Source organism: Mesocricetus auratus, unplaced genomic scaffold (genome assembly GCF_017639785.1).
Source record: "Mesocricetus auratus isolate SY011 unplaced genomic scaffold, BCM_Maur_2.0 Super-Scaffold_4256, whole genome shotgun sequence".
In the NCBI taxonomy this organism is placed as follows: domain Eukaryota; kingdom Metazoa; phylum Chordata; class Mammalia; order Rodentia; family Cricetidae; genus Mesocricetus; species Mesocricetus auratus.
The window spans coordinates 93,935,525-94,044,360 of record NW_024429182.1 but is presented as its reverse complement, the minus strand read 5'-3'; the positions used below and the strand labels follow the sequence as shown (position 1 = coordinate 94,044,360).

The window sequence follows — 108,836 nt, the reverse complement described above, 5'->3', positions numbered from 1 at the left end:
TATTATTCTCTGCACATACTTTTTATTATTTACTCATTATTTAAGCTACTAAAATATTTCTACACACACACACACACACACACACACACACCCACCCACCCACCCACCCACACACACACCCCACACACAGATAGGCCTATTCACCAAGCAAACTTTGCCATGCAACATTTTGAACAACTTGGTTCTGTTTATAAATCACAGAATAGTCTATCCTTTTTGGATAGGCTACAGTTTTTTCTCTTAAAAAACTTTAAAAATTATTCTTATTTTATGAGCACTAGTGTTTTTCCTGCATGTATGTCGGTGTGAGGATGTCAGATTCCCTGGAATTGGGGTTACAGGCAGCTGTGAACTACCATGTGGGTGCTGGCAATTGAACCCACATCCTCTGGAGGAACAGCTAGTGCCCTTTTAACCTCTAAGCCATCTCTCTAGTCCCACACAATTTAGTTATTTCTTTTAACTCACATTTTCTAACTTTTTGGCTCATGAAAATAAAGCTTTAGCAACATTCTTTTGCAGATTCCTGGAGGAGGAATGGCATCCATGATTTCCTCCAGGGCTGGACCTGCATGCTATAGTATCAACCTGCCTGGTAAGAATGCACCCACCAGTGCATGAGTGCCATGCCACTATTTATGGGAATCACCAACTATTTTCTGAATGGATATGAGATTTACTCTATAACAGGAATTTCATGCCATAGCTACTCTAACCTAGTCAAAAGCCCATTACTGGGGAGAGACAGCTAGCACTAAGGGTAATTTGAGGGGAGGCATGGGAACACAGTACAGTGGAAACTTCCTAAATTATATGAAGGCAAACCTTATGAAGTCTCCAAACAATGGGAGAGATAGAGTCCCAACTGGCCATCTCTCGTCACCAAATGAAGCTACCAGGACTGGGTTACATCCAATTGAGATTTTGCCAAAGAGGTTTCATTGAAATCCCCAAATAATCCAGGCTGTTGCCAAGGTAATAGACAGTTTTCTCCAGACTGACAGCAAGGCCTCATTGCTGGAGACAATATGTATGCAACTCATTGAACATGGAGAGTTTGGGCTGGTGCCTATATAGAACCTTCACCCCCTACAATTAGTGTCTTTGATATGGAAGGGCATTCTGTAGGCTACCAAAATAGAAGCATAAACACCAAGCCAAACACTAACCCATTGGCTACAATGCTGTCCTTTCTAGGGCAATGGTGGCACAAAGCTTGTGGGAGTAACCAATCCAATCTGATTTAAGACTCCCTCCATGAGATGGAGCCCATACACAACACTACGTGGGTAACTAAGAATCTGAAATTAGATAGCACAGAGACCTAGAGTAAAACCAAATACTACTTGTCTTGTAAAAAAAAAAACAAGTAGTGATAAAATGATTCCTAATGATATTTTTTCTACACACATAGATCAGTGCCTTATTCAACCATCATCAGAGAAGCTTCCTCCTGCAGCAGAACTTCAGCCAGACATCACACGCACAGAGAGAGAGAGAGAGAGAGAGAGAGAGAGAGAGAGAGAGAGAGAGAGAGAGAGAGAGAGCTTGGAACATACAGCTCTAAATGGGATGTCTCCAAAGAATACCTCTCGGCAGAGCTCAGGGAATCCCAAAAAGCAAGCAGAAAGGTGTAAGAGCCTGAGGGGTTGGAGGGCACCAGGAGAGCAAGGCCTCTAAATCAGCTGAACACAGCTCATATGGACTCACAGAGACTGAAGCAGCATGCTCAGCACCTGCATGGGTCTGCACCAGGTCCTCTGTGTATATATTATGGTTTTGGTTTAGTGTTTTTATGGGACTCCCGAGTGTATGAATGAGTGGGTCTCTGATTCCTGTGCCTTCTCTTGGGGCTCTTTTCCTTTTGTTGGTTTGTCTTGTACATCTTTGGTGTAATGGTTTTTGTTTCATCTTATATTTTGTTTTGTCATGTTTGGCTGTTTTCTCTTAGAAGTCTGAGCTTCCTTAGTGAGAGACAGAAAGGGAATGGATCCAGGGGGAGGAGAAAAGGTGGGGGTTTGGAAAATTAAATAGAGGTGAAACTGTAATAGGGATATATTATATGAGAAAATAACTATGTTCAGTAATAATTGGGGTGTGTGTGCTTCCTGCATGTCAAGAGGACCCTTGTTTGAATTTCAGAACCACAACTGCCTGAAACTCTCTTTTCTGGACATCTGGTGCCATCTTCTGGCCTCAACCGGAACTGCATACATGAGGTTCATGCATATACTCATGTAGGCAAAACACACAGACATAAATATAGTAAATTAAGGGGAGGAGGGGAGGAGGGGAGGGAGAGGGAGTTGGTATTGACATGTGAAGCAAGCTTGTTTCTAACTTAAATAAAAAAGGAAGAAAAAATAGTAAACTAATTAAAAATGAAAATCTCTGGACTGGAGAGATGCAGCCCCCTAGCCCGTGTGTGTTTTAAAAATTATTCTTTGAGGTTTTGTTGTCTAACCAGAGAGAGAAAGAAAGGTATGGAGTTGGGTTCATGGAGAGGTGGTGGTAATATATTGTATGAAAAAGGAGGTTTTTAATAAAAAAGCACTTCCGGCACTGCAGAGGACATGATGGGGTTCCCAGCACCACTTCAGGGGGTTCATGGCAGTCTGTAACTACACTTCCACTGAATTTGATGACCTCCTCTAATCTCTACAGCACCCTCCACAAAAACATGCACACACGAGGCAGACACTGAATCCACGATGCAAGTACCATTCAGGCTATAACAGTCAGTACATAGACAGTGCCACCTGCCAAAACTAAAAGGAAGGCCTAATCCTTCAAAGTCCATAGTTCTGGCGACGTCTCTAATTGTACTAACCTTACCTTTTGGCTTCTGTAGTTCTGTTTCTGGCTTACTGTTCTTGTTAACTAAAGTATGTCAATCCCAGACATGGTTTTTGTGCTTAAAAGCTCATCCTGAGAAAGGTTCAGGGCTACACTGGGATCCCGAGTACCCAGCGTAGTCGCCAGCCAGTGAATGAAGAATTCTTCTTGACTTAAAGCCATGTCCAAGTAGTCTTCCCTGCTGAATATCCCACAACAATTTCTTCCTGGGAATATGCTATCCAGGACTTACCCCAGAGCTTGCTGAGTCGACTTGCTTGTGGAGGATGATAAAAAGAGTTTCAAATTCTATTTCTAAACAGGGCTTGTAATATTAGTACTTGATAAGTTGAGGCTAAGCAATCAAGAGTTCAATGCCTCCCTACTTGGCTATATTGCAAATTCCAAATCAACATGGTGATATCTTACCTCAGCCAACCAACCAACCAACCAACCAACCAACCAATCACCATGCCGTTTCTTCTTTTGTTTTTATTATTGCATTGTTAATTGTTTAATTATTAGCAATGAAATGGGTTAAAACACTTAGCTCTAGTTAGATATGGAATTTGGGGGTAATGTCCTGGGAAACAAAAGTTCCTCAAATCCTCTATATTTTTAAGATATCTCACTAAAACTGATAGTTACTCTGCCCTCTCAAACACACCCAGAGTGAGATTAACTAGCAGCTGTGGAGGAACACCCAGTCACTTGTTGGTATCTTAATTGTTCGTTGTCTAGAGTAGTGGTTAGTTACATTTCCAGCGCTTGAAGCTTCAAAATTAATTGAAACCTTCTTAACAAGGAGGTCCTGCTTGTTATTTAAATGTAAAATTTTACAGAATCAGTAACTGCTAAGGTATAGTCTAGCAGGATGGAAGGGCAGTAGAATTTGTACTCCACTGGCTTAGAGAGTCACTCAGAAACTGTGGTCAAGCATATGCAGGTGACCAGAACATAGACCTAACTGCAGCTGTGGGGAAAGCTCACGATGGCTGACTCATTTGAGGGAGGGTAAATAACAAGAGGAGTATTTGGACAGGTGAAGAGAGACCACCTGCTGTACTGCACAGACAGATCTGTAATTCCTCAATCTAGGGAGCCTCTCTACATAATGCCAGGACCTAGAATTTACAGCAGCTGTTTCTCTGGGATTAGGATATTAAATTATAATCATAGTAAGGTTCTTTAAAATGTATTATTTATGTAGGGGAGTGCTGGTTGCAGGAGTGATTGTGTCCCACGGAAAACAGGGTTAGAGGCTTAAAGCAAAAGATCTCTTGGACAAAACATTTTGCTGAAATGAGCAATGATGCTATAGGTATATGCATAGGTTCCCAGAAGAGCATATATGGAGATACAGGCTTTGTGGTGCTTTATGTATAAGCCTTCCCCATCTTTCTCGATTCCTAAGATAATTCCATGTGGTGAAACACCATTAACAAGTCACGTCACCTAGGTTTTAGAAATGAGTATAATTTCCTTTTGAGTTCTATCATCATCTTGCTATATCGTTCACAGGCAATATAAAGAAGAAAACAAAGAGAGAGGCATCTCACAAGGCAAACAATGCTGAGCAGCAGAGGCCAATTTGGGGACACTATAAATAGAAAACAGAAACTATAGCAGAATGGGACAGGGATACCCACAGAGCAAACAGATGGGTAAATACATCTTAGGATCCTGAGGGAAATGGAGCTGCATTAGAAATGGAAAGATTACAATCTTATGATCACTGGAAGCCTCAGTAGCTCGAAAGTGTCAGATGCTATTTGGTAAATAGGCATTGAAATGAGGGAAATTAAAAAGCAAAACAAAACAAGAGGTAAAATTGCCTAAGTAATAGACTACAATATTTTCTTCTCTGCTTTTTCTATATATTCTGACCTGGTCAACAAGGATGGAAAATATGGCTCTTAATTTCCAAGGAAACACAGACGCTCCCTAGAGGGCAGTAATATTTAAACAGTGCAACCCACCAAACTCCTCTGAGTCCCTGAGGTCCCTTTCTTTGGTATAACAGCCTCTGAGCTCTTCATTCCAATGGCTGTGGCTGTGTGGACGCAGAAAGGCTCTTTGATTTTGTGAGCCTCTTCCAGGATGCAGCACCTTCTCATTGATGATCTTCTGGAGCTCTGTGAGTATGGGTGGGAAGATGCTCTAGCAGAGGGAATTCTTTACCCTTTGAGAGAAGTTTGTCCACACAACTGTTTGTGAGACGTTGGTTTCAAAGCAGAGGAAGTGAGGGATTTCTTGAAAAATCATCTTTGTATAGTCTGATTTGAAGTTTTAATTAGCAGCTTCCCTGAGAAGCTCCAGTTTGCCATTAGGCTGACTCCATGAAACTAGCACAGTGGGGCTCAGGACAATAAAGGAAGAAGGAAGCTGCATGTTAACCAGACCTGTAAATGGGAGGCACTGTGAAGACAGATGAAGAACTTTATTCATTGTAACAGTTTGGAAATTACTAAATAGAAAACAAACTAATTCTTAAGGAAAATTTGTGTGATGTAGATGTTGCAGAGATCAACAGGAAGAAACTGGGTAGAGGAAATCAGCCTAACTTTGGTAATTAAACTGTTAGAACTTTTATAGCTCTGGAGGCACTGGCTATAATGGCACAGTAAGACTTGGAATAGTGACTACTGGGAAAGTGAGAATGACGACAAAAGTTCAGCAGTTTCACAAGTGTGTGAAACTGCAGACTTAGGAGATAGGTGGAATAATACTGGTAGAACCGAACAGAGGATGAGAATGTGGCCCTATGAAGGCCTAGCAAGGGGAGTGTTTGGAGTTTTTTAAAAAAGAAAAGGACTTGTAAGTAATACTCAGTTATGTTAGGACATCTAGTTAAACAATATGTGGTTACCTGTACTTCCTGCAGCTTCCACAGGAAATCAAGTCCTAAAGTGTAGAAGCAGAGATCGACTGAGAAGGAAGTGCTAAGGATGACCAGGTCACACACACTGGATGCGGGTGAGTGCCTCTAAGACAAGACTGAAAATCAAGAATGTGTGTTGTATGGTATAGACAGGACCTCGGGGCTTCTGCATTCGGACTCTAGGTAGACCATCCGTGCTAAACAGAGACCCACATTAGCCCAGGAAGCAAATCTGGTTCACATGTACTATAGCTGAATGCCTTCAGTTTGTCCAAAGGCAGTCAGGAACTCTGATTTCCAATATCCTAATCACATGCTAAAGGATATACAGGAAAACCTGTAAAAGATATTTGTTCATGAATGTTGGCTTGATAGTAACAGCACAGACTGGGTACAGTAAACAGCATTTGTCAAGCAACAAATGAATGGGCCACAGAGTTTAGTAATCACTTTTATCGAAATACTCATAATCTTGCTATTTCTATCTTATGGTTCAGGAAATTATAGGGATCCAAAGAAAAATACAAATGCTGCCAAATGAGAGGTAAGCACAAAGATTTATCCCTAGTGGACTCTAACACATATGTATTGCATGAGATATGCTATATATTCTTGCTTAACTATAGCCAAGTAGCTGTCTAGAAAATGCAAATCACACCAATAAAGGCCATATATCTGATCAAGTCTCAAAACATCTTCTTGATGTGCTTCTCCTTAGAGAAGACGGGTACCTGGCTCAAAAGGATTGGACACAAAGATCTTTGCTCACCTGCATGCAAGGCAGAACCTCATATACCAGTATGTTTACAAGCTTTTTCAAACTCTCTTCTATTAAGGCATAATTATCTCTCTCTCCTCTTGAGTCATGTGTCTTATTGAAATTGATCAATAATTACCTCCATTTCTTTTGGCAATCCCCATGTCTCTGAGAAAAACAATTAAAAACTACTAATAGTTGATCTTGGCCTAGTTTAGTTTTTGTTGTATCTCTTTATATTGTACCAAAGGATCACCTGTGTGGTAGGGAATTGTCTTCTGAGAACTTGTTTTCCAGTGGCTATAACAAAGTGCCTAGTTAGTCCATTAAAGATCAGGAAAGTGTATGTATCCCTTTTAACATGTCCATAGAGTGAGAAAGCTGTGGCAAAAAGGTGATTCCCTCCTACTGAATTGTCTTCAAAGACCCACACATCCTAGTCCTTTTGTACAGATTTTTACGGCATCTCCAGCATCTAGAGTAGGGCCAGCTATATACAGTATTGCACATTGTGACTGAATAAGCACAGTTTTAGACTTTTAGGCAGTGAGCCTTTGGCTCTTATTTTAAAAACTTTCATGAAAACCGATTTTTCACAGAGATGAGTCATTACTGTTTAGGTACAAATCCTAGAAAATCCCTCCTTGACGTTATGGAAGAGGCAGAATGAGTGGCATTTGTCGCAGTTTTGTGTTTTAGAGATGACCATGTACTATAGAAAAACAATAGAGAACTTATGGAGGGGTGATAAAGGTGAAATTTTCCTTTTAGAAATGCAATGAAGGTTGAAAGAAAGTTAACTTTGCTATATAAGGGGGAGGGGCAACAGTTTTTTTGGAGTTTCTGATGAAAATGGAGGAACTAAGTGTTTAAATTTCTGTGAACATTTATAGTAGCTTTGAGTTACATATAGACATCAAGAAAATCAGTCAAAATGTGCAGAATCTTTGAATATTTAGCATAAGCTTACAAAGGGACAGTTACATAGCCTTTTGTCTTACTGTTCTGCTCATTTACATTTCATTGGAAATTACTAAAACTAAATGGGCAATGTAAATGTGATTGAGTATATACAAAATATAAATATCAACATATGTATATAAACACAGCTGTGTTTATATGTGTGCAAAAATAAATATGTATTTATACAAAGATTTTCATGGATTAATGAAGAGTGGAAACTACTGTAGGTGGGACTTGAAACTAATTGCTGAGAATCAGATCTCAAATCCGAAACTGTTTTAACTTAGACATGAACAAATGCTGTCCAAATTGATCAGTAAGCTGTGTTTTCAGGGCTGATAGCCACAAAAATATTTTCCTATATTTTGTGAGTATTTAGCTACATTCCCAAAATAAAGGTTGTATTCCTTTCTTTGAAGACAAGAACCATTAAGCGGGCTGAAATCACAGTTCATTTAAGTACTGACCTGAACACTTTCTCATAGTTACTTATTTTGTTACATACTCATATATTATGCAATATGCAAATATTTCTGCAAATATTAATACATAGAATTCCCTAATATTAGGAAATTAGTATTATGATTATGACTATCACTTTAAGAATAACAATTTTCTAAACATTCTATATCTAGCGAAAGTTGTTGTGATTTCATTCATATATCCACCCTATGCTATCTTTTCAGGCAATATGATATGGTATGGGCATTTCTGACCAGACGTGATGTCCAGCACCATAGGCCAGACCATGGAGTTTCCTAATCACACAGACCTGGATACTTCTATCTTCTTTCTCCTGGGCATCCCAGGTCTAGAGAAATTCCATATGTGGCTCTCTCTTCCAGTGTGCTGCCTGGGCACAGCCACAATTGTGGGCAATATAACCATCTTGGTTGTTGTTGCCACAGAGCCAACCTTGCACAAACCCGTGTACCTTTTCCTGTGCATGCTCTCAACCATTGATTTGGCTGCCTCCTTCTCCACAGTACCCAAGCTCCTGGCTATTCTCTGGTGTGGAGCTGGGCATATCTCTGCCGCTGCCTGCCTGGCACAGATGTTTTTCATTCATGCCTTTTGCATGATGGAATCCACAGTACTGTTGGCCATGGCCTTTGATCGCTATGTTGCCATCTGTCACCCACTCCGCTATTCTACCATTCTCACGGACACCATCATTGCTCGCATTGGGGTGGTGGCTATGATGAGAGGCTCCTTGCTCATGCTTCCGTGTCCATTCCTCATTGGTCGTCTGAGCTTCTGCCAAAGCCATGTGATCCCACACACATACTGTGAGCATATGGCCGTGGTGAAGCTGGCCTGTGGAGACACCAGGCCCAACCGTGTGTACGGGCTGACAGCAGCACTCTTGGTCATTGGGGTTGATTTAGTCTGCATTGGTCTCTCCTATGTGCTCATCGCACAAGCCGTTCATCGCCTCTCATCCCAAGAAGCCCGGGCCAAGGCCCTAGGTACCTGTGGCTCTCACGTCTGTGTCATCCTCATCTCTTACACACCAGCCCTCTTCTCTTTTTTCACACACCGCTTTGGCCACCATGTCCCACTCCACATTCATATTCTTTTGGCTAATGTCTATCTGCTTTTCCCACCTGCTCTTAACCCTGTGGTATATGGAGTGAAGACCAGAGAAATTCGTGAAAGGGTTGCCAAGGTGTTTCAGAGGGGGCAAGGAACTCAGCTCAAAACATCTAAGTAATGATGGAATACAGTATAGAGTACAGAAAATTAATAAAATCTTTTCAAGATTAAAAATTCTCAGTATTTGAAACTGGAAAATATTTTAATGCTGGGGAAAAAATCTAAAAACTTCTGCTCATTTACAATATCCATAAACCACAGAGGAAGGGAGGGGTTTCTGTGTTTCTTCTCTTCTGAAGTGTCACATAAGATCATCCCTCCATCTATTTTTTTTTTTTTTTTGGTTTTTCGAGACAGGGTTTCTATGTATTGTTTTGGAGGCTGTCCTAGAACTCGCTCTGTAGACTAGGCTGGCCTCAAACTCACAGAGATCTGCCTGCTTCTGCCTCCCGAGTGCTGGGATTAAAGGCATATGCCACCAACGCCCGGCCATCCCTCCATCTAGATACCAGCTAGACATAGCTGCTTCCCCTGCCCCGGACAAGGCCTACTCAGTTCAGAAGACCTTCTGCATCGCCACGGGGTCCTCACACTTCCTGGACCTACCCTAGCATCCCAAGCATGAAGTTCAAATTCACAGCATTGTGAAGGGTCAGACGATAGGACAAAACAAAACAAACAAAAAACAGCTAAAGAACAACAAAGGAATTCTTAAGCTTTTTTCACAAATCATGTCTTTCCCCACTATACCCTCAAGAGGGAACGAGGGAAGTGATTTGCCAACGAACCCGAAGTGAGTGAGCATCTGTACGGAGACTTACCTGAGAACACTGTACAAGACATTAGAACCTCTGTGGATGAGGGGACTGAAGATATCAGAAGATAACCTCCATTTCTAACTTCAAGTTGGCCATCTCACACATAGCTCTCTGGCTCCACTCAGGATAAATCTAAATGACCTTGGATATTATCCCTGGTAATATGTACTTATATTTAAGATATATTTACATATTATTACTAGGAGGAACTCTGCAAAGTCGTTGACTTTTATTCCCTGACCTTGGAAAGAATAATCATGCACACAAACAAGACTGGGAAATCTCAGCTATTCTTTTATTCGCCCAATACTTATTAATCAATTTCTCTTTAATAAGTAAGAATGGGCAAGTTCACTCCTAGCTAACTGAATGTGGTTAAAGGTTCTTCAAAAATTATTTTGAGTTATTTTAATGTGTATGGATGTTGGGCCTGCATGTATTTCTGTATATCCTCTGTGTATATTGTTTGTGTTCTCCAGAAAAGGGCATCAGAATCCCTGGGAGTTAGAGATGGTTGAGAGCTTTAATATGTGGGTAGTAGTGACTGGACCTTGGTCCTCTGAAAGAGTACCTAGCTCTTAACCAGCAGGCCATCTCTCCAGGACCCAGTAAAGAATTTTTAACTGCATTAGTGAAACTGAGATTAGAAACTGGTCACTATACACACAAACCTTCAGGTCTCCAAGAAGAGTAACTTCAAACAATTGGTGTGTTGCTACATGCTATTAAAATGATCATTTTAATTTGATGATAGACTTTTTTTCTTCACTTGTCATCCTGTTGTTCTGTGTAGATGTGACATAACACTCTTGGACATTTCCACATGCTTCTGTCCTCAGAAAGCATCTGTCTTGAGAGAGGAAAGCTAAGATCTAACCTTTGAAAATTTCCATGTTTGAGAAAATATGTATTGTTATTTTGGTACTTCAGACAGGCAGAGGAAATTGTTTGCTTATATTTTAGTTTAATAAAATATGTAAGATACCATTTTTAAGGGAAATATACTAGCCAATGGGAAGATCAAACAGTGCACAGGCTAACTCCAGTTTTTACTTTCCATTTCAGTTCTTTAATTGAGATAATCTTAACATATTTTTAAGAATTGTGCCCAGTTCTAGCTGGGCATGGTAGCACAGGCCTATCACCCCACCGTTTTGGAAATGGAGGCAGTAAAATCACAAGTTCAAGACCATCTTAAACTATATAGCAAGCCACTGTCCCAATTCTTACTACCACCCTGAAAAGAGAAAAAGAAAAAAAATATATACACGTCAAAGTATGTCACTTCTTCACTGAGTTAGTTTTTCATTCTCCAAATTGACATCTTGTTGGCGCCAAAGTCTCCAACCCACTTCTGTAACTCAGGGACTTCCTGTTCTCTGTCTCAGGTTCTTGAACTAGGGGCTTGCAATGTTTCCAAATGATGTCCTGCAAGCACGCAGACAGGTGTTGCTACTTGCTCATGACTTCTCATTTTAATGGGGCTATCAGCACTCTGTGTCTGTGGTTTTACTCATTGCGTGTTTTATATTAATATATTTTAAAACTCACACTCATTTGCCTTCTACAATACCTTTCTTCATACTTAAAATGTATATTAATTTCTGTCCCATAGAGTTAAATAAAATGATTCAAATAAACTACTTCAAATTCCAATCGTGGCCGGGCAGTGGTGGTGCACGCCTTTAATCCTCGGGAGGCAGAGGCAGGCGGATCTCTGTGAGTTCGAGGCCGGGCTGGACCGATAGCCTCCGAAACAATACAGAGAAACCCTGTCTCGTAAAACCAAAAAAAAAAAAATTCCAATCGGTAGATGAACTCTTGACATCTGTAACCATTATTTCTTCTTTTCTTGATGTATTCATTTCATGTTACTTCCTTTTATGTTCAAGAAAACCTAAAATATGCTGATGCAAGCTCATCCCAAAATCCACTTCTATTTCTTGGGATTACAATTTGTTTGAGTTCACTGTTAACTTTTTCTTCATAGCTCATTTCCTTCTATAACCCTTTGCCTGTGTGTGTGTGTGTGTGTGTGTGTGTGTGTATGTGTATTGATTGAGATCAAGCTTAGTCTTATACTTTTCGCTAAGTAATTGTTTAGCTATTGAATTATGTTCTTACCCCATCACCATTCTTTTTCAAAAAAGGTTCTTCTTAGAACACACTAATTGTCTGTAATAACAAGCTTCATTGTCAAAAATTCATATACGTATATAGTGGATTTTGATTGTATCTCTTCACTGCTGAGCCATCTTGCCAGCCTTTGATTGTATCTCATCCCATTGCCCTTTGAACCCTTTCCACTCCTGCTATTCTGCTTTCTGTTTCAAACTACCCCCTTTCTACTTTTATGCCTTAAAAGAAACTTCTTTTGGTTTCTTTTTGGTGACCCAGTTATTTTAACTAGGATTTCTCACAGAAATGTGAGTAAAGGGTTATTTGTCAGAGTGTGGGCAATGTACTAGTGGTTATACCTCTTAAGAAATACTTCTAGTATTTCCCCCCAGCAATTAACTGCTTATAGATTTGGAGGGCAATGATGTGGCCACTTGAACCCCTCACTGCTAACAACCACTAACTGCATATATGCATATATGTATATATGTATATGTGTATATATGACTGTATATATGTATATATACAGTATTTCTGTATGTACATGTATATGCATGCATTTTTTCAAGGAAAGATGGGATCTTATTAGCTTCTTACCACTCCATGATGGAAGGTTGACATGCCCAATCTTGTGTAGTTTATCATAGTCAATAGGTGCTCCAGATATAAGGCAGGCGCTGGGCAGAAGACAATGTTCTACATTTCACTGTTTCTCCATCTCCTACATTCTTTCTGGCACCCACTTCTGAGATATTGTCTAAACCATGCAAGGAATCATATAGATAATTACCATGTTCATGGCTGAGCATTCAGCAGTCACTTATTTTCAGCACCTTGACTAACTATAAACCTCCATAGTAACCACTGTCCACTGCAAAAAAGTCTCTCTGACCAAAGCAGACATAGCTGCTAATCCATGAGCACAAACAAAAATATTTAGAAGGCAATTTGATGGGTGTGACATGTAAATTTAGCAAAACAAAATAGCATCTTCTCCTCTAGGACCATGTACTCTCCAGTCATAGTCATAGGCTTTTGACCAGTCTTTAATATAAGACATGCTCCCATGGAGAAGGCCTCAAAGTCAATCAGAAAGTGGTTGGTTAGCCTGTAAACAGTCATTCCACTATTGCACCAGTGGTACATGCTGCTTGACAGGTTGGTAATATAGAATTCAGGGCCATCAGTAAGTAAGATCAGTGATGACAATTCTCCTCCAGCAGACCATGAAACACCTTTTTGACTGTGAAAGCCAACATCAGAGAGGATGCTTCTAGTTCGATTCCAACTTTGATTGTCTATGTCTTGCAAACATAGCATCATTACCTTTCTTTTTTACTTGAGTTTATTAAAATATTTTGCATTCTAATCACTTTTATGCTCCTTACTCTTGATTCTTCTGTTACAATCTAGTTTCGACTAGAAGTTGATGCCTTGAATGAAACTTCTATCCCTAGTAAAATTTTCTAATTGGTGTTCTTACAGTGCATTGCTTTATCAGTCCTAATTACCAGTTGTTGACCTCATTTTCTGAGCAATTGAAACCCTAAGGAAAGTTCTTGCCTATGCCTATATCTTGAAGTGTTTGCTTATGTTTTCTTCTAGCAATTTCAGAGGCTCAGGTCTTTCAACAAAGTCTTTAATCATTTTGAACTTTTATAAGAAGTATGGATCTGTGTAATTCCTCTGCGGGGTCTATTCAGTTTCCTCTGAACCATTTACTGAAAAGGCTATCTTCATTCTGATACAAGAGGCTATAGCTATGTGGAGTTTTTCAGTGCATTTGTCTATGTGTCTGTTTTTTTGTGCCACACTAGGTACCTTTTCTTTAAGACACTTATCTAAGTCTATACTTATATATTTGTTTCTTTATAAATTTAATGTTATGCTCCTTTACTCCAACTAGACAACAATTTTCAGGACAATAGGAGTAATGAGTTGTTTATTGATCACTTTATATATGCCATATTTTACAAACACTCTAGAAACTTTGTTTTTGAATGGATGACTATTTGTTTTTCATTTAATTTCTTGACATTGAAATAATTTTATTTCCTTTTAAAAATTATTTATTATTATACAGTGTTCTGCTTGCATGCCAGAAGAGGGCACCAGATCTCATTATAGATGCTTGTAAGCCACCATGTGGTTGCTGAGTATTAAACTCAGAACCTTTGGAAGAGCAGCAAGCATTTCTAACTTCTGAGCCATCTCTCCAGTCCCTGAATATTTCTTAAAAATATTTAGAGAATTATAACCACAGATTTTACAGTCCTTTGAAATTTTAAGCTTAGAAACAATGAACAAGTTCCCATCTAATATAGGGTCATTTTGTTTTCCTGAAGGAGGATTTTTTAAATTTATGTAAGGTGTCAGGTTACATTAATAAGAAACATGCCTCTAAATTAATTTCTTTGTTAGACTTTAGGGACTTAACACCTTAGGAATTCAGCTTTCTCTATTGGCCTTTCTCTCTCCAAAGGAGGCTTATTATCCTTAGGTTCTTGAGCTGGTAATGTTTACCATAAATTGTAGAAGTCTGTTATTTTTGTCCCACACTCAAATGAGAATACACCCTCTTCACATGTAAAATTGTCTTTATCAAAATGCTGGGCTTCCAAGTAAGAAACACCTCCTATTGCTAAGACTCCAGGTTGTGAGGTTCTGCTTATAATGACAGTAAGTTATCAAATTTTGGTAAGTTCCATTGGTTAAGTCTTAATGCTGTTTTGGCAACTTCTGGCAAAAGCAATCAACACTCCTCTCTACTGTAGCATGAGACAGATGTTTGTAAAGCTTTAAGCAAAGGACTAAGAGCAAATTTAGAAAATATCAAGCTGGTATGGAACAGCAGAATTTATTTTTCAGTAAAAAACTTCGATGTCATCCTCAATATTAACATTTAAAACTTTTATTTGGATGGAGGAAACACGTTTTATAACACCTGGAATTTAATAGTTAAAAAGTAAAAAGGGTTTTATTCCCTGTGAGTTCAAGCTCACTTCAATTCTTAATTGCATAAAAGAAACATTAACTAGTGGAAATATTTAAAAGAAAGCAGTGAAAAATAAACAGAATTACCATGTGATCAAGCAATCCTATCTCTAAACTTTTACCCAGAATATTTGAAGTCAGCTTGATAAAGCAATTTTTGAAAACATGTTTACTGTAGCCTTATTCACAATAACAAAGTTAGGGAGTCAATTTATCTATCCATCAACAAATGCCTGGAATATTGTACCTATATAATAGAACACTATTCAACCATAAAAAGGAAGAAATTCTGGCATTTGTGATAACACAAATAGAATCATAGAACATTATGTTAAAAGAAATAATTCCTACAGAGGAAAACAATACCACATGTTATCTCTCAGGTCGAGTCCAAAATAATTATACTCAGAGAACAGACTGAGGCCGGCAATTGTTGTCACAGTCTGCACTAGAAGGAGAAAAGATGATGGGCAAGAAGGAAGCTCTCAGGTTGGTACTAGGAATAGTCTTGTGTTTTCATCAATTGCATAGACTTCAGAGTAGAACTGGACATTGAGAGCAATGCATTTCAATATTTCTAACAGAATAAATTTCTATAAAAGTAAGCATAAGGTATTTTGGGTGAAGGATGCATTAATCAAATTAATTTGGTAATTACACATAATATTAAAAGCTAAATGCCACTTAAGAAAAATAAGTAAGTAAATAAAATGTATATCTTGAAAAAGAAATAAAATTAGAATCTATCAAATAAAAAGGTTGTGTGATCTGAGGCAGAAAGAAATAAGTGAGGGACTCAGAGAAATGCCAGGCTTGTGCAATACCATGGGTCTAACTCTATCAAACTCTCAAGAAGTGAATACTGTCCTGAGCTACTTTGGAAGGCTCAGCTAAGTTCTCTGATTAAAACTAACCTATCTCTAAGCCTGTTTGTACTTTTTGTTCATTGAATTAAGGTGTGGCTATATTAAGATTACCCTTTTTCATGTTGCATTCATCATAAATAGTCGCTAGGGAGTATATGTTTATTGAAATATGGGAGTTATGAGAAATAGCTAAAAGAAAATGGGTCTTGCTGGTAGTAGTAATTTCTTGGAGCTTATGAGATGGTTAGGCAGGCAGAGGTGCTGGAATGTAGCCTGATGACCCCAGTTTGATCTCCAGAACTCACAAACTGGAAGGATAGAATTGACTCCTGGAGGCTGTATTCTAACCTCCATACCTAACTGTAGCAATTGTGTGCCCCCTAAACAAGTAAAGGCAAAATAATATTCAAAACAAATAATTGTTTCTTGTTGGTGATACTATGGAGGAATTATTTTCTCTCAGTTTTTATTTCATGTTTAAAATTAATATATTAGGAATAAAACTATATTCATCATAACTAAATTGCTAACATGCTACCTTAAAGATGCTTTAAAATTTTGGTACATGACTTTATAGATGGTGTGTGTGTGTGTGTGTGTACCCAACAAACCTACAATAGCTTCCACCATGGTATAAAAATTGAGAATGAAATACCCTGAAAAATTAATAATTTTGTAAACAGCATATATAAATATATAGTATATAAAGGAACTAAAGCCAAAGAGTGATACCTGATCACACCTTAAATGAATGAGAGTGTAAAGCCATCAGTTTATTTAAGCATGAGAACAGTAGTTTTGGAAAGCTTATATTATTGGAGAAAGAACAAATCACAAAGAAATGAGAAACAATTACAACCAAGTGAGTTGTAGAAGCCATAGTGCTGGGGAAAAAAGATGTGAGTGAGGCAATAAAATAAATAATACAAGGAACTCTCTCTGTCTCTCTCTCTCTCTCTCTTTCTGTGCGTACATGTGTGTGCATGTGCAAGGGACAAGGTGGTTTTCACTCTGATTATGGGCCAAGAAAATAAATGACATGACAAATAACAGAGTTTGAAGAAGTAGGAGTCTAATTTTAACTGGATTCAGAGCACCCAACTGTGGCTCCTTCAGTATGATGAATGTGGCTTTTTCATGAGATAGGATATGAATTTCGTTCCCTAGGTATGAAGATTCAGTTGTATAGGAAAAGCCCCTGAGATCTGTGTACAACAATGTACATAATACTGCACTGTGCACCTGATGTGAGGCTATATCTTATATTAAATGTTTCTAACACATTAATAAAAACATCCTTATGTGTGCCTAAATTCTGTCTTTGTAGATCTACTAAAGCTCAGTTTATACAAAGCATTAAAATATGTCTCCATTATATGGCACATTAAAGTGAAAAATTCAGCTGTTGTCATTTAGCATTGCCTAAGCTCATCCTCTTGCAGTCTCCTCAAGTTTTTTTGTGTATAACATAGACTATAAAATAAAATATATTTACCCCCTAAACTTCAGCATGGTTTATTTCTGCAAATCTTTACAAGTTTATGATAATACGTTTTTATAAAAGACTGTATAAAATATGAATGGATATGTATATTCCCATAATTACATGCTAAAATTCTAGTTGTTATCAGTGAATCAACAACTAAGTCAAGCAATTATGAGAAAGATACAATGGAAACAAGGCACTCACTCAATTCTATAACATTTCTGAAGAGATGAAGAAATGTATAGGTAAGCCCTAGTTGCATTTGTGTGATAACATTGTCTGGAATAACTGAGGGTCTTGCAAAAACAGCTTTCTTGTTTATTCTAGAATTTTCCTAATGAGTCAAATTGTTAACTGTAATACCTTTTTGTCAGTGACAAGAATCAAACCCTGGGCTACGTATGATTGCATGGCTTTCTACAATGGACTTACACCCCCAGCCCATAGAATTGTGACCTTTAAGTTTAAATCTCTTTCTGTAAACATCTTGAAATTCCTGATACTATAATAACATCAAACACTTCAGTAAGAGACTCTCTATAATATCTGTTCTGCCATGGCAGTGACATGTGCATCATGATGATGACTTTAAAACAAAATCTAGAAATCCCCATTGCAGAGCTTGTCTTTCTGAGATGGATCTTTCTGTTTGGTTTTTTGTAACTCTATTTTGAGACAATTATATTTTTTCCTTGTCAGTTTCAACTCTTGTTTCAAAGCATGGATCTTCAAATCACTGCTCATCTTTTCTACCTCCTGGAGTGATGTGGATTTAAAGTCCTCATCACTCACTGAATTTCCACCTTGTTCTTAGCTGGAGAAGTTCTACATCTTAGATTGTAACTGTGCATTCAATAATTTCAAAGACTCGGAATTGTTTTTATTTGTTTTATCCAAACTAATGATCTCAAGTGTTTCAACAAGACAGTTCTTCAAATAACAGTGACATGGTTTTGCTTTTCAAATAAAGAACAGAAACGGGAATTCTAGATGTGGTTTTATAAAGTACATGAAATTCTTAAATCCCCTTCCTTGAAGCAGTCCATGTATCTTTTCCTAGGCATCCTCTCTGTGGTGGACATGGGCCTTGCCACCACCATCATGCCAAAGACCCTGGCCTTCCTGAGTGTTTTGCTCAGATGTATGCCATCCACTGCTTTGTAGGCATGGAGTCTGGTATCTTCCTTTGAATGGCTTTTGATAGATATGTAGCAATTTGTTATCCTCTCCACTACTCATCAATCATCATCAATTCCTTGATCTTCAAAGCCACCCTGTTCATGGTGCTGAGAAATGGCTTGTTTGCCATTCCAGTGCCTGTGCTTGCAGCCCCAGGGATTATTGCTCCAGAAATGAAATCGGTCATTGCCTGTGCTCTAATCTTGGTGTCACAAGCATAGCTTGTGATGACAGGAGGCCGAATACTATTTGCCAGTTAATCCTGGCTTGGCTTGGAATGGGAAGTTACCTGGGTCTCATAATACTGTCATATACTTTGATTCTGAATTCTGTACCCAGACTCAACTCAGCTGAAGCTGTTTCTAAGGCTCTGAGCACTTGCAGCTCTCACCTCAAGCTCATCCTCTTCTTCTACACTACTGTTGTAGTGATTTCAGTAACTCACCTGGCAGAGACCAAGACCATCTTGACTCCAGTTTTGCTCAATGTGATGCACAACATTATCCCTCCTTTCCTCAACCCTATCATGTATGTACTTAGGACCAGAGAACTCAGGAAAGGCTTCCAAAAGGTGCTTTGTTGGGGTTTACAAAAGATATAAAAAACCTTCTCCATGATGTATGTGGACTTCAACTTCTCCGATCCTATATGGTGGCATTCTAGACTAGATGGAGGGGGCATGGAAGTACATCTGAGAGTCCCTTTGCATGATTTTTTTACACAAATGATCATGAAAACTTAACAAATGGAAGAAGAAACAATTCCTTTCACAATTGTTCCAAAATGGGGAAAAGCTAAATAAACATATTCAAGTATATGGAACGACTGTCCACTAGACCAGCCAAATGATGTTGCAAACAGGACTAGTGATTTATATGTATGACCCAATGTAAAACCAATACAATAACAAGTACATGCATTATAGGACATGCTTGCACTTTGTTTGCTGTAAGTTGGCAGCAAAGTCAGCCTGATTAGTTAGCAGTAGTAATGTGTGATGCAGATACAGACTTACGATAAGCAAAGCCTGAGCATGCTGTGGCCGCTGAGTAGGTGACCTAGCGTGAACAAGCAAATCTTTTCGCATATGGTTGTTGCCCTCTTGCTCACTATCTAGAGAGCTGACATTCATGTACTGTGAATCAAGCTCCTCTGTCTTAGGACATTCAGGTGGACTGAAACAATGGCAAGTGGGAAAGAGAAGAGAATTTTGGTTATTTTTAGATTCTTTCTTCTTCCACTCCCAGTCTCCCTCAACATGTTTCTGGTAGGATGCTTTTTTTTTATAATACCTCTCAGGTGGTCCATCGGCTATAGCATGTGTGTCTATCCACTGACACCTTTTTCAACTTACCTTCCCATTGAGACAAAGGAAATAATAAAGAAGTTGGATATTAGTTGGTAAGAAGTATGTTCTATTCCATGGAGCTATGTGGTCTCTTTTCTCCTGTGTGCGTCTGTGCTTCCATGTACTTGCATGTGACAGGGAGGGGTGGGGGGAGGGGAACTGCCTCTTTTTCCCCCATACAGGACAGCTTTCTCTGCCACTGTGCATGCATCCATGTTTAGACCCAGGGCGTTTCCTTAAAAGTACTGAAATAAATACAAAATATTTATTCACATGGAATGAAGCAAACACAATTATAGAAGCTGTCATTCCACAGATACCACAGAATCTTAGAAAAAACAACTTTGTTTGGAAATTATGTTTAAAATAATTTACCCTGTGCCACATATCTATAACAATATTAAGTTCTTATTATGACGTAATTTCGAGTTTACAACAATGCTGCAACACTAGAACAAGAAATGCTTTGCTGTGCATGGTGGTGCATGCCGGTAACCCCACTACCAGGGAGGTAGAGGCAGGTAGATCTCTGTGAATTCAAATCCTGCTTGACCTACACAGAAAGTTCTGGTCTAGCTGGGGCTACATAATGAGATGCTTCCTCAAACAAACAAATTAACAAAACGAAATAAAAATTACATGCACTATTCACAGTGATTTATGAAGTATTTATGTATGCCCAAGTTATGATTTATCTTCTTTATACATATATGTGAGTGTATGTATGCATATATGTACGTATATGTGTATGTATGTATGAACTTACATGTATTATTTTCTGAGCTATCAGAGATAAATACTATTGATTCTTTTTTGTTTGTTTGTTTTTTTTTTGGTTTTTACAAGACAGGGTTTCTCTGTATTGTTTTTGAGGCTCGAACTCACAGCCTCGAACTCAGAGAGATCTGCCTGCCTCTGTCCCCTGAGTGCTGGGATTAAAGGCATGCACCACCACCGCCCAGCTAATACTCTTGATTCTTAATTAACTGTATTTTCAAAAATGAAGACAATGTCTTTTATAACATAAAACATCAATAAACTTAAGGTGCCAGGGGCCAACCCTAGCAGGTGACAGGCCCCTGAGAGAAAGTAAGGAGTCAGTAAAGGAAGAAGGGAGCCAGGCATAGTAGTCAAGAGAGTCTTGCAGCCTAACTGACCAACAATCAGGTTGCTTCTTTATTTATACAGACTCATAAGACAAAGAAAGACTCATGGCTTTTTAAAAGCTACAGAATATATCATTTTGTCTCTAGACATGTGTTTGATTTTCTATAAAATGTTCAGGGCCCAGATAGAACGAATTTTACTTTTATCATCAGTCCTATAATCCAATTTCATAGAAGCTATAGATTATTTTGTTAAAGCAAGCATACTTAATAATTAACAACCAATTTCTATGCTGGCAGCTCTTGTGTTTTCAAAGAGCTAGGTAAATAGAAAATATCTGAGCCAGTTCTTTTTTCCATTGTATACTTTTAGCTTCTTTGTCAAAAATCAGGTGTTCATAGGTGTGTGGATTAATATTATGGTCTTTGATTCGATTCCATTCCATTAGTCTACCTGTCTTTTTTTAATGTCAATACCAAGCTTTTTTTCATTACTATAGCTCTATAGTAGAGCTTGAAGTCAGGGATGGTGATGTTCTTTTGTTGTACAGGATCATTTTGGCTATCCAGGATTTTTTCCATTTGAAGTTGAATATTATTCTTACAATGTCTGTGAAGAATTGTGTTGCACTTTTGATGGGGATTGCATTGAATCTGTAGATTGCTTTTGGTAAGATTGTCATTTTTTTACTGTGTTAATCCTACCTATCCAAGAGCATGGGAAATCTTACCATTTTCTGATACACTGTTCAGTTTGTTCTTCAAAGACTTAAAGTTCTGGTTATACAGGGTTTTCACTTGTTTGGTTAGCAACCCCAAGGTGTTTTATGTTGTTTGTGGTAACTGTGAAGGTGGTGTTTCTCTGATTTCTTTCTCAGCCGTTTCATCTGTATATATGAGGGTTACTAATTTTTTTAGTTACTCTTGTATCCTGCTACATTACTGAAGTTGTTTATCATCTGTAGTAGTTCTCTAGTAGAATTTTGGGGGTCACTTATGTATACTATCATATCATCAGCAAATAGAGAAAGCTTGATTTCTTTCTTTCCAATTTGCACCCCTTGATCTCGTTTTGTCTTATTGTTCTAGCTAGAACTTGGAGTACTATATTGAATAGATGAGAGAGAGTGGACACACTTATCTTGTTCATGATTTTAGTGGAATCCCTTTGAGTTTCCATTTAGTTTTATGTTGGCTGTTGGCTTGCTGTATATCATTGCCTTTATTATATTTAGGTATATTTCTTTTATCTCTAATCTTTTGAAGACCCTTATCATGAAGGGGTGTTGGATTTTGTTGAAGGCTTTTTTAGCATCTAATGACATGATCATGTGGTCTTTTTTCTTTCAGTTTGTTTATGTGGTGGATTATATTGATGGATTTTCATATGGAGAACCATACCTGCATCTCTGGGATGAAACCTACTTGATCATGTTTGATGGTTTTTCTGATGTGTTCTTGGATTCAGTTTGCCAGTATTTTATTGAGTATTTTGCATAAGTTAATTATCATGCTTTGAATAGTATACTATCAATCCTTAGTGTAGAAAGTGCTAATCATAAATCAGCTTGTCATTGAATTTCTATTTTTGTAGGGGATATACCCTGCACAACCCCCTATTTAATATGTTACTTATTTAGCAAACTCTGAGCTTAATGTAAGGAAGCCTCTGATCTGAAGCCAAATTTCCTGGTCAGTTGTAGTTTGCTAGACTCTTAAGTTTACATTATTTTAATTATCCTGCTTGAGGTTGCTTCAGGGAAGGTTTACTGAGAAGACTGTGGAGCTGTGGCCTCATAAGAAAGTTTCTAGCATCTTTGTGCTTATTGTAATGTCCAGGACATTAGGAAGATTTTAGAATAGGGTCAGATAAGATTATCCCCTGAAAAGCAGGAGAGGTGCTAAGTTTAGCACTTTCCTAAAGAGACTCAGACATTATTTTCTCAGGGAAAAGACATTAAAAGAATTATAATGTAGAAAGCCCTCAAATATGCAGCACACAGAAACCAAAACCAAAAGTGGGAGACAGCACGACAGAGATGGTAGCATTCGGCTCAGCTGTGCGGGAACTGTGCGAAACAGCTGCGCTGGCTTCATGACTCTCACCATTTGCAGTGGATATGGCTGTGCCATTAAGGAAGTCACATCAATATTTTAATGTAATTCACAAGAATCGTGTTTGCATATCCAAAGTTCTATGACCTCCTTTGTGTAAATGCTTTGTGAAATGTTTGAGATTCAATAAAGTACAAGATCAAAAATTCCATTTGATTTTTATGTATTTATGAGACAGTTTCTCATATTATTTTAGCTTTGCAGTGTAATGGGTAAAAGTGTATATTTTTCAGGTATGCAGTATGCTATTTTGATATGTGTGCTTGCTGTGAAATTATCAGCATACTCATGCTAATTAATGTATCATCAACTCTCAGAAGCAATATTCACTTTCAAAACAGTTCATACTCTTCTTACCGAAGCCACATAACAGCAATGAGTTGTTAAAGAGAAACCATGCAGATTCCCATCATAAGGCATTAGGATTGGTAATATAAATTAAAAATAATTTATGTGTGTGTGCTTGTGTCTGTGAGTATGTCTGAACACAGGTAGGCATACAGGCATGTGCGTGTGTGTGTTTGTGTGTGTGTGTGTGTGTGTGTGTGTGTGTACGTGCACTCAACCACACGTGTGCTCACAGAAGCCACTGATGCCTTGGAGTTACAAATATTTGTGAGTTGCCTGATTTGTCTGCTGGAATAAAATCTCTAGGTTTGGGGACTGAGTAGCAAGTCTTAACTGCTGAGCCATCTCTCCAGTCCCACGAACACAACTCTTTAAAGCAGTATTTCTAGTAAATAAGCAGCAGCACAGATCACAGATTACCATTAGCAACCTGCCATCAGATGGACATATCCTGTTGTAATCAAACATCAGCCACTCTAACACATAAGAGGAATGCATCTACTTTAATTTATTCTTTGCAACTTTCATACAGGTGTACAATATATCTTGATTATAACCATCCCTCACACAGCCCCTCTGGCTCTCCCATGATCCCTTGTATCATTGCCCTCTCAATCTCTTGTTCTCTGTTTATATTTACTTAGTTAGTTCTAACGTAGAGTTCAGTTAGTACTGCCCATATGCGTGCAAGTGTGAAGTCCTCCACTGGGACGTTTGAATGAACCAGTGTCCACCCTTACAGAAAAGCAGTGACTCTCCCTTCTCCAATAGCCATCAACTGTCCAAATCCAAACAAGCATACATTCAGTAGCTTGCAAGAACCCTGCCCATATACTACAAGTAGCCACTCCTATCAAATAGGAACAATTTCCATTTTTATCAAATGTTTTTTAGATAATCTCATTATTTAGCTCAAGTTAGCCTCAAATTTGAACTGCTCCTGTCTCAACCTCCCAGGTACTTACTTCTGGTATCACATACTAAACTGACTCATTTTCTGTTTTATAGTAAGGACACTAAGGAAATACACGAAATGTCTTTAAACATTAACACAATGTATGCGTTTTATCCACATTGCTTGCAATTGCAGGTTTCTTCTTGTAAGTATTGTGTAAAATTTTACTGTGAAAGTGTTTAGAAATTTGTCCACGTGGATGCTGATTGACATTTGCTGTTTCTCAGGTTTAGGTTGTGCTACAGACACACATTGCAAACTATGTTGTAATCAGCATTCTACTTAAAGTACTCTGGTGAATGTAGGCACACATTTTGTTGAGGAGAGAACTGGGGGTCATGCATACTTACCATTACATCACACACACACACACACACACACACACACACACACACACACACACACACACTAGCTGTTTCCATTTAACACCGGTGTTTCTCAGCCTGTGAATCGAGAACCCTATGTGATCACATATCAGAAATCCTACACATCTTGCATTTACATTACAACCCATAACAGTAGCAAAATTAAAGGTATGAAGTAGCACCGAAATAGTTTTATGGTTGAGAGTCACCACAACATGAGGGATTGCCCTTAAATGGTTACAGAGTTAGGAAAGTTGAGAGACACTGCTTTACACTCCTACACAGCTTTACACTTCTACAATCAATAGCATGTGGCAGCTCCAGATCCTTATCCTGGCCAACACCTGATACTTTCAGGCTTTCTTACTACCTACACACGTTGGTATGTATCCTACATCATGAGAGAATCAATGTGCATTTATTCTCCTGGTAATTAGAAAAGTCAATGTCCATTTTCCTGTTTGTTGGCACATTTTTTCTTCTTTGCCTTTTTCTTTTTGTTGCCAATTTTGAAGGGATGATTTACATGCTATTATATACGCACACAGCAGATACCACATCCTCCTTTGTGCCTGATGTTTTAGTATTTCATCTTTTTCTCAATAAAATATTAAATTTTTATTTACTCTAGTCTCTAATTTTGTGGATAACATTTTTGGGACTTCATCTTGAAAGTGTGGTACATATCCACAATGGAGTACTGTTCAGTGGAAAAAAACAATGGAATCTTGAAATTTGCAGGTAAATGGACAGCACTAGAAGAAACCATCCTGAGTGAGGTAACCCAGTCAGAAAAAGACAAACATATTATGTACTCTCTCGTATATGGATTTTAGACATGGATCAGGGGAGTGCCAGCCTACAATCCCACTGCCAGAGAGTCTGGGAAATAGAACCTTCAACCAATGACTGATGGAAGCAGAGGCAGACACCCACAGCTAAACACTGAGCTGAACTCATGGAACCCAGTGTCAGACAGGGAGGACTGATGAGCGTAGGGGTCAAGACTGGGCTTGTTTGACCCACAGAAACAGCTGAACAGAACAAGGGGGAGCTCTTGAACACCAGACTGATGGCTGGGAATCCAGCATGGGACTGATCCAGACCTCCTGAATGTGGGTGTCAAATGAGGAGGCCTATGCAATCTATGGAGCCTTGGGTAGTAGATCAGCATTTATTCCTGGCATACAAATGGACTTTGTGTGCCCATCCCACAATGAAAGATGCTCTCTCAGCCTTGACACTTGGGGGGAGGGCCTAGGCCCTGCCCTGGATGAAATGACAGACTATGAACACCCTCCATGGAGGGCCTCACCCTCTCTGGAGAAAGGAGTAGGGATAGGGAGAGGGGGGAGGGGGACTGGTGGGAGGGCATGGGAGAAGGGGAGGGAGCTGGGATTGACATGTGAAGCAACCTTGTTTCTAATTTAAATTTAAAAATAAAATAAAAATGTTAAACTTTTAGGTAAAAAAAAAGAGAAAGAGATTGAGATATTTCCTTCCCTTTTTTCTCAGACAATTTACCATAGGAAATTTATGATTGTAATCAGTTTCTCATCCTTTAAAGATGTGTGTATGTATCTAAGCCCTTTCAAAGAGTAGTCAGGCCCTTTGCCAGCTTTGTGAAACAAGTGTGTCTTTCTTTATAAAATTAAAATTCAGCAAGGGCAAAAATAAAACCTTGCCTACTACAAATCACAAAGAAGATACATGTTTAATTTTACATATTTAGTTCTAATGATTTTCTGAAATTTACTTTTGGCAAGAGACATTTAGGGGAAAAGACAGGGTTGTTTTTTCTATTATATATCTCATTAATGTAGCAATGTCCATTGAAAAACATATTTATTTTTTTTGAACAAGCTGAACTCTAGATTAGGTCACTTAATGTGCATCTGAGGATCTGGTATCTGGGTTCTGTATTCTTGTAATAATCTCTCTAATAAATATTAGGAGGATAACTTGCAATTTAGGAGGTTGCATAAAGATCCACGTCTGAATCTTTAGGAATTTTAATCGGAAAAGTGAGGGTAAAATCTACACATCATTGAGACAGTGCTATGGGTATAGTGATGTGATCTCACAGATGTTAAAGAGTTAAAACTATTCCTCAAATTATGTACAGGACACATACACACACAAACACAGATGCACAACCGTTTACATTTATGCTCCTATCAGTAGTACATAGCAGTTTCGATTCCTCATCCTTGACAAAGACAAGTGACAATGACAAATATATGTGAATTGACAAAATTCTGATCTCAAATCCAGGTAATGTTACAAATTTGTGAAATTTACATAAACTTAGTTGACATTATTTCTATGGGAAATCATATGTATTTGTAGTAATTATAATGCCATTGGGGATGGAGGGAAATGGAAGTTGACTGGGTGGCTCTGGATATTGGGGAGTGAGGGAAATGGAAGCTGGTGGGCTGATCTGGAAACCTATTCAGAGTTCCTTGCACAAGGCCATGTAGAAAGCACATGTTGATTTCCTGTTTAGTTGCAGCCTGCTCTGTAAAGGACAATCCACCACTGTGAGCAGCCTCAACTCCCAGCCCTGTGGATTCACAGAGTGCCTGTTGGGCAAAGGTTACAGTAGCCAAATGCTCCCCTTCGCTCCCTCAGCCCTGGCTTTTATCCACAGGAAGAAAGGTCTCTCCTTGAGGAAAGGAATCACTGCCAGGTCGGTCGTCCAAGCATTGTAGAACCAACTCATGGCTCTCAGGGTTCGTGTGAATTCCTCATCATTTAATCTCTGTCATCCAGACAGACATTGCTATCTTGCATATTATAGTTACTGATGCTCTAGCTCCTGCCTAAAGCTTACCATCATGACCCGTTCTCACATGCCTGTCTAGCGTCTCCTACAGACTCCAACACTGATTCCTGTGTTGAGTGTGTTCTTCTTCTCCCAAGAACCTGTGGCAGACAGCTTCTCCTTAAGAAGTCCTTTCTGAAAATTACAATTTCTCTCTGAAAACTTCAACATCACAACACACACACACACACACACACACACACACACACACACACACCACAACACACCCTACTGTCCCTCCTTCCACAGTCTGTTGTTCCTTTGGGAGTCATAAGTACTGGTTTTAGTGCTGCCTAGGTTGCTGAAGTATTTGCAGTGTCTCTCCATCAGTTCTCAGCTTCCAGATGGATAGGTCTGTATGAATTCTCCATGTGGTTCCACAGCAGATGGTCAGTGTTTCCCAAAGGGGGAAAAACTTACTGACAACAAGGAACACCATTTCTGTACTCCAAAGACTTAGTTAAGTTTGGAAGCAGATGGAGAATTTGGGATTCAGCGACTTTCCTCTAAGATGAGATACAGATATGAGATACGTTTAGATATCAAAACATAAAGCATTTTCCTACAAAGATGCAAAATTAAAAAAAATCCAAGTGATTCCTATAAAAATAAAGGAGGCAGTGAAAATACCCACTGTGTCCCTTGTCTTTGGTAATACAGTGTTTGTCAAGGTCACTTACACACAATTTTTATTTAGAAACATCACAGATAGTACACTGGAAGTCAGCTTCTCTTTAGACTCTCTCCTCTAGTGGACCCAAGGGAATGAGAACACAATTACTGCAACATTTTGCAAACAAAACTTGTCTAAGAGGTCCTGCCTTCCTCCCCTGAGACCTTTAGTCATGGGGGCTGGAACGATGACATCCTCCTCGTCTTGCAGGTGTGGGGAATGTCCCTCAGTGGCCACACTACCCAGCCCGGTTCTCAGTATTCAATAAGTACCCGGTATAGTTTTGAAATGGGACGTGTCAGGTGCGTGGGACCCACCCACCTCAGCCGTTCGAACAAACTATCAAAGGAGTCTTGAAACGCATGTGGCTTCATATGCAACGCCAGGAGAGCTTGTGGTGGCACTGGGCCGGTCTGAGGAGTCCTGTAGCCTCAGTGGGGCAGGTCACCCCTGGGAGTGCGCTCTTGCTTCAGGTACTGCATAGTCCTTGCTTCTGCGAGTGTGCATGGTCTGCTTGTGCCTCCAGCAGCTCCAGCGCGTTCCCAGGTTAGCTAAGGTCTCGGGTGTTGGGGGACTCTGGGCGCAGGGTACAACTTGCGGTGGTAATCCGATGCCACCGAGAAGTCACGGGAACTGGGGAACAGGATCTCTGGGCTTGGGCATCGGGGATTGGCCACATGGACCCTGCAAGCACAGGGTTGTCAACCTCCGAGCACCACCGCATCTGCCGGCCATCTCAGGCATCTCGGATCCCAGGCAGACTGGGGACACAGACCGGGGCTCAGGGATTGTGGTGGTGGGTAGAATGGGGCTCAGAATACAGGCCGTGTAGCTACATGTACAGGATGATATGCATTTAGGTGCTCATTGGTGTTGCCGGCCTGAGTCTCAGCTTGGCAAGTGCTCCTGTCTGCGCTCCAGACATTGGATGGCGAAGATGGAGAAGAAAGTCAGTTCTGTGGTAGGGACCCAAGACAAAATGCACATGGCATTAACCAGGAACTGCCTGCTAGCTCCTGTGAGCAGGCTGGAAGGCTTTAGCGAAATATAATTTTTATGTATATGGCTCCAACCCACAAGAATCCAATTATAATGAATTCTATTTTTATGATTATAAAATCATAAATCCAAAAGGCAGAGAGTATAGATGAGAAAATTAATACCAAAGGTGACAGCACATTATTGAGAAATAGGTATTAAATAGAGAAATACTGTAACTGAGGCAAAGAAAGACTTGATAGCCTTTAGCAAGATATAGTAATATTAACTACATATGTATAATATGTGCTCATAGAAGCATGTGTATGAAATATGTGCATATTTAACACAGGCAAAGGAAAATCTGCGAGGACAAGGATGGTAAATGAGAGGGATTTGAAGAAAGAGTAAATAAACCAAAAGACTCACCATCCTAGGTTCCATTAGCTGCTCTTGACCTGTCTTATACAGTCAATCTGGGAAAAAGCTGACATAGCTCAGTATGTTGAAAGACAATAATGAAAAATGATGAAGAGTTAGGAAACAACAAAAAATTCACTGACTTGTAAGATCCTGGGATTTACTGAGGAATAAGTCATCACATTATTTTTAGAATTCTTTGAACAGAGTTGCAGTAACTAATGATAAACATCAATCACTGATTAAGAACAAGGACTTTAAAAGTCCAAGTCCTAAGTGTTTAGCCACTGAGATGATGAAACCCTTCTTTCACTATTTATTTATTTATCTATTTATTTATATATCCCAGGCTGAACTTGAGTTCTCCTGCCTCAGTCTTTCCAGTGCTGGGATTATAGGCATGCAGCCAACCTGCCATGATCAAACCACTCTTTAAGATCATACCTATAGAAAGATGTGTATTGTTATTAACAGTTGAGTAAAGCATTCTTTAAAAAACTCCTGTTTCAAAAAGTCATAATAGAATACAGTGGATTATTAATCTATAAGGATGAAAATCTATCTTTCAAAAGTTCGTTCAGGATCTGATCAATAACAATTTCTTGAATGAATCACTGAATTAACAATAAATAACAATACAAAGAAACCTATTCCTTTAATTACTTAAATATTTAAAATATACTGTAAAAGTTTTTAAAAACAAAGGAGCTATTAGCAGTAATTGCAACCTATATTTTCTTTTGTCCTTTCTTTAGGAAAATCTACATAATTTTAAGCAGTTTTGTGGTTGTACTAGCCTGGTCATGTCAGTGCAGAATAACACAGATCTGACCCCAGCTTCCTTTGTTCTGAATGGGATCCCAGGCCTTGAAGACATGCATGTCTGGATTTCCTTCCCATTCTGTTCCATGTATGCAGTGGCTATGGTGGGGAACTGTGGACTCCTCTACCTCATCTTCTTTGAGGACTCCTTGCACAGACCCATGTACTACTTTTTAGCGATGCTTTCTCTAACAGACCTTGTCATGTGCTCTAGTACGATCCCTAAAGCCCTCTGCATCTTCTGGTTTCATCTTAAGGAAATTGGATTCGATGACTGTCTTGTCCAGATGTTTTTCATTCATACCTTCACCGGGATGGAGTCTGGGGTGCTCATGCTCATGGCCCTGGACCGCTATGTAGCCATCTGTTACCCGCTGCGGTACTCCACCATCCTCACCAATCCTATCATTGCCAAGGTTGGGTTTGCCACCTTCCTACGGGGAGTGCTGCTAATTATTCCATTCACATTTCTCACTAAGCGCCTGCCTTACTGCAGAGGCAATATAATAAACCATACCTACTGTGACCACATGTCTGTAGCCAAGTTGTCCTGTGGCAATGTCAAGGTGAATGCCATTTATGGTCTGATGGTTGCTCTCTTGATTGGGGGCTTTGACATCCTGTGCATTACAGTTTCCTACACCATGATCCTGAGGGCAGTGGTGAGTTTGTCCTCAGCAGACGCTCGGCAGAAGGCCTTCAGCACCTGCACTGCCCACATCTGTGCCATTGTTTTCTCCTACAGCCCAGCCTTCTTTTCCTTCTTTTCCCATCGTTTTGGGGGCCACACCATCCCTCCATCTTGCCACATCATCGTGGCCAATATTTATCTGCTTTTACCTCCCACTATGAACCCTGTTGTCTATGGGGTGAAAACCAAGCAGATACGAGACTGTGTCATAAGGATTCTTTCAGGATCTAAGGATTCCAAAACCCACAGCATATAAATAAGTTTTTCCAGGGGGCAGTTAAGAATTACATGGAATTGCATGTTGAGGCAGAAACTGATAAAATCCCGGTAGATGTACTTTCTTAACAAGGCACTAGAAGAAGGCACCAGAATCTAGACTTTTCTAAGACTTGTATTCCTCAACATCCCTGAAAAGCCCACTAAATTTCCTATTACTCTAGCTTCTTACTTGTTTTTAGTTTAGTTTAGTTTTTTTTGGCATTGGTTTTTCGAGACAGTGTATCTTTGTGTAGCCCTGGGTGCTCTGTAAACCAGGCTGGCCTTGAACTCTCAGAGATCCTCATGTCTCTGCCTCCCAAGTGCTGGGATTAAAGGCCTGAACCACCACTTCCCTGCAGCTTCTCACTCTTTTGAAGAACTACTATAATGGATAGACTAGGTTTCATTTGGCAAAACTCAGTTAAAAAGGAGTAAAGCATGAGGATTTTAAGTCTTGTTTTAATGTAACAACTTTAGTTTTTAAGGTATGTGCAAGTTATTGCTTCTGCTAGAATATGTTTGTATATATTTATTTATGTATGCATATATACATATGTATTTACAAAGATATTTACTTACAAAATATTTATTTCTTCAAGTACTTCTTTCTTCCTGAAAAAGATAGGGTTTCCCATACAGACACGAATATAATGCACTTTAAATAACTAGGTATCTCAATTGAATCTTATTAGGCTGGCTACGTTTCTATCCAAGTCACTGGCATAATTACTTCACAACAAACAACTAACTGTACTATTTCCTTCAAGAGAGCCTTAAAGAGCATGCAGTTCAGAAAGAGTTAATTCTCTGAAACGCATGTAAGAAAATGTATATATTTCCCCTAGAAACACCATATGAGAAATTATCAAATTTTATTTTTTAAGTTTTATCCAATTGTGAACACAATATAATTAAATGTTTTTCTAATATTTAAAGATTCTATTAAATTAATAAAAATAGTTCAGAGAAATAGTATTTTTACATTTAATGTTTTGTTCATCAGATTTTACAAGGAATGCAGAGTAAAAATATTTTTTATTCTTATTCTGCCCAGCAGTCAAGAAAACACATTCTTTCTCTCAAGTTAGTGAACTGTAGTCATCAGATTTCATTTATTCATTCCATAAATACTTTTATACCGTATCACATTTAATAACACCATCTTTAAAATAGGTGCTGGAGATTATTACCAAGATCCACAACTAGTCAAAATACACAGAGTAAGTGCCTATAGGGTGTTCAACCCTCAACGGTTGCCAACTAAATTGTAACTTATATATCTAAGGCTCAGGGAAAAATAATGGAAGATAGGGTGGGGAAACTGTAAGAACTGGATGATCAGGGCACCTGCTGCTAGATAGTGTCTTCTAGACACAACAGGGAAGTTGCACCCATGAAATCCTAAAGCAAGATCTTCCATCTGCTACCATACCACCTTGATGAGCAACAACCTTGTCTGATCTTTGAAGCTAAGTAGGGTTGGCGTGGTTACCGTTTGGATGCGAGACCACCTAGGAATATGGGTACTGTAGGCTTTAAAAAAATCAAAAGTATAAAACCAATATCTTCCTAGTGTCAATACCAGTGGACATTCCAGTGTAAATGGGGGAAATTTCACAAGGCTATATGCCAGATGAATAACTACTAGTAGCCTCTGGATTCTGGGAGAGGAGAATAAATTTTCTCCAGGAACCATTCCCCTAATAGGTTATCTAATACCACCTGGTCATCCATGTATATCACAGTAATACTAAATGAATTGGGTAGATGTGATATATATGTGCACAAACTCATATATGTACACACATACATTTTATATGTAAAAAAACTAAAGAAGAGTTCATGGATTTGAGATAGGATGGGTGATCGAGCAAGGGAGGAGTTGGAGAGTGGGTAGAGAGGAATGGAAATGATGCAATAAATTACTACTATATGAAATTTTGTAAGAATAAAATATTTTTAAAAACATAGTTGGGATATGGCATGTTTTGTTAAGTGTCATAATTATAAGAATCCTATGATGTTCAGAACTAATGTAAAATAGCTAGAGGTGCTGGCATGAGCTTGGCATCCCCAAATTCAGGAGCTAGAAACAGGAGGATCCCCTGATTTGCTGGCCAACTTGCCTAGTCTAGTGCTACATTCATAGGTCACCACATCTCTCAACCCCCTTCAAACAAGCGTCTTGTAGTAAATGGAAATTAACACAGGCACTTAACTGGTCACTCTACAGGGAAAGGAAACTATGGATTTCCCTGCCCTAAATGGAAAGTACTTCATCATTGTCCTATCTATATTCACCCACAAGGCTCAGGAATTTTCATGGGCAATGGTGTGGAAAGATTGCAAAAGATGGTGGCTGGCTTCAAGAAAACTGTTTTAGACACACTGCAGGGCAGATACACAAATGAACTCAGGTATTGTTACAGCATGCATAAGACCTATGCGAAGTCAAACCATACAAATACCAGCATGATGGAGAGATAGGCACACAATCCCACCATTAGCAGCTGTTGAAGTTTGATGGCTTGTGGGAGAGGAAGAGTTAGATTTCTGTAAACTGGCAGGCCTACCACAGTCCAGGGCAAGCCACATTCTCAAGGGTAGTTGGGTAGCATGATATGGACTTGATACGGTTTTTTTGCTTGTTAAAAAAAGAATAAAGAAGAAATTTCAAAGTTGGGTGGGTAGGGAGATAAGGGTGGAGGGGTGTATCTGATAGTAGTTGGGGGAAAGGAGTTGAATATTATCAATATTTACTGCCACTAGATACAAGGATTTTTTAATATGAAATATACTACACCTGTGAAAAAAGATAATTTCAAATTTTTTATTGTGAAAGTTGAAACAACCCATATCCTCATCTAGTGCCAAGGGGTAAATAAAAATGAGGAGTGTAAGTGCCAGAGGTTACTCAGCCATAAAGAAATGGAAGATTGATACTTGCAATGATGTACTAGACATTAAATTAAATACTGAATAATGCCATTTATAATAAATATCTTTAATAAATAAATTCATCAAACAGAAATCAAATCTGTGTTTTTAAATTTATTTTTATTTTATGTGCATTGGTGTTTTGCATGCATGTATGTTTGTGTGAGGGTGTCAAAATCCCTGGATACGGAGTTACAGACAGGTGTGAGCCATCATGTGGGTGCTGAGAATTGAACCCAGGTCCTCAGGAAGGTCAGCCAGTGCTCTTAACCACTGAGCCATCTCTCCAGCTCTCAAATTAATGTTTTCTGAGGCAAAGAGAAGGGGTAATAAAAATGATCCATTTATAACTATCAAGTTTCCTCTTGAGATCATGGAAATACCTTTGGACTGTGTTGATGGCTGCCCACCAGAGCTTGTACTAACAGTCTCTGAATTGTTTTATTATTATTATTTTAATTTTAAATAGCTTGCTTTACATGTCAATCCCAGTTCCCTCCCCACCCCTCTTCCCGCATCCCCACCATTCCCCCCAGCTTCCCACCCTATCGCTATTTTCTTCTACATCGGGGATATCTAGAGTCTGTCATTTCACTCAGGGCAGGGGCCAGGCACTCCCCTAAGAGTCCAGGCTGAGAGAGCATCCCTCTTTGTGCTATGGGCACACGATAACTGTTTGTATTCCAGGGATAAACACTGATCCACTGCCTAGGGCCCCACAGGTTGCCCAGGCCTCCTCACTGACTCTCACATTCAGGGGGTCTGGATCAGTCTCATGCTGGCCTCCCAGCTGTCGGTCTGGGGTCCAAGAGCTCTCCCCTGTTCAGATCAGCTGTCTCTGCTGGTTTTGCCAGCCCATTCTTTACCAATTTGCTCATCGCCCCTCTCTCTCTGTCACTGGGTTCCTTGGGTTCAGTTCAGTGGGTGTTTGCCTCTGCTTCCATCAGTCACTGGATGAAGGCTCCAGGATGGTTATAGACATCAAGTTCATTATCAGGAATGGGCATTCGAGGTGGTCTCTCCACTATTGCTTAGCTTGCCAGTTGGTGCCATCCCATTAGATCACTAGAGGTCACACTGGTGCCTGATCTGTCTTCTAACCTATGATTCCCTCTTCCCCCCTATTCTACTCCCCACTGAACCTTCCTGTTACCCCATGGCCTACTCTCTCTTCCTCTTCTACCCCTCTCTTCTTCCCAGCTCCCACTCCCCCCCGGCCCCTGGCCGTGTTCCCCATCTGTTCAGAAGATCTTGCCTCATTCCTCTTCTCTTGGGTACCATGCATATCTCTTAGGTTCTTTCCTGTTTCCCAGACTCTCTGTCAGTGGAAGTGCAGACTGGCAATTGTTTACATCAAAGAACTAAGATGCCCAACGCAATTTTCTGTGAATATCACCGTTATAAAACAATAAGCTGTAAAAATGTTTTAAAATATGGAGCCTGGAGAGAAGGTTCAACGGTTAAGAACACTGACTGCTTTTGAAGAGAACACCCATATGGCAGCTCATAACCTTCTGCAACTTCAGTTCCATGGAATCTAGCTCTTCTCTGGCCCCCTTGGGCACATACACAAGCACAGTTCATTTATATACATTCAAGCAAAACACTCATACACATAAAATAAAAATAAATTAATCTTAAAGGACATTTTCTGTACATGACTTTTAAAAATTTTCCCTGATGGCTTTCTTAAGTTCTCTCATCCAGTTTAGACTCCTCTGTTTAGCTCTGTATCCCAATTTTTTGATTGGATCCTTTGGTGTTTTGGAGACTTGCTTCTTGAATTCTTTGTAAATTTTGGAGATCAGTCCTCTGTCAGATGTGGGTTTAGTGAATATCTTTTCCCATTCTGTGAGCTGCCTTTTTGTCTTGTTGACTGTGTCCTTTGCCTTACAGAAGTTTCTCAGTTTTAGGAGGTCCCATGTATTAATTGTCAACCTCACTGTCTGTGCTACTGGTGTTATGTTCAGGAAGTGGTCTTCTCTACCAATTCCTTCAAGGGTACCTCCCGCTTTCTCTTCTAAGAGATTCAGTGTGACTGGATTAATGTTGAGGTCTTTGACCCATTTGGACTTAACTTTTGTGCATGGCTACAGACATGGATCTATCTGCAGTCTTCTACATCCCAGCATCCAGTTCTTCCAGCACCATTTGTTGAAGATGTTTTCCTTTTTCTGTTGTATACTTTTAGCTTCTTTGTCAAAGATCAGGTGTTCATACATGTATGGGTTAATATCAGGGTCTTCAGTTACATTTCATTGGTCGGCCTGTCTATTTTTGTGCCAATACCAAGCTGTTTTCAGGACTATGGCTTATGGGGTAGAAATTACATTTTTATAGTGACTCATTTTGTGTTTTACATACAACAGTGTCAGACTTAGGTTTAATAATGCTGGGTACAAAATATTCATTAATTGGTCCACTCATTCAAAAAATACTTTTACATCTACTAGATATCATGTAACTTGCTATCTACTGCAAGAAAGGGAAAATAAAGAACATTGTTATAAAAGTAAGATTTTAAATTTATAAGTGATCTCCAAATATAAGATTTTATACAACTACAGTTAAAATTTCAAACTAAGACTGATCACTCTAATACTTCACTAACTACAATATTAAGTTAGGGATTGTGTGCTACACAAGACAGAACTGAATGTTTCTAAAGTAGCTAACATTTTAGCAGGTTTTGGTGAAGGCAATGGGACATAAAAGGAAATATTTTGCAAACATACTAGTGTGACATGAGTAGACAACATGACATCAATAAGAAGGAGTTCTGTGCCCTTCCCCATTAGACAGGATCATAATCGCATTTATATCTAAGAACAAGAAACATATTAAGTTCCAAAGTTTTCCTTGGCTTTATAATATTCCAGGAATATATATTTTGAAGGACACTATTATGAACATGTATATAAGGCAACAATGACTCTCACAAAACTGGTATGTTAGCCTTCAGTGCAAACCCATAAGAGCAAAACAGGGAGGCAGGAAGGAGAAATCAGTAATAAATGCTCAAATAGCACTGGTTCATCCATAAACTCAATGCCAAATATCCTTTTGTGGTGACTGGAAGTTTATTCTGAGAGGCTTTAAAAAGTATTAAAAGTAATTACAGATCAGGTATGGTCAATGTCAAATAAGAGGCATTTGACAAACTGGAGGGCCGAACCCAATGTTCACACATAAGTTTGACATTCTCTGGACCCTCCAGAGTTTTAATAACACTGGTGTCCAGGTCAATACATGCTGCTGTGGCATTAAGATCAGAGAGATCCTCCCAGAAAAAATGAAGGTTCTTAGGATATCTCCAGTGAAGTAAGGTTCTTGTGTACAAACCATACTGGTTCATGAGATCTCCTTATCATAGGCAGTTTCTAGATTTCTAAAAACTCTTAGATATATACTGATCACCAATTTATAACCTTAGGTATATAATATTAGGAAGATTTAATAAAAAGTAAATAATAACTACTTGGACATGACAAGAAAGATGAAAGTACACTTATATTATACAACAATATGATGACCAATTTGACATCTTGAGAAGACTTAGAATCTTTCAGCAAACAAATCTTTGGGCATGTCTGTGAGGGAGCTTCTAGACTGGCAATACTTTCCCTAAATGTGGGTGACAGCTTTCCATGTCCTCAAGCTCCAGAATAAATAAAAATGAGAAAACAAGCAGAACACTTGTGGCCATCTTTCTATGATTTCTGACTGCAAATTCAGTGTACTCTGCTGTCTCATGACTACTGCCATGCCTTCTCTGCCATGATACACTGAATCTATCCCCTCAAACAGTACAGCAAAATAAGCCCTCCCTCCCTCTCTCCCTCCCTCCCTCCCTCCCTTATTTCATTCCTTCCTTAAGTCACTTTTGTTGGTATTTGATCACAAAATGAGAAAGGCAACTTATATGCTTACATAGTTATTGCCAGATTCACAAAACTGGAGGGTTAAGTTTTACCATTAATGTTCGAAGAAGCCTCATCTATACATTGCTGTCATTTACTTAGTTACAAAGCCAAACTACAAAAAATATTGCTAAGATGATTGTGAGGATCAAGTCTGTGAATACATATAAAGTTCTTAGTACAGTGCCTGCTATGTAGTAAACATAAATGTGATTCCATTAACTAAAAGTAAGGAAAAAAGAATGCATTACAAACGTATCCATTATATTGTGGTGAGATGATAACAAATGGGTTTTTCCTTATGAAATTGAGACAGGCCTGATGGAGCATACCTGTGTTTCTAGTAACTTGGAGGCAAAAGACAGGAAGACCAGGAGTTCAAGGTCATTTTCAGCTTCATAGTAAATTTGAAACCAGCCTGGGGTAAATGAGACCTTGTCTTTAAAAAAAAGAAAAAGAAAACTACAAAATCAAAAGGAAGCAGAATAACCAAAGGCAAGAAGTCTAGTTGTGAACTTTTATATAAGATACAGCATTAACATTATAAAAAAGAACAAAGCAGGCTATTTTCCTTGTTCATGATTACCCCTGACCTTGATGGTAAGACCATATTGCTGAAAACACCCACACTTGGGTCACAGAACATGGAAAAATAAATTTGGTGGTAATGACCTGGAATTTCTCCAATACCAGAATGTGCTATAAAGGCTGGTAGAGGAGAAAAGTTATCAAAGTCTTAACCAGTATCCTGTGAATCCTGCCAGTATGGTCATGACTGACTTGGCATTTTTGGTATCTTGGATGCTACTTAGGTAATTGATAGATATCTAATTGGATCTGGAGCTCTCTCTATGGGATAGAATTCAGGCTTGGTTCTATCCCACAAATGGGTACATCATAGGCATTAGTGGAGATCTTACTACTATTTTTTTGTGAAACAGATATAATATCAAACTCCCTTCTAAGTGCTTATCCATATATCAGTAAATTAGTGCATCTCTCAAGCCTTACCTAGAAATTTTGTTTCAGCACTGACTGAGTAGCAATTAATAGAGAGGCAACTGGTCAGAGTGCAGAGAATGAGTAACTGTTGTGTGTTCAGCCCTAAAAGGGAACATGTGTTTTATTCCCTCTCCCGTCATGGCTCGGGGAATATTGTGGTTGATGGAACACAAATATTGCAAGAGCAAGATTGGGGAGGGTTGTTGTGAAACAACTGTAACCCTAACCCTGTGAGTTCGAGGCCAGCCTAGTTTACAGAACGCGTTCCAGGACAGGCTCCAAAGCTACACAGAGAAACCCTGTCTTGAGAAACCAAACCAAACCAAACAAACAAAAAAACCAAAGTGAAGAATCTCCTCTACCACATTCTCCTGCCACCATGATATTCTGTTTAAATACTGGGACCTAGCCATCAAGAAAAGAACCCTCTGATGTCATGAGAGAAACACAAAATGTTCCTCATTAAGTTCTTCTCTCAGGTGTTTTGGTCACAACAATAATAGTACACAGAGGATCCAGGAAAATGGACAGGAAGAGATATTATTGTTAACTCTATAGTCAGGGTCTGAAGATGTTTTTCCTAGAGGCTCATTTTGACCATGACAAGGAGGGATGCTAAAGAACGCATTCTAAGTTGAGTTTCAATTGTCCACCTCACTGTCATATCCTGAGTTTTTCCTCCCTTCTTCTCTCACCACTTTTATCCTCAGTACAAATTTCCATGGATAAATGTGAGAAATGGAAAGAAATGAATGCCAACATAATGAAATATATTAAAAGGAATGACAAAGTAAGGGGAGATCATACAATCAGATGCAGTTTGTCCTGTTTTCAAATAGTGGTCAGAATTCCACACGAAAGGCACTTGTCCCACTCCTTTGAGAAATGTGTGATGTCACTACCCCAGTCTCTCTCATATAATACATTCTGTTACTGATGGAGAAGATGGGAGACTACCAGATCATTAGTGTAAAACATGAATCTTTGTTCCCAATTGAAAGAAGTCTAGAAAGGTGTGTTGTGAACATTAGAAATGATCAAAATATGTGTGTGCACTGATAAGATTAGATTACAGAATATGTGCAAAAAAAGGGATGACAGTCATTTAGTCTATACAGCCAAGAAACTAACTATAGTAAAACAACTGAGACATGAAAATGCAAACTAAAGCATGGCAGAAAACAAGGAAAAGCAGTCTGCCCGGCTGCAAAAAATCAGATGGAAAAATGGGATAAGAACTGTCAAAAGAGATAGGTAACATCCTCAAATCTCTAGTCAAATAGCAGCATAAAGTAGGAAGCATTAAAAATGCAGTGTGAAAAATTCAGACTTCATTCCAAAAGGATTGGTACAGTCTAGAGAGCTGCCCACTTCTAGAGAGTGGTAGTGAGTACAGCCACACTGAAGACCAAACTGTCAGTAACTGATACTTTAAAAAAGAAAAGAGAGGGGGAGAAGGAGAGAAACCTGCATGCATGCATGCATGAAGTGGCAGCAGCATTAGAAAACATACTGGGGAAATTCTCTCCATTTGGTTTCTACCGGGACAGTGGGATACCATTTTAAACAGACCTTCTCTGAGTTAGCAGCTCAGTGACCACACTCCTGGTGGCCTGTACTCAAGGGGATCACAGCAAGTGTCACAGGATTATGTGAAGAGATAGAAATGTATCCCTTGGATGAATTTCAAAAGAACACACACAAACAGCCGAATGAAGTAAGGAAGTCATACAGCACGTAGAAGTAGAATTCAGTAAGCAGAAATACTGAAAATAGAATAGTAAAAACTTCTACAGAAAATTTTACAAATTATATGGGTCACGGGAAGGCAATGTAGAGGGTGATGCTTAGTGCTAATCCTCACCTGGCAGAGTTAATGAAGAGACTAGTCAGGAATAAGTTAACTGAAGTGGGAAGACACACCACAAATGTCAGTGGTACCACTCCATGGGCTGACATCCTGAATCTCATTAAAAGAGAAAACTAGTGGGAATGGGTTTTCATCTCTCTTTTTTCCTGATTGTATGTGTTATGTGACCAACTGCCTCACATTGTAGATGTTATGCTTTCCCTGCCTCAATGAACAATAAAGCTAAATTAAACACTTCCTTTCTTAAATTGATGTTGTCCAGTATTTATTTGTCTACAGAGTTAAGAACATTATATCCACAAGTAATCTCTAGAGAGGATGCCATAAGGCATATTTCTGTCTGAAGAGAAGGTTAAACATTCCCAAAGAGGGCACAAGGAGTATATAGCCCCAGAATGGTTAACCACCACAAAATAACAATAATTAATAAACTCCATTCAATAATGACTTGCAATAGTAACAGTCTGAATTTCCCCAATAAAAGGACACAGACAAACAGATTATATTAGAAAACAGGACTCATTTTTTCTGCCTTCAGAAAACATTTTACCATCAATGAGAAATGCCATTTTTGGTAAAATGTGGAAAAAGTGTTTTAAGCAAATGGGAAAAAGCAACGAGTGAGTGTACCTATTCTAACCTCTAACAAAACAGATTTTAAATCAAAACTACTTAGAAGACACAGGGAAGGACATTTCATACTCACCGAAGGAAAAACCCACCGAGAGCATATTACAATTCTAAACATTTACATATCAAAAATGAGAACTCAATTTCATGAAAAGAAATACTTTTAAGTCTAAAATCACAGGTTGACCCAAACACGGTGATACCTGATGACGTCAACACTATATTCTGACCAATAAATAGGTCATCCAGACAAAAACTAAACAAACTATGGAACTAAACGACATCATACATCAAGTGAGTATAACAGATATTTTATATAGTATTTTCCCCCAAACATTAAAGAATGCACTTTTTTCCTGAAGCCCATGGAGCTTTCTCCAAAACTGACTAGCATCCTTCTTGCCTGAGAATGGTTGCATCTATGGGCAGCACTGTACTAACTTAGCACAGTTCTTGTTTTCACATTGCTGTTCAGCTAAGTAGTGACTTGGGTGGTGCCTTCCCTATATTGCTCAGGCTAATCATCTGCAGGGTTCATGCAGAACTATACCTTCAGGCTTTGATGCCATGTTTACACCACAGTCCCCCAGAGCTGTTCCAAACTTATACCAAGCTCATGTTTCCTACTCTGCAGCTCATTCAGTCTCTCTCCAGATCATCTCTTCTCACGTTCAGTGTGTATATAGACCAGCCTGGAGGTCACAATTGATTATGGTCTTGTATGGGTGGGGCCAAACCTCCAGTTGTCACTTTTGGCTGATTCTCCTATGGAACAATAGTTCTTTTTGAAAAGCATGCTTAATACAGAATTCAATTACGAATGACAAGAATTTTGGTTTATGAAGTTATTAAACAAATTTTTCTCAAAATGTATAATTATAGGTTAAAATTTATTTGGTACATTTACATTGTATCCTTTCTCAAACACATTGTATTTATTTCTTTTAATTTTTTTAATTAGTAAAGATATATAGTGTAGGCATTAATTTGTTATCAATGTAAAAGAATATAAAATTAGGGCTATTTGTTTTGCTGGGATTACCATTGTCATCTCTATCTCAAACATTGCATACCCAGTCATATCTATTTTATTAAACTTTGACTGAATTTCTCAATGTAAAAATGTTTGTTGTCAATCCCTTTATGAAACTTTATGAAAATCAGGGCCAGTGTTATCTAATGCTTTTTTCAACATTTTATTCTTACTTGTAGAGTTCTCAGTGTTCCATATTATTTCAATAGACATAATACATGGTGAGTTAAATGATGAGTCTTTGTATGTGAATAATTCAAATATTGACTATTTTAATTTGTAACTCACAGGCCTTCAACAGAATGCTGAAATTATATAAATATTATGAATGTCATTCAAAACAGCACATTTATTCTCATTACCTGCACTATATGGATACTCACAAACTGACATGTGCAAAATACAAATGGAATCACTTACTATGTGCCTTCAGGAAGCAGTCAGATAGAAATTTCTATCTACTTGTCCTCCTCCCAAAGGGTTACCTTGTTTTTACAATAGCTTTTTTGCCTATTAAGTTCTACTATGTTCCCTGGGATGCAGGACACAATCTTCCTTTAAAGGCTCAGTCAGTATTTCATATGTCAAGGAATTTAGACATGAAGGGCCATGCACATGTATATAAGTAGAAAATATATAATAGGATCCTGATGTTTTTAAATCACTACTCTGAACACCTGGGCCAGATTATTTTCAGCTCCCTTTTTTGCTATCTAGAAACTAAGTATGGAAGGCTGGCTAGGCACAGGGCATGTTTCTGAATGTTAGTAGATCCCTTGTTTTGTTGGAGCTCTCAGGTGCTTTCAGTGTATTCCAATTGATTGTCTGTTCTAGAAAGCCAGGTTGGATCTCACTCACCTAGATCAAAGACAGTCTTGGAAAACATTGCTGTTTCCTTGGAGAAGCTATTCCCTACACTCTTCAGATTTCATTTCTGTATAGCTTTTCATGATGAAGATCATCATGATGATGAAAATCTATTTTCGCTAAATAAATGGTGGGAGTCAGATGTGAATCAATTGTAGCAATAGAAGACATGCTGATCATAGCATGTACATTTGCTTGTCACCTGTGTTCTCCTTGTTCTTCAGAAATAACATTTAACTTACTTCTTTCTTTTGAGACATATTTAGGTACATCAGTGTTTCATCCATCTTAGCAAAGCTGAATCAGGTGAGTCTATTGCCACGTTGAGGGAAAAACGTGGGCTATAAAAATTGAGGATGATAAAATGAAGACACACATGTACTATCTTCAGGGTTTGAAAGCAAGATGGACATCACTTTCAATGTTGTTCTTGGTGCATTTAGATAATCATATCACAAGTTATTATCTCTATGAGCTTCTAGAATAAAGAATAACAGAAGTCTTGTTTGGATGCAAAAAGTCTGGAAGTGTAATATTGAAAGCATTTTGTATTTTTATTGGAAAATATAATCTGATTTATACTAAGTATTATGTTGGTCATTTGCCAGGGGCCAGCTCCAGCAGTTGACAAGTCCCTGAGAGGAAGTAAGGAGTTGGCAAGGAAAGAAGCGAGCCAGGCATGGTGGTCAAGAGAATCTTGCAGCTCTGACTAATCAACATTCAGTTTGCTTCTTTAAAAACAGATTCATGATTTTTAAAAGTTACAGATTATAAATTTTGTCTTCAAACATGTGTCTGATTTTTTGTAGTATGTCCAGGTTCATAGGTTCAGTTACAATTAATAAGTACATATAGAACAGATTTTTCTTTTATCATAGTCCCATAACACTATTTCAAAGAACCTATAGACTATATTTGCTAAACTAAGCATACTTAATATTTAGCAACCTGTTTCCAGGCTGGTGGCACTTGTGGTTTCAAAGAGCTAGGTAAATAGAAAATATCTGAGTCAGTTCATGTGAATTATCATGCTTTGAATAGTGTACTATCAGTTCTTAGTGTACAAAGTGATACTCATAAATCAGCCTGTCATTGAATTTCTATTTTTGTAGAGACATACCCTTCATAACTCCCTATTTAGTATGTTATGTATTCAGCAAACTCTGAGGTTAATATAAGGGGAAGTCTTTGATCTACTGCCAGATTTCCTGGTCAGCTGGAGTTCGCCAGTCTCCTTTAAGTTCACATTATTTTAATTATCCTGTTTGAGTTTGCTTCAGGACAAGTGTACTGAGAAGATTGTGGAGCTGTGACCTCATAAAAAAGTTTCTAGCATCTTTGTGCTTATCACACTGTCCAGAACATAAGGAAGATTTCTGAATAGGGCCAGATAAAATTATTTCCCTGAAAGCAGGAGGGGTGCTAAGTTTAGAACTTTCCTAAAGAGGCTCAGACATAATTTTCTCAGGGAAAAGATATTAAATGAATTATGATGTACAAAGCCCCCAAAATTTGCAGCACACAGAAACCAAAACCAAAAGAGGGAGACAGCACAACAGAGATGGTAGCATTGGGCTCAGCTGTGCTGGAACTGTGCCAAACAGCTGTGCTGGCTTCAAGACTCTCACCGTTTCCAGTGGATATGACTGTGCTAGTTATTAATAGATTGAATCTTTTTCTGAGACATTTGAAAATATACTGAAGATGCAGCAAGTAAACCAATAATAGTCATTAGAGTTATACCAGTAAGGAAAATGTGGTGAATATAAATGGTATTTATCTCACATGTTGGATATAAACTCAAGGATACAGAACAAACCATCTTGGAGATATATTTCATATTTTCAACTCATATAGGTTCATGGATTTCCTGGTCATCCTACTTGCTTTTGATACATAAACACATGCATTGAGAGTTGACTGTTTCTGGGTGTGGTGGCACATGCTCTTAATTCCAACACTCAGGAGGCAGAGGCAAATGGATCTCTGTGAGTTCAAGGACTACCTGGCCTACCTAGTGAGTTCTAGGATAGTCAGTCTAAATTTTGAGATCCAGTCTCCAAAAAAAATGTTGGCTGTTATTATTGGGGTGATAAGTAATGGCCTTAAAATAAACTGTGCCAATTTTCAAGCTAAAATTAAGTATATAATTCTGTTTAATTTCTGTCACAACTCTTTTAAAGTCTTTGTATAAAAAGGCAAGGTTGATTATAATATTAGCATTTAAGATCTTGACTTTCTTTACCAAGTAGTAAAGAGAAAACTGGCTGTTGATTGTGAAGGAAACTGGTGCACTTCCTGCTCACATAGTGCTTTCCTTTGTTATAATGCATCTAGCTTCACATAAAAAAACTTGGTAATTTGTGAATGGAAATCACCATATCAATAAATATTTTAATGATAAACTGATCTGGATATTAACTAGCTCTAGAGTATCCATCACAAGGAGGCCCTAAGTTTGACTCATGGCAATCCCAAAATAAAATCAAACGCAACTTAACTATTACATCCCCATTCCAGACTCTAGCTTATTACACATTATGAGATAAATATATATTTGATTTTTCATATGCCCATACATACACACTATTAATAAACGCTTCTCATACATATAAGTACAAAGATTTCTGTTCTAAAATATACTGCAGTCTAAGATTGTAGCAAAGAAAAAATAGTACATTAAAGTCTCCCTTCAGGCCTGTATTTAAGGTCTCCAAAGAAACCACTAGCCAGCTCAAATACAACCATGATCCTGTGATATCTGGTTAAATCAACCACGCACAGAGTCACTGACCTACTACACAAAAGATCATAAACAAAATTCTGATTCCCTTTAATTTTCTCTTTCTCAATTAGGAAATAGAGGGAAAACACTGTCCATAGAAGTTTTGGTTATATGATGAATTAAATATATAATCTGCCACTTATGACAGGTCTTACATCAAAGTACTAATAAATGCCAGTGACAAGTGAATGGAAAGATGAAGACAGAAAATCATCCCTCAGTATCATGCCCTATGTAAATCTGCATCCAACACTGTCACACAGATAACCAGAAAGAGTACAAAGGCATGTTTTATTGTTAGCAAGACATATTCCAGATCTTCAGAGATTCCAACAGCTTTAGGTTCAAGGTATCTGAATTTATTGTGATGGGATTTCCAGGCATCCACAGCTGGCAGAACTGGCTCTCCCTGCCCTGGGCTCTGCTCTATGTCTTGGCTCTCATTGCCAACACACTTATTGTGACTGTCATTTACTAAGAGGCATCACTACCAGCCTATGTACCATTTCCTGGGCATCCTGGCTATTGTGGATATGGGTCTGGCAGCTACTATCATGCCTAAGATTTTAGCTATCTTTTGGTTCAATGCTAAGATCATCAGTGTCAATGAATGCTTTGCTCAGATGAACGCCATCCACATTTTGTTGCCATGGAGTCAGGTATCTTCATCTGCATGGCTATAGATAGGTATGTAGCGATTTGCAGACCACTGAGATACCCTTCAATAGTTGCTGAATCTTTTGTGGGCAAAGCAACTGTGTTTTGACCCTCAGAAATCGTGTGGCTCCCATGTGAGTTCCTGTGTTGGCTGCTCAGAGAAATTACTGTTCCCGAAATCAAATAGAGCACTGTTTTTGTACTAATCTGGGGGTTACTAGCTTGTCTTGTTATGACAGGAAAGTGAACAGCATCAACCAGCTGGTTCTGTCTTGGGCAATCATGGGGAGTGACCTGGGTTTGATTATGATTTTGTACACTTTGATTCTTCGGTCTATGCTGAAGCTGAAGCGGCATCAAAGGCCTTAAGTACCTGCACCTCACACCTCATCTTGATCCTTTTCTTCTACACTGTTATCATTGTAATGTCCATCACCCGGCTAGACCAGAACTTGCTGTATAGACCAAGTTGGCCACAAACTCTGAGAGCTCCACTCACCTCTGTTTTCTGGGTATTGGGATTAAAGGCATGGACCATTGAATTCAGTGAAAAATAAATTTCTTGGAAAACCACTAGTTTTGCAATCTAATACTTTTCTCAAAGTCGTTAACCTGGCTTGGACATTACTAATCACTCAGTGAGTCATGTAATTGATTAAAATGGACATGTGAAACCATTTATGTATAAAGATAAAGGTCAATGTGAGTGAGTCTGAGATATTTTTATGTAAATTGAAAAAACTGTGTCCCCTTGGCAGAAAGAACAGCTATGAGATGATATTATTATGGTATTTATATCAGATACTTTGTCTTTCCTGTGTGTAGACACAGTCACACACATGCATGAATACTGGTTGATATATGAATGTGAAAGTCTTCAGTTTGTAAGCCTCATAGATGTGGTAAGACCGGAAAATCCCCACTCTGACTCCTGTGCAGGTGTGTTGATCCTCATGCAGGCACTTCAACTCTCAAGTTCCAAAACATTACATTGTATTTTTCCTTTAAGGCTACATCAGGTCAAATGTGCTGCTATCAAGGGACTGAGTAGTTAAGGGCTGCACACACACACACACACACACACATACACACATCTGAGCACACATATATATTGGTATCAGTTGGTTTTTGAGCACAGTCCCTTCTTGGACAAGACTGCACTCAGTTCACTATTTTAATATCCAGAAATTAGGCATTTCACAGGATAAGGAGGAAGGGGAGGTAGCGCCAACATGTTTTTGTTGTCAGGAGTAGATACAAGGAGGCTTTGTTTACAGTGGCTTTGAGCATATACTAACTGATGGGAGCATTCATTCTCAGAACTATAGATTTGATTTCAATCATTCAACTAAAAGATGTTAATTTCTCTTTTCTTGTGCAACATGTATTTTCTAATTTCTAAGATGGTAATTAAGTATAGCCTTTCATAGGGAATATGAATATCGTTTTCCCTGACCAAATGGAGTCATTGGAAATGGCACGAGTCTTGTTACATTACCACAGGACCAGAAGAAGTAGCTGGAGATGAGAGAAGAAGATGTTTTCAAGTTTCAGGGCAGGCAAGGAAGGACACAACTGACCGTGTGTGGGGCTTAGCATGAGGATAATCATCAGATCCTCGCAAAGTTGCCTTTTTATAAATGGTGATATTTATGTTTAAACCTATTGCATCAATAGACCTTCTTTCTCACAGAGTTACAACTTTTCATTAAGAAAAGTAATCTAGTATTGAAAGTATTTTATATCTGTGTTGAAAAATGTATAAATTATTTCATATTTAGCACTCTGTTATTTGTTATCACAATGCATTTTTTATTTGAGAAATTTGAAATCATATTGAAGAGACCAAAGTTACTAGTATATCATTAAATCCCATAATTTCCTTATTACATTTTGTATAAGGGAAACACAATAGAAGTAAACAGGACATTGATCTTACATGGTAAGTAATAATCATTTCAGAATATGGCACATTGCCTCTATCTTATATAATTTCCCTTCCAAGTATATGGGTATTCACACTCCCCCCAATTTCCTACTTGCCACTGCTTTATGAAGACCTAAATGTTTGTTTATACTTTCGGGAGGAGGAAAAAGTAAAGATTCCTTTTTTGGGGGGAAATTAATTTTTTTAATTTGTTAGCTTTATTTTATGTGGATGAACGTTTTGCATGCATGTTTTTTTGCATACCACATGTGCGCCTAGGTGACCTGGAATTGGAGTTATAAATAGTTTTGAGGTACTGTGAGGGTGAGAGAAACCAACCTAGGGTTCTCTGCAGGAAGAAGCACTCCGAATCCCTGAGCCATCTCTCCAGTCCATCTTGTGACAATTTTATAGGCAAGACACATACATTACACTGTTTTGTTATGTATATTCTTACATTTCCATAACTAAAAGTTAGGTTTAAAAGATATGATTTATTTACAGTGTCAGCTGCAAATAGTCTAGCTCTGTTTCATTGTGGAGGAAAGAAAGAAAAGAAAATGAAAGACAGGTAACATGACAAATGTTAATTGTATTTCTTGACTATAAAACATATTCACTTTGATAATAAACTTCTTTATTAATATGAATCCTTTCTATATGCATTCTACATTATAGTAAATATTTTTAATGACTCAATTAAATTTAAAAGTGTGTTTTAGATGCACAGTGATCAGTTATAATGTGAATGTGTTTGTACAAATGTATATCTGTGTGTAGACATATATGTTTTTATTTTTATTTTTAAAGCTTTGTTTTTTATTTTATTTTTTGTCTTGTGTACTTTTGAAACAGGCTCTCACTTTTGTGGTCCTGACCAGACCAGAACTTGATGTATAGACCAGGATCAAATTCAGGTTTTGGGGCTTCTTTCTGGGCAAGTGCCTTGATCTGCTGAGTCATCTCACCAGTCATTCTCCCAGCAGAATTGATGGGATTGCACAAAGCAATCTATTTCTCTTGGTGTTTTCTCCTTCTACCACTATAGGGTTTCTTCACAATTTCTCTGTTTTATAACAGACAATTTATTGAAATTTTTATTTGTTATTTATGAGGTATGCTTTAAAATATTTTATGTTTGCTGTTGGTAGAGGTATTCATGTTTTCAATGAAATGATATATAAACAACAATTTAATAGTCTTTAAATTTTTATTACATTCCTTCTTTTCTTGACTTCTCAGTTCATTAATCATTCATTTGTAAACATTTGTTGATATCAGTAGGATTATAATACCTTTTTCTATTCTGAAAACTTCAATATGATTTAATATGTGCATGGGACCTGGGAAGAAGAGAGGGGGTGAAGAGGAAGAGAGTTGGTCATGGGGGAACAGGAAGTTGAGGGGGTGGGGGTAGAATAGGGGGAAGAGGGAATCATAGGATCGAATACAGATCAGGCACCAGAGCGACCTCGAGTGATCTAAAGGGATAACACCAACTGGCAAGCTAAGCAATAGTGGAGAGACCACCTCAAATGCCCATTCCTGATAATGAACTTGATGTCTATAACCATCCGGGAGCCTTCATCCTGTGACTGATGGAAGCAGAGGCAAACACACAATTAATCACTGAACTGAACTCAAGGAACCCAGTGACAGAGAGAGAGGAGTGATGAGCAAATTGGCAAAGAATGGACTGGCAAAACCAGCAGAGACAGCTGATCTGAACAGGGGAGAGCTCTTGGACCCCAGACTGACAGTGGAGAGGCCAGCATGGGACTGATCTGGACCCCCCAAATGTGAGTGTCAGCGAGAAGGCCTGGGCAACCTATGGGGCCCTGAGCTGTGGATCAGTGTCTATCCCTGGTATACAAACAGTCTTCGTGTGCCTATAGCACAAAGAGGGATACTCTCTCAGCCTGGACTCTTAGGGGAGTGCCTGGACCGTACCTAGAGTAAAATGACAGATTCTAGATATCCCCTATCTGGAAGGATTTGGCAATAGGGTGGGAGGGTAGGGGGGAAGGGAAGTGCGGGAGGAGGGGAGGGAGAGGGAACTGGGATTGACATGTAAAACAAGCTATTTAAAATTAAAATAAAAAATGATTAAAAAAAGTTGTATTGGCCCATCACCCATCCCCCTCCATCTTCGGGGCCGCTCCCGGCTTCCAGAAGAGCCGCCCACACAGGAAAGACATCAGCCCCTCCAAGCCACACAGGAAAGACATCAGCCCCTCCAAGACCCCAACCCCAGGGAGTCCAGCTTCAGGTGAGATTAGGTCTCCAGCAGGGACCGCCCGCCCATTACCCATCCCCCTCCATCTTCGGGGCCGCTCCCGGCTTCCAGAAGAGCAGCCCACACAGGAAAGAGATCAGCTCCTCCAAGACGCCAACTCCAGGGAGCCCAGCTTCAGGAAAGAGATCAGCCCCTCCAAGACCCCAACCCCAGCGAGTCCAGCTTCAGCATCCCCAGCTTCAGCTGCAGTAAGGAAGGAGACCAGTGGAGACGGAAAGACCCCACCAGCACCCACTGGAAGAAGAGATGGGAAGAAGACAGAATAAGAGATCACTCAGCAATAGAAACACCAACATGACCCCACCAGAATCCAGGGATCCAACACCAGCAAGACCCGAAAAGCACTACATAGATGAAGAAGAGGAGACAGACCTTAAAAATTATTTCATGAAGATGAAGGAGACCCTCAAAGAAGAAACGAGGAAATCCCTTAAAGAAATAGAAGAAAAAACAAACAAAAAATCCATGAAATGGGGGAAAAATTCAAGAGATAAACAAATCTCTCAAAGAATCTAAAGAGCACCAAGAAAAAACAACCAAGAAAATTAAGGAAACAGCTCAAACAGTTGAAGGATTGAAAGCTGAAATAGAAACGATAAAGAAAACACAGAATGAAGGGATGCTGGAAATAGAAAAGCTTGGTAAATGGTCTGGAACTACAGATGCAAGTATCACCAATAGAATACAAGAGATAGAAGAGAGAATCTCAGGTGTTGAAGACTCATTAGAGGATATAGAGTCGTCAACCAAAGAAAATCTCAAAACCAACAAATCCTTAACACAAAATATCCAGGAAATATGGGACACCGTGAAGAAGCCAAACCTGAGAATAATAGGTATAGAAGAAGGTGAAGAACTTCAACTTAAAGGTACAGAAAACATATTCAACAAAATCATAGAAGAAAACTTCCCTAACCTAAAGAAAGATATGCCTATGAAAGTACAAGAATCTTACAGAACACCAAATAGGCTTGACCAGAAAAAGAAGTCACCTCGCCATATAATAATCAAAACATCAAACCTACAGAGCAAAGAGAAAATATTAAGAGCAGCTAAAGAAAAAGGCCAAGTAACATACAAAGGCAGACCTATCCGAATTACACCTGACTTCTCAATGGAAACGATGCAAGCCAGAAGATCCTGGTCAGATGTCCTACAAACGCTAAGGGAACAAGGATGCCAGCCCAGACTACTATATCCAGCAAAGCTCTCAATTACCATAGATGGAGAAAACAAAATATTCCATGACAAAGCCAGATTTAAACAATACGTATCCATGAATCCAGCTCTACAGAAAATGCTAGAAGGAAAACCTAGAGCCAAGGAAGATAACTACATTCACAAAGACACAGGCAATATATAATCATACTTTACAAAACACCAAAAGAAAAAGGGAGGAGAAACTACACAAAATAACTTCACTAACAATAAATCAAGCCCAAACAAGGATCACCAATCAATGGTCATTAATATCCCTCAATGTCAACGGCCTCAACTTGCCTATAAAAAGACACAGACTAGCAGAATGGATACGAAGACAGAACCCTTCCTTCTGCTGCATACAAGAAACACATCTCAACACCAAAGACAGACGTTATCTCAGAGTAAAGGGCTGGGAAAAGATCTTCCAATCAAACGGCTCCAAGAAACAAGCAGGCGTAGCAATCCTAATATCTAACAAATTAGACTTCAAATTAAAATCAATCAAAAGAGATGAAGAAGGGCACTTCATATTCATCAAAGGAAAAATACATCAAGACGAAGTCTCGATTTTAAACATCTATGCCCCAAATACAAAGGCACCTACATTCGTGAAAGAAACATTACTAAAGCTCAAAATGCACATAACATCTCACACACTAATAGTAGGAGACTTCAACACTCCGCTCTCACCGCTAGACAGGACCTCCAGACAGAAACTTAACAAAGAAACAAAAGAATTAATAGAAGTTATGACCCAACTGGGTTTAACAGACATCTATAAAACACTCCACCCAAATACAAAGGGATATACCTTCTTCTCGGCACCACATGGAACCTTCTCTAAAATTGACCACATAATAGGAAACATAGCAAATCTCCACAGATACAAAAAAATTGGAATAACCCCCTGCATCTTATCAGACCACCATGCATTAACATTAGAATTCAACAATAACACAAATCGCAGAAACCCTACAAACTCATGGAGATTGAACAATGCACAATCGCACCATCCCTGGGTAAAGGAACAAATAAAAAAAGAAATTAAAGACTTCCTCGATTTCAATGAGAATGAAGACACAACATACACAAACTTATGGGACACTTTGAAAGCAGTGGTGAGAGGAAAGTTTATAGCACTAAGTGCCCACATGAAAAAACTGGAGAACAGTCATACTAGAGAATTAATAGCACACCTGAGTGTTCTAGAACAAAAAGAAGCAAACTCCCCCAGGAGGAGCAGATGCCAGGAAATAATCAAATTGAGGGCTGAAATCAATCAAGTAGAAACCAGGAAAACACTGAGAAGAATCAATGAAACAAAGAGTTGGTTCTTTGAGAAAATCAACAAAATAGACAAACCTCTGTCCAAACTAACCAAAAGACAGAGAAAGAACATGCTAATTAACAAAATCAGGGATGAAAAAGGGGACATAACAACGGACTCTGAGGAAATCAAGAGAATCATCAGGGCATACTTTGAAAATCTGTACTCCACAAAATTTGAAAATTTAAAGGAAATGGACAATTTCCTGGATAGATATCACTTGCCAAAACTAAATCAAGAACAGATAAATAATCTAAACAGACCTATAACCCCTAATGAAATAGAAGCAGTCATCAAAAGTCTCCCAAACAAAAAAAGCCCAGGCCCAGATGGCTTCAGTGCAGAATTCTACCAGAAATTCAAAGAAGAGCTCATTCCAATACTCGTCAAAGTATTCCACACAATAGAAGCAGGAGGCTCACTGCCAAACTCTTTCTACAAGGCTACAATTACCTTGATACCCAAGCCACACAAAGACACAACTAAGAAAGAGAACTATAGACCAATTTCCCTCATGAACATTGATGCAAAAATACTCAATAAAATACTTGCAAACTGGATTCAAGAACACATCAGAAAAATCACCCACCATGATCAAGTAGGCTTCATTCCAGGAATGCAGGGATGGTTCAACATTAGAAAATCTATCAATGTAATCCACCATATTAACAATCTGCGAAAGAAAAACCACATGATCATCTCACTAGATGCTGAAAAAGCCTTTGACAAAATCCAGCACCCCTTCATGATAAAGGTCCTAGAGAGATCAGGGATAACAGGAACGTACCTGAATATAATAAAAGCAATATACAGTAAACCAACAGCTAACATCAAACTAAATGGAGAGAAACTCAAAGCAATTCCTCTAAAATCAGGAACAAGACAAGGCTGTCCACTCTCTCCATATCTCTTCAATATTGTACTTGAAGTTCTAGCTACAGCAATAAGACAACAAAAGGAGATAAAGGGGATACAAATAGGAAAAGAAGAAGTCAAACTTTCACTATTTGCAGATGATATGATAGTTTACATAAGTGACCCAAAAAACTCCGCAAGGTTACTCCTAGAGCTGGTAAACACCTTCAGCAATGTGGCAGGATACAAGGTAAACTCAAAAAAATCAGTGGCCCTATTATATACAGATGATGAAGTGACTGAGAAAGAAATCAGAGAAACATCACCTTTTACAATAGCCAAAAACAGCATCACATATCTGGGGATAATGTTAACCAAGGAAGTGAAAGACCTGTATATCAAGAACTTTGTGTCTTTGAAGAAAGAAATCAAAGAAGATACCAGAAAATGGAATGATCTCCCATGCTCTTGGATTGGTAGGATCAACATAATACAAATGGCAATCTTGCCAAAAGCAGTCTATAGATTCAATGCAATCCCTATCAAAATTCCATCACAATTCTTCAAGGACCTGGAAAGAACATTAATCAACTTTATATGGAAAAACAAAAGGCCCAGGATAGCCAAAACTTCCCTAGGCAATAAAGGAACTTCAGGAGGCATCACCATACCTGACTTCAAGCTCTATTATAGAGCTATAGTCCTGAAAACAGCTTGGTGTTGTCACAAAATAGGCAGGTAGACCAATGGAACCGAATCGAAAGCCCTAATTTTAACCCACACACCTATGAACACCTGATTTTTGACAAAGAAGCTAAAACTGTACAGTGGAAAAAAGAAAGCATCTTCAACAAATGGTGCTGGCATGACTGGGTACTGGTATGCAGAAGACTGCAGATAGATCCATGTTTATCGCCTTGTACAAAACTTAAGTCCAAATGGATCAAAGATCTCAACATACATCCAGCCACACTGAAACTTTTAGAAGAGAAAGTGGGAGATACTCTTCAACGAGTTGGTACAGGAGACCACTTCCTAAACATAACACCAGTGGCACAGGCACTGAGATCGACAATTAACAAATGGGACCTTCTGAAACTAAAAAGCTTCTGTAAGGCAAAGGACACAGTCAAAAAGACAAAAAGGCAGGCCACAGAATGGGAAAAGATATTCACTAACCCTACATCTGACAGAGGGCTAATCTCCAAAATTTACAAAGAACTCAAGATACAAGTCTCCAAAACACCAAAGGATCCACTTGAAAGGTGGGGTACAGAGCTAAATAGAGAATTCTCAGTAGAGGAGGCTAAAATGGCCAAGAGACACTTAAGAAAGTGCTCAACATCCTTAGCCATCAGGGAAATGCAAATCAAAACAACTCTGAGATACCATCTTACTCCTGTCAGAATGGCTAAAATCAAAAACACCGAAGACAATTTATGCTGGAGAGGATGTGGAGAGAGAGGAACACTCCTCCACTGCTGGTGGGAATGCCGACTCATACAGTCTCTTTGGAAATCAGTATGGAGATTCCTCAGGAAAATGGGAATTAATCTACCACTAGACCCAGCAATTCCACTCTTAGGCATCTATCCAAATGAGGCAGGTTCATACAACAAGGGCATCTGCTCCACTATGTTCATAGCAGCATTGTTTGTAATAGCCAGAACCTGGAAGCAACCTAGATGCCCCTCAACTGAAGAGTGGATAGAGAAAATGTGGTACATTTACACAATGGAGTATTACTCAGCAGAAAAAAACAATGGAATCTTGAAATTCGCAGGGAAATGGATAGCACTGGAAGAAACCATCCTGAGTGAGGTAACCCAGTCGCAAAAAGACAAACATGGTATGTACTCACTCATATATGGATTTTAGATATGGATCAGGATAGTGCCAGTCTGCACTTCCACAGATAGAGAGTCTGGGAAACAGGAAAGAACCTAAAAGATATGCATATATGCATAGTACCCAAGAGAAGAGGATGGAGACAAGATCCTCTGAATGGATGGGGAACACGGCGAGGGGTGGGGGAGTGGGACCTGGGAAGAATAGAGGGGGTAAAGAGGAAGGGACTTGGTCATGGGGGAACAGGAAGATGAGGGGGTGGGGGTAGAATAGGGGGAAGAGGTAATCATAGGATCGAAGACAGATCAGGCACCAGAGTGACCTCGAGTGATCTAAAGGTATAACATCAATTGGCAAGCTAAGCAATAGTGGAGGGACCACCTCGAATGCCCATTCCTGATAATGAACTTGATGTCTATAACCATCCGGGAGCCTTCATCCTGTGACTGATGGAAGCAGAGGCAAACACACAACTAATCACTGAACTGAACCCAAGGAACCCAGTGACAGAAAGAGAGGAGTGATGAGCAAATTGGCAAAGAATGGGCTGGCAAAACCAGCAGAGACAGCTGATCTGAACAGGGGAGTGCTCTTGGACCCCAGACCGACAGTGGGGAAGCCAGCATGGGACTGATCTGGACCCCCCCAAATGTGAGTGTCAGTGAGAAGGCCTGGGCAACCTATGGGACCCTGAGCTGTGGATCAGTGTCTATCCCTGATATACAAACAGTCTTCGTGTGCCTATAGCACAAAGAGGGATACTCTCTCAGCCTGGACTCTTAGGGGAGTGCCTGGACCCTACCCAGAGTAAAATAACAGACTCTGATATCCCCTATGTGGAAGGATTTGGCAATAGGGTGGGAGGGAGGGGGGGGGAAGGGGAGTGCGGGAAGAGGGGAGGGAGAGGGAACTGGGATTGACATGTAAAACAAGCTATTTAAAATTAAAATAAAAAATGATAAAAAAGTTGTATTGTTTCATGGGTGTTTGAGTGCAGTAACAGATTTTCATACTCCTGTTGTCTTAAAATTACAAAGCAGGTGGATTCCCATAATAAATATATTCTTATATCAACCTTGTCATTTTTCTAATTACATCTTCTAACACCCTTTAATGGTAGTTATTAATCCTCTCAAAGAAAATACATGATGAGTGTTGCTGAGGAAGGTGAATCTGTAGGGAGATTTGATGGGATGGTAAGGGTGAGGGCACTTAAGAGAACAGAGGTTTGCTGGAACATCATCTTTAAAATAGCAAGCAGGAAATGAGCAACCTGAGAGAATGGTCAGCTAGCAAAGACAAGCCATGACTCAGGTGTAAGGTTATTTGTCTTTTCCTCTGTGAAAGTAATCATCATTATCATCTCCAGAGTTTGATGCACTTGACATTTCTACCTAATCCTGTATTGTTCTAAGGTTTTATCATGACTCAGGAAGAGGGCTCAGAGACCACACTTATGAGCATTATTGTCTTGTATTATTTTTCTTCTTGCAGGAAAAGTTACTTTGAGCAGTGTATAAATGACACTCCACTGGAAAAATGGGGAAGAGACTAGGGAAAATCAACAGGGAGAAATTTGATATATCAGATTTTCCCAACACCCTACACAAAATAACTAGCCTCTTGTGATGTCTGCAAGTTTAGTCCAAGGAAGAATTTTAACAAATGCTCATGGTACATTGCCTTTAGATCTGACAAGAATGAAGGCATGATTTCCTAAAGGATGGAGAGTTGACTTTAACATTGGTACTTCAGTGTGAGATTCCCAATAGGATTATGTTACAACAGGACTGCTTCAACTATACCCGCATTTCTAGTATATGTGTTCTGAAGCAAAGATATTTTTCTGTACATATTTTTCAATTGTGTTGAATCAATTATAGTGTGTTTTCATGAACTGTTCCAAGAAACAAAATAATTGTCACAGGTAAGCTACTCATAATCAACAAAACTTAGGTATCATAGGCCTTGAAATTATACTAACTTCTAAGTATATGTCTAGCTTCAGAGAGGCCATCATTGTTTTCCTGAGTCAATTCTCCCATTATAAATAGGCCTACTCTATTATCCTCAGCACAATTTAATGAATTAAATTTGAAACTATACATAATCTCAATGAATTCTAACTTAACTGTATGAATAACATATGCCATAATGTAATTTCATATGCAAGAAATATCCATGCATGAAAGACTTTCATACCAAACACATAAGCTTAAGGAAGCAACTACTACATTAGGAAGACCAGATTGAAAATTCAGGATATGATATTACATTCCTGTTATCTTTATTGCATGAATGGTCTCTAAAAGGAGGATGGTGAGCAAGGTGCTGATTATAATATCCCATATGTCTGTTTTGAGCTAGCATAAGCACAGGCTTTACTTGGAATTTGCCCCGTTCTCTTTATTGCTTGGGTGGTGAGCAAGGCACTGATTGTAATATCTCATGTGTCTGTGTTGAGTCTTTATTGTGGAATTTGAAGGAGGACTGGTTGAGTTAACACAGAGGATGATCCACCTACCAGAGATGATCTTATTTCATCACATAACTGACTAAATCAGGTGTCTGATTGATAAAGGTAGAAGGATGAGATTCATGAAGATACCAAATCATCCTAGAATAATGATGTGTGTTAAACTCCTTTCTGCTGTGGCATTGCTAATCTAAACTGACAACATTAACCTTTTTTCCTCCTAGCAAGAGATGTTCCAGGATCTGACCAATTCCAACAGCTCTATATTCCAAGTGTCTGAGTTTATTCTGATGGGATTTCCAGGCATCCACAGCTGGCAGCACTGGCTCTCCTTTCCCCTGGCTTTGCTCTATGTCTTGGCTCTCACAGCCAACATACTTATCATTACCACAATCTACCAGGAAGTGTCACTACACCAGCCTATGTATCATTTCCTGGGCATCCTGTCTATAGTAGACATGGGCTTGGCAACCACCATCATGCCTAAGATTTTAGCCATCTTCTGGTTCAATGCTAAAACTGTCAGTCTCCCAGAGTGCTTTGCTCAAATGTATGCTATCCATTGCTTTGTTGCCATGGAGTCAGGTATCTTTGTCTGCATGGCTATAGATAGATATGTAGTGATTTGCAGACCACTGAGATACACGTCAATAGTTACTGACTCTTTTGTGATCAAAGCAACTGTGCTTATGGTCCTCAGAAACTGTGCAATTCCCATGTCAGTACCTGTGTTGGCTGCTCAGAGAAATTATTGTTCCTGGAATCAAATAGAGCACTGCTTGTGCTCTAACTTGGGGGTCACCAGCCTGTCCTGTGATCAGGACAGTCAACAGCATCAACCAGCTGGTCATAGCTTGGGCTATCATGGGAGGTGACCTGAGTTTGATTATGATTTCATATGTTTTGATTCTCCGGTCTGTGATGAAGCTGAACTCTGTAGAAGCGGCATCTAAGGCCTTAAGTACCTGTACCTCTCACCTCATTCTAATCCTTTTCTTCTACACTGTAGTTGTTGTCATTTCCATCACTCATAGTGCACAAATGAAAGTTCCCCTCATCCCAGTTCTGCTGAATGTGCTGCACAACGTTATTCCCCCTGCTCTGAACCCCATGGTGTATGCACTTAAGAACAAAGAGCTAAAGCAAGGCTTATACAAAGTGCTTATGCTAGATGTCAAAGGAGGCAAAAAATGAGAAACACACATCTCATTTACTGTTTCAAAAGTAGGATATCTGTTTGTACTAACCAAATCTAAAAATCTGTATGGTGTCATAATATTTATCTGCAATATCACTTAAAATAATTATTTTGGAAATAGATTCTCATCTCTTTTTGTGGTGCTGACTGAACCAGAACTTGCTATATAGACCAAGTTGTCCACAAAGTCTGAGAGTTCCAACCACCTCAGTTTCTGGGAATTGGAATGTTAGGCATGGACCATTGCATTCAGTGAAAATAAATTTCTGGAATAACCACAGTCATGCCATCTAATATTTTGGCAAAGTCATTAACCTGGACATTAGTAATCACACAGAGTGCAATATGATTCATTAAAATGAACTTGTATAACCATTTATGAATGAATAAAAATATAATGCTGTGTGTCTCTGAGGCATTTTCATGTAAATTAAAAAATGTGCCCTTTTGGCAGAAAAAACAATTGTGAAATGTCACTAACTATGGTTTTTATTTAGTTACTTTGCCTTTCCAATGAGTATACACAGTCACACCCATGGATGTGATTGATACATAAATGTGGAAACAGTTTTTGAGCATCATAGAATTGGTAAGAACTAAAATCTCCCAATCTGACTCCTTCATGAAGGTGTGTTAATACTCATAAAGGCACTTCAACTCTAAAGTTCCAAAATACAACATTGGATTTTCCCTTTAAGGTTACATCAGGTCAAATGTGCTGCTATCAAGGGACTGAGTAGTTAAGAGCTGCATACACACACACACACACACACACACACACACACACACAAGCACGCACACACACACACATGCGCCAGAACACACATATATATCTAGATCAGTTGGTTTTGACCACGAGCCTCTTCTTGGACAAGATTGCACTCAGCTCACTTGTTTGATATCCAGAAATTAGGCATTTCACAGGGTAAGGGGGAAGGGGAGGTAGTGCCAGCATGCTTTTGTTGTTAGGAGTAGATAGATACATGGAGGCTTTGTTCAAGTTTACAGCGGCTTTGAGCATATAATAACTGATGGGAACATTCATTCTCAGAACTATAGATTTGATTTCAATCATCAGCTAAAAGATGTTAATTTGTTTTTTCTTGTAAAACGTGTATTTTCTAATTTCTAAGATGGTAATTCAGTGTAGCCTTTCATGGGAATACGAATATCGATGTTTTCCCTGACCAAATGGAGTCATTGGAAACCGCACCAGTCTTGTTACATTATCACAGGATCAGAAGAAGTAACTGGAGATGAATTGCTCATATTTTCAGAATACTGATAATTCTCACTTTCCCTCACTGCTTTTCAGAAGGAGAATATAGTTAACTTGACTCAGGTCCAAAGGGAAATAGTAATCATGTTTTAACAAATACTTTAGATGTCTAGGTGGAACTGAAGTACCCACTACCATGTTGAGAGAAGATGTTTTCAAGTTTCAGGACAGGCAAGGAAGGGCACAAACTGACAGTTTGTGGAGCTTGGACTAAGGATAATAATCAGATCCTTGCAAAGTAGCTTTTTTATAAATGATGATATTCATGTTTAAACCTATTGCATCAATAGACCTTCTTAGTCACGGAATAATGATTTTGTCTTTCAGAAAAGTAATCTAGTATTGAAAACATTTTGTAACTGTGTTGAGAAATGTATACATTATTCCCCAGTTATCTATCCTTTGTTCTTTGTTATCACAATGCATCTTTTATATGAGAGATTTGAAATCATAATGAAGAAACCAAAGTTATTTGTATATCATTAAACCTCATATTATACTTATTACATTTTGACTATCAGGTAAACACAATAGAAGTAAACAGGATATTGATCTTACATGGTTAGTAATAATCACTTCAAAATATGGCACATTGTCTCTCTCCTATATAATTTCCCTTCCCAGCAAAGGGGTATTCACCCTCCACCCAATTTTTCAACTTAACACTGTTTTATGAAAACCTAAAAGTCTGTTTATACTTTGGGAAGGAGGAAGAAGTAAAGATTCCATTCTTTTGGAGAAAATGGTTTTTTAAAATTTGTTTATTTTATTTTACATGTATGAATGTTTTACATATATGTGTGTTTGCATACCACATGTGTGCCTGGATTCCCTGGAACTGGGGTTATGAATAGTTATGAGCCACTATGAGGGGCTAGAATCCAACCTAGGGTTCTCTGCAGGAACAAACACTCCAAACCCCTGAACCATCTCTCCAGTCCATCTTGTGACAATTTTCTAGGCAAGAAACACATCTATACACTGTTTTATTATGTAGATTCTTACATTTCCACAACTAAAATTATGTTTAAAAGATATGTTGATTTACAGTGTGACCTGCAAATATTCTATCTCTATTGCATTGCTGAGGAAAGAAAAAAGAAAAAGGGTAGGTAATATGACAAAAGTTGATTGTATTTCTTTGCTACAAAATGTATTCACTTTGATAATAAACTTATTTCTTATTGGAATCCTTTCTATATACATGTTACATTATAGGAAATATTTTTAATGACTCAAGTAAATTTCAAACTGTGTCTTTTTTTTTTGGTTTTTATGAGATAGGGTTTCTCTGTATTGTTTTGGAGGCTTTCGGTCCAGCCCGGCCTCGAACTCACTGAGATCCGCCTGCCTCTGCCTCCTGAGTGCTGGGATTAAAGGTGTGCACCATCACCCCACCACCGCCCGGCTCAAACTGTGTCTTATTTTCACAGCAATTAATTATAATGTGCATGGTTTTGTACAAATGTATGTCTGTACGTAGAGAAATATATGTTCATATTTTTCTTTTTAAAATCTTTGTTTTGTATTTTATTTTATTTTTTGTGTGTATATTTTTGAAACAGGCTCTCACTTTTGTGGTGCTGGCAGGGCCAGAACTTGCTGTATAGACCAGGATCAAACTCAGGTTGTTGGGCTTCTTTCGGGGCAAGTGCTTTTATCTGCTTACTCTCACCAGTCACTCTCTCAGCAGAACTGATGGGATTGCACAAAGGAAAACATTTGTTTTTCTTGGTGTTTTTTTGTATTACTATAGGGTTTCATTAACATTTCACCATTTTAAATCAGACATTTTATGAATTTTTACTTATTAATATTTTGAGGTATACTTTAAACTCTTTTATGTATGCTGCTGATAGAGCACTTCATGTTTTCAATGAAACAATTTAATACTCTAAGTTTTTATTACATTACTTCCCTTTCTTGACTTTTAAGTTCTTTAATCATTCACTTGTAAACATTTGTTGACATCAGTAGGGCTATAATACCTTCTTCTATTCTGAAAATATAAATATGATTTAATATGTGCATTAAAAGTTGTATTATTTCATGGGTATTTGAGTACAATAGCAGATATTCATACTCCCATAGTCTTAAAATGACAAAGCAGGTGGATTCCCATAATAAATATATTCTTACCTCAAGCTTTTCAGTTTCCTAATTTCATCTTCTAACAACATTTAAGGATAGTTATTAATCTCCTCAAGCAAAATAGATGAGTTTTGCTGAGGAAGGTGAATCTGTAGAGAAATTTGATAGGGTGGTAGGGGTGAGGGCACCTAAGAGAACAGAGGTTTGCTGGAACATAATCTTTAAAATAGCAAGCAGGAAATAAGCAACCTGAGAGAATGGTGAGCTACCAAAGAGCAGCCATGACTCAGGTGTAATGTCATTTTACTATTCCTCTGTGAAAGTAATCATCATCATCTCCAGAGTTTGATGCACTTGACATTTCTACTTAATCCTGTATTGTTTTAAGGTTTTATCATGATTCAGGAAGAGGGCTCAGAAACCACCTTTACAAGCATGCTTGTCTTGTATTATTTTTCTTCTTTCAGAAAATGTTACCTTGAGCAGTGTGTAAATGGCAATCCACTGGAAAAATGGGGAAGAGACTAGGGAAAATCAACAGGGAAAAATTTGATATATCAGATCTTCCCAACATCCTACACAAAATAACTAGCCTCTTGTGATGTCTGCAACTTTAATCTGAGGAGGAATTTTAACAAATGTTCAAAGCACATTGCCTTTAGATCTGACAAGAGTTAAGGTGAGCTTTCTTAAAGGATGGAGGGTTGACTTTAAAATTGGTACCTCAGTGTGAGTTTCCCAACAGTATTATGTTGCAATAGGACTGCTACAGCTACACCCATATTTCTCATGCATAGGTTGTGAAGCAAAGGTATTTTTCTGTACATGTTTTTCAACAGTGTTCAATGAATTATAGTGTGTTTTCATGAACCGTTCCAAGAATGAAATTAATTGCCACAGATAAGCTACTTATAAACATAAAAAACAGAACTTAGTCATCAGAGGCCATTAAATTATACTACCTTCTATGTGTATGTCTAGTTTTAGAGAGGATATCAATATTTTCCTAAATCAATTCTCTTAGTATAAATAGGCCTAATCCATTGTCTCAGCACAATTTAATGAATTAAATTTAAAACTATACATAATCTCAGTGAATTCAATATTAAATGTATGAATAAAATATACATTTGTATGTCATAATGTAATTTCAAATGCAAGAAATCTCCTTGCATAGAAGACATTCATACCAAACACATAAGCTGAATGAAGCAACTAACACATTAGCAAAAACAAATTTAAAATTCAGGATATGATAACACATTCCTGTTATATTTATTGTTTGGATGTTCTTAACATGGAGGATTGTGAGCAAAGTGCTGATCATCTGCAATATCCCATGTGTCTGTGTTGAGCTAGCATAAACACAGTCCTTATTGTGGAATTTGAAGGATGAATTGTTGACTTAACACAGAGAATGTTCCACCCACCAGAGATGATCTTATTTCATCACATATTTGACCAAACCAGGTTTCTGATTAATAAAAGGGGAAGGATGAGTTTCATGAAGACACCAAATCCTCTGAGAATAATGATCTGTGTTAAACTCCTTTCTGCTGTGGCATTGCTAATCTAAACTAATAACATTAACCTTTTTTCCTCCCAGCAAGAGATGTTCCAGGATCTGACCAATTCCAACAGCTCTATATTCCAAGTGTCTGAGTTTATTCTGATGGGATTTCCAGGCATCCACAGCTGGCAGCACTGGCTCTCCTTTCCCCTGGCTTTGCTCTATGTCTTGGCTCTCACAGCCAACACACTTATCATTATCACAATCTACCAGGAAGTGTCACTACACCAGCCTATGTATCATTTCCTGGGCATCCTGTCTATAGTAGACATGGGCTTGGCAACCACCATCATGCCTAAGATTTTAGCCATCTTCTGGTTCAATGCTAAGACTATCAGCCTCCCAGAGTGTTTTGCTCAGATGTATGCTATCCATTGCTTTATTGCCATGGAGTCAGGTATCTTTGTCTGCATGGCTGTAGATAGATATGTAGTGATTTGCAAACCACTGAGATATACTTCAATAGTTACTGACTCTTTTGTGATCAAAGCAACTGTGCTTATGGTCCTCAGAAACTGTGCAATTCCCATGTCAGTACCTGTGTTGGCTGCTCAGAGAAATTATTGTTCCCGGAATCAAATAGAGCACTGCTTGTGCTCTAACTTGGGGGTCACCAGCCTGTCCTGTGATGACAGGACAGTCAACAGCATCAGCCAACTGATCATAGCTTGGGTTATCATGGGAGGCGACCTGGGTTTGATTATGATTTCATATGTTTTGATTCTCCGGTCTGTGATGAAGCTGAACTCTGTAGAAGCAGCATCTAAGGCCTTAAGTACCTGTACCTCTCACCTCATTCTGATCCTTTTCTTCTACACTGTAGTTGTTGTCATTTCCATCACTCATAGTGCACAAATGAAAGTTCCCCTCATCCCAGTTCTGCTGAATGTGCTGCACAACGTTATTCCCCCTGCTCTGAACCCCATGGTGTATGCACTTAAGAACAAAGAAGTAAAACAAGGTTTGTACAGAGTGATTGGCTTGGAACTAAAGGGTTACCACACGTAAGAAAATACTCCCTTTTAACTTTCTGCATGATTACCCTTTATGCTCTCCAGTGATGACAAGTGGTAAAATATAAATACTAGTGGACAACATAGGAGGAGTGATTTAACATTGGGAATCAACAAAAATTCAGAAAACCACCACCACCAAATCACAATGCTACTTGAAGTCTCCTGGTGTTGAAAATCTTTGTCATAGAACGTAACATATTGATGCTGTTTTTATTCAAGATGCCAAGTGATGTCTTTCAAGATACACATCTCAATAGTTTGTCTGTGTTCCTGTCTAGCACAGCCAAACAATTTTGAATATATTGGTCATCATCTTTACCAATATCCTTTTATTTTGGAGTGTTCATCTTATGTATATAAGTCAATTTGGGGGGGAAAGTGAGTTATTTCTACCATTTGATGCATGTGTATTTTTTCAGGCATCTTCCTTACTGAAAAAGAGCGGCTTGAATATGTTTCCTTAAAAAGCCATAAAAATGTAAATTCCACCTCCCCAGAAAACAACTGATAAAATGGCCGACATCGCTACTGTGTAAACAGTAGAAATAATAGGCATAATATAATAAAACCACAGCAGTTTACCAAATGTAGCTTTTATGATAGGCATTCATAAATACATAAGACATCAGAGAATGTGTTCTTTTTCATGGGCACAAGAATCCCTCTATACTGTTGCTGAAATGTGAACAAAATTGTGTTTTCACAGGAAATTAAATAGATACAATTGCCACAAGACATAGCAATTAAGTACTAAGAGGCAATACATTCATCATAACCCAAAGGAAAAATTACAACAAAAACTTGTGTATGAATATTTTTTAACATTTCTTGTTAAAAAGTAAATGATGCATATTGCCTTTAAGTGCTATTTTAGTGTGGATAGAGGTGGTAAAGTTTATTCTGAGAAGGAGTAAGGGAAAGTGGTCATTGTGATAGCTTAGTGGGTAAAGACGACATTTGCTGTCAAGTCTGTGGGACTGAGTTTGATTATCAGGACCCACATCATGGAAGAGGAAAAAAGACTTAGGCAAGTTATCTTAGGATCTCCACATTTGTCTGGTCACACAAAGAAGTAGATATAATTTTTAAGTTAGAATCTGATGGTGTATCCAATATTATCATGACGTAATCTTCAAAATGCAGAATGAAATGGATTTTCTTAAAATTCGGCTTTTAATTTATATTCTAGCTGTGGCCTCCCCCGAACCATCCCCTGTAGTGGTATTTTGTTTTTAATCTAACAAATAAAGCTTTTTTGAAGATCATAATGCAGAGCTAAGCCACTAGTTAGCCGCACACACATTAAACCACTAGCCATAGAGGACAGGCAGTGGTGGCCACACCTTTAATCCCAGCACTTGGGAGATAGAGGGAGATGGAATTCTGTGAGTTTAAGACCACCCTGGACAACATGAGAGTCAATCAGTCTAAAGGATAAACAGAGCTCACAATTTGATCCCAGAAATTGTGGGATGATGCCTGTCTCTTGACAGTTGGTCCAGGCTCTAATATGGTCACAGGAGATGGCCAGTTCATGTTACTTATCCATTATTGTTAGGACTCTAATCTGGGGTCCTCCCCATAGACTCTTGGGAGATTCCTCTGTGCCAGTTTTCCTACAGACACCAAAATGCACCCCCAGGAGTCCTCCTGAGCACTCTCCCCATTCATACACCCAAATTTTATTGCTCATATTCCCATTCCAACCTTCCTTGTCCACTCACAGTATCTCTTCTATTTCCCCTTTCCAGGGTGATATGGGCATCCTCCCATGAACTTTCCTTGGTACCTAGTGTTGCTTTATCTGTGGATTGTAGCATATGTATCATTTAGTTTATAGTTAATATCCACTTATGAGTGAATACATACCATGTTTATCTTGCTCAGTCTTGATTACCTCACTAAGGATGATTTTTTTTCTTAGTTCCATCCATTTGCCTTCAAATTTTCTGGTGACTTTTTTTAAGAGCTGAGTAAAACTCCAATGCATAAATGTATCACATTATCATTATCCATTTCTTGTAGACAGACACCTAGGCTGTTTTCAGGTTCTGTCTATTACAAATAAAACTGCTATGAACACATTTGAGCAAGTTTCCTTGTGGTAGGATTGAACATCCTTTGGTTACATGCCCAAAAGTGGTAAAGTTGGGATATGTTGTAGGTTGATTCCCAGCTTTCTGAGAAATTTCCATCCTGACTTCCACAGTGGCTATACAAATTTGAACTCTCACCAGCAATAAAGCAATGTTTTCCATGTTCCACAACTTCTCCAACACGAGTTGTCATATGGGGACAACAGACCTTGGCCAGAGACCCACTTCCCCATCAGCCTGGGACCAGGCAGCTGTAAGACAATGTTTACTAAAAACATGTTTACTAAAAACAATACAATGCCCAGGGCAATAAGTTCCTGAAAAGGGCTTGCCCATGGGAAAGCCCTGACCTCGACCTCTTCCAAAGACTAACCGCCTCTTCTGACCCACCCAATCAGTCTCTGGGGTCAGAGCAGAACCAGCCAGGGGTAAGAGAGGGAGCAGAAGCTTTTCTGGAGGGAAGCCTTTCTTGGGAAGTATTCTTGAGCCTTTTTGGGGCCTACTTAAAGTTTTCTTTACATCATTGCCTGGTCTCTGTGTCATCAATCCTGACACCCTCCACATATTCTCAGATACAGGCTGCGCAGTGGGCGAAGCAATTGGAGGTTCCCCTGACATCGTGAAAGTGAGGTAAGTGGATGGGGTTAAGAAACGACGGGGAGAGAGGAGGCTGGGAGTCCAGGGAAGCAGCTGTTCCTCCGGCAGCATCAGGTAAACAGGCCGGCTTCCCGGCCTGTGTTCCAGTACCTGCAGATCGCCTGGGAACTGCACAGAGCTCCCAATCCCAGCGGGAGCCAAGCACCCAGACTCCAGGGCTTCTCTCCCACCAACGAGACCAGGAAACCAGAGGAGCCAGGGAGACCAGGGGAGTAGCTGTTCCGGATCAGGTACAACAGGACCCAGCATAGGGTCCAGGGGACCAGGTAGGAGGCTAAACGCCCCAGATTCCTGTTTTCTTCTCCACCCACGGGACCAGCAATTGGACAAGGAATAGAAGAACCACCAGATTATTGGACTTGCTAGCACCCACCAAAAGGGAACTCTGGTCCCCAGACCAGTAAGGGGCTCTTTCTGCACCCACTAGAAGAAGAGATGGGAAAGAGACAATACAAAAACACAGTCAGCAACAGAAAAACAAATATGACACCTCCAGATTCTAGAGACTCCACACCAGCAAGACCCCAACATTCCAATGCGAACGAAGCAGAAGAGAACGACCTTAAAAGCACTTTCATGAAAATGATAGAGGCCTTAACAGAGGATATAGGAAAATCCATCAAAGAAATGGAAGAAAAAACAAACCAAAAAATGCAAGGAATTGAAGAAAAAACAAACCAAAAAATGCAAGAATTGGAAGAAAAAACAAACCAAAAAAGGCAGGAAATGGAAGAAGAAATGAAGCAAAAAATGCAAGAAATGGAAGAAAAAACAAAGCAAAAAATGCAAGAATTGAAAGAAAAAACATACCACAAAAGGCAGGAAATGGAAGAAGAAACAAACCAAAAAAGGCAGGAAATGGAAGAAGAAAGAAAGCACAAAATGTGAGAAATGGAACAAAAAGCAAACCAAAAAATGCAAGAAATGGAAGAAAGAACAAACCAAAAAATTCATAAAAGGCAACAAACAGACGAAAAGATAAACAGAAAATTGCAAGAAGCAATGCAAACACTGCAAGGGTTGAAAACTGAAATAGAGACATTAAAAAAACACAATCTGAAGAAAGGCAGAAAATAGAAAAGCTGGACAAACAGTCAGGCACTACCAATACAAGCATTACCAACAGAATAGAAGAGATGGAAGAGAGAATCTCAAGTGATGAAGATACACTAGGAGAAATGGATTTATCAACCAAAGAAAACCTTAAATCCAACAAATCCTTAACAAAAAACATCCAGGAAATATGGGACACCATGAAAAGACCAAACGTAAGAATAATAGGTATAGAAGAAGGAGAAGAAATCCACCTCAAAGGGGCAGAAGGCATATTCAACAAAATCATAGAAGAAAACTTTCCCGACCTTAAGAAAGACATGCCAATGAAGGTATAAGAAGCCTACAGAACACCAAATAGAGTGGACCACAAAAAACAATCCCCTCGCCACATAATAATCAAGACCCCAAACATACAGAATAAAGAAAGAATATTAAGAGCAGCTAAGGAAAAAGGTCAAGTAACATATAAAGGCAGACCTATCAGAATTACACCTGATTTCTCCATGGAAACTCTGAAAGCCAGAAGGTCCTGGATAGATATTCTACCTACACTAAGAGACCATGGGTGCCAGCCCAGACTACTATACCCGGCAAAGCTCTCAATCACTATAGACGGAGAAAACAAGATATTCCATGACAAAACTAGATTCAAGCAATATGTTCCACTAACCCAGCCCTACAGAAAATTTTGGAAGGAAAACTCCAACCTAAGGAAGCTAACTACAACCAGAAAAACATAAACATTAGAGAATCCCTCTCTACCAACAGCCAAAAGAACAAAGGGGTGAAACTCCACACATAATTCCACCAACAACAACCATCGCAAATCGAAGAAGGATGAGCAATCAATGGTCATTAATATCCCTCAATATTAATGACCTTAAGTCACCCATAAAAAGACACAGACTAGCAGAATGGATTCGAAGACAGAACCCTTCCTTCTGCTGCATACAAGAAACACACCTCACCCTCAAAGACAGACATTACCTGAGAGTTAAAGGTTGGGAAAAACTTTTTCAATCAAATGGACCCAAGAAACAAGCAGGGGTAGCAATCCTAATATCTAACAAACTAGACTTTAAAATAAAATCAATCAAAAGAGATGAAGGAGGTCATTACATACTCATCACAGGTGAAAGCCACCAAGATGAAGTGTCTATCCTGAACATCTATGCCCCAAATACAAAGGCATCCACATTCATTAAAGAAACATTATTAGAACTTAAATCTCATCTAAAGCCCCACACAGTTATAGTGGGAGATTTCAACACACCACTCTCACCACTAGACAGGAATACCAGACACAAACTCAACAAAGAAGCAAAGGGTTTAATAGAAGTAATGACCCAACTGGGATTAACAGATATCTATAGAACATTTCATCCACATAAAAAAGAATATACCTTCTTCTCACCACCACATGGAACCTTCTCAAAAATCGACCACATACTTGGCAACATATCAAACCTCAGCAGCTACAAAAAAAATTGGAAAAACTCCATGCATCTTATCAGACCACCATGCTTTAAAATTAGAATTCAACAACAACACAAATTGCAGAAAACCTACAAACTCATGGAAATTGAATAATGCTCAACTGCACCATCCCTGGGTCAAAGAGGAAATAAAAAAAGAAATTAAAGACTTCCTCGAATTCAATGAGAATGAAGACACAACATACCCAAACCTATGGGACACTTTGAAAGCAGTGCTACGGGGGAAGTTCATAGCACTAAGTGCTCACATGAAGAAACAGGAAAACAGTTATACCAGAGAATTAACATCACAGCTGAAAGCTCTAGAACACAAAAAAGCAAACTCCCCCAGGAGGAGTAGACGCCAGGAAATAAACAAATTGAGAGCTGAAATCAATAAAGTAGAAACCAGGAAAACAATACAAAGAATCAATGCAACGAAGAGTTGGTTCTTTGAGAAAATCAACAAGATAGACAAATCTTTGTCCAAACTTACCAAACAGCAGAGAGTGAACAGGCAAATTATCAAAATCAGAAATGAAAAGGGGGACATAACAACAGACTCTGAGGAAAGCCAGAGAATCATTAGGTCATACTTTGAAAACCTGTACTCCACAAAATTTGAAAATTTAAAGGAAATGGATGACTTCCTGGACAAAAATCACATGATCATCTCATTATATGCCGAAAAAGCCTTTGACAAAATCCAACACCCCTTCATGATAAAGGTCTTGGAGAGAGCTGGGATAACAGGGACATACTTAAACATAATAAAAGCTATATACAGTAAACCAACAGCCAACATCAAACTAAATGGACAGAAACTCAACGCAATTCCTCTAAAATCAGGAACAAAACAAGGCTGTCCACTCTCTCCACACCTTTTCAACATGGTACTTGATTTTCTAGCTATTGCCATACAACAACAAAGGGGGATCAAGGGGATACAAATTGGGAAGGAAGAGGTCAAACTTTCACTGTTTGCAGACGATATGATAGTTTACATCAATGACCCCAAGAACTCTGCCAGGGAACTCTTACAGCTGATTAACACCTTCAGCAAAGTGGCAGGCTACAAGATCAACTAAAGAAAATCAGTAGCCCTACTATATACAGCTGATAAAAGGGCTGAAAGAGAAATCAGAGAAACATCACCCTTTACAATTGCCACAAACAACATAAAATACCTTGGGGTAACGCTAACCAAACAAGTGAAAGACCTGTATCGTAAGAACTTTGAATCTTTAAAGAAAGAAATTAAAGAAGCCCTCAGAAAATGGAAAGATCTCCCATGCTCTTGGATAGGTAGGATCAATGTAGTAAAAATGGCAATCCTGCCAAAAGCAATCTACAGATTCAATGCAATCCCCATTAAAATCCCAGCACAATTCTTCACACACCTTGAAAGAACAATAATCAATTTCGTATGGAAAAACAAAATTGGATAGCCAAAACAACCCTGTTCAACAAGGCAACATCCAGAGGCATCACCATCCCTGACCTCAAGCTCTATTATAGAGCTATAGTCCTGAAAACAGCTTGGTATTGGCACAAAAATAGACAGGTAGACCAATGGAATCGAATTGAAAATCCGGGTATTAACCCACACACGTACGAACATCTGATCTTTGACAAAGAAGCTAAAAATATATAATGGAATAAAGAAAGCATCTTCAACAAATGGTGCTGGCACAATTGGAGACTGGCATGTAGAAGAATGAGGATCGATCCATGTTTATCACCATGCACAAAACTGAAGTCCAAATGGATCAAAGACCTCAACATAAATCCAGCCACACTGAACCTCTTAGAAGAGAAAGTGGGTGGTACCCTTGAACGAATTGGTACAGGAGACAGCTTCCTGAACATAACACCAGTAACACAGACAGTGAGATCAACAATTAATAAATGGGACCTACTGAAACTGAGAAGCTTCTGTAAGGCAAAGGACACAGTCAGCAAGACAAAAAGGCAGCCCACAGAATGGGAAAAAATATTCACTAATCCCACATCTGACAGAGGGTTGATCTCCAAAATTTACAAAGAACTCAAGAAGCAAGTCTCCAAAACAGCAAAGGACCCAATTAAAAAGTGGGCTGCAGAACTAAATAGAGAGTTGTCAATAGAGGAGTCTAAAATGGCTGAGAGGCACTTGAGAAAGGGCTCAACATCCTTAGCCATCTGGGAAATGCAAATCAAAACAACTCTGAGATACCATCTCACTCCTGTCAGAATGGCTAAAATCAAAAACACCAATGACAATTTATGCTGGAGAGGATGTGGTGAAAGGGGGATACTCCTCCATTGCTGGTGGGAGTGCCAACTGGTTCAGCCACTTTGGAAATCAGTATGGAGATTACTCAGAAAAATGGGAATAAACCTACCACAAGACCCAGCAACTCCACTCTTAGGCATATATCCAAAAGATGCCCATTCATACAACAAAGATGTCTGTTCCACTATGTTCATAGCAGCTTTATTTGTAATAGCCAGAACTTGGAAGCAACCTAGATGTCCCTCACCCGAAGAGTGGATAGAGAAAATGTGGTACATCTACACAATGGAGTACTATTCAGCAGAAAAAAATAATGGAATCATGAGATTCGCAGGCAAAAGAATGACACTAGAAGAAACCATCCTGAGTGAGGTAACCCAGTCACAAAAAGAGAAACATGGCATGTACTCTCTCATATATGGATTTTAGACATAGATCTGGGGAGTGCCAGCCTACAATCCTATGGCCAGAGAGTCTGGGAAACAGAAACTTCAGTTAGCGGCTGATGGAAGAAGAGGCAGACTCACTTGGTTAAATACTGAGCTGAACTCAAGAAAGCCAGTAACAGAGAGGGAGGACTGATGATCAAAGGGATTAAGACTGGGCTGGTTTAACCCCCAGAAACAGCTGACCAGACAAAGGTTAACTCTTGAATCCCAGGCATCAGCCTGGGAATCCAGCATGGGACTGATCAAGACCCCCTGAATCTGGGTGTCAGTGAGGAGGCCTAGGGAATCTTTTGAGCCTTGGGCAGCAGATCAGTTCCCATCCCAATTATACACACGGTCTTTGAACTGCCATAGAACAATGTGAGGTGCACTCTTACCATGAACTCTTGGGGAAGGGTCTAGGCCCTGCCCTATATGAAATGACAGACTATGGACACCCCCATGGAGGGCCTCACCCTCCCTGGGGGAATGAGGTGATAACGGGGGGGGGATTGGGGGTGGGCACGGGAGGAGGAGAGGGAATGGGAGAGGGACCTGGAACTGACTTGTGAAGCAACCTCGTTTCTTATCTAAATTTAAACTGGAAAATAAAATATGTTTATAAAAAAGATCCCTCATAGGTAAGTTTCCAACAAGTTAAAAGTATCTGAAGAAAAATTTAGAGGCAGGTGAGGTGGTGCTTGCCTTTATCCTAGTGCTAGTTAAGCAAAGATTTATGGATCTCTGAGTCTGAGGCCAGTCTGGTATATAGAACAAGTACCAGAACAACTAAGCTTAGTAACAGACAGAATGCTGGTAAAGATGTGATTGAACAAGGGGGGGGGGCACATTCCAATCCCAACAAGAACCAGAAATTGTCAGCTTTTGAGTGAAGAACACAAGATGTGTTATGGAATTTGTCTCTGTGCCTATAAACAGCCACTGAGGTTAGGCCTGTGTCTGAGGTGTCCATGAATGGTGGCCTAATAGAGAGGCCATTGTGCATGGTTGTGAATGTGAAGCCTGGATTTCCTAGGAAATTCCAAGATATTGGAGATGCTAGAATCATGGGATACCTGTGCAAGACAGGTACTAACAGGAAAAGGAGCTGATCCAAGAGTAAAAACTGTATTACAATCATCAAAACTGATTAGATTTGGAGATCTGAAGTTTGTTTAAATATCAGACAAGAACATGTAGAATTTGGATATTGCCCAGCTGGTTTTTGATTCTACTTTGGTCCACTATTTCCTCACTATATTCCCTTCCTATGTTTTGAAATGGTAGTATATGCCTGTGCCATTATACGTTGGAAGTATGTGATTTGATGTTAGTTTTACAGGGAATTACAATTAAGAGATTGCCATGCATCTCATAAGAGACTTTGGACTTTAAACCTGGTTGAGAATATAAACGACTATGAGCACTTTTGAAGTTGGACAGAATTCATTTTGCATTATGATACTGTTATAATTTATGGAGTTCAAGGTGTACAATGTGGTCATTTGAAAGTTATTGACCACCATGATCTCATAGGGATTGTTTGGATGTGGTCTTTGTATCTGATTGTATAATTTACCAAATAATACTTGTCTCATAAAAATTAGATTACATTCCAATCTATGAGTGTAGCAGAATATCTTTCAGGAACATATCATTTGTTTTTTGTTGTTTTTAATGTTGTTATGATTTTTGAAGCTTATATTGGAGCTATTCTTGATCTTTGGACTGTCCTGCCTTGGATTCCTGACCACCCATGCAAATTCAGGAATGGGTTCCTTCTTGTGGCATGGGCTATATGTTGGACTTCCCACAGTCCAACAGGAAAATATATTCTATTTTAGCTTCCCAGAGAGAGACCCATATATAGCCCCCTTGAACCCTCCTTGTTACCTAGAATCGAAGGTCTCTTGATTGTAACATGATTGCCCTGTACTTAGCAACTAAATTGCAATTATAAGTGAGTATATCCCCTATTTTTCTTTCATGGTGTGGGTTACTTCACTCAATGATCTTTTGCTGTGTAATAATCATTCTACACACTGTGAACATATGATGCTCTCATTGTTAATAACAAGCTGATTGGTTGATATCTAGGTAGGATTTTGGGGGCAGAGAGAATTTTTGGAAGAAGAAAAGAGTCTGAGGGTCTTGAGTCTGATACAGAGGAATGAGAAGGTGTACAAAATAAGACCTGTGTTAGAATTTAGATAAAAGCTATGGAGTATGTTTAGTTGTAACTGCTAGGTATTAATAAGCCTGAGGTATTGACAGAACATTTATAATTAACTTTAAGTGTCTATGTCAGTTATTTGGGAACAAGCATGCAGAAAAGAATGTCTGCCTATAAATGGTGTTCCAACATAGTCCACCTACATCCACATAAGACCTGGGAAAGCTTTAAAAAATTTATAAACACAAAAACATAGCCAGATGTCACTTTTCGTTGTCACATATCTCTCATACAGAGATGTATCTCTGGGAGCTGCCAGTATACCATGAGCTAATCTATAGGACTGGTTCCTACAGTCTCTTCCATGGGCTGAGGTACAGAACAATGTTTCCCAGTCATTGCTGACTTGAGATGCCAGGTCTCTGCATGGGGGGTTGGGTTTTGCTCATGCAGAAACAAAGGATACAGATGCTCAGTAAAGATCAATCAAGAGGGGAAAAAACCTTCTAATGGGTTAAAGTTTTTAAAATTGTGCAAAGCTTTAGGAGACAAAACAAAGGGAGCATTATATGGTCACACAATATATAAAAGACCCAGAAAGAGATATTGCGGTTTATTCCACCTTCTAGGTGATGATCAGAAAAACAAAGTTGTTGGCTAGTAGCTCTTAACCTTACCTCAGTCTAAAATGTGATCCTGAATCCACCAAACCCCAGACTTTTATCTTCTCCTCAATGTGGTTGAAGAATCATGAGACTGAGCCTTCCTATTCTCAATGTGACTGCAGAATGAATACTAGCTCTGAGACCTTGTTTCTGTCTTCTATTCCTCCCTAATACAGGGATTAAAAGCATGTGAACCCTGGTGCTAGGAATAAAGGCATGAGCTCTCTTAGTATTCATTCTTGTGTAGGCCATGGTGGCCTTGAAATAACACAGATCTGTCTCCCTCTTAGTACTTAGTCCTGGTATTGAAGGTGTGTACCTCCACTGTTTGATCACTATAGCTTGAGGCTGTCTTGGCTTTCAGAATCCTCAGACAAGTTTTAACAATTTATAAATAATATATTACCTATATATATATATATGTGTGTGTGTGTGTGTGTGTATCTTTTAAATAATAAAGTCCTTTAAAAGGGAGTAAATTTCTTTAAAAGAGGATAGGAAGTATTATTAAAAGACACATAAAGATGGAAAGTGTACAGAGTCTGGATCCTGTATGTTATTGTGCTATCTATAAATTTTTGACTGCTAACAGAAATTGGATTATGAAAGCTGTTAGATTGAGTGAACCTATATATTATAAAAATATGTTGACTTCAAGATGGAAGTGAAAATGTATGTTGCTTTTGGGAAGAAGTTATGCTTTTATTTCTGCAGGAAATGAAATCCTGTCGATTTCTTCCAGGTTATAGATGATCAGGTTTGATTGGGGCAGATCCCCTGAAACCCTGGCAACTGACTTAAAGAAATAAACCTAGAAAAACTACATACATAACATACATTTTTTTCCTGCTCAAACATAAAAGAAAAAGTCATCTTTGACTGATACCACATATTCCATCCTTGTGTGTTCCCTTCAAGAGTATATATTTTTAGAGCAAGGAGACCAAACACCAATGAAAATGGATGACCCAGTTGTTCCAGAATCTCAGAATGTCTGTGATAGGGTCTTCTCAGAATTCTGCCCCCAAAAGAGCTTCAAAGTTCTGGTCGAGATGATCCAGTCCCACCAACCGCTCCAGCCAAGACCTAACAGTATACACAAAGATACTAGTGCCTACAAGCATCAGAGTAGTATACAAAATGTTACCCACATTCCCAGAAGATGGATTATGAATGTTTACTATCATTTAAGGTGGGTTGGTTAAAAATTGTTATTGGTCATGGTTTAAAAAATCTAAACAAATAGTTAAATTAAAATATTTCTTTCTAAAGGCCTCCTGATGGATACAGTATAGAAATGATGCTATAAAATGTAGATTATTGAATCTACTTTAATCCGAAAACAACTATTAGTCTTAAATATTTTACATTGGTATGGATTTTGGCTTAGTGATAGAAATTTAAAGTTATTTTCGGTGTAATGTATGTACAATTCTGTTGGGAGCTGCAGAATACCACGCCCATATGATGGCACTGGTTTCCGCATTCCGCCAGCCCGATGGCGAGTGCTCTCATTAAGTAAACAACTCCGTATTAGGAGTAAGGCCATGTAACCTTCTAAATCTGCTTGGTGACGACCTATCATTGCGTGCCACCTGTGTGTTGTTTATTGGCTATCGCTGAGCATATTAAGCCCCAACTTCCTGGGGTCAGGGCCACTTCCTGTAAGCAAGTTTCCTGAATAAACTGTGAGAAGACTCCTCGTTGCTGGTCGAGTGTGGTCGCGACAAAGTGGTGGCCCATAAGGGGAAGTCAGAACTTCTCACAGTCGGGGGCGGTACCGATAAGTTCCTGAGGTAAGCAGGACAATAAGGACCTCGGTAAAAAGGCAAAAGGACCTCGGTAAAGAGGCAATAAGGTCTTCGGTTAGGAGCAATAAGGTCTCCGGTTAGGAGCAAGACAGTTCACAGATAAGGCAAACTGAAAGTAAAAGACCTTGTGTCTGCTTTAGTTTGCAGAGTGAGAGTAAAGTAAATGGACCCCGCTTTTGTGGTGATAATTTGGCTAATGTTTAATATTGTAGTGTGGGCTCTTGTCTTTTGGTGCTGTTATCCAACTTGCACACCTTCAGAGCACACCAACTAAAAGAGTAGACTTTAAAAAGGCATAATGGGATCGTCACAATCACACCCAATTTTTTTGGCTCTTCAGGAGCTGCTTCTTTCTAAAAAAATTAAACTTAAGCAAAGCCACGTTGCAGAGGTTTTTGAATGAATACGATGGCATTGCACCCTGGTTCGCAGTTTCAGGGAACCTCTCTGTGGCTAGCTGGGATAAGCTGTGAAAAGACCTGGAGTTTGCTTGGAAAGAAGGAATGCTGAAATCATGCATTCGGCCAGTATGGCAGCTGATACGCACTTGTCTGGAGTATCAAGAGGGCAACAAAAAGGCTATAGAGAAAGGACAGGTTGCCCTCGAGATGCTCCAGGAAGAAAGATCAGAACAATCAGAAGGCAAGGTTAGGAAGAAGAAGCAGAATGGGGAAAAGAAACAAATCTATCCCTCCTTAAGGGAGCTGAGAAAAGAACTAGAAAAATTGGGGGAAGATTCAGAAACAGAGGAGGAACTCGCAGGGGATGAGGAGGAAGGGATTGTTGAGCTAATGGGAAAACATTCTTTAAGAACTCCGGAGACTCAGCGCCCTAAAATGGCGACTGTAAAGCAAGGGCACCACCCTACTGCTCCTCCACCCTACTGTTCACCAGAGGAACTACAAGTCCCTGGTTGTAATACTTTCTGCCTGGAAGTGTGGCAGTGTTCATGCCGAGTTTCGGGTTACCCGGCCACTGGCTTATCCAGTTTTCCAGGATGGTAACCAACAGAGATATCATGAGCCGCTTGACTTTAAAATAGTCAAAGTCCTGGCAGAGTCGGTACGCATCTATGGGGTGAGGGCGGCTTTTATAATTGCCCAGGTGCAAGAACTTAATCGCTTCTGCATGACACCTGGAAATTGGATGAATTTGGTAAGAGCTTGTCTATCGCCAGGACAATATTTAAATTGGAGAGCTTTCCAAATTGAATTTGCCAATGATCAAGGTGCGGCTAACCGCGCAGCAGGTAACCCTGCCTGGGATGTAGACATGTTACTTGGTCAGGGTCGTTTTGCACAACAACAAACAGTATATCCCCCTCAAGTGTATGATCAGGTCAACCAAATAGCCATTAGGGCTTGGAGGTCTCTGCCCAATAGAGGTGAAGTCAGTGGAAACCTTAAAAAGATATTACAAGGCCCTATGGAACCCTTCTCCGATTTTGTGGCTAGAATGGTAGAAGCTGCAGGAAGAGTGTTTGGGGATCCAGATACTGTTATGCCATTGATTAAGCAGTTGGTTTATGAAAAGTGCACAAAGGAGTATAAGGTTGCTAAAACCCCATAAAAAGGTAAAGGCCTTGAAGTCTGGATGAAGGTCTTTAGAGAGTTAGGAGGTCCACTGACCAATGCAGGCCTAGCAGCTGCGGTGATGCAGCTAACTAAGAAAGGAGGAAATGCAGGGGCCTGTTTCAACTGTGGCAAACAAGGACACCTTAAAAGGCAATGCCCTGAAAGAGGAAGTCATAACAGAGGCAGTGGCTCCACCCAGAGGCCTAAGCCGGGGTTGTGCCCTAGGTGCAAGAAAGGAAATCATTGGGCTAGTGCCTGTAGATCAGTGAAAGACATTAACAGACAGCCTTTTGCTCAGGTACATGGAGGAGCTCGTCCAAAAAATGGACAGCGGGGCCCACGACCCCAGGGCCCACAAATATATGGGGCCATGGAGAATCAAGCCCAAGAGCAGAACCCTGAAACCTGGCCCTCTCTTCGACATCGGAGGGACGGAGGAGAGCCACTTCAGGTTCCAAGGGGCTGGACTTATGCTCCACCACCAGACTCGTATTAACACCCAGGATGGGGGTACAACTTGTAGACACTGACTTTAAAGGACCCCTTGAGCCTGGTACAGTGGGCCTGCTTCTAGGAAGATCATCTGCAACCATAAAAGGGCTACGAGTACATCCAGGAGTGATAGATCCTGATTACACAGGTATGGTAAAGATTATGGTAGAATCCCCTGAAGGGATTACAGCCATTTCTCCTGGAGACAGGATAGCACAGATGCTGCTTCTGCCAAGCCTACATGATAAATTTCCAGCTCAAACCAGGGAGAGGGGAGAAGGAGGTTTTGGTTCCACAGGATCAAACCTGACCTTCCTTTCCCTAGATCTCGACCTGTGCCCAACTTTAGAATTACTAGTAGACGGTAAGAGAATTCTAGGCTTATTAGATTCTGAAACTTATAAGAGCATCATAGCCTCCAAAGATTGGCCTCCTGGCTGGCCTATACAACTCTCCTTCCAAACTTTACAAGGGTTAGGCTATGCTAAGGCCTCTGACATCAGTGCCCGACAATTGCCTTGGAGAGTTCAGGAGGGGCACTCTGGGACATTTCAGCCTTATGTATTAGAGTTACCAATTTCACTGTGGGGTAGAGACTTACTAAAAAACATGGGTTTGAAGCTCACCAATGAATATTCTGAGACATCTCAAACATCATGAAAGGAATGGGATATGTCCCAGGTCGGAGTCTCGGAAAACATCTGCAGGGTTCCACTAGTCCCATTATTCCACGGCAAAGACCAAAGAACCTAGGTTTGGGTTTTTCCTAGGGGCCTCTGGGGGAGGTATTCCCATTACCTGGAAAACGGAGGAGCCAGTATGGGTTCCCCAGTAGCCACTCTCCACTGATATGCTGGAAGCTGCCAGAACTCTAGTGCGAGAACAGCTGAATTTGGGACACATAAAGCTCTCTGTGTCTCCATGGAATACTCCCATCTTTGTAATTAAGAAAAGTTCTGGCAAGTGGAGATTGCTTCAGGATCTTAGAGCTATTAATCAGCAGATGCAAATTATGGGCCCAGGACAACACAGCCTTCCATTTTTAACCTCAGCCTGGTCTATTATTTCTATAGATATTAAGGATTGTTTGTTTTCAATACCTTTATGTGCCAAAGATTCAAAGCCCTTTGCATTTATATTGCATGTAATGATGTAATCATGAGCAGCCCGATTTGAGATATGAATGGGTACTGCTGCCACAGGGAATGTGGATGATATGCTATTGGCTGCTAAGGATGAAGAAATGCTCAACAAGGCATACTTAGAATTGGTGAAATTACTTGAGATATGTAACTTAGTCATAGCTTCATAAAAGGTACAAAGAAACACTTATTAATTATCTAGGGGCTAAGATTTTTCCCTCATACAGTTATCCCACAGAAGATAAAGATTAGAAAAGATAATTTGAGAACCTTTAATGATTTTCAAAAGTTGCTAGGAGATATGCATTGGATCAGGTGTTATTTGAAATTACCTAATTATAAGTTAAAACCATTGTATAACATCCTCAATGGGGACTCAGCTTTAGACTCACCTAGGCAGTTAAACACTGAAGCCTGAGAAGCACTAAAGAAGGTAGAGACAGAATTACAAAATGCCATCCTTAAACGCCAGCAAGAAAACATGGATATTCTTGTGTGTGTGCTTCCAATATTTTTCCAGCCTACTGCCTTTCTATGACAAAATGGCCCATTTCTATGGATTCATTCCCGGTCCTCCCCTGGAAAAACTGTTGAGCATCTTCCAAGAGCGATTGCAGAATTAGCACAAAAGGGATTACAACAATGTCTCCAATACTTTGGGAGGATACCAAGTAAGATCATAATCCCATATACAGCTGAACAAGTTAGGGTCCTTTGTGGGAAAGTAGATGAATGGGCCATTCTACGCTGTGGATATTCAGGAGAAATAGATAATCATTATCCAAAGCACCCTTTAATGTAATTTTTTAAGGAACACCCAGTCATTTTTCCTAAGATGACTGTGACTGCTCCTATTTCTGGAGCCGTAACCATTTTCACTGATGGGTCAAGGACAGGCTTCAGGGCTTACATCATAGAACATCAGGATCCAATACAATTTCAGTATCCACCTGGTTCCCCCCAGATTATTGAGTGTAAAATTGTTCTTGAAGTATTTAGAAATTGCCCATTTTCCTTTAATCTGATTTCTGTTTCAGCATATGTTGTGAATGCTGTTAGAGCCCTGGAGGTTGCAGGATCTATTAAACCAAACCGTACAGTTTGCAAACTCATACAGGAGTTGCAGAGGTTGATTTGGCATCGTGATCAGAAATTTTTTATACAGCATATTAGGGCTCATACTAACTTGCCAGGACCTTTATCAAAAAGCAATGAAGCTGTAGATTTGTGCACTAGAAGAGAATATGCCTTTTTTGCTTCCCCTGGGGAGCGAGCGCAGCAATTTCATAAACAATTTCATGTATCTGCAAAAACTTTACAGCAAAGATTTCAGCTATCCTGAGCAGAAGCTAGACAGATAGTATTGAATTGTCAACAGTGTATAAATTTCTTGCACCCCCCTGGTGTGAGAGTTAACCCCAGAGGGTTACTACCCTTGAAGATTTGGCAGATGGATGTCACTCATTTTTCTGGGTTTGGGAATCTTAAATACATTCACGTGTCTGTGGATATATGTTCTGGAATTATTCACGCTATGCCTATGAGTGGAGAAAAGCCTCATAATGTCATTGGGCATTGCCTTGAGGTGTGGGCTGCCTGGGGTAAACCTCAGCAATTGAAAACAGATAATGGACCGGCCTACATGGCTCATTTTTTCCAATCATTTTGTAAACAGATGGAGGTTCAATTAAACCATGGCCTACCTTATAACCCCAAGGACAAGGAATAGTTGAAAGAGCTCATTGCACATTGAAAGAATGTTTATTTAAACAAAAAGGGGAAATAGGCCATGGTAGAACACCAAAGGAATAACTATCCTTAGCTCTCTTTACCTTAAACTTTTTAACTTTGGATGTTCAAGGTCTGTCTGCTGCAGATAGGCATCAGAATCAGAACCCTGTGGAGAAGGGGTATGTCAAATGGAAAGATGTCATCACGGGACTATGGCATGGACCAGACCCAGTGTTAGCATGGGCGAGAGGCTCTGTTTGTGTTTTTCCCCAGGATCAACAAGATCCAGTGTGGATCCCAGAGAGACTGATGAGGCGGTGCAACAAGCAAGTTGAAGCCTCCGATCATGTTCCTGGTGATGATGATGGCCCTGACGTCCCCGCTGCTGATAAAGGCCAATGAACAAATTTTGTGGGCCATAGCAAAAGCATGGCCAATTCCCTTACCTGTTCATTCTATGTCTAAGGCCTTGCTTGTCTTCTTGTACACTAGTTGTGAATTAGGTTTGCCCTGCATGAATTTAGATCCCAGCAAGGCTATATATAATGCAACCAATGTTTTTCTTCAAGGAGCCTTATGCTTTTCCCTCATAAATAATTCTAATCCATGCATATGGTTGAAAAATGGCTCGGTTGGCAATTGGCTTGATCTCGAGTCAGAATCATATTCCTGTTGCAATGCTCAATAAAGCGTTAAGTCAAGTAAGTGCCGGTGCTTCCTCGGGCTTGGGCAATGGCAGTGGAGGTAGTAATGCTATGAACATTACTACCCTACTAATGCTGGTGGAGGGGCTCTGACCCTTGCACTCACGCTTTGGACTAGGGAATTCCACTGCCCATCAAGTATTACCCTATTGTGCCCCCAATCTAGGGTACCCTCTTCAATGGACACACTGCCAAAGCCCAGACCATAAGGCTAGGCAGATTGCGCCAGGGTTTGAGTTTTCCCCTCCTTTGGGCAAATATTATTTCAACCTTGCCAATCAGACTAATCAAAAGACAAGTAAGAAAAATACTTGGCCCTGGTTTCAATGGGTACTATCTAATGAATGGGGAGCCTTCACATCCCTAGAACCCTTTGCTATTCTTCAAAATTTGTCTGTTCGTCTCCTTAACATCTCTGCTATTGAGACCCAAAGGGTGTTCTTAAGAATGTTACTATAAATAAAATCATGAACAATTTTACTGTTCCTGCCAGTCCAGTGTGCTTAAAAGCACCATTCTTCTTTTTGCTGGCTAATGTCACCAATGCCTCAGGAGACGCTATCTCTTGTAATACATCTGAGGCAACCTGCATTGCAAGTCAGTGCTGGAATGGTACTTATAATACAGCTGTGGTAATGAGAGTCCCACATATGCTCCTATCCCAGTCAAAGCAGATACTGGGATTTTCCTAATCTCTCACCTGCTCAGAATGAAAAGAGATTTTTGGATAACAGTGGACCTAGTCACAGCAATAGCTGTGTCCGCCACAACGGTGATGACAGCTGCCGTTGCCATGGTTGTGACAACTCAGACTGCTGAGACAGTTAATGAAATTGTGGAGAAGATGGCCTCCACATTGACCACTTTGAAATCTATTGATGGTCATTTGAAAGCTGGCATCTTGACAGTAAATCAAAGAGTGGTTCTTCTGCAAGAACAGATGGATACCTTGGTAATATTGACCAACTTAGGCTGTATTCATTCCCTCTCTTCTTTGTGTATTACCTCCAGAGTGGCTGAGAAGTTCACAAAAAATAATAACCTGAGCTGGTAATTGAGTGAATATCTCCGGGGGAATTGGAGTAAGGAGTTCAAGAACCTGACGGATACCCTGACTAGTCAGATCATTTCTGTAGAGAGCTGCAAAGTGCCGCACCCACAAGATGGTGCTGGCTTCCACCTTCTGCTAGCCCGACAGCAGGTGCTCTCTATGTTAAACAACACCTGCATTTGGTTAAAGCTGGATATCAGGCTTGCTTCTGCGTACGTGGACCTATCTGCATGTTCCACGTGGCATACTGGGGTTGGCCGCCCAAGGGCTTTTAAGCTGTGGGTTGGGGCTCCCTGGGAGAAGAAGATTGTTCAAGGTTCCTGAATAAACTGCTTAAAGAAGAGTCTGGGCGTTGCGTCTTCCTTGCTGGTCTAGGTGGGCGCGACACATTTCCCTGAATGCTACGTGCCTGGAAATGCCCACTGTCAATGCAGTTTTTAATACGCTTAAACAAGCTTTTAGTTATAATAAGGAATGGGCTGGTGTGGGTGTTATGCTTTCCATGATGTTGTTAGCCATTTTTGTCTGCCTGTGGTGTCTATGCAGGATTAGGAAGTCACAAAAATCCCAAGCTGCCATGTTGGTACAGGCCTTTGCTGCGGTGGAAGCAGGACAATCCCCTCAAGCATGGTTATCCATGCTGACAGACAAATAGGTGTCTGTCTCGCCTTTGCTGAGTGAGTGATGCATATCCGACTCAGTCATGCTCAATGATGGGCACCTACCCTTCTTGCAAAACGAAAGTGTTCCCTTCAACCTAAGACATGAGTCTGCGAGGGCGATACAGAGACTCTATGATGGGTAAGATAGGAACACTGGGGTTGAACCTAAGACAGAGATGACTGAAATCTAATAACAGATAGATACAGCTACTCCTCTTATATAAAAACAAAAAAGGGGGGAACTGTTGGGAGCTGCAGAGTACCACGCCCATAAGATGGCGTCGGTTTCCGCATTCCACCAGCCTGATGGTGAGTGCTCTCAGTAAGTAAACAACTCCTTATTAGGAGTAAGGCCATGTACCCTTCTACATCTGCTTGGTGACAATCTATCCTAGCGTGCCACCTGGATGTTGTTGATTGGCTATTGCTCAGTATATTAAGCCCCAAATTCCTGGGGTCGGGGCCACTCCCTGTAAGCAAGTTTCCCCCGAATAAACTGTGAGAAGACAATTTCTCGTTGCCGCATGAACGGATATTATAACTCTAATACTTCCTTGATAACTGTGTTATATCTAATTTTACTATGTTAAAATTAAAACCTTCCTTTTTATTTATACGAAATGGGGAAATGCTGTGGAATAATCCTTCTAAACACTATAAATAGGTATTGCACTCTTTGTTAATAAAAAGAATTGGCCAATAGATAGGCAGGGCTTTGGAGACAGAGAGAATACTGGGAAGAAGGGCAGAATTAAAGGGGTCTCTTGTCATATGCAGAGGGAGCAGGACATGTACAAAATGAGGTACTGAGCTATAAGAGGATGTGGTAGAATTTAGATGGGAAATGTGGGTCAATTAAAATCATAAGATCCATTAAGAAATGAGCCTAATTCCACTCTTAGCGATATACCTAAAGGATGCACATTCATACCACAAGGACATCTGTTCAACTATGTTCATAGCATCATTATTTGTAATAGCCAGAACCTAGAAACATCCTAGATGACCCTCAATAGAAGAAAGGATAAAAAATATGGTATATTTACACAATGGAGTACTACTCAGTGGAAAAAACAAAATGAAGTCTTGAAATTTGCAGGCAAATGGATGCAACTAGAAGAAAGTATTCTGAGTGAGGTAACCAAGTCACAGAAAGACAAATATGGTTTGTAGTCATTCACATATGGTTATTAGACTTATTGCAAATAACTACCATCCTAAAACCTACACCTCCAGAAAAGCTAGAAAACGAGGACCCAATGACAGATAAGTGTGGTTCCCCTGAGAAGGGAACAAAGACAAGAATAACTGAATAAATTGGGAACATGGCAGCAGGGGGAAGGGAGATAGGAAAAAGAGGAGGGAAAAGAGGAGTAGGGAGGAAAACAAGAGGAATCAGGAAGATTGCTTTAGGGGAGGAATAGAGGAGAGCAAGAAAAGAGATACCTTAATACAGGCAGACATTATAGATTTAAAGAGAAATCTGGCACTAGGGAAATGTCTAGTTCTCCCCAAGAATGACCCCAACTAAGAATCTAAGCTGTGGTGCCCGCACCACAAGCAACTCTGTTGTATCAGGAAAAGAAAGACCAGATGTCTAGCTGTTTGTACTAAGAAGTGTCTTTATTTTGCAAGTGCTAAGAGGTCTCTTTCTTGTAGGAGGGAGCAGTCTTATATATAGTCTTACAACACAGTAGAAAAACCCCAGGTGGAAGAGAGCATGTTTTCCTCCTGCTAGATGTCCATGTCAGTGGGGCAATGCGAGGGCAGTAAGCCAGGACTAGAAAACAGGATATACCTGTGGCTATCAGCTGACAAACAACTCAGAGAACCTGTGGGGGCTAGGCCCCAACACTAAGCAATAGTAGAGAGGCTACCTTAAATGCCCTTCCCTCATAATGAGATTGGTGACTAGCTTATATGCCATCCTAGAGCCTTCATCCAGTAGCTGATGAAAGAAGAAGCATATATTCACAGCTAAGCATTGAGATGAACTCCAGGAATCCATCTGTAAAGAGGGAGGAGAAATGAGCAAAGGGTTTAAGACCATGCTGGTGAAACTCACAGAAATAGCTGACCTGAGCAAGGAGGAGCTCATAGACCCTGTTTGACAGCTGGGGATTCAGCATAGGACCAAATTAAGCTCTCTCAATATGGGTGTCTGTTAGGAGGCCTGTGAAGTCTATGGGGCCTCTGGCAGTGGATCCAGTATTTATCCATATTGCACATACATACTTTGTAAGCCCATTCCCCATGAAAGGATACTCTCTCAACCTAGACAAGGATATTCTCTCAACCTAGATACACAGGGGAGGGCCTGGACCCAGTTGATGCGACATAATTTGATGATGCCCCATGGAATATCTCACACTCCCTGAGTAGTGCATGAGGGTGGGATGGCCGTGGGTGGGGAACATTGGAGGATGAAAAGGACAGGGTACTGGGATTTATATGTAAAATAAGATTGTTTCTAATTTAAATAAATATCTATTTAAAAAGGATTGTGGCTTTACATTGTAAGTGTTACTTAGAAATAACTCAGGTATCAGTTGAGCATTTATAATTAATCTTAAATCTTCCAAAGCCAGTACTTAAGAAGTCGTGGGCAGGAAAGAAAACTGCATACAATCATTTCTATCCTTTTGCTGCAAATTAGACAATGTCATTGTTTTTAACAGCTGAGTAATATTCCATTTTGTAAATATTCTCTTTCCATTTGTCAGTTGAGGTATTTCTATGATGCTTCCAGTTTCTGCTATTACAAATGCAGCTGCAATGATCATGGTTATATGCCTAATCCCAGAATGGTATAGATGAATCTCATGGTAGATCAACTTCTAATTTTCTGTGGAATTGCCACATTGATATTCAAAGTGGCTGTACAAGTTTGCAGTCTCACCAGTGATGGATAAGTGTTCTTTTAACTGTACATTCTTGAAAGCATGAGGTGTCACTAGTGGTTTTGATGTTAGCCATTTTGACAGGTGTCAGATAGAATTCTGTTTAGATCAGCACCCAGAATTGTTATTGGATTATTTTGTTTGTAAAAGTTTAGTTTCATGATTTCTTTATATACCTTGGATATTAGACACCAGTCATATGTGGGGTTGGTGAAAATCTTTTCCCATTCTTTAGGCTGCTGTTTTGTCCAAATGTTGTAGTCCTTTGTCTTTCATAAACTTCTCAGTTTCATGAGGTCATATTTATTGATTATTTTCTTAGTGCCTGTGCTAATACTGTTCTGTTCAGGAAGTTGTGTCCTGTGCCAGTGAGTTCAAGGCTATTCCACACTTTCTCTTCAGTCAGGTTTTGCTGATATAGTGCTATGTTGAGATCTTTGATCCACTCAGATTTAAGTTTTGTGCCAGCTAATTAGATATGAGTCGATCTTCATTCTTCTACATGTTGACCTCCAGGTTCAATAGCCAGCACCATTGAAGCTATTTCTTTTTCCACTGTCTATTTCTGGTTTCTTTATCAAATATCATGTGTTCATACTTGTGTGGATTTAAGTCTGGCTCTTTGACTCAATTCCATGCATTTTCTCTATCTAGGAATATCTGGAGGAAAAAATTCTACTCTCTAGTTTTTCCAGCAACAGCAACACAGCATTGCTTGTGTGTTATGGGCTGACTACAAATGGAAATGGATAAATTTGTGGACACTGTGTACATATATGTATCATAATTAGACAGCAATGTATGTATGTGTATAAAACTTTGTAAATAGTTTGTCTCAATATCTCCTTTCCATGGTTTAAATTACATATAATTAAAGTTGTCTTAAGAAGCAAAGAATAATAATCAATATTTCAAATTACATGGAAAGTCATCATACAATTGTCAACAAAGGCATACACAAATAATATCAAAAGTTTCCATTCTATAGGAAAAAACTAACTGAACTGGAATCATTAGAATATCTTTTTGTTAAGAATATTTGTAGGCCACACCCTGTCAAAATAAAAGAATACTGTAGGCTACATAGTATAACACAGGGATAGAGTGTTAGTCCACTGTGTGAAAGACTGTACGTTAAATGCTAAACATAGCAACAAATATTAATATAAAAATAGATATCTATCAGCAAATACATACCTTCTTTGTCTCACTGAGTTTGGGTTATCTCACTCATGATGGTGTTTTCAAGTTACAACTGAAGTAATTTAAGAAAAGCAGCACATGAGAAAAAAATGCCATGCAAGAGAGTTCAAGCAGAGGTATTTTTTTATTAGAGAAATGGATCAAAAAGGGAGAAATGGAGTGGGGACACTAGCCTCTGAGGATCAGAGCAGCAGAAGAGTGGATAGATTGGCAGAGAGAAGGAGAGACTGAACAAATTTCCTTGATGTATGATTGAGCAATCTTTTGAGAAATTCCCAAGAGTGGCATTGGGGTTTCTTGTGGTAGATTGATCCCCAATTTTTTTAGATACCACCATACTTATATCCAAAATGGCTGTACAAGACTGCACTCCCACTAACAGTGGAGGAGTATCCTCTTGACTCCACATCATCTCCAGCATAAGCTGTCCTCAGTATTTTTGATCTTAGACATTCTGAGAGGTATAAGATGGTACCTCAGAGTCCTTATGATTTGCATTTCCCTGATGACTAAACCATTGTTCTGCAATTCCTTAAATATCTTTTGGTCATTTGAGATTTTTCTGGTGAGAATTATTTGTTTAGCTTTGTACCCCATTTTTCAATTGGCTTATTGTATTTACTAACAAGTGTATATAAGATATAAAGTGAATACTAGACTTCAATCCACAGCTCCAGAGAAGTTAGGTAACAAGTAATGATGCTAAGAGGGAAACATGGGTCACCCTAGGAAGGGAAATTAGATGAGATTTACAAATGCAATCTGGGAGTGGGTTAGGGTTGCAAGGGGAAACGGAGAAGGGATCACAACAGGAGGGAATAAGATGGATGAAGTGGGCATGGATACAGTTGAAGACCAATGAAAGTGATAATTTAATAGAGAGATCTACTATGGGGTTAGAGAGAAAGCTGGTGATAGGGTTTCTCCCAAGAATCCACAAGGAGGAAACCACGTAAGACTACTAGCAATAGTAGAGAGGATGCCTGAACTTGTCTGGGTCTACCACTGTAAGTAGATTGATGAATACCCCAACTCTCATGATAGGGCCCTCATCCAGCAACTGATGGAATCATAAACAGAGATCTACAACCAAGAACCACGGCAAGCTCCAGAAATCCAGCTAAAGAGAGGAAAGAGATATATGAGCAAGAGAGGTGAAGATCATGATGGAGAAATCTACAGTGACAGCTGACCAAGGTAGTGGAAACTCATAAACTCTAGACCTACAACCGAGGGGACACAAGAAGAGCAGACTAGGCCCTCCATATGTAGGAGACAGTTGTGTATCTTGAACTGGATGAGGTGATGCTAGAAATCGGATCACAATAAAAAAGTGGCATAGGACCTTGCTTATTGGAGCCTATTACTTAGGGTAGCTATGTTCAGTGGCAGTAAGACCACAATATTTTCCCGTATATGAGCCACCTTGTTAGAGCACACTCCCCATGGTGGTATGCCATGCTAAGTCTTAATGCTTGGAAGAGGGGACAGCATACTAGTTTATTTGACAAATACTGTGGTAGAATGTATCAAGGATCCGGGGCAGAACACCTTATCATGGTGGGATAGAGAGTACTTGGGAGTCAAACTTGAACTTTGTTGCAATACAAACAACTTATTCTGGCTTTATAACAAAATAGCTTTTCACACCAGTATGGAATCAGTCTGGTCCATCAGGATGCCCCGTTCATGCCAAAGAACTCCAAAATTGATTTCTTCCTTTTTTATCTTAGGTTCATTTTCTCTATTTAGACATGGAAGAGCTAGAACTAGCCCTATAGGCCAGGCTGCACTGGAAATTCCAGAGTTCTGTCTGGCAGTGCCAATTAAGTGAAGGGTTGAAAGGTGAAGCTTTTCAAGCAAACTCTGATACAGAAAACACACCCAAGCTCTCTCATACTGGTCTATCATGGGAGCTCTCTAACACCTGAAGCCCACATGGAGCTGGAGGCTGTCTGAAAATGTATAGAGAACACAGAGTTCCATAGTGTGTTTTATGGGGTTCACTCAGGAACACGTGATCAGAGATGCCATCTAAACTCTAAGGATTTAGATTGTCCTTACTGAAAAAACAAAATGTCCTTGAACATGCAGTTGTTGTATGCATTTAAAATGCCCACCTATAAAAAATTAGGAAATAAATAAAGATCTTTAATCTAGAAGACTGTTCCTTAAGTGTGTATGAGTGAAGACAGGAATTAGCATTTCAGCAACATTACAGTTCATATTAATATAAGATTTAGAGGCTCAACAAAATCTCTAATTAGTGGTAAAAATATTTTATGGAGCCACGAATCGTCTGCTGTGTTACTGCATTGAGGTGAATAAATGTCCTATTGTATCCTCTCCTCCTGTTGACGAAAACACACTGGATTTCAACTCCTGTGTAAGCAATGAAACCAAATTTCCATTTCCCCATTCCTAAGCAACGTAGCCACTTCTAAGAATGCTCAATATTGATTTGCATTCATGCTGAAAAGACTCACAAGGAGTGTGTAGTAACAGAAATGATTGGTTCCAAACAATTGTGGCTCAAGAACCATGAATGAGAAAGTTCCTACAGCAGACTCTATTTAGCAAAGGCAAAAGAAAGATTTTCTACAACACAGGTAAAGAAAGCCATTTGACCAGCACCTTGCTGGTGGAATGGAAATCCCGCATCCAAAGACTGTGGGTGTTGAGGTAGTCTCTATCATGCACGGAGTCCCTGAACAGTAAAGGCTTCTGCAGGAATCCCTCAGGAACCCGGAAGTTTTTTGCAATTTCTCTATTCCTAGGACGCTGGAAAGTTTTCTCCACGTCCAAGATGTCTTTCTTGGGCACTCGGCAAGGCCAGGCAAGGACATAGAGGAAGGGTGAGACATACGGACTTCCTGGGATACAGGTCCAAGTCTCTTGCTTCAAGGGCCTGGTCAAGTTGCCAATATGTCCATAGGAGCCTGGGTCGGGTCGTTGAGTGGGGTGAGCACTAGTAAAGAAGCAGAGGCCTCCTCCTTGGCTTGTTCTTCTTCTTGGATCTTGCCGTTCCTTCCTGACTGCAGAGTAAGGCAGGGTTCCTGGCTCTCTGAGCAGTTCTCCTTGTCCAGCTCATTCCTGTCTGGGTCTTCTCTGCATCTGGGCTGGTGGATCACAACTGCTTGGGCCGGCAGAATGGGCCCAGTTTGTCTGAGACTCAGCACGGTTTTGGGGCGCTTCTTTTCCTACAGCTCTTTCCACTAGTCTAAGGAGATTTCTTGGGTCACTGCATTCTCCAGCTCTCTGACTGGCTCTGTGGCTTCCACTCTCTATTGTGCGTTTTTTGCCAGCCTTTCCCAACGCGAGCCTTGTTCGCCATGCCTACTGGCCTCTTGACACTGTCCTCTCTATTATCAGTCTCCTGGACATAGAAGAGCAGATAGGCCGGCTCACTCAGGACACAAGCCACGTCGCGCCTGGTGACCCTAGAATCATCCTTCTTGTACCACTTGCCTTCGCCAGCTCTGACATAGCAGAAGTAATGTCCACTGTGGCAAGTCACACCAGTGTGGACAAGCACAACATACATGGCATACACCAAAGGTCCTCTATTGGACTGAGACATGTATGGCCTCCAATTGCCTAGGGCAACTGTGGGAGTGGCTTATGCAAAACAGCAATAATATCTGATCTCTTCCGAGGCCGGCCATGACCTTGGTGTCTTTAACTTGGCTTTTTCTTGTAAGAACTAATTTAAAAAACCACATCAGATGAAGAATGCAGGAGTAGACCTGCCATACAAGAATCTCCTTCCTGTTCTTAATCCCACCACTGAAAATAAAGGCTAACCACCTGAAGTGTATTGGGTCCAAGCAAGCAGCCTTCACCTCTGTGCACAGCAGATCAGGCCCAGGGGCTGTGCCAACCACCTTCCACCCCATTGTTGCATTACATAGACCATGGTCTGTATTCATTCTAATAAAATGCTAATAAACTTGTCTCTGTCTCTCTCAATTGAGTGTTTAAAAATCTGTTACCCTAGAAGAGCCTAACTAATACAACTACCTCACACTTTTCATAGAATACATGAACATTTCCAGTTGAAAACCCACTGTGTGACATTTCTCACATTTACCCATGAAAAACCAACCACAATTTAGAAAACAAAAGAATGCCTTTCTCTCACCTCTTAAACTTGCGCCTCTTTCCTTTGTCTACCTTAATATCCTCCTTCCATTCCCCTGCCCCTCCAAACGCCTATTTTCAGTCACCAGAAAATACAAAGATATCTGCTAAAACTACTTCTAGTAAATACCCTACAGCAGGGACATGCTAGCATTACACAAAAGTAAGAAGAAGAAATACTCTTTATTTCACAGACAGCGTGTAGGTATATGTTCATATAATCCCAAGTAATCCACCCAAATTTATGATAATACAATTTATCAAGGACACTAAATACACCATATACAATACTCCCTTGTTTGATCTCAATAATATTTAAGGTCATCCCAGGCCCTGGTGGTGCCCACATTTATTCCCAGCACTGGAGAGGCAGAAGCAAGTGGATCTCTGACCTGTGCCCAGGATGGTCTGTAGAGCTGATTCCATGATTGCCTGGATTACACAGAGAAACCCTGTCTCCAACACACACAGGTAATTATGTGTTTGTAAAATATCAATTTTGGGTGAGATACACTAAAATTTTAAAAGAGCAGATAAAATTATATCCAGAAGAGTAAGTAGGAAACAGGGAACCATGGAAGGATGAAAGGCAGAAAGGTAGTAAAGAAGGAAAGAAGGAAGGATTGAAGGAAGGAAGGAAGGAAACCTGATTTAAGTGAAATGCTTCAACTCCAAACTAGAATATCAGTGAGCTGACCATCTGAATTTTAGGAAACAGACTACCATGCCAAGTGAAGTGAATTAAGCAAGCTTCCTTTACTCTGCACAGGAATGACTCTATAATATGAGATTTGAGAATGCAATGGGGGGCTACCTTTGCAGGCCTCCTTCTAGAGCAAAGTGAAATGGGACTTATGTAACATCAGGATTTTGAAAGAGATTTATACAGAAGCAGATAGCATATTAGATTATTTGACAAACATTGTGGCTGAATGTATCAAGTTTCTATGACAGAACAGCTTCTCATGCTGGGTGGAGTGTACTTGGGAGTCAGACTTGAATTTTGTAACAGAAGAAACAACTTATTCTGGCTTTATAACAAATTAGCTTTTTAGACCAATATGGACTCAGTTTGGTCCATCAGGATGCCCCTTTCTTGCCAAAAACTCCAAAAATTGATTTCTTCCTTTTTTATCTTTAGTTTCATTTTTTTGGTGTAAACTTGGAAGTCATAAAACTAGCCCTATAGGCCAGGCTGCCCTGGAACTTCCAGAGATCTGCCTGTCAGTGCCCATTGAGTGCTTTGTTGAAAGGTGGAGCTTTTCAAGGAAACTGATACAGAAACCACACTCAAGCTATCTCCCACTGGTCTATCATGTGAGTTCTTTAAACCCTGATGCCCACAAGAAGCTGGAGGTTGTCTGAAAATGTATAGAGACCCTACAGTTCCACAGTCTGTTTCATAGGGTCCATTCGAAGACACTTGATGGGAGATGATATCCAATCTCTAAAGAATTGGAATGTCCTTACTGAAAAAACAAAATGTCCTTGAATCTGCAGTTGTTGTTTGCAGTTAAATTGTCTACCTTGAAAGAAGGAAAGAAAGGTATAGAAAGAGAAAGAGATTTTAATCTACAGTCTGTTTCTTAAGTGAATATAAGTGTGGTGGGAGACTAGCATTTCAGCAACTTTATAGTTCATATTGATATAAGATTTACAGGCTCAACAAAATCTCCAATTAGTGGTAAAAACATTTTATGCTGTGCAACTGCTGCAGTGCCGGTGAATAAATGTCCCATCTCATCCTCCCCTCCTGGAGAAAAAACACACTGGATTTTGTCTCCTGTGTAAGCAATGAAACCAAATTCCTACTTTCCCATTTCTAAGCAGAGTAGACACTTCCAATAATGCTCAATATTGATTTGAATTCATGCTGAAAGAAAAGACTAGCCAGAGAGGACCAGTAGTTGTAGCCACACCTTTAATCCTAACACTTGTGAGACAGAGGACCTGGGATCTCTGTGAGTCAAGACCACCCTGGACTACATGAGAGTCAATCAGTCTAGAGGAGAAACTGAGCTCACACCTTTAATCCTAGAACTTGTGATGACACGCCTTTAATCCAAGTACTAGAGATGAGTATAAGAAAGGAGCACAGTGCAGTCTCAGGGCAGCCTGAAGTTAGGTCGAGAGCTTTGTAGTCAGCAGTTACTCTGAGGACTGAATCACCGCAGTTTGGTCTGTAACTTTGTAGAGTTAAGAACTCTTTGGTGGCTTGGCTGTTTTGCTCTTCTGATCTTCAGCTTGAACCCCAATATCTGTCTCTCAGTTTTTATTATTCATGCTACAATACTCCACTACCAGTCCCTCTATATCATTCCCCATCTCCCATCTCTAATTCTTCCTCTTCTGTCTACATCCAGGAAAAGGCAAGTCTCCTATGAGTATCAATAAAACATGGCATATCAAGTTTCAGTATAACTAAGCAAATCCCCATGTATTAAAATTGGGAAAGACTAACCAGAAGGAGAAGTAGGGTCCCAGAAAAGCAGACACACAGTCAGAGACAGCTCTTGTTTCCAGTATTAGAGAACCCACAAGAGGACCAAGCTACAAAACTGTAACATATGTGCAGAGTACCTAAGTCAGTCCATCCCATGCAGGCTCCCGATTGTTGGTTCAGTCTCTGTGAAGCCCTAAGAGAATTGTATATGATGTATTTAGTGTCCTTGATGAATTATATTATCATAAATTTGTGTGGATTACTTGGGCTTATCTGAAGGTATACCATCATGCTGTCTGTGAAATAAAGAGTGTTTCTTCTTACCTTTGTGTAATTCTAGCATCTCCCTGCAGTAGGGTGTTTATCAGAAGTGGCTTTAGCAGATATCTTTGTTTTTTCCGGGTGACTGAAAATAGGCAGTGACGTGGGGCCACAGTGAGGGAAATGGTGAAGGGGAGTCGGAGGAGGATATCAAGGTAGGGAAAGTGGGGAGGGGTGGGTATAAAGCATGAGAGAAAGGCATTATTTTGTTTTGTAAATGGTTGGTTTCATGGGTAAATATGAGAGATGTCACACAGTAGGTTTTCAACTGGAAATGTTCGTGTGTTCTATGGAAAATATGAGGTAGTTGTATTAGTTAGGATCTTCTAGGGTAACAGGTTATTAAACACTGAACTGAGAGAGAGACAGACAGAGACAGAGAGAGAGAGAGAAAGAGAGAGAGAGAGAGAGAGAATGAGGGTTTAATAGCATTTTATTAGAATGAATACAGAACATGGTCTTTGTACTCCAACAATGGGGTAGGAGAAGGGTGGTACAGCCCCTGGACCTGATCTGCTGTGCACAGAGGTGAAGCCTGCTTGTTTGGACCAAAAGCACTTCCGGTCGCTAGCCTTTATTTTTGGTGGTGGGATAAAGAACAGGAAGGAGACTCTTGTATGGCAGGTCTACCCCTGCTTTCTTCATCTGATGTGAATTTGTAAATTTGTTTTTACAAGAAAAAGTGAAGTTGAAGACACTTAGGGTCATGGCCAGCTGCTGAAGAGATCAGATATTATTGATGTTTTGCATAAGCCACACCCACAGTTGCCCTAGGCAATTGGAGGCTTGTAGGGGATTAGGAGTCCAGGCTGGGGGCAGGGATAATGGGTGTGAAAATAGGACTGAGCTATAAAAACTTGTGCATTTGTCACAGGGTCTCTCTTGGAATACATTGTAGAAGGGAAAAGCATCTTCTTGCTCCCAGAGAAGTCTTCAGCAAGGTGTTTGGAAGTGGCGTCTGGAGACATGGAGGCAACTCAGTGGCTCTCAGAAGGTGAGTCTCATTGTAAGACTTTCTCATGTTGCAAGTCCTCAAGCCATACTGCTGAATCTGAGGTGTCTTGGTGTTCTTTTCCTTCAGCAGATTCAGCCTTGTCAGCTCCTGTGGCCGCAGAATTCCACCAGGATAAAGCTCAGGGGACAGCAGAGCTGGCTGGCAGGTGCAAGTACATTGCGAGCTGGGAGAGGCCCCTCGGCGTGGGTGCAGGTCTCATGAACACAGGCAACAGCTGCTATGTGAATGCAGCTTTGCAGTATCTGACACACACGCCACCTCTTGCCAACTACCTGCTCTCCCGGGAGCATTCTCGGGGCTGTTGCCACCGGGATGGCTGCACAATGTGTGCTCTGGAAGCTCACATGACTCGGAGTCTCCTCTACTGCACGGATGCCATGCAGCCCTCGACCAAATTGACTCGTGCCTTCCACAAGCACAAGCAGGAAGATGCCCATGAGTTTCTCATGTTCACCTTGAACGCCATGCACGAATCCTCCCTTGGAGGGAGCAAGCACTGCGAAGACCGCTCTGAGGACAGCACCCCAATCCACGAGATATTTGGAGGCTCGTGGAGATCTCAGGTCAAGTGTCTCCAGTGCCAGGGCACCTCAGATGCCTTTAGCCCGTTGCTGGACATCACCCTGGATATCCATGCGTCCCAGAGTGTGAACCAAGCCTTGGAGAGTCCAGTGAAAGCCGAAGAGCTGTGTGGGGAAAACGCCTACCACTGTGACCATTGCCAGGGGAAGACGCCAGCTTTGAAGACCCTGACAGTTCAAAATGCTTCGAAGGTTCTCATGCTCCTGTTGAACCGCTTCTCAGACTGCACGGGTGGCAAAACGGACAGGAAAGTAAGGTACCCCGAGTCCCTTGACCTGCGGCCATAAATGTCTCAGTCCAATGGAGGACCGTTGGTGTATGCCCTGTATGCTGTGCTGGTCCACACTGGTGTGACTTGCCACAGTGGACATTATTTCTGCTATGTCAGAGCTGGCGACGGCAAGTGGTACAAGATGGGCGATTCTAGGGTCACCAGGTGCGACATGACTTGTGTCCTGAGTGAGCCGGCCTATCTGCTCTTCTATGTCCAGGAGACTGATAACAGAGAGGCCAGTGCCAGGAGGCCAGTAGGCACGGCTAACAAGGCTCACGTTGGGAAAGGCTGGCAGAAAAGGCACAATAGAGGATCCTGGGTGGAAGCCACAGAGCCAGTCAGAGAGCTGGAGAATGCAGTGACCCAAGAAATCTCCTTAGACGAGTGGAAAGAGCTCCAGGAAAAGAAGCGCCCCAAAACCGTGCTGAGTCTCAGGCAAACTGGGCCCACTCTTCATGCCCATGCAGTTGTGATCCACGAGCCCAGATGCAGAGAAGACCCAGACAGGAACGAGCCGGACAAGGAGAACTACCCATGGCATGATTCTGCCAGGCTTCTGCCTGCTCAGAGAGCCAGGAACCCTGCCTTACTCTGCAGTCAGGAAGGAACGGCAAGATCCAAGAAGAAGAAGCCAAGGTGGAGGCCTCTGCTTCTTTACTAGTGCTCACCCCACTCACCGACCCGTCCCGGGCTCCTGTGGACATATTGGCAACTTGACCAGGCCCTTGAAGCAAGAGACTTGGGCCTGTACCACAGTCAGTCCGGATGTCTCACCCTTTCTCTTTGTCCTTGCCTGCCCTTGCCGAGTGCCCAAGAAAGACATCTTGGACATGGAGAAAAATTTCCAGGGTCCTAGGAAGAGTGAAACTCCACAAAGCTTCCGGGTTCCTGGGGGATTCCTGCAGAAGCCTCTACTGTTACTCAGGGACACTGTGCAAGATAGAGACTACCTTAGTACCGATAGCCTTTCAATGCGGGATTCCCATTGAGCCAGCAAGGTGTTCCTCAAATGGCCTTCTGTATCTGTTTTGTAGAAAATGTTTCTATTGCTTTTGCTACATGGAATCTGCTGTAGGGACTTTCTCTGTCATGGTTCTTGAGCCACAATGCTTTGGAACCCATCTATTCTGTTACTTCACACTGTTTGTTAGCCTTTTCTTTTCAGCATGCATGCAAATAAATATTGAGCATTCTTGGAAGTGTCTACTCTGTTTAGGAATGGGAAAGTAGGAGTTTGGTTTCATTGCTTACACAGGAGATGGAATCCAGTGTGTTTGTGTCACCAGGAGGAGAGGATAAGATGGGACATTTATTCACCTGCAGTGCAGTTGCACAACAGACGACTCATGACTCCATAAAATGTTTTTACCACTAATTAGAGATTTTGTTGAGCCTATAAATCTTATATTAATATGAACTGTAAGGTTGCTTAAATGCTAGTTGCCTCCTCACTTTTTCAATCTTTAGAAACACACCTTAGTTTAAAGATATTACTTATTTATTTATTTATTTATGTACAGGTGGACATTTCAAATGTAAACAACTGCAGGTTCAAGGTTATTTTGTTTAGTCAGTAAGGACATTCCAAATCCTTAGAGATTAAATGGCATCTCCCATCAAGTGTGGTGTATGGGAGTCTATAAAACAGACGGTGGAGCATTTTCAGACAGCCTCCAGCTCCATGTGGGTGTCAGGGCCTACAGAAATAGAATGATAGATCAGTGCGAAAGAGTTCGGTTTCTGTATCAGTGTTTGTTTGGAAAGCTCCACATTTCAACCTGGCACTAAAGCACTGACATGCAGATCTCTGGATGTTCCAGGGCAGCCTGGCCTATGGTGCTAGTTCTAGAACTTCTAAGTCTACACAGATAAAATGAAACTAAAGTTAAAAAAGGAAGAAATCCATTTTGGAGTTCTTTGGTATGAAAGGGGCGTCCTGATGGATCAGACTTACTTCATATTGGACTAAAAAGCTAATTTGTTATAAAGCCAGAAATAGTTGTTTCCTTTGCTACAAAATTCATGTTTGACTCCCATGTACTCTCTTCCCCAACATGATAATCTGTTCTGTCAAGGAACCTTGATACATTGTGCCACAATATTTGTCAAATAACCTAATATGCTGTCTGCTTCTGTATAAATCTCTTACAAAATTGTGATGTTACAAAATTCCCATTTGTACTTTGCTCTAGAAGGGGGCCTGAAAAGGTAGCCCATATTCTATTCTCAAAGATCATATTGTAGAGTCATTGCTGTGCAAAGTAAATAAAGCTTTCTTTATTCACTTTCACTGGGGTGGTAGTCTGTGTTCCCAAAATTCAGATGGTCAGCTCACTTAAAGAGAATCTGGTTTGGGGCTGACAGCATTTCACTGAAATCATGTTTCTTTCCTTCCTTCTTTTCTTCTTGTTGTTTTCTTCCTTCCTTCTTTCCTTTCTTCCCTCCTTCCTTCCTATTTGTTTTTCTCTCATAGGTCAGAATCAGACTATATTGTCCCCTTTCTCCACTTTTCCAAATTACCCCCATAACTCATCTCTTCCTCAAATCCACTCCTCCTCCATTTCTCTTTTGAAGAGATCAGGCGTTCAATGGATGTCAACCTAAGGTGTTTTAAGAGGACACAATAAGACTATGCACCAATGCTCATATTAATGCTTGATGAGGCAATACAGTAGGCAGAGAGTCTCAATATGAGGAAAATATTTAGAGATACCCCATTCCCTCTGTTAGGTGTTCCACCAAATCATGAAAGTAAAGATCCCTAAGGCCCTGAGCTGAATCAAATGACAGACTCTGGAAATCCTCCATGGTGGGACTCACACTACCTAGAGATTATAGGGGAGATTGGCTGTGGACCTGGGGGTCCTGATGGCAAGGGCATGGGAAGATGGAAGGGAGAGGGAGATGGGACTGGCATATGAAACAAGCATGTTTCTAACTTAAATAAAAAAAGAAAAGAAAAAACCACATGTAGTTGAAATAGTTCATACCCATGCAGTTTCCTCCATTAGTCCTTTAGTCTCTGTGAGCCACTTTGCTCCCTGTTAAGTTAGTCTGTGGGGCATATTGTCCTGGTGTCCTTGAACCCAATTCTTCCTATTATCATTCCTTCTGTTCTTATGTCAAATTCCTTGTGCTCTGCCTAATGTCTGGTAGTGCTTCTCTTCATCTTCTCCCATCAGTTGTTGTGGGAAGTCTTTCTAATGGTGGTTACTCTTGGAACCAATCTATGAATATAGTAGAAAAATTGAATAGAAATTATTCATTCATTTATTTACATATTTATTTATGTGTGTAATTATTTATTTGCCAGTTGTGTTTGCATGCAGTGTTGTGCATGTGCTCCTCTTGGCAATGCCACAGGTTAGAACAGTGGTTGAACACTTCAAAAAATTTTATCTACCCTGGTGCCAGCAGGCTTTGAAGATAGGGTAGATATCAAGTCAAATATTTTGTTATGGTGATATTTTTTCAGGATATAACAAATAAAGGTCTCCTGAAGATCAGTGTGCAAAGCTAGCCACAGCAGATAGCTATAAAGGCCAGGCAATGGAGGCACACACATTTAGTCTTAGTTGCCATACTAGGTATCCATACAGTCCAAGCAGTGGTGGTACACACCTTTAGTCCCAGCACTGAGAGATATAGGCAGATGGATCTCTGTTAGTTCCAGTCTTCCATGAACTACTTCAAATTGATCCAGTCTGAAAGAGAAACAGAGCACACACAAAGGTAATCTGAGCACTTGTGGTCCCATGTCTTTAATCCCAGCATTAGAGAAGAATTTAAGATAAGAGTAGACAGGAGCAGTCTGAGGAGCACTGCAATCTGGAGATGCAGTCTGAGAACAAGATTGCCTTTTTGGTGAAAATTAGTAGAGGTGAGAACTCTCTAGTTCTTGGTTGGTTTGCTTCTATGATTTTCAGCACAATATCTGACTGTGCATTTTTATCATTAGTACTATATTTGGTGCCCAATGTGGGAACAACAACAAAAATTCTCCTGAAATTAATGTAATCTCTGGGCACCTTCATTCCCATCCTGCTATCTAAGGAAACCCATCACTAATTCACACATCCCTCATCAGAATTCCTGCATAAGATAGGAGTGAAAGACTTCTAATGACTGGTCTACTCACCTTTCTTCATCTGGTATAGTTTTATATTTCTGTTCCAATGACAACTCACTTAAGACATGTAGGGAAGTGCATCTCCCACCAGGAAAATGAGTCTCATAAAGATCCAACTCAGAACCCCCTTGCATAAACCATACCTACTTTGCCTATGGCAGTTAGATACTAGTAGAGGATTAGCTATTACAACACCACATTATTGTTTGAAGTCACAGTCCTGAACTCTAGAGGATAAGTATTTGGGAATTTATAGGAATTTTTTGAGGGTAAAACTCCTTGAAAAATGTGCCTGGTGAAGTTGGGAAAATGATAGGTCTCTTCATTACTGATATATTTTTATAGAAATATAGAAACTGTTTTTTTTAGAAATAGATTTTAGGCTCAACTTCATTCTTTTTTCAGTTTTCTTTTTAATTGAATGTAGATTCTTCTCTTGTACACTATATCCTGACCACTGTTTCCTTTCCCACCACATCTCCCAGATCACACTTCCAACCTCTGCTCTTCTCCAGATCTGCTTCCCCCCATTTCCCTTCAGAAAATGGCAGGTCTACAGGACACAATATTCCACCATGACAAAACAAGATACAAGAAGATAAGGCAAAAGCCCTCATACTGAGAGCTAGACAAGGCATCTCAGTAAGTTCAAACACAACATTTATGCCAATGTGAGGCAATTGACTGGGCAGATACAACAGTGTAAACTCAGGGTTTCCGTATAGGAGTTCAAGACATTGGAAACCTCTCATCGATGCTACATCATGTCTTTTGTGTTGTATCTCTTTAAGATACAGTTTATTGATGCTAAGATAATCATAGATTTCTTTCAAAACTCAAGCATTTTATGTGTTTGCTCTAGACTTTTGTAAATATCTTTTTTATTTCCTTTTAGATTCCCACCCCTGTTCTCACTCCCTCCCACCTGCTCAAATAATGCCACCTCCACAACTCCATAGCCCACAGCTAGTCCACTCATTCTCATAGGTAAGAGCTCCCATGAGGAGTCAACATAGTCTGGCACAATAGGTTGGGGTTGGGCCTGTCCCCTCTGACATGCATTAAGACTTAGCATGGCATACTACCATGGGGAGTATGCTCCAACAAGGTAGCTCATGTAAAGGGAAAATATTGTGGTCTTACTGACACTGAACATGGGTACCCTAAGGAATGGGCTCCATTGAGCTATGTCATGTGCCATGTTTGTATTGTGATCCTAATTCTAGGGGCCCCTCAGCTAGTCCAAGAATCACAATTGGCTCCTATATATGGAGGACTTAGTTTGGTGTACTTGTGTCACCTCAGTTTTAGGTCTAGATTTCATGAGTTTCCACTAGCTTGGCCAGCTGTCTCTGTAGATTTCTCCATCATGATATTTACCTCCCTTGCTCATATATCTCCTTCCTCTCTTTTACTGGATATCTGGAACTTGGTGTGCCTCTTGGTTGTAGATCACTGTGTCTATTTCCATCAGTTATTAGATGAGGGCTCTATGGAGATACTTGGGGTATTCATCAATCTACTTATAGTGATAGACCAAGACAATTTCAGGCATCCCCGCTACTATTGCTAGGAGTCTTAGGTGGTTTCCTCCATGTGGATTCTTGGGAGAAACCCTATCACCAGCTTTCTCCTTAACCCCATAATGGCTCTCTATTAAATTATCTCTTTTGGAAAGGCATCAGCCCTTCAGGCCCCAAGCTCTGGTGACCCCAACTTCAGGAAAGGCCTTACCCCTTCCAGGCCCCAACCTCTGGCAACCCCAACTTCAGGAAAGGCATCAACCCTTTCAGGCCCCAACCTCCAGTGACCCCATCTTCAGGTGAGCTTGGGTCTCCATGGGGCCACTCTCCATTCCCCCCCCCACCCAAAACCCATTGCCTCAATCTTCTGAGGACCCACTCCTGGCATCAGAACTTCCAGGTCACAACTCTGGCAACCCCAGCTTCAGTAAAGGCATCAGCGCTTCCTGGCCCCAACCTCCAGTGACCCCAGCTTCAGCTTCAGTTTCAGTGTCAGTGTCCCCGGCTTCAGCTGCAGGAAAGAAGGAAACCAGTGGATATGGAAAGACCCCACCTGAACCCATTGTAAGAAGAGATTGGAAGAAGACAGAATAAGAGCTCACTCAGCAATAGAAAGACCAACATGACTCCAGCAGAAACTAGAGAACCAACTCCAGCAAGACCTGAAAAGTACTATATAGAAGATGCAGTGTAGAAAGACCTTAAAATTATTTTATGAAGATGATAGAGACCCTCAAAAAGGGAACAAGGAAATCCCTTAAAGAAACACAAGAAAAAACAAACAAAAAATCCATGAAATGGGGGAAAAATTCAAGAAATAAACAAATCTCTCAAAGAATCTAAAGAGTACCAAGAAAAAACAACAAAACAAATGAAGGAAACAACTCAAACTGTTGAATGATTGAAAGCTGAAATAGAAACAATAAAGAAAACACAGAAGGAGAGGATGCTAGAAATAGAAAAGCTGGGTACACGATCAGGAACTACAGATGCAAGTATCACCAATAGAATACAAGAGACAGAAGAATCTCATGTGTTGATGACTCATTAGAGGATATACAGTCATCAACCAAAGAAAATCTCAAAACCAACATATCCCTGAAACAAAATATCCAGGAAATGTGGGACATTGTGAAGAAGCCAAGCCTGAGAAAAATAGGTATAAAAGAAGATAAAGAAATACAGCTCAAAGATAAAAAACATAGTCAACAAAATCACAGAAGAAAACTTCGGTAACCTAAAGAAGGATATGCCTATGAAAATACAAGAATCTTACAGAAAACCAAATAGGCTGGACCAGAAAAAGAAGTCACCTTTCTACATAATAATCAAAACATCCAACTGACAGAATAAAGAGAAAATATTAAGAGCAGCTAAAGAAAAACCCAGGTAACATGTAAAGGCAGACCTATCCAAATTATACCTGACTTCTCAATGGAAACTATGAAAGCCAGAAGATCCTGGACATATGTTCTAAAACGCTAAGGGAACAAGGATGCCAGCCCAGACTACTATATCCAGCAAAGCTTTCAATTACCAAAAATGGAGGAAACAAAATATTCCACGACAAAGACAGACTTAAACAATATATATCTAGAATCCAGCTCTACAGAAAGTGCTGGAAGGAAAACCTAGACCCAACGAAGATAACTACACTCACAAAACACAGGCAATAGATAGTCCCACTTACCAAACACCAAAAGAAAAAGGGAGGAGAACCTACACACAATAACTCCACTACCAATAAATCAAGCACAAACAAGAATCATCAATCAATGTCAACTGTCTCAACTTGCCTATAAAAGACACAGACTAGCACGATGGATAAGAAGACAGAACCCATCCTTCTGCTGCATACACAAAACACATCTCAACGTCAAAGACAGATGTTAGCTCAGAGTAATATGTTGGGTAAAGATTTTCCAATCAAACAGACCCAAGAAACAAGCGGGTGTAGCAATCCTAATATCTAACCAACTAGACTTCAAATTAAAATCAATAAGAAGAGATGAAGAAGGACACTTCATATTCATCAAAGGAAATGTCCATCAAGATCAAGTCTCAATTTTGAACATCTATGCCTCAAATACAAAGGCACCACATTCATGAAAGAAACAGTACTAAAGCTCAAATCCCATATAAAATCTTACACACTAGTAGTAGGAGACTCAACTCTACTCTCTCACCACTAGACAGGACCTCCAGACAGAAACTTAACAAAGAAACAAAAGAACTAATAGAAGCTATGACCCAATTGGGTTTAACAGACATCTATAGAACATTCCACCAAAACACAAAGGGATATATCTTCTTCTCAGCACCACATGGAACCTTCTCTAAAATTAACCACATAATAGGAAACATAGCAAACCTCCACAGATACAAAAAATTGGAATAACCCCCTGTATCTTATCAGACCACCATGCATTAAAATTAGAATTCAACAATAATAGAAATTGCAGAAACCCTACAAACTCATGGAAATTGAACAACGCACAATTGCACCATCCCTGGGTAAAGGAAGAAATAAAAAAGAAATAGAAGACTTCCTGGAAGTCAATGAGAATGAAGACACAACATAACCAAACTTATGGGACACTCTGTAAGCAGTGGTGAGAGGAAAGTTCATAGCACTAAGTGCCCACATGAAGAAACTGGAGATCAGTCATGCTAGGGAATTAATAGCACAGCTGAATGCTCTAGAAAAAAAGAAGCAAACTCACAAGGAGGAGCTCACACCAGGAAATAATCAATTTGAGGGCTGAAATCAATCAAGTAGAAACCAGGAAAACATTGAGAAGAATCAATGAAACAAAGAGTTGGTTCTTTGAGAAAATCAAGAAAATAGACAAACCTCTGTCCAAACTAACCAAAAGACAGAGAGAGAGCATGCTAATTAACAAAATCAGAAATGAAAAGGCGGACATAACAACGGACACTGAGGAAATCCAGAGAATCATCAGGGCATACTTTGAAAATCCGTACTCCACAAAATTTGAAAATTTAAAGGAAATGGACAATTTCCTGGATTGATATCACTTGCCAAAACTCAATCATGAACTGATAAACAATCTAAACAGATCTATAACCCTTAATGAAATAGAAGCAGTCATCAAAATTCTCCCAACCAAAAAAGCCCAGGCTTCAGTGTAGAATTCTACCAGTAATTCAAAGAAGAGCTAATTCCAATACTCCTCAATACTCCACCATATAAACAAACATCGAAAGACAAACCACATGATCATCTCACTAGATGCTGAAAAAGCTTTTGACAAAATCCAGCACTCCTTCATGATAAAGGTCCTAGTGAGATCAGGGATAACAGGAACATACCTGAATATAATAAAAGCAATACACAGTAAACCAACAGCTAACATCAAACTAAATGGAGAGAAACTCAACCCAATTCCTCTAAAATCAGGAAGAAGACAAGGTTGTCCACTCTCTCCATATCTCTTCAATATTGTACTTGAAGTTCTAGCTAGAGCAATAAGACAACAAAAGTAAATCAAGTGGATAAAAATAGGAAAAGAAGAAGTCAAGCTTTCACTATTTGCAGATGATATGATAGTTTACATAAGTGACCCGAAAAACTCCACAAGGGAACTCTTAGAGCTGGTAAACACCTTCATCAAAGTGGCAGGATACTCTAAAAATCAGTGGCCCTGTGGGGACAACAGACCTTGGCCAGAGACACACTTCCCCATCAGCCTGGGACCAGGTAACTGTAAGACAATGTTTACTAAAAACATGTTTACTAAAAATAATACAATGCCCATGGCAATAAGTTCGTGAAAAGGGGTGTCTACAGGAACCGCCCTGACCTCGACCTTTTCCAAAGTCTAAGTGCCTCTTCTGACACACCCAAGTCAGTCTCTGGGTTCAGAGCCGAACCAGCCAAGTGTAAGAGAGGGAGCAGAAGCTGTTCTGGAGTGAAGCCTTTTTGGGAAGTTTTCTTGAGCCTTTTTGGGGCCTGCTTAAAGTTTTCTTAACATCATTGACTGTTCTCTGTGTCATCAATCCCAACACCCTCTGCACATTCTCTGATACAGGCTGCACAGCAGGTGCGGCAATTGGAGGTCCCACCGAGAGGTGAAAGCGAGGTAAGTGGACAGGGTCGTCCCATTT

General features: G+C 39.8%; 4 protein-coding genes and 3 pseudogenes across 4 annotated transcripts; all 7 read left to right on the top strand.

Annotated features, from left to right (window-relative positions):
• The first annotated feature begins 8,160 nt into the window (after positions 1 to 8,160).
• Positions 8,161 to 9,150, top strand: LOC101824402 (putative olfactory receptor 52P1). The gene has a single exon (XM_005087283.2). It carries the CDS (start codon positions 8,161 to 8,163, stop codon positions 9,148 to 9,150), a length of 990 nt encoding a protein of 329 aa, XP_005087340.1.
• A 9,154-nt stretch (positions 9,151 to 18,304) lies between these two features.
• LOC106022652 lies at positions 18,305 to 19,094 on the top strand (annotated as a pseudogene).
• Positions 19,095 to 30,431: 11,337 nt separating this feature from the next.
• Positions 30,432 to 31,397, top strand: LOC101828348 (olfactory receptor 52N4). Its single transcript, XM_013126144.1, has one exon. The coding sequence runs from the start codon at positions 30,432 to 30,434 to the stop codon at positions 31,395 to 31,397; it is 966 nt and encodes a 321-aa protein (XP_012981598.1).
• Positions 31,398 to 40,429: 9,032 nt separating this feature from the next.
• On the top strand, positions 40,430 to 58,111 carry LOC106022653 (annotated as a pseudogene).
• Positions 58,112 to 58,221: 110 nt separating this feature from the next.
• Positions 58,222 to 60,226, top strand: LOC121132781 (putative olfactory receptor 56B2). Its single transcript, XM_040731551.1, is given in 3 exon segments — positions 58,222 to 58,230; positions 59,263 to 59,849; positions 59,851 to 60,226. Coding segments are annotated over 3 exon segments (972 nt in total).
• Positions 60,227 to 65,212: 4,986 nt separating this feature from the next.
• Positions 65,213 to 66,178, top strand: LOC121134010 (putative olfactory receptor 56B2). The gene has a single exon (XM_040731541.1). The coding sequence runs from the start codon at positions 65,213 to 65,215 to the stop codon at positions 66,176 to 66,178; it is 966 nt and encodes a 321-aa protein (XP_040587475.1).
• An 18,206-nt stretch (positions 66,179 to 84,384) lies between these two features.
• Positions 84,385 to 99,717, top strand: LOC101829143 (annotated as a pseudogene).
• Positions 99,718 to 108,836: the final 9,119 nt, after the last annotated feature.

What these genes read in the sequence shown, in the direction of transcription:
- LOC101824402 (XM_005087283.2), top strand. Translation starts at nt 8,161, where the DNA reads ATGTCCAGCACCATAGGCCAGACCATGGAGTTTCCTAATCACACAGAC.
- LOC101828348 (XM_013126144.1), top strand. Translation starts at nt 30,432, where the DNA reads ATGTCAGTGCAGAATAACACAGATCTGACCCCAGCTTCCTTTGTTCTG.
- LOC121134010 (XM_040731541.1), top strand. Translation starts at nt 65,213, where the DNA reads ATGTTCCAGGATCTGACCAATTCCAACAGCTCTATATTCCAAGTGTCT.